The sequence below is a fragment of the Oncorhynchus nerka genome, linkage group LG21, assembly GCF_034236695.1.
Source record: "Oncorhynchus nerka isolate Pitt River linkage group LG21, Oner_Uvic_2.0, whole genome shotgun sequence".
NCBI classification, from domain to species: domain Eukaryota; kingdom Metazoa; phylum Chordata; class Actinopteri; order Salmoniformes; family Salmonidae; genus Oncorhynchus; species Oncorhynchus nerka.
In genome coordinates, this window is record NC_088416.1 from 13,717,965 (window position 1) to 13,862,143 (window position 144,179).

At 43.5% G+C, this 144,179-nt stretch overlaps 4 protein-coding genes across 6 annotated transcripts; 1 reads left to right on the plus strand and 3 right to left on the minus strand.

Annotated features, from left to right (window-relative positions):
- The first annotated feature begins 22,755 nt into the window (after nt 1–22,755).
- On the plus strand, nt 22,756–40,153 carry LOC115115311 (zinc finger protein ZFP2-like). Its single transcript, XM_029643810.2, has 2 exons — nt 22,756–23,282; nt 37,565–40,153. The coding sequence occupies exons 1-2, from the start codon at nt 23,000–23,002 to the stop codon at nt 38,848–38,850; spliced, it is 1,569 nt and encodes a 522-aa protein (XP_029499670.2). The 5' UTR covers nt 22,756–22,999; the 3' UTR covers nt 38,851–40,153.
- Nucleotides 40,154–43,639: 3,486 nt separating this feature from the next.
- On the minus strand, nt 43,640–81,609 carry LOC115115313 (zinc finger protein 501-like). Of its 2 annotated transcripts, none has more exons than XM_065006325.1 (2): nt 81,006–81,608; nt 43,640–50,610 (listed from the first exon to the last, which is right to left on the minus strand). In XM_065006325.1, the coding sequence occupies exons 1-2, from the start codon at nt 81,334–81,336 to the stop codon at nt 49,481–49,483; spliced, it is 1,461 nt and encodes a 486-aa protein (XP_064862397.1). In that variant the 5' UTR covers nt 81,337–81,608; the 3' UTR covers nt 43,640–49,480. The 2 variants fall into 2 exon arrangements, with proteins under 2 accessions (XP_064862397.1, XP_064862398.1); XM_065006326.1 differs by lacking the exon at nt 43,640–50,610 and adding an exon at nt 52,879–52,952 and having other exon boundaries at nt 81,006–81,609.
- A 1,469-nt stretch (nt 81,610–83,078) lies between these two features.
- Nucleotides 83,079–96,146, minus strand: LOC135563538 (zinc finger protein 135-like). 2 transcript variants are annotated; one of them, XM_065006334.1, is made up of 3 exons: nt 95,411–96,146; nt 93,458–93,613; nt 83,079–83,597 (listed from the first exon to the last, which is right to left on the minus strand). In XM_065006334.1, exons 1-3 carry the CDS (start codon nt 95,916–95,918, stop codon nt 83,488–83,490), a joined length of 774 nt encoding a protein of 257 aa, XP_064862406.1. In that variant the 5' UTR covers nt 95,919–96,146; the 3' UTR covers nt 83,079–83,487. The 2 variants fall into 2 exon arrangements, with proteins under 2 accessions (XP_064862406.1, XP_064862405.1); XM_065006333.1 differs by lacking the exon at nt 83,079–83,597 and having other exon boundaries at nt 92,442–93,613.
- A 25,955-nt stretch (nt 96,147–122,101) lies between these two features.
- LOC135563540 (zinc finger and SCAN domain-containing protein 31-like) lies at nt 122,102–126,341 on the minus strand. The gene is made up of 2 exons (XM_065006336.1): nt 125,752–126,341; nt 122,102–124,036 (listed from the first exon to the last, which is right to left on the minus strand). The coding sequence occupies exons 1-2, from the start codon at nt 126,128–126,130 to the stop codon at nt 123,843–123,845; spliced, it is 573 nt and encodes a 190-aa protein (XP_064862408.1). The 5' UTR covers nt 126,131–126,341; the 3' UTR covers nt 122,102–123,842.
- Between the last annotated feature and the right edge of the window lie 17,838 nt (nt 126,342–144,179).

Below are 144,179 nucleotides of genomic sequence, written 5' to 3' on the forward strand. Positions count from 1 at the left end.
CTCAACAAACTGGATGCAGTCTATCACAGTGCCATCCGTTTTGTCACCAAAGCCCCATACACTACCCACCATTGCGACCTGTACGCTCTCGTTGATTGGCCCTCGCTTCATACTCGTCGCCAAACCCACTGGCTACAGGTTATATACAAGTCTAGGTAAAGCCCCGCCTTATCTCAGCTCAATGGTCACCATAGCTATATTGTAATTACTTTGCCACCATGACCTATTTATTTCCTTAACTTATCTCATTTGCAGTCACTGCATATAGACTTTTTTATTTATTTTGTTCTACTGTATTAGTCCATCGGTAAATAGCCCACCCAATTTACCTACCTCATCCCCATACTGTTTTTATTATTTACTTTTCTGCTCTTTTGCACACCAGTATCTCTACCTGCACATGACCATTTGATCATTTATCACTCCAGTGTTAATCTGCTAAATTGTAATTATTCGCCTACCTCCTCATGCCTTTTGCACACAATGTATATAGACTCATTTTTCCTTTTTTCTACTGTGCTATTGACTTGTTTATTGTTTACTCCATGTGTAACTTTGTGTTGTTGTCTGTTCACACTGCTATGCTTTATCTTGGCCAGGTCGCAGTTGCAAATGAGAACTTGTTCTCACCTAGCCTACCTGATTAAATAAAGGTGAAATCAAATTAAAATAAATAAATAAAATCTAGAATATACTATATAGCCTCAATCTGTTTAGAACTATAATTCTGACCTCATGGATGGCCAGTCTTTGTATTTATAGTTTGGTGAATTCAGGGGGTAGCCCTGAACTGAACTCAAACCTGGGTCCAGTGACTGTCAAGCCAACACCTTATAACTGTTACGCCAAGATGTCTGAACTTCTTGATGAGGTCGCTAGGTGTTGGGTTACGGTTGCTACAATAGCTTTCTCTATGAATTTAAGAGTGGTTATATTTCTCCAGCCCCACACCCTCAGCTGTTTACCAAAGAAAGTCTCTGGGCAGCCATTTTGTTGCTGATTTTTTTTAAAACATGGTCTACAATGGTCTACAAAGCATGCCCCCAGTTCAAAGTTGGCTTTTTGCAGACAATGATTTTATTGTTACTCCACGACATAGTATGTCATCACAACTCTATTAAAAGGATATTCTATACAAGGTGTCACTTCAGCCCTTCTATTTGATGGGAACTAGCCCCTACCCCCCTACACACCTCAAGTTAGCTTTTTCATGCCAACAAAAGGCACCATCAAAAATGGCTCTCTAAAATTGATGACACATAACCACAGTGGGCTGCAGGCATAATCCACATAAGCAGTAGCCACCGACCATTATTATTTATTTTTTATCAGCGGTCACTTACTGTTGTGTTACAATAGTAAAATACACAAGGTGACATTTAGAGATTTGGTTGTGAATCAGCAGTTGGTTACCAAATAAAAGTTTGGCACATATGTTATCGCACGGACAGCAAAATGTTGGTTTCTAGCTCCAACAATGCAGTAATACCTAACAATACAAAACACACAATCCTAAAAATGTATGCAGTAAATATCAGAACAAATATTGCCAGTCACTGAGTCACAATTAGCCATGTCAGCTACAAAAATGGTGATTGGTAAGTTAGTCTAGCCAGTTATCTAAACTTCTTGTAATAATGGCCCGATACCGACTGGGCACGCAGGGGCAAGTGCCCAAGGGCCCTGACCTCTAGGAGGCCCCCAATGATTGTGTTAGTCACTCTCACTCAGATATGGTTAACACTGCATAAATCTTGGCAAAATGTGTAGAATTGCAGCAAATTCACTGTACTACTGCACCTTTTCTCTGCTCCATGGCAAAATGAATCTAATTGCATGAAATGTATTCAAAATTGCTAAACCTTTCCCTGCACAATGGCCACAATTGAAATAAATAATTCAACAAATAATTCAACAATTTAAATTTCTCTCCACCGTCAAGAGGGGGGAGGGCACTACAACGTTTTGCCAGCGAGGTGGGCAGCCCCCAAACCAAATATTTGTTAGCGCCCCCAAAAGCCATGTTAAGATCCAAATGAACAACATTTTTATTTTTTAACTTATTTTTTCACGTTTATTTAACCAGGTAGGCTAGTTGAGAACAAGTTCTCATTTACAACTGCGACCTGGCCAAGATAAAGCATAGCAGTGTGAACAGACAACACAGAGTTACACATGGAGTAAACAATAAACAAGTCAATAGCACAGTAGAAAAAATAAAAAAAAATGAGTCTATATACATTGTGTGCAAAAGGCATGAGGAGGTAGGCGAATAATTACAATTTAGCAGATTAACACTTGAGTGATAAATGATCAGATGGTCATGTGCAGATAGAGACACTGGTGGGCAAAAGAGCAGAAAAGTAAAATAAATAAAAACGGTATTTACATTTACATTTAAGTCATTTAGCAGACGCTCTTATCCAGAGCGACTTACAAATTGGTGCATTCACCTTATGACATCCAGTGGAACAGTAGTGCATCTAAATCTTTTAAGGGGGTGAGAGGGATTACTTTATCCTATCCTAGGTATTCCTTAAAGAGGTGGGGTTTCAGGTGTCTCCGGAAGGTGGTGATTGACTCCGCTGTCCTGGCGAGGTACTGAGGTGCCGTTCCCCTCACAGCTCCGTAGGCAAGCACCATGGTCTTGTAGCGGATGCGAGCTTCAACTGGAAGCCAGTGGAGAGAGCGGAGGAGCGGGGTGACGTGAGAGAACTTGGGAAGGTTGAACACCAGACGGGCTGCGGCGTTCTGGATGAGTTGTAGGGGTTTAATGGCACAGGCAGGGAGCCCAGCCAACAGCGAGTTGCAGTAATCCAGACGGGAGATGACGAGTGCCTGGATTAGGACCTGCGCCGCTTCCTGTGTGAGGCAGGGTCGTACTCTGCGGATGTTGTAGAGCATGAACCTACAGGAACGGGCCACCGCCTTGATGTTAGTTGAGAACGACAGGGTGTTGTCCAGGATCACGCCAAGGTTCTTAGCGCTCTGGGAGGAGGACACAATGGAGTTGTCAACCGTGATGGCGAGATCATGGAACGGGCAGTCCTTCCCCGGGAGGAAGAGCAGCTCCGTCTTGCCGAGGTTCAGCTTGAGGTGGTGATCCGTCATCCACACTGATATGTCTGCCAGACATGCAGAGATGCGATTCGCCACCTGATCATCAGAAGGGGGAAAGGAGAAGATTAATTGTGTGTCGTCTGCATAGCAATGATAGGAGAGACCATGTGAGGTTATGACAGAGCCAAGTGACTTGGTGTATAGCGAGAATAGGAGAGGGCCTAGAACAGAGCCCTGGGGACACCAGTGGTGAGAGCACGTGGTGTGGAGACGGATTCTCGCCACGCCACCTGGTAGGAGCGACCTGTCAGGTAGGACGCAATCAAGCGTGGGCCGCGCCGGAGATGCCCAACTCGGAGAGGGTGGAGAGGAGGATCTGATGGTTCACAGTATCGAAGGCAGCCGATAGGTCTAGAAGGATGAGAGCAGAGGAGAGAGAGTTAGCTTTAGCAGTGCGGAGCGCCTCCGTGATACAGAGAAGAGCAGTCTCAGTTGAATGACTAGTCTTGAAACCTGACTGATTTGGATCAAGAAGGTCATTCTGAGAGAGATAGCGGGAGAGCTGGCCAAGGACGGCACGTTCAAGAGTTTTGGAGAGAAAAGAAAGAAGGGGTACTGGTCTGTAGTTGTTGACATCGGAGGGATCGAGTGTAGGTTTTTTCAGAAGGGGTGCAACTCTCGCTCTCTTGAAGACGGAAGGGACGTAGCCAGCGGTCAGGGATGAGTTGATGAGCGAGGTGAGGTAAGGGAGAAGGTCTCCGGAAATGGTCTGGAGAAGAGAGGAGGGGATAGGGTCAAGCGGGCAGGTTGTTGGGCGGCCGGCCGTCACAAGACGCGATATTTCATCTGGAGAGAGGGGGGAGAAAGAGGTCAGAGCACAGGGTAGGGCAGTGTGAGCAGAACCAGCGGTGTCGTTTGACTTAGCAAACGAGGATCGGATGTCGTCGACCTTCTTTTCAAAATGGTTGACGAAGTCATCTGCAGAGAGGGAGGAGGGGGGGAGGGGGAGGAGGATTCAGGAGGGAGGAGAAGGTTGCAAACAGCTTCCTAGGGTTAGAGGCAGATGCTTGGAATTTAGAGTGGTAGAAAGTGGCTTTAGCAGCAGAGAGAGAAGAGGAAAATGTAGAGAGGAGGGAGTGAAAGGATGTCAGGTCCGCAGGGAGGCGAGTTTTCCTCCATTTCCGCTCGGCTGCCCGGAGCCCTGTTCTGTGAGCTCGCAATGAGTCGTTGAGCCACGGAGCGGGAGGGGAGGACCGAGCCGGCCTGGAGGATAGGGGACATAGAGAGTCAAAGGATGCAGAAAGGGAGGAGAGGAGTGGGGATGAGGTAGGTAAATTGGGTGGGCTATTTACCGATAGACTATGTACAGCTGCAGCGATCGGTTAGCTGCTCAGATAGCAGATGTTTAAAGTTGGTGAAGGAGATAAAGGTCTCCAACTTAAGCGATTTTTGCAATTCATTCCAGTCACAGGCAGCAGAGAACTGGAAGGAAAGGCGGCCAAATGAGGTGTTGGCTTTAGGGATGATCAGTGAGATACACCTGCTGGAGCGCGTCCTACGGGTGGGTGTTGCCATCGTGACCAGTGAACTGAGATAAGGCGGAGCTTTACCTAGCATGGACTTGTAGATGACCTGGAGCCAGTGGGTCTGGCGACGAATATGTAGCGAGGACCAGCCGACTAGAGCATACAGGTCGCAGTGGTGGGTGGTATAAGGTGCTTTAGTAACAAAACGGATGGCACTGTGATAAACTGCATCCAGTTTGCTGAGTAGAGTATTGGAAGCTATTTTGTAGATGACATCGCCGAAGTCGAGGATCGGTAGGATAGTCAGTTTTACTAGGGTAAGTTTGGCGGCGTGAGTGAAGGAGGCTTTCTTGCGGAATAGAAAGCCGACTCTAGATTTGATTTTAGATTGGAGATGTTTGATATGAGTCTGGAAGGAGAGTTTACAGTCTAGCCAGACACCTAGGTACTTATAGATGTCCACATATTTTAGGTCGGAACCATCCAGGGTGGTGATGCTAGTCGGGCGCGCGGGTGCAGGCAGCGAACGGTTGAAAAGCATGCATTTGGTTTTACTAGCGTTTAAGAGCAGTTGGAGGCCACAGAAGGAGTGTTGTATGGCATTGAAGCTCGTTTGGAGGTTAGATAGCACAGTGTCCAAGGAAGGGCGAAGAAGTATACAGAATGGTGTTGTCTGCGTAGAGGTGGATCAGGGAATCGCCCGCAGCAAGAGCAACATCATTGATATATACAGAGAAAAGAGTCGGCCCGAGAATTTGAACCCTGTGGCACCCCCATAGAGACTGCCAGAGGACCGAACAACGTTCCCTTTGATTTGACACACTGAACTCTGTCTGCAAAGTAGTTGGTAAACCAGGCAAGGCAGTCATTAGAAAAAACGAGGCTACTGAGTCTGCCGATAAGAATATGGTGATTGGCAGAGTCGAAAGCCTTGGCCAGGTCGATGAAGACGGCTGCACAGTACTGTCTTTTATCAATGGCAGTTATGATATCGTTTAGTACCTTGAGCGTGGCTGAGGTGCACCCGTGACCGGCTCGGAAACCAGATTGCACAGCGGAGAAGGTGCGGTGGGATTCAAGATGGTCAGTGATCTGTTTGTTGACTAGGCTTTCGAAGACCTTAGATAGACCTATATCCATCCTGCCCTGCCTGTAACAATTTGGGTCCAGGGTATCTCCCCCTTTGAAGAGGGGGATGACTGCGGCAGCTTTCCAATCCTTGGGGATCTGAGACGATATGAAAGAGAGGTTGAACAGGCTGGTAATAGGGGTTGCGACAATGGCGGCGGATAGTTTCAGAAATAGAGGGTCCAGATTGTCAAGACCAGCTGATTGGTAAAGGTCCAGGTTTTGCAGCTCTTTCAGAACATCTGCTATCTGGATTTGGGTAAAGGAGAAGCTGGGGAGGCTTGGGCGAGTAGCTGCGGGGGGGCGGAGCTGTTGGCCGAGGTTGGAGTAGCCAGGAGGAAGGCATGGCCAGCCGTTGAGAAATGCTTGTTGAAGTTTTCGATTATCATGGATTTATCAGTGGTGACCGTGTTACCTAGCCTCAGTGCAGTGGGCAGCTGGCAGGAGGTGCTCTTGTTCTCCATGGACTTTACAGTGTCCCAGAACTTCTTGGAGTTAGAGCAACAGGATGCAAATTTCTGCTTGAAAAAGCTGGCCTTTGCTTTCCTGACTGACTGCGTGTATTGGTTCCTGACTTCCCTGAACAGTTGCATATCGCGGCGACTATTCAATGCTATTGCAGTCCGCCACAGGATGTTTTTGTGCTGGTCGAGGGCAGTCAGGTCTGGAGTGAACCAAGGGCTATATCTGTTCTTAGTTCTGCATTTTCTGAACAGAGCATGCTTATCTAAGATGGTGAGGAAGTTACTTTTAAAGAATGACCAGGCATCCTCAACTGACGGGATGAGGTCAATATCCTTCCAGGATACCCGGGCCAGGTCGATTAGAAAGGCCTGCTCGCAGAAGTGTTTTAGAGAGCGTTTGACAGTAATGAGGGGTGGTCGTTTTGACTGCGGATCCGTAGCGGATACAGGCAATGAGGCAGTGATCGCTGAGATCCTGATTGAAGACAGCGGAGGTGTATTTGGAGGGCCAGTTGGTCAGGATAACGTCTATGAGGGTGCCCTTGTTTACAGATTTAGGGTTGTACCTGGTGGGTTCCTTGATGATTTGTGTGAGATTGAGGGCATCTAGCTTAGATTGTAGGACTGCCGGGGTATTAAGCATAGCCCAGTTTAGGTCACCTAACAGAACACACTCTGAAGCTAGATTCACAAATGGTGTCCAGGGCACAGCTGGGAGCTGAGGGGGGAGGTCGGTAGCAGACAACATTTTTTTTCACACACTAGATCAAACAATGAAAGTTCAGCAGGATGTCATCCAGAATGTGGAAAAGGTCACAATAGGGCAGAATGGAAAGTATCACCAATAACCAGAGACTGGATGTATTATTAGTGTATTTGTGTATTTGTATACTGTTCTGCATATACACATAAAGAACCTGGTTAATTTTTCCCCCGTTAGTTGGAATTTCTCTACCCCACACTGTCAGATCGTCAAGTTATAGTTGTCATAGTTCATGAATGTCTTTGACAGGAAAGTTGTGGTTAGCTAATGGCCAACTTTCACCAAAATTGAGAAATGTGTTGTTCTTGTGTATATGTAAGACGTAAAGCATAATAAATGCAAAAAGTAACTAAATGTTTTCTGGTAGGGTCCACTAGATTATAGGCCCTGTCCGGGGGAATCATAGGCCCTGTCCGGGGGAATCATAGGCCCTGTCCGGCGGAATCATTGGCCCTGTCCGGGGGAATCATTGGCCCTGTCCGGGCGAATCATAGGCCCTGTCCGGGGGAATCATAGGCCCTGTCCGGGGGAATCATTGGCCCTGTCCGGGGGAATCATTGGCCCTGCCCGGGGGAATCATTGGCCCTGCCCGGGGGAATCACTGGCCCTGTCCGGGGGAATCACTGGCCCTGTCCGGGGGAATCATAGGCCCTGTCCGGGGGAATCATAGGACATGGCCACAGTGTCTCCCTACCCCTCGTATCTCAGCCTCCAGTATTTATGCTGCAAAAGTTTGTGTCAGAGGGCTAGGGTCAATCTGTTATATTTACATTTATATTTAAGTCATTTAGCAGACGCTCTTATCCAGAGCGACTTACAAATTGGTGCGTTCACCTTAAGACATCCAGTGGAACAGCCACTTTACAATAGTGCATCTAAATATTTTAAGGGGGGGGGTGAGAAGGATTACTTTATCCTATCCTAGGTATTCCTGAAAGAGGTGGGGTTTCAGGTGTCTCCGGAAGGTGGTGATTGACTCCGCTGTCCTGGCGTCGTGAGGGAGTTTGTTCCACCATTGGGGGGCCAGAGCAGCGAACAGTTTTGACTGGGCTGCGCGGGAACTGTACTTCCTCAGTGGTAGGGAGGCGAGCAGGCCAGAGGTGGATGAACGCAGTGCCCTTGTTTGGGTGTAGGGCCTGATCAGAGCCTGGAGGTACTGAGGTGCCGTTCCCCTCACAGCTCCGTAGGCAAGCACCATGGTCTTGTAGCGGATGCGAGCTTCAACTGGAAGCCAGTGGAGAGAGCGGAGGAGCGGGGTGACGTGAGAGAACTTGGGAAGGTTGAACACCAGACGGGCAGCGGCGTTCTGGATGAGTTGTAGGGATTTAATGGCACAGGCAGGGAGCCCAGCCAACAGCGAGTTGCAGTAATCCAGACGGGAGATGACAAGTGCCTGGATTAGGACCTGTGCTGCTTCCTGTGTGAGGCAGGGTCGTACTCTGCGGATGTTGTAGAGCATGAACCTACAAAAACGGTCCACCGCCTTGATGTTAGTTGAGAACGACAGGGTGTTGTCCAGGATCACGCCAAGGTTCTTAGCGCTCTGGGAGGAGGACACAATGGAGTTGTCAACCGTGATGGCGAGATCATGGAATGGGCAGTCCTTCCCCGGGAGGAAGAGCAGCTCTGTCTTGCCGAGGTTCAGCTTGAGGTGGTGATCCGTCATCCACACTGATATGTCTACCAGACATGCAGAGATGCGATTCGCCACCTGGTCATCAGAAGGGGGAATATCTATTATATCTGGAGTATTTCTCCTGTCTCATGCACCCTCTAATTCTCTCTCTCTCTCTCTCCCTCCCCTCCCTGGAACCATGCCTCAGGACTTCCTGGCCTGATGACAACAACCTCTCCCTCAATGTGAGCAAGACAAAGGGGCTGATCGTGGACTTTAGGAAAAGGAGGGCCGAACAGGCCCCCATTAACATCGACAGGGCTGAAGTGGAGCGAGTCGAGAGTTCCAAGTTCCTTGGTGTCCACATCACCAACAAACTATCATGGTCAAAACACACCAACACAGTTGTGAAGAGGGCACGACAAGACCTTTCCCCCTCAGGAGACTGACCATATTTAGCATGGATCCCCAGATCCTCAAAAAGTTCTACAGCTGCACCATCGAGAGCATCCTGAGAGGTTGTATAACCGCCTGGTACGGCAAGTGCTGGGCATCTGGTCATAAGGCGCTACAGAGGGTAGTGTACATTACATACCTTAAGGGAACATTTTGACATTCGCCATATGGTTAGTGAGAAAGTCCATATTTCAAATGTACGGTCCCTTACCAGACGTCCGAAAACGTTTGCGGCAGGGCCGGATCTACCTGGAAGTCATCAAACGAACTCTCTCGGACATTCGGTTTCCGTTTTATAAAATAATAAAATGTTGGTCATTTTCCCGCTGTCCCGATAAATCCCACAAGAGGGCGAATGGAATCATATTGCAAATGTACAAAACATCACGAATCACGATGTGGCCTTATCTCCAAAACGGAAAAGACTTCGAAGACGAAACTTGGTGAGCATAGGTTTGGCATAATGGGCAGTTGGCCCCAAACAAGATGGCGTCTAGACCTCAACGGTTTTTGAGTTATGGCCATTTTTCTGGGATTAAAGGTCCAAAATGAAAATAGAGCAATAAATTTTCCACTTCACGTCAAAGTCAAGGAGCCTCCGGTGTCAATAAAAAAAGAACCAGCCATTTATCTATCGTCATTTAAGAGAAATCGTACAATGTCAAATTGGTGATGTTCAAAAATAGTTATTTATTTTTATAAACAGTTACAGATCCAGTTGCAGCATGTTCATACACATTTTTTTAAAGTGCGCTTCGGAGCTCTGCGAGATTTCTGTGATTTTCTGTGATTTTCTGAATTAACACACACTCACCAAACCCTCCGTAAATAAGTCAGTTCTTAACATAAAGACTTAAAACTCAAAATTCTATAATTGCCTACCCAAAGGAGGATATGTGTTCACTTTCAGCTCCTGTGTAAACCGGAAGTGCCTTAAAAAAATGGTGTCATAGGTGCTGTTTCCAAGGGTTAAAAAGGTCAGATCTATTCAAAACTTCATATGTGTGATTAGGCAACCCCCATGAACTGTAAGTCAGTCATTTCTCCCAAAGAAAAACTCTCTCACACACACACACACACACACACACACAGCAAGGTTGGAGTGACAAAGAGCGGTGCTTAAAGACACACAGAGCCTGCAATGGCAATTCCATATTCTCTAGGCCGTGCCGAGTTCAACGAGATGCCCCACTTGACCGTAGCTCGCTCTGAGTGCAGCGACCGTGAAATAAAGTAGGCCCAAAATGAAGCCTGGCCCTAAATGTAATTTGCCTCTGGGTGACAGTGAGAGAACCGTTAGGGTGAGAAGCACAATTCGACCTCAGGTACGATCCCGAGGTCCTCCCGATCTCTGCAAGCCTAACCTTGACCATGTGGCATTAACCTTTAACAGTAAAACAGGGTTTTTTGATCTCACAGATTACAATGACATCTATTCCCATAGGAATACATTGCCTGCTCCTCTAAAGTCAACCTAAAGCCTATGTGGGTTATGAATGCCTGGTGAACCTGTCTTCAATGACAGTCCATCAGGACACCATGAGGTCTACCTGTGTCGATTCTAAGCTTCCTGAAGCAACTGGAAGTGGTTAAAATCACCCTAAACGTGTTTTTCCATACCCAACCAGCAGTTTGTGATAAATAGTGCATTCAACCCTGTGTAAATCAGTCAGTTCTTAACGTAAACACTTAAAACTCAGGATTCTGTAAAAACATACCCCAATGAGGATATGTGTTTACCTATAGCTTCCTGAGCCAAACGGAAGTGCCATAATTGGTGTCACAGGGGCTGTTTCGAAGGGTTAGAAAAAATCAGATCTTTCCAAAACTTCATATGTGTGATTAGGCAACCCCCATGAACTGTAAATCAGTCATTTTTCCCATACAATTTCAAAGAAAAACTAAATCACACACACAGCTTGGAAGGAGGGACACATTGGGGTGCGTAGAGACATACACTGCCTGCACCAAATGGACATGATGAAGTCAACACAACGAGCGGTGGAAAGGAACAACTATCACTGCCCGGCCATCCTGTGTTCATCAGGCCAGTCAATGTTGCATTTCTGCAGGATTTTTGAGAGATAAAACCTACTGTAACCTACTGGTAGACCTAGAGAGATACAACAGCTTGGATACAACCTACTGTAACCTACTGGCTTGACATCGAGAGATAAAACCACTTGGATACAACCTACTGTAGCCTACTGGCATGACCTAGAGGGCTACAACCTACTGAGGCCTACTGGCATGACCTAGAGAGATACAACCTACTGTAGTCTACTGGCATGACCTAGAGAGATACAACCTACTGTAACCTGCTGGCATGACCTAGAGAGATACAACCTACTGTAGTCTACTGGCATGACCTAGAGAGATACAACCTACTGTAACCTACTGGCAATGACCTAGAGAGATACAACCTACTGTAACCTACTGGCATGACCTAGAGAGATACAACCTACTGTAACCTACTGGCATGACCTAGAGAGATACAACCTACTGTAGTCTACTGGCATGACCTAGATAGTTACAACCTACTGTAACCTACTGGCATGACCTAGAGAGATACAACCTACTGTAACCTACTGGCATGACCTAGAGAGATACAACCTACTGTAACCTACTGGCATGACGTAGAGAGATACAACCTACTGTAGCCTACTGGCATGACCTGGAGAGATACAACCTACTGTAGCCTACTGGATGGACCTAGAAAGAGAGAGAACCACTTGGATACAACCTACTGTAGCCTCCTGGCATGGCCTAGAGAGATACAATCACTTGGATACAACCTACTGTAACCTGCTGGATTGACCTAGAGCGATATAACCTACTGTAGCCTACTGGCATGACCTAGAGAGATACAACCTACTGTAGTCTACTGGCTTGACCTAGAGAGATAAAACCTACTATAACCTACTGGCATGATCTAGAGAGTTACTACATACTGTAACCTACTTGCATGACCTAGAGAGTTTCAACCTACTGTAACCTACTGGCGTGACCTAGAGAGTTTCAACCTACTGTAACCTACTGGCGTGACCTAGAGAGATACAACCCCTGGTATGCATGCATATCTAAACTTTTTTCTCTCACTTTTATGGGGTATTGTGATGTCATTGAGGTATTGTCTGAAAAATGATAATTTAAAAAAAATGTATTCCATTTCAGAATAAGGCTGTAATTTAACAAAACTTGTCAAAAAGGGAAGGGGTCTGAATGCTCTAGGGCAATCCCAGATGGAAAAATTATATTTTTTCTGTCTACCAATAGATTGGTTGAAATTTTATGACGTGTATTTTTTCATATAGACACACCCCATGTGTTTAATAAAATCAACTGTATGGGTTGAATCAAATCAACTGTATGTGTTGAATCAAATCAACTGTATGTGTTGAATCAAATCAATTGTATTGGTTGAATCAAATCAACTGTTTGTGAGGAACTTTAACTGAACTGATACTTCAAGCGTTTGATTAAATAATTAACACAAATGACTTGAGGAAGCCAGAGATCAGTATAACCAGAAGAAAATAACCAACCGACCTGCTGCTGGCCTTCCTAAATTCTGACGTTATGCTCCTGAAGTTTCCGGTAAAATTGGCCAATTTTTTTTCCCATTTCCATTTGGAGTGCCAATTTATCTTACCATTTCTACCGATCTGCGTGCCAATTATGAGCGAGTTACAACACCTGTTTGGCCCCGCCACTTCCTGTGTCGGTGAAGAGCAGTATTAAATTTAAGGAATAAATCTGAGTCTCACGTTCATCACCTGCGGGGCTTTCAGCGAGGTTTGAATTTAATAGTATCTTGTACCTAGTTTCCCTCCTTCAGGGAACAGTAGTTATAGTCATAACGTTAAGCTTGTCATATGATGAACTTCAACTTAAATACTGGATCTTGCTGTGGGACAATTTTTTTGTATTCAGATCTCTGAAATGCTCTCTAACTACGTAACATTTAGTGTTTCCTTATGTTACGCTGGGAAAACAGTTTTCATGGGCACATAAATCCTAAATCATTTCAGAGTTTGCTCTATCCAAGAGTCACCTTTAGTTGATTCACAACACCCAAATGGATCCTGTCATTAACATGATTCTTCAATAATTACACATCATTCTTAATACTGTAGCTGTTTAGTTAGTCACTTGTTCAACTATCATCAGCTGACCCAGGAAATAATTTTCTGAATGACAGTCACATGACAAACATCACAACGTGTAACAACAACCAAAGTTCTTCTTCATTCATTACTCTTTAAAGACAGTTATGCCGTGCTTCACGTTGGATCCAACATCCTTAACAAATTGATGTTGATTTACAGTAGGGTCTCGTTAGTCTGTTTCAACACAGAGATACTTAGCTCATAATGTGTAGAGTAGAGGTCTACCGATGAATCGGAATGGCCCATTACATTACACTCCACGAGGAGACTGGTGGCAGACTGACTACCTGTTATGTGAGTGCAGCAAAGAGCCAAGGTAAGGTGCTAGCTAGCATTAAACGTATCTTATAAAAAACAATCAATCTTAACATAATCACTAGTTAACTACACATGGTTGATATTACTAGTTTATCTAGCGTGTCCTGCGTTGCATATAATCGATGCGGTGCGCATTCACGAAAAAGGTCTGTCGTTGCTCCAACGTGTACCTAACCATAAACATCAATGCCTTTCTTAAAATCAATACACAAGTATATATTTTTAAACCTACATATTTAGTTAATATTGCCTGCTAACATGACCTCTTGAAGCTAGGGGGCACTATTTTTATGTTTGGAAAAATAACGTTCCCAAAGTAAACAGCCTATTTCTCAGGACCAGATGCTAGAATATGCATATAATTGACAGATTAGGATAGAAAACACTCTAAAGTTTCCAAAACTGTCAAAATATTGTCTGTGAGTATAACAGAACTGATATTGCAGGCGAAAACCTGAGGAAAATCCAATCAGGAAGTGCCTCTTATTTTGAAATCCTTCTGTTCCTATGCATGCCTGTCCTTCCTTTAAAGGGATATCAACCAGATTCCTTTTCTATGGCTTCCCTAAGGTGTCAACAGTCTTAAGACATAGTTTCAGGCTTTTATTTTGAAAAATGAGCGTGAAAGATCACATTGGGTAAGTGGATAGGTGGGGGCTCTCAGAGTGAGTTTTTGCGCTACAGAGTAAAGCGGCCATTGTTCCTCCCGCTTTTATTGAAAAACCTACACATTCGGTTGATATATTGTTGAATATATATTTTAAAAACTACTTGAGGAATGATTATAAAAAACGTTTGACATGTTTCTGTGGATATTATGGAGACTATTTGGATTTTCCGTCTGTGTTGTCGGGACCGCTCTTTCCTGTGGATTTCTGAACATAACGCGACAAACAAACAGAGGTATTTTGGGTATAAAAATAATCTTTATGGAACAAAAGGAACATTTGCTGTGTAACTGGGAGTCTCGTGAGTGAAAACATCCGAAGATCATCAAAGGTAAACGGTTCATTTGATTGCTTTTCTGATTTTCGTGACCAAGCTTCTTGATGCTAAGTGTACATAATGCTATGCTAGGCTATCGATAAACTTACACAAACGCTTGGATTGCTTTCGCTGTAAAGCATAATTTCTAAATCTGAGACGACAGGTGGATTAACAAAAGGCTAATCTGTGTTTTGCAATATTGCACTTGTGATTTCATGAATATGAATATTTTTTAGTAATATTATTTGACTGTTATTCAGCAGTTGCTGACGAAAATGATCCCGCGACAGGGATGGGTAGCGTCAAAGTTTTAACTAGGGAAATTGTCACTTTTCTTGCGTTCTGTGCAACAGAGTCAGGGTATATGCAGCAGTTTGGGCCGCCTGGGTCGTTGCGAACTGTGTGAAGACTATTTCTTCCTAACAAAACAGCCAACTTCGCCAAACGATTTAACAAAAGCGCATTTGCGGAAAAAAAAGCATAATCGTTGCACGAATGTACCTAACCATAAACATCAATGCCTTTCTTAAAATCAATACACAGAAGTATATATTTTTAAACCTGCATATTTAGCTATAAGAAATCCAGGTTAGCAGGCAATATTAACCAGGTGAAATTGTGTCACTTCTCTTGCGTTCATTGCACGCAGAGTCAGGGTATATGCAACAGTTTGGGCTGCCTGGCTCGTTGCAAACTAATTTGCCAGAATTTTACGTAATTATGACATAACATTGAAGGTTGTGCAATGTAACAGGAATTTTTAGACTTATGGATGCCACCCGTTAGATAAAATACGGAACGGTTCCGTATTTCACTGAAAGTATAAACGTTTTGTTTTCAAGATTATAGTTTCCAGATTTTACCATATTAATGACCTAAGGCGAGTATTTCTGTGTGTTATTATGTTATAATTAAGTCTATGATTTGATATTTGATAGAGCAGTCTGACTGAGCGATGGTAGGCAGCAGCAGGCTCAGAAGCATTCATTCAAACAGCACTTTTGTGTGTTTGCCAGCAGCTCTTCTCTGTGCTTCAAGCATTAAGCTGTTTATCACCTCAAGCCTATCAACTCCCGAGATTAGGCTGGTGTAACCAATGTGACATGGCTAGCTAGTTAGCGGGGTGCAGCGTTTCAATCAGTGACGTCACTCGTTTTGAGATCTTGAATTAGTTGTTCTGCAAGGGCTGCAGTTTTTGTGGAGCGATGGGTAACGATGCTTCGAGGGTGGCTGTTGTCGATGTGTTGCTGGTTTGAGCCCAGTTAGGGTCGAGGAGAGAGACGGAAGCTATACTGTTACACTGGCAATTCTAAAGTGCCTATAAGAATTTCCAATAGTCAAAGGTACATGAAATACAAATGGTATAGAGAGAAATAGTACTATAATTCCTATAATAACTACAACTTAAAACTTCTTACCTGGGAATATTGAAGACTCATGTTAAAAGCAACCACCAGCTTTCATATGTTCTCATGTTCTGAGCAAGGAATTTAAACGTTAGCTTTTTTACATGGCACATATTGCACTTTTACTTTCTTCTCCAACACTTTGTTTTTGCATTATTTAAACCAAATTGATCATGTTTCATTATTTATTTGAGGCTAAATTGATTTGATTGATGTATCATATTAAGTTAAAATATACAAGTTTTAATTCAGTATTGTTGTAATTGTCATTATTACATATAAATATATATTTTTTAAATCGTCCGATTAATCTGTATCGGCTTTTTTTGGTCCTCCAATGTATCGGTGTTGAAAAATCATAATCGGTCGACCTCTAGTCCACACATTACGCACACACACACACACACCAGCCTAGCCTGAAAATATTTTTGATATCTCAGATTGTTCTGAGAAATATTTCCGAGCTCCGCTGGCATGGAATCTCCCAGGACAAACATCCATGCTCTCCTCCCGGAGGTTATGACAACACAACATCAAACACCGTAAATACACAACTTGATGGAACCACATGAAAAGGTTGGGAACATGTTTTCATTGGCCAGTGAGAGGTAAAGCCCTCGTCACAGCTACAACTTATTTATCAGAATTCCTGCTGTAAAAATTATTATTACATTATTTCTGACACCCGCGACTTTGATAAGATTTATGTTTGGTTTGTTCAAATAGAATCTTTAGTCTTGGGTCCCTGCATTTTAAAACATTTCTTTACTTTTGATATTGAATACTGCATTGTTGTTGAGGAAGAGCTTGCAGGTAACAGGGTGTTTATACTATTGGTAAAACTTGTGGATAACCACGCTAGCTTCGCTCTCGTGTGGTGCTAGCAAGTATAATAGGTAGTGCTAAGTATCAACAGCCTCCTAAGTGGTGCTAGCAAGCATAATAGGTAGTGCTAGGTATCAACAGCTTCCCGAGTGGCGCAGCACTGCATCGCACTACAGATCCGGGTTCGATCCCGGGCTGTGTCGCAGCCGGCCACAACCGGGAGACCCATGAGACGGCACACAATTGGCCCAGCGTCGTCCGGGATAGGGGAGGGTTTGGCCGGCTTGGATGTCCTTGTCCCATCGCGCTCTATCGACTCCTTGTGGGCGCATGCACGCTGGGCCAATTGGTCGCCAGCTGGACGGTATTTCCTCCGACACATTGGTGCGGATGGCATCTGGGTTAAGCGAGCAGTGTGTCAAGAAGCAATACGGTTTGGCACGGTCGTGTTTCAGAGGACGCATGGCTCTTAACATTCGCCTCTCCTGAGTCCGTACAGGAGGGCAGCAATGGGACAAATTGGGGAGAAAAGGGGTAAAAAAAAATAAGTACCCCAAAAAGAATCAACTTTCAGCTTTCCCCAACTTTGGTCCCGCCTTGCTCGTGTCGCCCACTTTGCTCCTCTTCATTGAAAATGAATGGGCCTGACCAATCATCAGATCTAAATAATAGTTTTACAGTCTAAGCTCTGTCTGAGGATGTCCTTGTCTGAGGGGGGAGGTTCTTCTAAGCTATATGGAATTGTTTTAAGATTATACCAAGGATAATTTTGCTATTTGATTTTGAACTGTAAGACCCATGAAAGTGTCTATAAAAAAAAAAAATCATTTTATGTCAAAAACTTATTTGGCCGTACTGCTACAACCCATAGTAACACATTGGATACCATTCACAACATGGAACAACAGTAACCATAGTAACATTGTTTCTCCCAAAACATCAAAAGTAAGTTTGTTCTGCAGTGTCTGTCCTGAATCTGAGAGATGTTTAAAACATGTCTTTAAAACCTGTTGTGACTAGGGGGCAGTATTTTCATTTTTGGAAAAATAACGTTCCCAAAGTAAACGGGATATTTGTCCGGACAAGATGCTAGAATATGCATATAATTGACAGCTTAGGATAGAAAACACAAGTTTCCAAAACGGTAAAAATATTGTCTGCAAGTATAACAGAACTGATATTGCAGGTGAAAGCCTGAGAAAAATACAATCCGGAAGTGACTCATGTTTTGAATGCGCTGCGTTCCTGATGCGTTCCTATTGAGCAGTGAATGGGCTATCAACCAGATTCCTTTTTCTACGTATTCCCCAAGGTGTCTACAGCATTGTGACGTAGTTTCACCCCTTTATGTTGAAGAATACCCGTAAGCGGCTACATTGCGCAAGTGGTCACCTGATGGCTCTGAGTGATTCTTGCGTAAAAGACAGAGATAGCCATTTTTCCTTTCGCTTCTACTGAAAAACCAATTGTCCCGGTGGATATATTATCGAATAGATATTTGAAAAACACCTTGAGGATTGATTATAAACAACGTTTGCCATGTTTCTGTCGATATTCTGGAGCTAATTTGGAATATTTGTCGGCGTTGTCGTGATCGCAATTTCCGGTCGATTTCTCAGCCAAACGTGAAGAACAAACGGAGCTATTTTGCCTACAAAAATAATATTTTGGGAAAAAAGGAACATTTGCTATCTAACTGGGAGTCTCGTGAGTGAAAACATCCGAAGCTCATCAAAGGTAAACGATTTCATTTGATTGCTTTTCTGATTTTCGTGACCAAGTTACCTGCTGCTAGCTGGACATAATGCTATGCTAGGCTACTGATAAACTTACACAAATGCTTGTCTTGCTTTGGCTGTAGAGCATATTTTGAATATCTGCGATGACAGGGTGATTAACAAAAGAGTGTGCAAAGCTGTCATCAAGGCAAAGGGGGGCTAGTTTGAAGAATCAAAAATATATTTTGATTTGTTTACCACTTTTTTGGTTACTACATGATTCCATATGTGTTTTCATAGTTTCCATGTCTTCACTATTACTCTACAATGTAGAAAATAGTGAAAATAAAGACAAACCTTGGAATGAATAGGTGTGTCCAAACTTTTGACTGGTACTGTATATCTCATTAATGTTTTTACAAGTCACTTTCTTACCACTCCTTCCACAGGCAAACATGTAAGCAGAGCTTTATTTAAATCAAAAGGGATGCTGTCAAAAATGCATTGAATTTAAATGGATTTACCCAGCCTACAAAGCACTACAGCCACTCTGTGATGACCAGTTCTGCTCTTTTATTGAGAGATCTAGTCTAGATTAAACCTCATAGGAAGACAGTTTTATCATGTGCAGGTTTCATTCAGGTCTCTGTTTAACTAGAAACTCTGTTTGTCTTTGGCAGGAGAGAGTCCAGACTCTCACTCTGACAGCGGGAAGAGTCCTTCAGGGGAACCAGACCCAGAGACGCCCAAACCAGCGAGACAACACCACGGCTCCCGCTGTGAAAAGAGTTTTCGCTGGTTTGGGAATCTAAAGCACCATGAGAGAACAAACACAGGAGAAAAGCCATACGACTGCTTCCAATGTGAAAAGAGATTTTCCGGATCAGGGGACTTAAAAGCTCATGAGAGGACACACACAGGCGAAAAGCCTTATCACTGTTCCCAGTGTGGAAAAAGTTTTACTGTGTTAAATAACCTGAAAAGGCATGAGAGAATACACAAAGGAGAAAAGCCATTCCAGCATTCCCTTCGTGGAAAGAATTTTACTCAGAGAGGGCACCTACAAGAGCATGAGAGAATACACACAGGTGAAAAGTCTTACCATTGCTTCCAATGTGAAAAGAGATTTTCCCGATCAGGGGACCTAAAAGCTCATGAGAGGACACACACAGGAGAAAAGCCTTTCCAATGTTCCCAGTGTGGAAAGAGTTTTACCCTGTTAGCTAATCTGAAAAGGCAGGAGAGAATACACACAGGAGAAAGTCCTTATCACTGTTCCCACTGTGGAATAAGTTTTATTCAGTTAGCGAGCCTGAAGGTGCATGAGTGGACACACACAGAAGAAAAGCCTTTCCAGTGTTCCAAGTGTATAAATATTTTTACCCTGTTAGCTAACCTGAAAAGGCACGAGAGAATACACACAGGAGAAAAGCCTCATCACTGTTCCCACTGTGGAATGAGTTTTATTCAGTCAAGGAGCCTGAAGGAGCATGAGTGGACAAACACAGGAGAAAAGCCTTTCCAATGTTCCCAGTGTGGAAAGAGTTTTATCGTGTTAAGTAACCTAAAAAGGCACGAGAGAATACACAGAGGAGAAAAGCCATTCCAATGTTCCCAGTGTAGAAAGAGTTTTACCGTGTTAGCTACCCTGAAAAGGCATGAGAGAAAACACACTGAAGAAAAGCCGAGCACCGAAGATGTGGATGGCGATTAAGGCATACCCCCGCACCTCTCTGATTCAGAGGGGTTGGGTTAAATGCGGAAGATACATTTCAGTTGAATGCATTCAGTTGTACAACTGACAAGGTATCCTCCTTTCCCATTCCCTATTATAGAGCTCTGCTCAGCCTATAAACATGAAAGGTTAGATTTGATGTTCTACATTATTATTATTATTAGGGCAGCCATCAAAGTTATGAAAATGATGGCATGTTCTGAAAACTGACTTCAGGTTTTTGAGGAATCTGGCCTCGCAGGAAGACAGTTTTATTTTATATTTTATGGAGGTTTAATTCAGTTCTCTTTTTAGTATTTAACTAAATACTCTGTCTTTGGTAGGAGAGAGACCAGATGTATCACCGTTCCCACTGTGGAATGAGTTTTATTCAGTTGGAGAGCCTGAAGGAGCATGAGTGGACAAACACAGGAGAAAAGCCTTACTACTGCTCCCAGTGTAAAAACAGATTTTCACGAGTAGGGACCTAAAAGCTCATGAGTGAATACACACAGGAGAGAAGCCTTTCCAATGTTCCCAGTGTGGAAAGAGTTTTACCTGGTTAAGGAGCCTGAAGGAGCATAAGAGGACACACACAATAAAAGTCCAACCACTGCTCTCTCTGTGTGGAAGGGCATTTTCCCAGTCAGAGAACCTGAAATCACATGAGAGAATAGAAAGGCTGTATTGTGACTAATATTTTTGACTGAGAATTTTGTTTTTTGTTTTGTGCCACATGAAAACATATTGTTTATGATTATACCTGTCTATATAAGGTCCCACAGTTGGCAGTGCACGCAAGAGCAAATTACAAGCCGGGAAATCAAAGAAATTGCCAATAGAGCTCAGAGACAGGATTGTGTCGAGGCACAGATCTGGGAAAGGGTACCAAAAAATGTCTGCAGCATTGAAGGTCCCCAAGAACACAGTGGCCGCCATTATTCTTAAATAGAAGAAGTTTGGAACCACCAAGACTCTTCCTAGAGCTGGCCGCCCGCCAAACTGAGAATTGGGGGAGAAGGGCTTTGGTCAGGGAGGTGAGCAAGAACCCGATGTTCACTCTGACAGAGCTCCAGAGTTACTCTGTGGAATGATGGGTTATGAACTAACAGGTATAAATGATGGGTTATGAATTAACAGGTATAAATGATGGGTCATGAATTAACACATCCCCTGTGAGCCCAAGCATTTCAATACATTCAGGATGTTTTACGGTTCATGTGAAAAGTTTATGGTTACTGTAGGTGAGAGTAGTTTCTGAATGTGGCAATGTTAAGTCCTTTGTTTTGTCGTTATTTAGTATGGTCAGGGCGTGAGTTGGGGTGGGCAGTCTATGTTTGTTTTTCTATGTTGGTTTTTGAGTTCGGCCTAGTATGGTTCTCAATCAGAGGCAGCTGTCAATTTTTGTCCCTGATTGAGAATCATACTTAGGTAGCCTGGGTTTCACTTTTGGTTTGTGGGTGTTTGTTTCCGTGTGAGTGTTTGGGCCACACGGTACTGTTTCGGTTTTGTATATTTCACGTTTATTACTTTGTTCCAGTGTTCAGTTGTGTTTTTTTAAATAAATCAATATGGACACTTCCCACGCTGCGTTTTGGTCCAATCCTTACTCCTCCTCAGACTAAGAGGAGGAAATCCGTTACACAGTCTAACAGTTTGAAGGGCACAACTCCTGTTATTCTGGTTAAACAGTGAGAGACTGGTTGATAAAGGAGTGGGGATTTTTTTTTTTTACAATTAGGAAATAATATGTCATGTTTTACTCGTACCTCAGCCAGCATTGCAATTGGTGTCTGAAGCAGTGACATACTAGACCATGGCAGTAAATCTAATACTTAGGTGCTTTCAGTCATGCATGAACATTGTTACACATTTACATTTAAGTCATTTAGCAGACGCTCTTATCCAGAGCGACTTACAAATTGGTGCGTTCACCTTAAGACATCCAGTGGAACAGCCACTTTACAATAGTGCATCTAAATCTTTTAAGGGGGGTGAGAAGGATTACTTTATCCTATCCTAGGTATTCCTGAAAGAGGTGGGGTTTCAGGTGTCTCCTTACACCATGTAGGAGCAGTATAGACCTAGTCTGTTCATTATATACATTTACATGATGTATTGTTACACCATGTAGGAGCAGTATAGACCTAGTCTGTTCATTATATACATCTACATGATGTATTGTTACACCATGTAGGAGCAGTATAGACCTAGTCTGTTCATTATATACATCTACATGATGTATTGTTACACCATGTAGGAGCAGTATAGACCCAGTCTGTTCATTATATACATCTACATGATGTATTGTTACACCATGTAGGAGCAGTATAGACCTACAGTAGCTAGCTACTTATTTAGTTTGACTTAATGAAACTGCCTTAAATGTGCTGTATTAAAAAATATAGATTCTCACTAATCAATCAACATATTACTGTCTTTGTATGTCTCAATATAATAGTATTATTTTAAAAAATGCATTTCAAATAATGTTTGTCTGAAAATAAAATATGATCCTCAACTACGTTTCCCCTCCAGTCAGCAGACAGCGAAATGCGTCTTTCAGGTGACGCTGCCAGCCTGGCGTATAATCTAGTGGACGGGTCTTCAGAAACAGCTCGTCAACCACCTCGGTAGCTTGCTAGCCAACAAAGCCGAAAGATTCAAGCTATTTATACACTTTCGGTGTATATTAGCTACTGTGTTTTAGATACACTTCTGTCGTATCTACTTGTTAACCTATTTAATTGAATATTACGTTATTTTGTATTAGTCAGCTTTAGTATTTGGCTGGTTAAGTTAGCATTAGCCTAGTCGCTAACGATAGCTAGCTAGCTAACATCCCCGACCATGAGGTCAGTAAACATCTCCCCTCCTGTTAAAGAAGAGGTGGTCTGCTGGAAGGAGAAAGATGCTCTGGGGCTGAACATTGTCGTGAAAGAGGAGGAGGATTTCACAGTTAAAAAAGAAGTAGAAGGTGAGGCTGTTACAGTGAAAGAAGAGGAAGACTCGTTCAGAGTGAAAGAAGAGGATGTTACTGTGAAAGAAGAGGAGGGTGTAGTGAAGAAGGAAGGGGAGATTACTGTCACATTGAACGTTAAAGAGGAGGAGATTGGAGATCTGATTAACACCAGTAAGTACCGCCTTAAATTGTTTTTAGCTTTGGATATTCGGAGTTGGCTCGTCAATACCTCTTCAATGGAGGGCCCTAAAATGATGACTGATATGTATAGAATCAGACGACGTAGAGAGCAAGCTACCTCTTGTTTTCTCCGTTCCGTTTCCAAAAAGTGATTTAACATATATATTTGAGAAGGGTCTATCTGCTGACCGCAGACTGGGGGGCATGGCATGTAGTGATTTTCGTGTAGTGATGTTTTACTACACACCGAGCCCCCCAATAGTGCCATGCGAGAGTTGGGTTGGCTACACCAAAGATTATGGATATACTGACAAGATGTCTCTCCGCCCTAACAAGGGGAGTCGTTGTCCACAAAGCGGCACTGTGGGTTCTCTAGCTCCCGCCTACCCTTTCTTTGGATTGGTGGATAGTTCTTATTAATTGTAATACATTTTTTTATATTCTGAGGGTTGTTGACATCAACCGCCTGTATTCAATGGAGGGATGCAAAGCTACTAGCCTCATGGCATGAATATGCATAACCATCTGTAGACAACTTCTATAGGATTTTGGCTTCTGGACAACAGAATAAAGTTGATATGAAAACCAATAGAACAGGAGAGAAATGGCATAGCAGTGTGTCCAACAGGTAAATAAGTTGAAATACATTTGCCCAAATGATATAATTACTCCTGTCTATACATAAATAAATAAAATACTTTACCAGAAAGCATGACGTTTGCCACAGAGGAATCAGGGGTCATTAGCTTCTTAAAAAAAAAAAAACGAAAGTTTTGTTTCAAATCACAAGCTTGTAGGCTTATGCCTATTTGGGCAGTGCGTGTGGTAATAGGCCTCGCTGATTATTGAGTTGCGGCTGTCAGTGAAAAGCATCTCAAATAGGTGTGAAGATAATGTCTCTTGAGTTTAATTTAAAATGTTGAGAGAAGGGGAGGGTTGTGTGATGAAAATATAGTTGAGTCTCTCTTCAGAATGTCTTTCGCTGGCTTCCACCAATTCTTGTCCCTTCGTTGTTTCATTGTGTGAATTGATTGCCCTTAGATTGAGTTTATTATATCAATTCCCCATTACAAATGTCACTAGTAGTAAATGTACCGTTACTTCCTGTCATTTGGTTACATTCATTTCTGTTAATGCATGTATTAATTACAGTCATTTACCGTTGTCATTCTCGGAGTGGAAATGTTCTCTGTTTAAAACCTGCTACACTTGTGAGAAACCAGATTTGGTTTATTTCAGAAGCATCATTTACAAGATTTGTCGAATTTTTAATTGTCTTTTTGTTTGGAGTTCTCCATGTGAGCAATGAGCATGTCTGGTTTCTCTGACCTGGTAATGTTGAGGGGGCGCGTGTCTGGTTTCTCTGACCTGATAATGTTGAGGGAGTGCCCACCTGAGCATAGAACTACTTGGCCTGCTGTGCTGAAATGTAGGAAGTGTTGTTGTTTTTTTACATCCAAGCCAAAAATGTCACTCAACCAGAATCATATGAACTACTATATCATGTCTGCATTATAAATAGTCTATCACTAGTTAACTGAAATACTTACCACTCTTGGCTTTTGGAAAAGGACCAACACAGTCCACCAGAACCCTGCTGAAAGGTTTGTCAAAAGCAGGAATAGGCTGCAAAGATGCAACTGGAACAGCTTGGTTTGGTTTACCTGTCCTCTGGCAAACACCACAGGATTTACAGTGAGCCACAACATCCTGTTTCGGACATCTTGTTGACCCCAAGATGGCCTGCCATACTACCATCGTGAGCCAACCTCAGTATTTCTTGTCGAAGTATAACTGGAACAACAACTTGCTATAAACTGGGCCAATCGTCTTGCCCAGAAGTGGTGCGAAAACACCATTTCCTCATTAGAGCGCCGTTTCCTCGTTAGAATGCCATATCTGTCACAATTACCAACACGAACTTCATTAAACTCTTCTTCTGGGTGTATCTCAGCAAAAAGAGGGGAGAGGGAAACATCTTTACTCTGTTCATCAATCAGCTGCTTCCTAGACATCCAAGTGCCAACTGTAGGGATCCTCTCTTCATTCAGATGTTGTACAAACTCTCAACTTTGGGGTTTTCGAAGGAGAGGTAAACTCAGGAGGTTTATGAAATCAGGATCACCCATAAACGTCTCAGACAGATTGACCATGGTGGGATCGCTGACATCCTCAACACTAGACTTGCTCCCGGCTAATTTCTTAGACAGAGCACGTGTAACGGCACATGCTGGGATCACTTTAGGGTACTTTTCTGATAAACCATCAGGTTCCTCAATTCTGGGTTCCCTACAAACAACAGGATTTGGCACAACCTTCCCTCCAGCCAAATACTTTTCCAATTTGAATGAGACCCCCTTCACCAGTAGGCTAGGCTTCACTCCAACGACAACGGAATGAGAAATGTTTTAAGGTTATACCAAGGATCATTTTGCTATTTAATTTTGAATTGTAAGACCAGTGGAAGTATCAACAAAAAATATTCAAATTATTTTTATGTCAAAAATGTATTAGGCCATACTTCTGTAACCCATAGTAACACATTGGATAACATTCACAATCTGGAACAACAGTAACCATAGTAACTAGAGGTCGACCAAATATCATTTTTCAACGCCGATACCGATTATTGGAGGACCAAAAAAAGCCGATACCGATTTAATAGGCCAATTTTCTTTTCTCCATTTTATTATTATTATTATTATTTTTATTCAAATGTTTAATTTGTAATAATGACAATTACAACAATACTGAATGAACACTTATTTTAACTTAATACATCAGTAAAATCAATTTAGCCTCAAATAGATAATGAAACGGGTTCAATTTGATTTAAATAATTCAAAAACAAAGTGTTGGAGAAGAAAGTAAAAGTGCAATATGTGCCATGTAAGAAAGCTAACGTTTAAGTTCCTTGCTTAGAACATGAGAACATATGAAAGCTGGTGGTTCCTTTTAACATGATTCTTCAGTATCACCAGGCAAGAAGTTTTAAGTTGTAATTATTATAGGACTATTTCTCTCTATATGATTTGTATTTCATATACAGTGGGGCAAAAAAGTATTTAGTCAGCCACCAATTGTGCAAGTTCTCCCACTTAAAAAGATGAGAGGCCTGTAATTTTCATCATAGGTACACTTAAACTATGACAGACAAAATGAAGAAAAACAATCTAGAAAATCACATTGTAGGACTTTTAATGAATTTATTTGCAAATTATGGTGGAAAACTTTTGTTATTGACCAAATACTTATTATCTCAATACTTTGTTATATACCCTTTGTTGGCAATGACAGAGGTCAAAAGTTTTCTGTAAGTCTTCACAAGGTTTTCACACACTGTTGCTGGTATTTTGGCCCATTCCTCCATGCAGATCTCCTCTAGAGCAGTGATGTTTTGGGGCTGTTGCTGGGCAACACAGACTTTCAACTCCCTTCAAAGATTTTCTATGGGGTTGAGATCTGGAGACTGGCTAGGCCACTCCAGGACCTTGAAATGCTTCTTATGAAGCCACTCCTTTGTTGCCCGGGCGGTGTGTTTGGGATTATTGTCATGCTGAAAGACCCAGCCACGTTTCATCTTCAATGCCCTTGCTGATGGAAGGAGGTTTTTACTCAAAATCTCACGATACATGGCCCCATTCATTCTTTCCTTTACAAGGATCAGTCGACCTTGTCCCTTTGCAGAAAAACAGCCCCAAAGCATGATATTTCCACCCCCATGCTTCACAGTAGGTATGGTGTTCTTTGGATGCAACTCAGCATTCTTTGTCCTCCAAACACGACGAGTTGAGTTTTTACCAAAAAGTTATATTTTGGTTTCATCTGACCATATGACATTCTCCCAATCTTCTTCTGGATCATCCAAATGCTCTCTAGCAAACTTCAGACTGCAGGATTTGAATCCCTTGCGGCATAGTGCGTTACTGATGGTAGGTCATTCACTAGGTCCCCCGTGTGGTTCTGGGATTTTTGCTCAATGTTCTTGTGATCATTTTGACCCCACGGGGTGAGATATTGCGTGGAGCTCCAGATCGAGGGTCATCAGTTGTCTTGTACGTCTTCCATTTCCTAATAATTGCTCGCACAGTTGATTTCTTCAAACCAAGCTGCTTACCTATTGCAGATTCAGTCTTCCCAGCCTGGTGCAGGTCTACAATTTTGTTTCTGGTGTCCTTTGACAGCTCTTTGATCTTGGCCATAGTAGAGTTTGGAGTGTGACTGTTTAGGTTGTGGACAGGTGTCTTTTATATTGATAACAAGTTCAAACAGGTGCCATTAATACAGGTAACAAGTGGAGGACAGAGGAGCCTCTTAAAGAAGAAGTTACAGGTCTGTGAGAGCCAGAAATCTTGCTTGTTTGTAGGTGACCAAATACTTATTTTCCACCATACTTTGCAAATAAATTCATTAAAAAATTCAATTCAATTCAAGGGCTTTATTGTACGACGATCGCCGAGCGCCACCCGAACAAGAAGGGGAGTCACCTTCGGTAATATTCGTGACACACATCAACAACAGCCACCCTCGAAGCAGCGTTACCCATCGCTCCACAAAATCCGTGACCCTTGCAGATCAAGGGGAACAACTTCTCCAAGTCTCAGAGCGAGTGACATTTGAAACGCTATTAGCGCGCACCCCGCTAACTAGCTAGCCATTTCACATCGTTTGCACCAGCCTAATCTCTGGAGTTGATAGGCTTGAAGTCATAAACAGCTCAATGCTTGAAGCATTGCGAAGAGCTGCTGGCGAAACGCACAAAAGTGCTGTTTGAATGAATACTTACGAGCCTGCTGGTGCCTACCACTGCTCAGTCAGACTGCTCTATCAAATCATAGACTTAATTATAATAAACACACAGAAATAGGAGCCTTTGGTCATTCATATGGTAAAATCCGGAAACTATCATCTTGAAAGCAAACCGTTTATTCTTTCAGTGAAATACGGAACCGTTGTGTATTTTGTCTAACGGGTGGCATCTATAAGTCTAATTATTTCTGTTACATTGCACAACCTTCAATGTTATGTCACTATGTAAAATTCTGGGAAATTAGTTCGCAATGAGCCAGGCTGCCCAAACGGTTGCATATACCCCGACTCTGCGTGCAATGAACGCAAGAGAAGTGACACAATTTCACCTGGTTAATATTACCGGCTAACCCGGATTTCTTTTAGCTAAATATGCAGATTTAAAAATATATACTTCTGTGTATTGATTTTAAGAAAGGCATTGATGTTTATGGTTAGCTACACGTTGGAGCAACGACAGTCCTTTTTCTTGAATGCGCACCACATCGATTATATGCAACGCAGGACATGCTAGATAAACTAGTAATATCATCAACCATGTGTAGTTAACTATTGATTATAATTAAAAAAAAAAAAAAAATTATAAGATAAGTTTAATGCTAGCTAGCAACTTACCATGGCTTCTTACTGCATTCGCGTAACAAGCAGGTGGTTAGAGGGTTTGACCAGGGTAGGGGGCAGCATTCGGAATTTTGGATGAAAAGCATGCTCAAATTAAACAGCCTGCTACTTGGGGCCCAGAAGATATGATATGCATATAACTGGTAGATGTGGATAGAAAACACTCAAAAGTTTCTGAAACTGTTAAAATAGTGTCTGTGAGTATAACAGAACTGATTTGGCAGGCAAACACCTGAGAAAAATCCATTCAGTAAGTCGTTTTTTTTCTCTATTCAATGCCATTACAGTATCCATTGACTTAGGACTCCATTTGCAGTTCCTATGCCTTCCACTAGATGTCAACAGTCTTTAGAAATTGTTTCAGGCTTGTATTCTTATCAATGAGTGAATAAGACCAGTCTGAGTGGACCCTACTGTGTCGCAGAGCTTTTTCAAGTGCAAGTGCATTTCTTGTTTACCATTTTGACGACGTTATTGTCCGGAAATATTATAGATCATTTAGGCTAAAAACAACCTGAGGATTGAATTTAAACATCGTTTGACATGTTTCTATGAACTTTACAGATACAATTTTGATTTTTTTTTGTCTGCCTGTTTTGACTGCGTTTGAGCCTGTGGATTACTGAAGAAAATGTGCAAACAAAACAGAGGTTTTTGGATATAAAGAGACTTCATCAAACAAAAGGAACATTTATTGAGTAAATTAATGTCTTCTGATTGCCACCATATGAAGATCATCAAAGGTAAGGGATACATTTTTATCTCTATTTCTGAGTTTTGTAACGCTTCTGCTTGGCTGGTTACTGTTTGTAATAATTTATCAACTGGGCTATGTTCTGGGCTAGGTACGCTTTCGCCGAATAGCATTTTATAAATCTGACACCGTGGTTGGATTAACAAGAAGTTAATATTTAAACCTATGTAAAAATGTTTTGTTTTCTGAATTTTTATAAAGAGCATATCTGTATTTGAATTTGGCTCTCTGCAATCTCAATGGATGTTGGCCAGATGGGAAGCTAGCGTCCCACATACCCTAGATAGGTTAACTGTAAGGTTGCAAGATTGAATCCCCGAGATGACAAGGTAAAAATCTGTCATTCTGCCCCTGAGCAAGGCAGTTAACCCACTGTTCCTAGGCCGTCATTGAAAATAAGAATACGTTCTTAACTGACTTGCCTAGTTACAGTGGGGAGAAAAGTATTTGATACACTGCCGATTTTGCAGGTTTTCCTACTTACAAAGCATGTAGAGGTCTGTAATTTTTTTAATCAAAGGTACACTTCAACTGTGAGAGACGGAAACTAAAACAAAAATCCAGAAATTACATTAAGTAATTAATTAGCATTTTATAGCATGACAAAAGTATTTGATACATCAGAAAAGCAGAACTTAATATTTGGTACAGAAACCTTTGTTTGCAAATACAGAGATCAAACGTTTCCTGTAGTTCGTGACCAGGTTTGCACACACTGCAGCAGGGATTTTGGCCCACTCCTCCATACAGACCTTCTCCAGATCCTTCAGGTTTCGGGGCTGTCGCTGGGCAATACAGACTTTCAGCTCCCTCCAAAGATTTTCTATTGGGTTCAGGTCTGGAGACTGGCTAGGCCACTCCAGGACCTTGAGATGCTTCTTACGGAGCCACTCCTTAGTTGCCATGGCTGTGTGTTTCGGGTTGTTGTCATGCTGGAAGACCCAGCCACGACCCATCTTCAATGCTCTTACTGAGGGAAGGAGTTTGTTGGCCAAGATCTTGCGATACATGGCCCCTTCCATCCTCCCCTCAATACGGTGCAGTCGTCCTGTCCCCTTTGCAGAAAAGCATCCCCAAAGAATGATGTTTCCACCTCCATGCTTCACAGTTGGGATGGTGTTCTTGGGGTTGCACTCATCCTTCTTCTTCCTCCAAACACGGCGAGTGGAGTTCAGACCAAAAAGCTATTTTTGTCTCATCAGACCACATGACCTTCTCCCATTCCTCCTCTGGATCATCCAGATGGTCATTGGCAAACTTCAGATGGGCCTGCACATGCGCTGGCTTGAGCAGGGGGACCTTGCGTGCGCTGCAGGATTCTAATCCGTGACGGCGTAGTGTGTTACTAATGGTTTTCTTTGAGACTGTGGTCCCAGCTCTCTTCAGGTCATTGACCTGCTGTGTAGTTCTGGGCTGATCCCTCACCTTCCTCATGATCATTGATGCCCCACGAGGTGAGCCTCAGACCGAGGGTGATTGACCGTCATCTTGAACTTCTTCCATTTTCTAATAATTGCGCCAACAGTTGTTGCCTTCTCACCAAGCTGTTTGCCTATTGTCCTGTAGCCCGTCCCAGCCTTGTGCAGGTCTACAATTTTATCCCTGATGTCCTTACACAGCTCTCTGGTCTTGGCCATTGTGGAGAGGTTGGAGTCTGTTTGATTGAGTGCACAATCGAGAGCATCCTGGCGGGCTGTATCACCGCCTGGTACTGCAACTGCTCCGCCCTCAACCGTAAGGCTCTCCAGAGGGTAGTGAGGTCTGCACAACGCATCACCGGGGGCAAACTACCTGCCCTCCAGGACACCTACACCACCCGATGTTACAGGAAGGCCATAAAGATCATCAAGGACAACAACCACCCGAACCACTGCCTGTTCACCCCGCTATCATTCAGAAGGCGAGGTCAGTACAGGTGCATCAAAGCTGGGACCGAGAGACTGAAAAACAGCTTCTATCTCAAGGCCATCAGACTGTTAAACAGCCACCACTAACATTGAGTGGCTGCTGCCAACACACTGTCATTGACACTGACCCAACTCCAGCCACTTTAATAATGGGAATTGATGGGAAATGATGTAAATATATCACTAGCCACTTTAAACAATGCTACCTTATATAATGTTACTTACCCTACATTATTAATCGCATATGCATACGTATATACTGTACTCTACATCATCGACTGCATCCTTATGTAATACATGTATCACTAGCCACTTTAACTATGCCACTTTGTTTACTTTGTCTACATACTCATCTCATATGTATATACTGTACTCGATACCATCTACTGTATGCTGCTCTGTACCATCACTCATTCATATATCCTTATGTACATATTCTTTATCCCCTTACACTGTGTATAAGACAGTAGTTTTAGAATTGTTAGTTAGATTACTTGTTGGTTATCACTGCATTGTCGGAACTAGAAGCACAAGCATTTCGCTACACTCGCATTAACATCTGCTAACCATGTGTATGTGACAAATAAATTTGATTTGATTTGATTTTGAGTGTGTGGACAGGTAACGAGTTCAAACAGGTGCAGTTAATACAGGTAATGAGTGGAGAACAGGAGGGCTTCTTAAAGAAAAACTAACAGGTCTGTGAGAGCCGGAATTCTTACTGGTTGGTAGGTGAACAAATACTTATGTCATGCAATAAAATGCAAATTCATTACTTAAAAGTCATATAATGTGATTTTCTGGATTTTTGTTTTCGTCTCTCACAGTTGAAGTGTACCTATGATAGAAATTACAGACCTCTACACTTTGTAAGTAGGAAAACCTGCAAAATCGGCAGTGTATCAAATACTTGTTCTCCCCACTCTACATGTTATTCAATCATTGCACCCACACTGCTCGCGCGTGCCAACAAGCGTCTGCGTTGCCAGGCGCTAAAATACATGTCCCAGTCTCTGACCTCCCAATAGTCTCATCGTTGTCGGTGGTCAGGCCTACCACTGTTGTGTCATCGGCAAACTTAATGATGATGTTGGAGTCGTGCCTGGCCGTGCAGTCATGAGTGAACAGGGAGTACAGGACTGGACTGAGCATGCACCCCTTCGGGGCCCCTGTGTTGATGATCAGCATGGCAGATGTGTTGTTACCTACCCTTACCACCAGGAGCAGCCCCTCAGGAAGTCCAGGATCCAGTTGCAGAAGGAGGTGTTTAGTCCCAGGGTCCTTAGTTTTTTTATGAGCTATGGGTGCAGTATGTTGTTGAACACTGAGCTGTAGTCAATGAATAGCACTCCCACATAGGTGTTCCTTTTGTCCAGGTGGGAAAGGGCAGTGTGGAGTGCAATAGAGATTGCATCATCTGTGGATCTTTTTGGGTGGTATGCAAATTGGAGTGGGTCCAGGGTTTCTGGGATGATGGTGGTGATGTGAGCCATGACCAGCCTTTCAAAGCACTTCATGGCTTTAGATGTGTGAGTGCTACGGGTCGGGTCGGTAGTAATTTAGGCAGGTTACCTTAGTGTTCTTGGGCACAGGGACTATGGTGGTCTGCTTGAAGCATGTTGGTATTACAGACTCAGACAGGGAGAAGTTGAAAATGTCAGTAAAGACATTTGCCAGTTGATTAGCGCCGTCTGGCCCTGTGGCCTTGTGGATGTTGACCTGTTTAAAGGTCTTACTCACATCGGCTGTGGAGAGCCTGATCACACAGTTGTCCGGAACAGCTGATGCTCTAATGCATGCTTCAGTGTTACTTGCCTTGAAGTGAACATAGAAGTGATTTAGCTCACCTGGTAGGCTCGTGTCACTGGACAGCTCGCGGCTGTGCTTCCCTTTTGTAGTCTGTAATGGATTGCAAGCCCTGCCGCATCCGACGAGCCTCGGATCCGGTGTAGTACGTTTCACTCTTAGACCTGTATTTACGCTTTGCCTGTTTGGTGGTTCGTCGGAGGGCATAGCAGGATTTCTTATAAGCTTCCGGGTTAAAGTCCCGCTCCTTGAAAGCAGCAGCTCTACCCTTTAGCTCAGTGCAGATGTTGCCTGTAATCCATGGCTTCTGTTTGAGGTATGTACGTATGGTCACTGTGGGGACGAAGTCATCGATGCACTTATTGATGAACCCAGTGACTGATGTGGTGTGCTCCTCAATGCCATCGGAAGAATCCCGGAACATATTCCAGTCTGCTAGCAAAACAGTCCTGTAGTTTGACAACTCTTTTTTTATTGACCGAGTCACTGGTGCTTCCTGCTTTAGTTTTTTCTTGTAAGCAGGAATCAGGAGGATAGAATTATGGCCAAATTTTCCAAATGGAGGGCAAGGGAGAGCTTTGTCTCTGTGTGTGGAGTAAAGGTGGTCTAGAGTTTTGTGTCATGTTGGTAGAAATGACGAAAAAAATGATTTTAGTTTCCCGGCATTAAAGTCCCCGACCACAAGGAGCGCCGCCTCTGGATGAGCATTGTCCTGTTTACTTTTGGCCATATACAGCTCATTGAGTACTGTCTTAGTGTCAGCACCGGTTTGTGGTGCTATATAGACAGCTACGAAAAATACAGATGAAAACTCTCTTGGTAAATAGTGTGGTCTACAGCTTATCATGAGGTTCTCTACCTCAGGCGAACAAAACCTTGAAACTTCCTTAGATTTTGTGCACCAGCTGTTGTTTACAAATTTATATACAGTGGCAAGAAAAGTATGTGAACCCTTTGGAATTACCTGTATTTCTGCTTAAATTGGTCATAAAATATGATCTGATCTTCATCTAAGTCACAACAATAGACAAACACAGTCTGTTTAAACTAATAACAAACAAACAATTATACATTTTCATGTCTTTTATTAAACACACTGTGTAAACATTCACAGTGCAGGGTGGGAAAAGTATGTGAACCCTTGGATTTAATAACTGGCTGACCCTCTTTTGGCAGCAATAACCTCAACCAAACGTTTTCTGTAGTTGCGGACCAGACCTACACAATGGACAGGAAGAATTTTGGACCAGTCCTCTTTACAAAACTGTTTCAGTTCAGCAATATTCTTGGGATATCTGGTGTGAACCGCTCTCTTGAAGTCATACCACTGCATCTCAATCGGGTTGAGGTCAGCACTTTGCCTGGGCCACTCCAGGAGCTTTTTCTGTTGAAGCCATTCTGTTGATTTACTTCTGTGTTTTGGATTGTTGTCCTGTTGCATCACCCAAGTTATGGGTCCTTCAGTAGGTCTATGTTATTGTTTGGTGTACAAACCAGAGGTCGGCCGATTAATTGGAATGGACGATTTCAGGTTTTCATAACAATCGGATATCGGTATTTTTGGACACCGATTTTGCTGATTTAAAAAAAAATTATAATACATTTAAAAAATGTATATTTTTTTACACCTTTAATTAATCTTTATTTAACTAGGCAAGTCAGTTAACACATTCTTATTTTCAACGACGGCCTAGGAACGGTGGGTTAACCTCTTAAATCTAGGGGGCAGAATTTTCACTTTTGGATAAATAGTGTGCCCAATTTCAACTTCCTGCTACTCATGCCAAGAATATAAGATATGCATATTATTCATATATTTGGATTGAAAACACTCTGAAGTTTCTAAAACTGTTTGAATCATGTCTGTGAGTATAACATAACTTATGTAGCAGGCAAAACCCCGAGGACTAACTGTTCAGAATTTTTCCCCCTCTCTGTTCCCTATTTTGTCTTTGCCCTTGGATATTTAATAGGAACCTATTTTCAGTTCCTACCGCTTCCACTGGATGTCGCCAGTCTTTGGAATATGGTTGAGGTTATTCCTTTGTGCTATGAAGAAGTAGGCAAACTCAGAATTTAGGACACTTTTGTGAGTTGCGCAAGACGTGAAATAGAGTGCTGGTTTATTTTCTTTCCTGTATTGAATACAGATTGCCCCGTCTACAATTTGGTAGGTTATTAACCTTTAAAAATACCTTAAAGTTGTATTACAAAAGTAGTTTGAAATATTTTGTCAAAGTTTATAGGCAACTTTTGAAATGACGTTGCGTTTTTGTAAGCTGTTTTTTTTCTGGATCAAACAAGCTTTATAAATGGAAATTTCCGATATATATGGACGGAATTAATCGAACAAAAGGACCAATTGTGATGTTTATGGGACATATTGGAGTGCCAACAAAAGAAGCTCGTCAAAGGTAATGCATATTTTATATTTTATTTCAGCGTTTTGTGTAGCGCCTGCTATGCTAGCTCCTTTGTTTACTGCTGGTGCAGATGGTGCAGGCTATCAGATAATAGCTTCTTATGCTTTCGCCAAAAAGCATTTTTTAAATCTGACATGTTGGCTGGATTCACAACGAGTGTAGCTTTAATTGAGTATCTTACATGTGATTTAATGAAAGTTTGAATTTTATAGCATTTTATTTGAATCTGGCGCTCTGCATTTCCCCCAGCAATTGAGGTTTTAACTGTCTCGTTCAGAGACAGATTTTCACCAGGTCAGCTTGGGGGATCCAATCTTGCAACCTTACAGTTAACTAGTCCAACGCAATAACGACCGTTGCACTCCACAAGGAGACTGACTGCCTGTTACGCAAATGCAGTAAGCCAAGGTAAGTTGCTAGCTAGCATTAAACTTATCTTATAAAAAACAATCAATCAATCATAATCACTAGTTAACTACACATGGTTGATGATATTACTAGATATTATCTAGCGTGTCCTGCATTGCGTATAATCTGACTGAGTATACAGGTATCTAAGTATATGACTGAGCGGTGGTAGGCAGAAGCAGGCGCATTCATTCAAACAACACTTTAGTGCGTTTTGCCAGCAGCTCTTCGTTGTGCGTCAAGCATTGCGCTGTTTATGACCTCAAACCTATCAACTCCCGAGATGAGGCTGGTGTGACCGAAGTGAAATGGCTGGCTAATAGCGTTTCAAACGTCACTCGCTCCGAGCCTTGGGGTGGTTGTTTCCCTTGCTCTGCATGGGTAACGCTGCTTCGAGGGTGGCTGTTGTCGTTGTGTTCCTGGTTTGAGCCCAGGGAGGAGCAAGGAGAGGGACGGAAGCTATACTGTTACACTGGCAATACTAAAGTGCCTATAAGAACATCCAATAGTCAAAGGTTAATGAAATACAAATGGTATAGAGGGAAATAGTCCAATAATTTCTATAATAACTACAACCTAAAACTTCTTACCTGGGAATATTGAAGTCTCATGTTAAAAGGAACCACCAGCTTTCATATGTTCTCATGTTCTGAGCAAGGAACTGAAATGTTAGCTTTCTTACATATTGCACTTTTACTTTCTTCTCCAACACTTTGTTTTTGCATTATTTAAACCAAATTGAACATGTTTCATTATTTCTTTGAGGCTAAATTTATTTTATTGATGTATTATATTAAGTTAAAATAATGGTTCATTCAGTATTGTTGTAATTGTCATTTATTACAAATTTTTAAAAAATTAAACGGCCGATTAGTCGGTATCGGCTTTGAAAAATCATAATTGGTCGACCTCTAGTACACACCCTCATTGTCAGGAGGATGGCAAAGCTAACCAAAGAACATTTTACTGGTTGAAGTGTTTAATGTATAAAGCAGTTGATTTGTGACAATGACACAAACATATTAAGCAGGAGATTCAAGCGAGCCTTACAATTATAATCCAAAAATAATGTGAAATGCACTCATAAGCAACCTGGAAATGGAGGCTATTTTTGCAGTGAGTGTCCTTGAGTAGCACTCCTGATCTTGCGGTGATAGTGAGCTGTAATATTCAGAATACATGCTCACCATTTCTGCTCAAGGCAGATATACTACATCAATAACTATCGGTTTCCTCAAAAGCAGGGAGGTGTTTCTGCAATCAAATTGTTTGTGCATCGGCCCCACGCCGCAATTTTAGCAAACAGAAAGGGCTTAGGATTTCAACAACTTTAACTTATTTCTAGTTACCATTAATGTGAAAACAAGACAAAATATGATTGTTGCTATTCTTGACTTTCTTAATTGTCAAATCATTTAACAGACGTCAATTGTTGTACAATTTCATGGGTATGCTCTGGGCATCACCTTTCACATCAAAAAAAACTGTGAATTTCTTCTGTTGTGGGCCTTTTTAACCATCTGTCTGACTTTGTCATTCATACAGGAGAGAGACAGGACTATCGTGGATCCTCTGGGGAGTCTCAACATCATCATGAAGCTGAAGGGGAAGAGAATAAACTCTCCAGATCAGAACTCCTCAAGAAACACCAGCAGAGACCCACAGGGAATACATCTTACTGCAAATCTACATCAGAACTTAAAATACACTCGCGAGTACACACAGGAGAGAAAGCTCACCACTGTTTTGATTGTGGGAAGAGTTACTCAAGATCAGATGCACTTAAAGTACACCTGAGAATTCACACTGGAGAGAAACCTTTTCGCTGTGATCAATGTGGGAAGAGTTTTACTCAACCAAACAGCCTGATAGTACACCAGCGGACACACACAGGAGAGAAACCTTATGGCTGTGATCAATGTGGGAAGAAATTTACTGTGTCAAACTCCTTGATCGTGCACCAGAGAATACACACAGGAGAGAAACCTTATAGCTGTCGTCAATGTGGGAAGAGTTTTACTCAACCAAACAGCCTGAAAGTACACCAGCGGACACACACAGGAAAGAAATCTTATGGCTGTGATCAATGTGGGAAGAAATTTACTGTGTCAAACTCCTTGATCGTGCACCAGAGAATACACACAGGAGAGAATCTTTACCATTGTTCAGATTGTGGGAAAAGCTTTTCAACATCATGGTCATTGAAGGTGCACCATAGAACACACACAGGAGAGAAACCTTATGGCTGTGATCAATGTGGGAAGAAATTTACTGTGTCAAACTCCTTGATCGTGCACCAGAGAATACACACAGGAGAGAAATCGTATAGCTGTAGTCAATGTGGGAAGAGTTTTACTCAACCAGATAGCCTGACAGTACACCAGCGGACACACACAGGAGAGAAACCTTATAGCTGTTATCAATGTGGGAAGAGATTTACTGTGTCGAACTCCTTGACAGTGCACCAGAGAATACACACAGGAGAGAAACCTTTTAGCTGTCAATGTGGGAAGAATTGTACCACATCTAGCCAACTAATTGTGCACCAGAGAACACACACAGGAGAGAAGCCCTATAGCTGTGATCAATGTGGGAAGAGTTTTGGTACATCTGGCTGTCTAACGACACACCAGAGAACACACACAGGAGAGAAACCTTATAGCTGTAGTAAATGTGGGAAGAGTTTTACTCACTTTAGCAGCCTGATAGTACACCAGCGGACACACACAGGAGAGAAACCTTTTAGCTGTGATCAATGTGGGAAGAGTTTTACTACATCTGGATATCTGACTATACACCAGAGAACACACACAGGTGGACAAACTTTGTAGCTGTGATCAATGTGACAAGAGATTCAAAGCCCGATGTCCAATATACATTTGGTTGAAAGTGAAAGTTGAGATGTTTTTCTGGTCGTTTTTTTTATTACTTGAAAACAACTTAATGTCAACGTACTTGCAGCCTAGCCTATACACAAGGACACAATATAATAAATTAGTCTATAATCAATTTTATTAACAATCCTACATCACTCCAGTATTTCATGACAACATTCAAGTGCTAATTGTCTTTATTCCACTACTGAAGAAGCATGACTCAAATCACCTACTCATATTTAAAACATTCAGTCTGACAAAATATATTTTAAAAATCATTATTCCATGCCTCACCACTAAGTGAATTATTGCCAATATATATATTAACAAATGAGTGCACATTTGGTTTTGATAATTCATATTTGCAATTCATGTAACATTTATTAGACATTTATGCAACCAACTGACCATTTTTGGGTACACTTATATTGATTTCTTGCCCTAATTTTAGAATATCAGGAATCATTCTCAGATGTGCCAACCTAAATGTACCAGAGCATGACATTGGGGACTGGGCCCCGATCCAACAACATGCCTATCGAGTGAACCCTGAAAAGAGAGAGAAGCTCTGCATTGAGGTGGAAAGTTACTACGAATATTGCAGGAGTTTCCTCTTGAAATCAGACATTAAGTTTTACGAAGAAGAGAGTTCTAGAAGCTAGTGAGTTTTAGGATTCTATAGAAAGAAAAATGGTAAAAAAAATAATACGATTGTATATTATTATTTAGAAATGTTTTTTCTTGTTTTTAATTGTTGACAGCCAGTAGACACCATGTTTATATTGTTGAAGGTGAAGTATTGTAGTTGATTATAATGTGAAATGGAAGTTTTTTCTGTTGGTGGTGAGCAAACTTGTCCATCAAACATATAGGATATATTTGTTGTCTTAAGGTGTTACAGGCTTTGTTTTTTTAATGTTTTGAGGTTGGACTTTAGCACATATAGCTCGTTAGCACGTACTGATTGGTGTCACCTCATTAGTCAGTATATGGTACACCTGTGCTGGATTGTCAATCTCGTTAGTTGGAAGGTGTTTCACCTGATCTGGTCCAGGTTCTATTTAAGAGTGTCTGGCCCAGTGCTCCAGTTGTCTTGATAGATGTGGGGTTGGATATTGCATCCAATTAATATTTTAATCAATGGCATTTCCTTAGTCTTTCAGTTATTGTTTGTGTACTAAATATTTGTTTATTTTCATAGTTCTTTCCTGTGAATCTGTTGTGTTGTAGAAATAAAGCTTGATTTGATTTGAACATATTGTGAGACAAAAGAACCCAATGACATCAACAGACTAGCAAAACCAATGAACAAATATGTGCAAAAGCAACACATATCTTAGTAGGAAAAACAGTATATCTTCCACTATGTTAAAATAGCATGGTATGTACGTTTAGTATCACTTTTCAACCAACCCAGTTCATTTGTTGAAGATGAAACATTTTGAAATCAACAATACGTCAAAGGATTCAACTACTGAAAACTGAAACAAACATGGATCAAACAGATCCAGCCTGCTGAAGGCTTGGTGGAATGGTAAACACCACCCCCGGCTCTACCAGGGGCTTGAGGTGGTCTCCCACAGCTCTGCTTATGTCATGTTCTGTGGCGTTGCCGTTCCATTCTTGGCCCCTGGCGTTGCCCATCCTTCTAGATCTGAACCTATTGGAGTGATCAGATGACAGTAGTTTTTATGCCAGGTGTAACTGAGGCCATAGATGTTCCATATCCATTACCGGTTCCAAATTTCTTGACTGCCCCTGCAACACAGAAACACATTTAGTCACATGGGGCGGCAGGGTAGCCTATTTAGTGGCATCCATGCTATGTCAAATGCCCATCCTTCTAGATCTGAACCTAATGCAGCTTGGAGTGATCAGATGACAGTAGTTACATTTAGGTGCCAGGTGTAACTGAGGCCATAGATGCTCCATATCCATTACTTTGAATGTTTTATTTTTATTTTTTTACCTTTATTTAACTAGGTAAGTCAGTTAAGAACAAATTCTTAGAGCGTTGGACTCGTAACCAGAAGGTTGCAAGTTCAAACCCCCGAGCTGACAAGGTACAAATCTGTCGTTCTGCCCCTGAACAGGCAGTTAACCCACTGTTCCTAGGCCGCCATTGAAAATAAGAATTTGTTCTTAACTGACTTGCCACAGAGTGTAGGGCTGACCAGCTACATTATTGAAATTGTTATCAAATAAAGGTTGATTGTTTGAAGAGATGACAAAGTCTCTCCTGATTGGTTAGAATTTCCACCACAATGTGCAGTAACAATGTTAGACCAGACTCATACAGAATGAATGACTGACTTCCCAGTTCAACATCAGTTCACCGTCTCACCTCATACTGTATTGGAGCAGCAGCAGCTGACTGCCCAGTTCACCGTCTCACCTCATACTGTATTGGAGCAGCAGCAGCTGACTTGATCGTTGATGCTAATCAGCATGTTTTGAATCTGAGATTAAATAGAGCCGACTACAACTCTAAAAATTAAGGGTTCAACTGGAGTTGTTCTCAGATGCCCTAAGAACCGTGGGGTTCTTGGTCAATGAAAAACACCCCCAAAAGGTTCTTCAAAGAACTTGTTAGAAGGTGGGTTCATCGAGGAACCTCCGTTGTTGCTGGACTTCTTCCGGGAACTTCGCAATTACAACTGAAAACGATGGTGACAAGTTTAAAAGGTTAAATTGGGTTGATGTTTGGCTCTGAATATGTCTCGAAATAATTAATATAATAATATAACATACTAATAATGAATAAAGAAGATAATGATGGTTTTCTGTGAATATATTCCACAACGTTACTATAGTTAATTACCGTAAATATTAGAAAGCCGGGTTTGACCGTCGGCGTTGTATGAGCTACAGTACAGTACCGTTATCTATCTAGATAACTTTATGTCCTAACTAGGCACAACTAGGTTTGGATTATTTCCCTGAACTATATTCTTTCCCATAACGCCAACATGGCTTTACACTCATCAATGTAAGTTTCCAATCTAGAGCAGTTCTCACTTATGTGATAAAGAACTAGCTAACTTCACTAACTAAGGACGGTGACCTGTCCAGACGAGATGTTACAACGAACTGAGTCGTCAGTGGAGGTCTTCCTCTTTATATAGCCTGCTACAGCATGCAATATCATTAAAACACAAGGGGGCATAACGTTACATGGACAATACTATCCCATTTTGGAAACGTTACATGTACAATACTATCCAATTTTGGAAATGCCATCAGACTCTTAAACAGCCGCCACTAACATTGAGTGGCTGCTGCCAACACACTGACTCAACTCCAGCCACTTTAATAATGGGAATTGATGGAAAATATATCACTAGCCACTTTAAACAATGCTACTTAATATAATGTTTACATACTCTACATTACTCATCTCATATGTATATACTGTACTCGATACCATCTACTGCATCTTGCCTATGCCGTTCTGTACCATCACTCATTCATGTATCTTTATGTACATGTTCTTTATCCCTTTACACTTGTGTGTATAAGGTAGTAGTTTTGGAATTGTTAGATTAGATTACTCGTTGGTTATTACTGCATTGTCGGGAACTAGAAGCACAAGCGTTTCGCTACACTCGCATTAACATCTGCTAACCATGTGTATGTGACAAATACATTTGATTTGAAACCATTTAACCTACATAACAGTCAAAACAAACTGAAGTCAAAGTCTACAATATTGTTAGTTGACCTATGATTCATTTTCAATGCATGTTGTTTTTATTGTAAATCTTTTTTTTTTTTTTTTTTTTAATGTCATGAAAAGCACTATACAAAGTAAATGTATCATTTATTATGGTCTGACATGTCTGCAGAAATGGTGCAATTTTGTAATGTGTTTTGTTTGGTAAATTGTTTTGTAAATATTAATTCACATTTGTGGTTCCACTAAAAAAACAATGAATTATTTAAATCAATATTGTCAATATTGTTATTAAAATATGTTTTTATAATGGAGGGAGGGTGGACAGGGATTTTAAAAAATGAACCCCAAAAGGTTCTTAGAGGATCCATGATAAGGGGTTCTTCAAATAACTTTTAGGGGTTCCCCCACAGTTTAATTTGAAGAACCCCTACAGGATATTCCAGGAACCTTTAGTTTTTAGAGTGTATATTGACAAAAGTCATCTTGTCCGAGAGACATTTACATAGTTATACACAGCCCAATTTGGGATGACTATTTTGTGGTGAAATAGTGGCCACAACAGACAGACCTGATATCACCCATAATTTGACGTCCTTGGACGTCACGTGCTGACTGGGAATGACCAAAGTTATTCTATTTAGAGACACTTTGTAGTACATTTTTACACAATAATAAATGTTTCTGATGCCACATCGCCCGTTGTCAAAGGGAGTCGTTGGTTTTTAGGGGCAGTCGCTTTTTAGCTTTTTGTCTGAAAGTATTTTCTCAACTGCAATACCAACTCCAGTCAGCAGATGGCGATGTGTGTCTTTCAGGTGATTCTGCCACTGTGACGTATAATCTAGTGGACGGGACGCTTCTTCAACATCAACAGATAGTCAGACACCTTGGTTCACTCTGACTTTACGGAAAAAGGTTTATTCAATAAATATAGAGTAACTGATAGAGGAATTCTTAATTCCTTTAATGTTTTAATTGCCAAAACCAATTAGCACTCATTTCTAATTCATTTAATGAGTTGTAAGTTCATTAATTATGCATGAAGTAGATCGAGACCAGTCTTAAAAGCCAGGTTAAAGAGCGTTTAATTCCAGAGAGTACTGACCCAAAATACAAAGAACATTACATTTTAAAGAAAGTGAACATAAAATGACGTCATCAGTTTCACACCCTCTCCCAGCCTTACAATGGCTTAGTATCCAGTCCTGGAGATAGTTTCACTCCCCTCATAAATCTACACTCCAACCTGTCTAAAGGATATACTTCTCTCTCCTAATGGAATCCAACCAAAACATTCTTATCTGTTTGAAAAACGATCTTATCCCTCCTCCTTACTTTCCCAGGAGACACAGACACAATTCATTTCTGCTTACATTTTCAGTAACAGTACAATTAAGAACCCATACTTTTCAAATCATAACATAATAGTATTAGCATAAATGGTTCTAATCATTAATGTATACAATTTATCATCTAAACTATATTTTCCTCTAACAGTAACCGATGTGAAATGGCTAGCTAGTTAGCATTTCAATCGGTGATGTCACTCGCTCTGAGACCTCGAAGTTGTTGCTCTGCAAGGGCTGCGGCTTTTGGGTAACGATGCCTCGAGGTTGGCTGTTGTCGATGTGTGCAGAGGGTCCCTGGTTCGGGGCGAGGAGAGGGACGGAAGCTATACTGTTCCAACAGCAACTCCTCTCATACTGTGAAGACACCCCCCCCCCCGATTTTTCAGGCCTTAAGGTCAATTTTATATAAATTGTAGTATCCGGACAGAGAAAATCCAGTAAGAGTTTTATAGTTACAGTGGGGCAAAAAAGTATTTAGTCAGCCACCAATTGTGCAAGTTCTCCCACTTAAAAAGATGAGAGAGGCCTGTAATTTTCACCATAGTTATACTTCAACTATGACAGACAAAATGAGAAAAAAAAAATCCAGAAATTCACATTGTAGGATTTTTAATGAATGTATTTGCAAATTATGGTGGAAAATAGTCTAGTTCTAAGCTAACTTAGCAAACCGCTAGCTGACAAACAACGTAAATACACTGCTCAAAAAAATAAAGGGAACACTAAAATAACACATCCTAGATCTGAATGAATGAAATATTCTTATTAAATACTTTTTTATTTATATAGTTGAATATGCTGACAACAAAATCACACAAAAATTATCAATGGAAATCAAATTTATCAACCCATGGGGGTCTGGATTTGGAGTCACACTCAAAATTAAAGTCGAAAACCACACTACAGGCTGATCCAACTTTGATGTAATGTCCTTAAAACAAGTCAAAATGAGGCTCAGTAGTGTGTGTGGCCTCCACGTGCCTGTATGACCTCCCTACAACGCCTGGGCATGCTCCTGATGAGGTGGCGGATGGTCTCCTGAGGGATCTCCTCCCAGATCTGGACTACAGCATCTGCCAACTCCTGGACAGTCTGTGGTGCAACATGGCATTGGTGGATGGAGTGAGACATGATGTCCCAGATGTGCTCAATTGGATTCAGGTCTGGGGAACGGGCGGGCCTGTCCATAGCATCAACGCCTTCCTCTTGCAGGAACTGCTGACACACTCCAGCCACATGAGGTCTAGTATTGTCTTGCATTAGGAGGAACCCAGGGCCAACCGCACCAGCATATGGTCTCACAAGTGGTCTGAGGATCTCATCTCGGTACCTAATTGCAGTCAGGCTACCTCTGGCGGGCACATGGAGGGCTGTGCGGCCCCCCAAAGAAATGCGACCCCACACCACGACTGACTCACCGCCAAACCGGTCATGCTGGAGGATGTTGCAGGCAGCAGAACGTTCTCCACAGCGTCTCCAGACTCTGTCACATGTGCTCAGTGTGAAGCTGCTTTCATCTGTGAAGAGCACAGGGCGCCAGTGGCGAATTTGCCAATCTTGGTGTTCTATGGCAAATGCCAAACGTCCTGCACGGTGTTGGGCTGTAAGCACAACCCCCACCTGTGGACGTCCGGCCCTCATTTACCACCCTCATGGAGTCTGTTTCTGACTATTGATGATTTCAACATTTTTCATTTTCAACAAATGCACTGGGTTGGTTGAAAAGTGATACTAAACGTACATACCATGCACTATTTTGACATAGTGGAAGATATACGGAATTTATACTGTTTTTCATACTAAGATGGACCAAGATATGTGTTGCTTTTGCACATATTTGTTCATTGGTTTAGCAAGAGTCTGTTGATTGGTCAGTCATTGGGTTCATTTCTTTTGCAATATGTTCAAATCAAATCAAGCTTTATTTATACAGCACATTTCAGACATGGATGCAACACAATGTCTTCACAGGAATAAATGTATAAAAAAAACAATGAAAATAAACAGAAATATCTACTACACAACAAACATAAGAGGATAAAAAACAGAAGATTAACAACTGAAAGACTAATGAGCACCCTAAGGAAATGTCATTGATTACAATATTAACAATTGGATGCAACACCCAACTCTAACAAGACGGACAAGCCAGCACAGGTGTAACACATTCTGACTAAAGAGGTGATACCAATCGGTTCGCCCTACGTGCTGTGGTGGAAATTCTACCCATAATCAATAATGAGAGGCTAAGTTAATAATCAATCAAGGTTTTACTTTTATTAAAAGACTTGTTATAACAAGGAGGCTTGCTTCTGGATTATATACTATCTCAGGATAGGTGCAACTTCAGAGATGATGTACAATGGTTCCAAACACCAACCCCACACATCCTGTGCCAGACCTTGGGCCCCAAATACAATCTCCCCCTAGGAGGAGGTGACCGGCGCACAGACATTGTGGAGACAAGTGATTGGTTCCCCATTACTCACGCCATCCCTTCACATGGTTTGCAATAAACACACAGTTCACATATGGAAACTATTTTTCCTTCAGATCTCCTTTGCCTTACTCTCTGCTGATATTCTGCCTAGCAACAGGGACATGTGATCAATACTGATATTCTGCCTAGCAAACAGGGACATGTGATCGATGCTGATATTCTGCATAGCAACAGGGACATGTGATCGATAAGCCTGACATCTCCCCTCTCTGGACCCAAAGTGACTGAGGCCCATTTGAGGGGGAAAGTGCAGCTGCCAACACCAGAGTCAGAAAGGAGACATTCTAATAACAAGAGGTCAATAGTTCATATCAGCATATTCTGCAGGTAATACATCTTAACTATCTATGTTACTTTGTTACTTACTGATTTCTCCACCAGAATATTTCCCCCAAAACAGGCTCCAAAACAATAGCTATGTTACTGGTGTGCAGGATATAACCTTTACTCTGTGGAGGATCAAGAGGAACCAGTCAGTTTCTACCATATTCTTGGCTGAGTGTCCGAACATCATGGGTTCATTCTACACACCCAGAACAGTTAGAATCGGATGGGGCCACAGTGTCTCCTGACCCCTCATGTCTCAGCCTCCAGTATTTATGCTGCAGTAGTTTATGTTTCGGGGGGCTAGGGTCAGTTTGTTATATCTGGAGTATTTCTCCTGTCTTATCCGGTGTCCTGTGTGAATTTAAGCATGCTCTCTCTAATTCTCTTTCTTTCGCTCTCTCGGAGGACCTGAGCCCTAGGACCATGCCTCAGGACTACCTGGCATGATGACTCCTTGCTGTCCCCAGTCCACCTGGCCGTGCTGCTGCTCCAGTTTCAACTGTTCTGCCTGTGGCTATGGAACCCTGACCTGTTCACCGGACGTGCTACCTGTCCCAAACCTGCTGTTTTCAACTCTCTAGAGACAGCAGGAGCGGTAGAGATACTCTCAATGATCGGCTATGAAAAGCCAACTGACATTTACTCCTGAGGTGCTGACCTGTTGCACCCTCGACAACTACTGTAATTATTATTTGACCATGCTGGTCATTTATGAACATTTGAACATCTTGGCCATGTTGTTATAATCTCCACCCGGCCCAGCCAGAAGAGGACTGGCCACCCTTCATAGCCTGGTTCCTCTCTAGGTTTCTTCCAAGCTTTTGGCCTTTCTAGTGAGTTTTTCCTAGCTACCGTGCTTCTACACCTGTATTGCTTGCTGTTTCGGGTTTTAGGCTGGGTTTCTGTACAACACTTTGCTATGTAAGAAGGGCTACATAAATACAATTTGATTTAGTTAGAACAGGCCTACATCAACACACTTTTCTATGTTATAGGAGTTAGGTTATTTACCAATCTCAAGCCCAATGCCTCGGCTTAAAGAATTATATTTTACTACACAAGCATTAGTAAGGTTTAACAGAAAATTCCCTCACAGTGCTAATGAGCTATACGGGCTAAAGTCCAACCTCAAAACATGAATGGAAAAACCAAAGCCTTCCCCCTTAAGACAACAAATATATCCTATATTTTTGTTGGACAAGTTCTCATCAACAGAAAACAACTTCCATTTCATATTAATATCAACTAAAATGCTTCACCTTCACCAATATAAACATGGTGTCTACTGGCTGTCAACAACTAAAAAACAAGAAAAAAAAATCTAAATAATAATATACAATCATATTAGTTCTCTCCTTTTTCTTTCTAGAATCCTAAAACTAATTTTTAAATTATAATCAACCACAATGCTTCACCTTCCACAATATGAACATGATGTCAACTGGCTGTCAACAATTAAAACAAACGTAAAAAATGTTTTCCCCCACTAGCTTCTAGAACTCACTAGCTTCTAGAACCAAACAACACTCATCTTCAATACGGAAAAATGTGCAGTCAAAATAAACTGTGATCCATGGTAACGCACTGGCTAAACGCAAAACACAAACATTTTGAGTGCCCACCCGTGAGACAATCGGCAAGTTTTCCTTAAAACGAACATGTCTGATTTCAAGAGGAAACTCCGGCAATATCCATAGTAATTTTCCACCTCACTGCGGAGCCTCTCTCTCTCTTTTTCAGGGTTCACTTGATAGGCATGTTGTTGGATCGGGGCCCAGTCCCCAATGTCATGCTCTAGTACATTTGGGTTGGCACATCTGAGAATGAACCCTGATATTCTAAAAGCAGGGCAACAATGTCAATATAATTGTACCCAAAAATGGTCAGCTGGTTGCATAAATAATTATGATAGTTAAGATTACTAAATGTTACATGAATTGTAAATATGAAATATCAAAACCAAATGTACATTAATATGTATTGGCAATAATTCACTTAATACAAAAATCTGTAACAATCATATTACTTGAATTTTTTTAAACAAGCTCCTTATAAACAGCACAAACACCAGAAACGCTGTTGTTTTGACAAGTAGCAATAAATCACTGAAATCGATTAGGGGGTAAAGTAGGTTGTATGTGATGTTGAAACTAACACAGCTAAAAAAAACACATGGAAATGGGAGATATCTTTTACCTCACTGGTTACAGGACAACCTGCAGAAGAGTCAGCTACATTTTGGAGTGATGCATTTAAATGTAGGGGTCGCTTAACAAAGGAACGCAACACTTATTTTTCATCACTCAACGATATGTTGAAATCAATTGCGTGAGAGTGGGGAGATAAGGTTGCACGTCCTGTTAAAACTAACAGCTCAAAAACCACACGGAATCTAGGAGTAATGTGTACATCCCTGGTTAGAGGACAATTTGTATAAAGCAGATCACTACATTTTGAAGTGTTGCATTTTGATTCTAGTGGGTAACCAACATGGTAAGTGTTACACAGCTCTTTTTGTGTCAGTCACTTTTTGTTAAATCACATAAATAGTACTCTTTCAAATCAGAGCCTGGATTTTCCCCCTGAGTCTAATATCCATATCAGGCTGAAATCAATAGAACACGGGGCAAACGATTAGGCATCTAGATTGTGACATAATTAAAACACTCCTTCTACAATGTTAAAGCATTCTACATTGTGACATTAATTCATTGATAGAATGAAACAACTCCTTCATGTATGTATTTTCTGATGTTTGATCAGAGATCTTTTATCAGAGTATCTCCTGTCACATTGAGCACAGCTATGAGGTTTCTCTCCTGTGTGTGTTCTCTGGTGTACAATAAGACGGCTAGATGTAACAAAACTCTTCTCACATTGATCACAGCTATAAGGTTTCTCTCCTGTGTGTGTTCTCTGGTGTACAATAAGACTGCTAGATGAAGTAAAACTCTTCCCACATTGATCACAGCTATAAGGTTTCTCGCCTGTGTGTGTTCTCTGGTGGGATACCAGGTTGCTTGACTGAGTAAAACTCTTCCCACATTGAGTACAGCTATACGATTTCTCTCCTGTGTGTTTTCTCTGATGTGATAACAGGCTGCATAAGTGAGTGAAACACTTCCCACATTGAGTACAGCTATAAGGTTTCTCTCCTGTGTGTGTTCTCTGGTGTACAATCCGATGGCTAGATGTAGTAAAACTCTTCCCACATTGATCACAGCAATAAGGTTTATCTCCTGTGTGTGTTCTCTGGTGTGATAACAGGGTGCTTGACTGAGTAAAACTCTTCCCACATTGAGTACAGCTATACGATTTCTCCCCTGTGTGTTTTCTCTGGTGTGATAACAGGTTGCTTGACTGAGTAAAACTCTTCCCACATTGAGAACAGCTGTACGGTTTCTCTCCTGTATGTGTTCTCTGGTGTATAATCAGATAGCTAGATAGAGTAAAACTCTTCCCACATTGATCACAGCTGTAAGGTTTCTCTCCAGTGTGAATTCTCATGTGTACTTTCAGTGATTTTAATCTTAAGTAACTCTTCCCACAATCAAAACAGTGGTGAGATTTCTCTCCAGTGTGAATTCTCAGGTGTCCTTTTAGTGAATTTGATCTTGAGAAACATTTCCCGCAGTCAGAGCAGCAGTATGGTTTCTCTGCTGTGTGTACTCGTTGGTGTATTTTAAGATCTGATGAAGATTTGCAACATTTCCCACAGTCAGAGCAGCAAATAGATTTCTTCCTAGCGGGTCTCTGCTGGTGTTTCTTGAGGTGTTCTGATGTGGAGAGACTCTGCTCTGCCTCGTCAGCATCATGTTGTTGTTGAGGCTCCCCAGAGGATCCATGATAGTCCCGTCTCTCTCCTGTGTGAACAACAAGTCAGACAGGTGGTTTAAGGCCCACAACAGCAGAAATCCACTGTAAAAGGTGATGCCAACCGCGTAGCCATGATGTTGTACAAACAATTGACGTCTGTAATGAATGTTAAAATTATTTGACAATCGTCTTAAGACAGTCAAGTCAGAAACTACAGTAAAATGTTGTCTTGTTTTCACATCAGTAGTAACATCAATTATTGTAGGCTAGAAATAAGTTATTCAACTTGTTGAAACCCTAAGCAGTGTGCCAGAAGACGTTTGGTCTCCAATATAGGCCCCTTTCTGTGTTTGCTAAAATTGGCACACGAGGGCGATGCACAAACAATTTGGTTGTAGAAACTCCTCCCTGCTAATGAGGAAACCGCTGGTTATGGATGTAGTATATCTGCCTTGTTATACCAATACCATAGACATACAGTAAGACCCATAACTTCACCTAACAACAATATAGACCTTGGACTATATATCATTTAATATTTCAGGTGAAACATGGAAACTAAAATGTCTTTGTCATGACATTTCATAACCTGATCACCAGATAATTTAGTCAATAATCCCACTAGGCTACTCTGTAATGTGTTGTCATTATAAATGTCCTGAATAAAGGAAAATAGCTCTGGGTGTCGTACAATAGCATATCCATCAAGGAACAGTTCTCTACACTAGAGGTCGACCGAATATGATTTTTCAACGCCGATACCGATTATTGGAGGACCAAAAAAAAGCCGATACCTATTAATTGTACAATTTATTTATATATATATATATATATTTTTGTAATAATGACAATTACAACAATACTGAATGAACACTTATTTTAACTTAATATAATACATCAATAAAATTAATTTAGTCACAAATAAACAATGAAACATGTTCAATTTGGTTTAAATAATGCAAAAACATAGTGTTGGAGAAGAAAGTAATAGTGCAATATGTGCCATGTAAAATATGTGCCATGTAAAAAAGCTAACGTTTCAGTTCCTTGCTCAGAACATGAGAACATATGAAAGCTGGTGGTTCCTTTTAACATATGAGTCTTCAATATTCCCAGGTAAGAAGTTTTAGGTTGTAGTCATTATAGGACTATTTCTCTCTATACCATTTGGATTTCATATAACTTTGACTATTGGATGTTCTACTAGGTACTTTGGTATTGCCAGCCTAATCTCGGGAGTTGATAGGCTTGAAGTCATAAACAACACAATGCTTGAAGCATTGCGAAGAGCTGCCTGCAAACGCAGTAAAGTGCTGTTTGAATGAATGCTTACGAGCCTAATGCTGCCTACCACCGCTCAGTCAGACTGCTCTATCATTGACTTAATTATAATATAACACACAGAAACAAGAGCCTTAGGTCATTAATATGGTCAAATACGGAAACTATAATTTCGAAAACAAGACGTTTATTCTTTCAGTGAAATACGAACCGTTCCGTATTTTATCTAAAGGGTGGCATCCATAAGTCTAAATATTGCTGTTACATTGCACAACCGTCAATGTTATGTCATACTTACGTAAAATGCTGGCAAATTAGTTCACAACGAGCCAGGCAGCCCAAACTGTTGCATATACCCTGACTCTGCGTGCAATGAACGCAAGAGAAGTGACACAATTTCCCTAGTTTAATATTGCCTGGTAACATGAATTTCTTTTAACTAAATATTCAGGTTTAAAAAAAAATATTCTTCTGTGCATTGATTTTAAGAAAGGCATTGATGTTTATGGTTAGGTACATTCGTGCAACGATTTTTTTTTTTCTTCGCAAATGCGCTTTTGTTAAATCATCCCCCGTTTGGCGTTGTTGGCTGTCTTTGTTAGGAAGAAATAGTCTTCACACAGTTCGCAACGAGCCAGCTGGCACAAACTGCTGCATATACCCTGACTCAGTTAAACAGAACGCAAGAGAAGTGACACAATTACCCTAGTTAAAATAAATTCATGTTAGCAGGCAATATTAACTAAATATGCAGGATTAAAAATATATATTTGTGTATTGATTTTAAGAAAGGCATTGATGTTTATGGTTAGGTAGGTACACATTGGTCAACGACTGCTTTATTTGCAAATGTGCTTGTTAAATCACCCATTTGGCGAAGTAGGCTGTGATTCAATGATAAATTAACAGGCAACGCATTGATTATATGCAGAGCAGGACAAGCTAGATAAACTAGTAAAATCATCAACCATGTGTAGTTAACTAGTGATTATGTTCAGATTGATTGTTTTTTGTAAGATACGCTTAGCACCTTACCATGGCTCCTTGCTGCACTCACATAACAGGTATTCAGCCTGCCACCAGTCTCCTCATGGAGAGCTAAGTATCTCTGTGTTGAAACATAGCAGACAATAACACATTATAAACATCAATTTGTTAGGGATGTTGGATCCAACATGGAGCAACGGCATAACTGTCTTTACCAGAGTAATGAATGAAGAAGCACTTTGGTTGTTGTTGCATGTCGTGATGTTTGTCATGTGACTGTCATTCAGAAAATGATTTCCTGGATCAGCTGATGATAGTTGAACATGTGACTGTAACTAAACAGCTACAGTATTAAGAATTATGTGTAAATATTGAAGAACCGCGTTAAAGACAGTATCCATTTGGGTGTTGTGAATCAACTTAAGGTGACTCTCGGATTTAGCAAACTCTGAAATGATTTAGTATTTCTGTGCTCATGAAAACTGTTTTCCCAGCGTAACACAGGGAGACACTAAATGTTAAGTAGGTAGAGAGCATTTCAGAGATCTGAATACAAAAAAAACTGTCTGACAGCAAGATCCAGTATTTAAGTTTAACATATGACAAGCTTAACGTTATGACTATAACTACTGTACTCGGTACAAGGTCATGCCAGTTGCTCGGTACAACATACTATTAAATCCACGCCTCGCTGGAAGCCCGGCCTTCCACAGGTGATGAGCGTGAGGCTCAGACTTTACCGAGGAGCATAACGTCAGATTTTAGGAAGGCCAGCAGCAGGTCGGCTGGTTATTTCCTTCTGGTTATATTGATCTCTGGCTTCCTCAAGTCATTTGTGTTAATTATTTAATCAAACGCTTGAAGTATCAGTTCAGTTCAAGATCCGCACAAACAGTTGATTTGATTCAACACATACTGTTGATTTGATTAAACACATGGGGTGCGTCTATATGAAGAATCACACGTAATAACATTTCAACCAATTAATTGGTAGAAAGAAAATAGTATTTTTGTTATCTGGGACAGTCCTAGAACATACAACATACATGCATTCAGAACCCTTCCCCTTTTACACATTTTGTTACGTTACAGCCTTACTCTAAAATGGATTACAATTTTTTTAAATGATCAATCTTCAGACAATACCTCATAATGACATCACAATACCCCAAAAAGTGAGAAAAAAGTTTAAATGCTTGTATACCAGTGGTTCTATCACCGTTGGGTCATGCCAGTAGGCTACAGTAGGTTGTATCTCTCTAAGTCAAGCCAGTAGACTACAGTAGACTGTATCCAAGTGGTTTTATCTCTCTAGGTCATGCCAGTAGGCTACAGTAGGTTGCAACTCTCTAGGTCATGCCAGTAAGTTGTAACTCTCTCGGTCATGCCAGTAGGTTACAGTAGGTTGTATCTCTCTAGGTCATGTCAGTAGGTTACAGTAGGTTGTATCTATCTAGGACATGCCAGTAGGCTACAGTAGGTTGTAACTCTCTAGGAAATGCCAGTAGGCTACAGTAGGTGTATCTCTCTAGGTCATGCCAGTAGGTTACAGTAGGTTGTATCTCTCTAGGTCATGGCAGTAGGTTACAGTAGGTTGTATCTCTCTAGGTCATGCCAGTAGGTTACAGTAGGTTGTATCTCTCTAGGTCATGCCAGTAGACGACAGTAGGTTGTATCCAAGTGGTTATATCTCTCTAGGTCATGCCAGTAGGCTACAGTAGGTTGTAACTCTCTAGGACATGTCAGTAGGCTACAGTAGGTGTATCTCTCTAGGTCATGCCAGTAGGTTACAGTAGGTTGTAACTTCTAGGTCATGCCAGTAGGTTACAGTAGGTTGTATCTCTCTAGGTCATGCCAGTTGGTTACAGTAGGTTGTAACTCTCTAGGTCATGCCAGTAGGTTACAGTAGGTTGTATCTCTCTAGGTCATGGCAGTAGGTTACAGTAGGTTGTATCGCTCTAGGTCATGCCAGTAGGTTACAGTAGGTTGTATCTCTCTAGGTCATGCCAGTAAACTACAGTAGGTTGTATCTCTCTAGGTCATGCCAGTAGGTTACAGTAGGTTGTATCTCTCTAGGTCATGGCAGTAGGTTACAGTAGGTTGTATCTCTCTAGGTCATGCCAGTAGACGACAGTAGGTTGTATCCAAGTGGTTATATCTCTCTAGGTCATGCCAGTAGGCTACAGTAGGTTGTAACTCTCTAGGACATGCCAGTAGGCTACAGTAGGTGTATCTCTCTAGGTCATGCCAGTAGGTTACAGTAGGTTGTATCTCTCTAGGTCATGGCAGTAGGTTACAGTAGGTCGTATCTCTCTAGGCCATGGCAGTAGGTTACAGTAGGTTGTTTCTCTCTAGGTCATGGCAGTAGGTTAGAGTAGGTTGTATTGCTCTAGGTCATGCCAGTAGGTTACAGTAGGTTGTATCTGCCTCGGTCATGCCAGTAGGTTACAGTAGGTTGTATCTCTCTAGGTCATGGCAGTAGGTTACAGTAGGTTGTATCTCTCTAGGTCATGCCAGTAGGTTGCATCTCTCTAGGTCATGCCTGTAGACGACAGTAGGTTGTATCCAAGTGGTTATATCTCTCTAGGTCATGCCAGTAGGCTACAGTAGGTTGTACTCTCTAGGACATGCCAGTAGGCTACAGTAGGTTGTATCTCTCTCATGCCAGTAGTTGTAACATGCCAGTAGGTTACAGTAGGTTGTATCTCTCTAGGTCATGTCAGTAGGTTACAGTAGGTTGTATCTATCTAGGACATGCCAGTAGGCTACAGTAGGTTGTAACTCTCTAGGAAATGCCAGTAGGCTACAGTAGGTGTATCTCTCTAGGTCATGCCAGTAGGTTACAGTAGGTTGTATCTCTCTAGGTCATGGCAGTAGGTTACAGTAGGTTGTATCTCTCTAGGTCATGCCAGTAGGTTACAGTAGGTTGTATCTCTCTAGGTCATGCCAGTAGACGACAGTAGGTTGTATCCAAGTGGTTATATCTCTCTAGGTCATGCCAGTAGGCTACAGTAGGTTGTAACTCTCTAGGACATGCCAGTAGGCTACAGTAGGTGTATCTCTCTAGGTCATGCCAGTAGGTTACAGTAGGTTGTAACTTCTAGGTCATGCCAGTAGGTTACAGTAGGTTGTATCTCTCTAGGTCATGCCAGTTGGTTACAGTAGGTTGTAACTCTCTAGGTCATGCCAGTAGGTTACAGTAGGTTGTATCTCTCTAGGTCATGGCAGTAGGTTACAGTAGGTTGTATCTCTCTAGGTCATGCCAGTAGGTTACAGTAGGTTGTATCTCTCTAGGTCATGCCAGTAAACTACAGTAGGTTGTATCTCTCTAGGTCATGCCAGTAGGTTACAGTAGGTTGTATCTCTCTAGGTCATGGCAGTAGGTTACAGTAGGTTGTATCTCTCTAGGTCATGCCAGTAGGTTACAGTAGGTTGTATCCAAGTGGTTATATCTCTCTAGGTCATGCCAGTAGGCTACAGTAGGGACATGCCAGTAGGCTACAGTAGGTGTATCTCTCTAGGTCATGCCAGTAGGTTACAGTAGGTTGTATCTCTCTAGGTCATGGCAGTAGGTTACAGTAGGTCGTATCTCTCTAGGCCATGGCAGTAGGTTACAGTAGGTTGTTTCTCTCTAGGTCATGGCAGTAGGTTAGGTCATGCCAGTAGGTTGTATTGCTCTAGGTCATGCCAGTAGGTTACAGTAGGTTGTATCTGCCTCGGTCATGCCAGTAGGTTACAGTATGTTGTATCTCTCTAGGTCATGGCAGTAGGTTACAGTAGGTTGTATCTCTCTAGGTCATGCCAGTAGGTTGCATCTCTCTAGGTCATGCCTGTAGACGACAGTAGGTTGTATCCAAGTGGTTATATCTCTCTAGGTCATGCCAGTAGGCTACAGTAGGTTGTACCTCTCTAGGACATGCCAGTAGGCTACAGTAGGTTGTATCTCTCTAGGTCATGTCAGTAGGTTACAGTAGGTCGTATCTCTCTAGGCCATGGCAGTAGGTTACAGTAGGTTGTATCGCTCTAGGTCATGCCAGTAGGTTAGAGTAGGTTGTATCTCTCTAGGTCATGCCAGTAGACTACAGAAGGTTGTATCTCTCTAGGTCATGGCAGTAGGCTATAGTAAGTTGTAACTCTCTAGGTCATGCCAGTAGGTTACAGTAGGTTGTATCTGCCTTGGTCATGCCAGTAGGTTACAGTAGGTTGTATCTCTCTAGGTCATGCCAGTAGGTTACAGTAGGTTGTATCCAAATGGTTATATCTCTCTAGGTCATGCCAGTAGGCTACAGTAGGTTGTAACTCTCTAGGTCATGCCAGTAGGTTACAGTAGGTTGTATCTCTCTAGGTCATGGCAGTAGGTTACAGTAGGTTGTAACTTCTAGGTCATGCCAGTAGGTTACAGTAGGTTGTATCTCTCTAGGTCATGCCAGTAGTCCACAGTAGGTTGTAACTCTCTAGGTCATGCCAGTAGGTTACAGTAGGTTGTATCTCTCTAGGTCATGGCAGTAGGTTACAGTAGGTTGTATCGCTCTAGGTCATGCCAGTAGGTTACAGTAGGTTGTATCTCTCTAGGTCATGCCAGTAAACTACAGTAGGTTGTATCTCTCTAGGTCATGCCAGTAGGTTACAGTAGGTTGTATCTCTCTAGGTCATGGCAGTAGGTTACAGTAGGTTGTATCTCTCTAGGTCATGGCAGTAGGTTACAGTAGGTTGTATCTCTCTAGGTCATGCCAGTAGACGACAGTAGGTTGTATCCAAGTGGTTATATCTCTCTAGGTCATGCCAGTAGGCTACAGTATGTTGTAACTCTCTAGGACATGCCAGTAGGCTACAGTAGGTGTATCTCTCTAGGTCATGCCAGTAGGTTACAGTAGGTTGTATCTCTCTAGGTCATGGCAGTAGGTTACAGTAGGTCGTATCTCTCTAGGCCATGGCAGTAGGTTACAGTAGGTTGTTTCTCTCTAGGTCATGGCAGTAGGTTAGAGTAGGTTGTATTGCTCTAGGTCATGCCAGTAGGTTACAGTAGGTTGTATCTGCCTCGGTCATGCCAGTAGGTTACAGTAGGTTGTATCTCTCTAGGTCATGGCAGTAGGTTACAGTAGGTTGTATCTCTCTAGGTCATGCCAGTAGGTTGCATCTCTCTAGGTCATGCCTGTAGACGACAGTAGGTTGTATCCAAGTGGTTATATCTCTCTAGGTCATGCCAGTAGGCTACAGTAGGTTGTACCTCTCTAGGACATGCCAGTAGGCTACAGTAGGTTGTATCTCTCTAGGTCATGTCAGTAGGTTACAGTAGGTCGTATCTCTCTAGGCCATGGCAGTAGGTTACAGTAGGTTGTATCGCTCTAGGTCATGCCAGTAGGTTAGAGTAGGTTGTATCTCTCTAGGTCATGCCAGTAGACTACAGAAGGTTGTATCTCTCTAGGTCATGGCAGTAGGCTATAGTAAGTTGTAACTCTCTAGGTCATGCCAGTAGGTTACAGTAGGTTGTATCTGCCTTGGTCATGCCAGTAGGTTACAGTAGGTTGTATCTCTCTAGGTCATGCCAGTAGGTTACAGTAGGTTGTATCCAAATGGTTATATCTCTCTAGGTCATGCCAGTAGGCTACAGTAGGTTGTAACTCTCTAGGTCATGCCAGTAGGTTACAGTAGGTTGTATCTCTCTAGGTCATGGCAGTAGGTTACAGTAGGTTGTAACTTCTAGGTCATGCCAGTAGGTTACAGTAGGTTGTATCTCTCTAGGTCATGCCAGTAGTCCACAGTAGGTTGTAACTCTCTAGGTCATGCCAGTAGGTTACAGTAGGTTGTATCTCTCTAGGTCATGGCAGTAGGTTACAGTAGGTTGTATCGCTCTAGGTCATGCCAGTAGGTTACAGTAGGTTGTATCTCTCTAGGTCATGCCAGTAAACTACAGTAGGTTGTATCTCTCTAGGTCATGCCAGTAGGTTACAGTAGGTTGTATCTCTCTAGGTCATGGCAGTAGGTTACAGTAGGTTGTATCTCTCTAGGTCATGGCAGTAGGTTACAGTAGGTTGTATCTCTCTAGGTAATGCCAGTAGGTTACAGTAGGTTGTATCTCTCTAGGTCATGCCAGTAGATGACAGTAGGTTGTATCCAAGTGGTTATATCTCTCTAGGTCATGCCAGTAGGCTACAGTAGGTTGTAACTCTCTAGGACATGCCAGTAGGCTACAGTAGGTGTATCTCTCTAGGTCATGCCAGTAGGTTACAGTAGGTTGTAACTTCTAGGTCATGCCAGTAGGTTACAGTAGGTTGTATCTCTCTAGGTCATGCCAGTTGGTTACAGTAGGTTGTATCTCTCTAAGTCATGCCAGTAGTCCACAGTAGGTTGTATCTCTCTAGGTCATGCCAGTAGTCCACAGTAGGTTGTAACTCTCTAGGTCATGCCAGTAGGTTACAGTAGGTTGTATCTCTCTAGGTCATGGCAGTAGGTTACAGTAGGTTGTATCGCTCTAGGTCATGCCAGTAGGTTACAGTAGGTTGTATCGCTCTAGGTCATGCCAGTAGGTTACAGTAGGTTGTATCTCTCTAGGTCATGCCAGTAAACTACAGTAGGTTGTATCTCTCTAGGTCATGCCAGTAGGTTACAGTAGGTTGTATCTCTCTAGGTCATGGCAGTAGGTTACAGTAGGTTGTATCTCTCTAGGTCATGCCAGTAGGTTACAGTAGGTTGTATCTCTCTAGGTCATGCCAGTAGACGACAGTAGGTTGTATCCAAGTAGTTATATCTCTCTAGGTCATGCCAGTAGGTTACAGTAGGTTGTATCTCTCTAGGTCATGCCAGTTGGTTACAGTAGGTTGTATCTCTCTAAGTCATGCCAGTAGTCCACAGTAGGTTGTATCTCTCTAGGTCATGCCAGTAGTCCACAGTAGGTTGTAACTCTCTAGGTCATGCCAGTAGGTTACAGTAGGTTGTATCTCTCTAGGTCATGGCAGTAGGTTACAGTAGGTTGTATCTCTCTAGGTCATGCCAGTAGGTTACAGTAGGTTGTATCGCTCTAGGTCATGCCAGTAGGTTACAGTAGGTTGTATCTCTCTAGGTCATGCCAGTAAACTACAGTAGGTTGTATCTCTCTAGGTCATGCCAGTAGGTTACAGTAGGTTGTATCTCTCTAGGTCATGGCAGTAGGTTACAGTAGGTTGTATCTCTCTAGGTCATGCCAGTAGGTTACAGTAGGTTGTATCTCTCTAGGTCATGCCAGTAGGTTACAGTAGGTTGTATCAAAGTTATCTCTCTAGGTCATGCCAGTAGGCTACAGTAGGTTGTAACTCTCTAGGACATGCCAGTAGGCTACAGTAGGTGTATCTCTCTAGGTCATGCCAGTAGGTTACAGTAGGTTGTATCTCTCTAGGTCATGGCAGTAGGTTACAGTAGGTCGTATCTCTCTAGGCCATGGCAGTAGGTTACAGTAGGTTGTTTCTCTCTAGGTCATGGCAGTAGGTTAGAGTAGGTTGTATTGCTCTAGGTCATGCCAGTAGGTTACAGTAGGTTGTATCTGCCTCGGTCATGCCAGTAGGTTACAGTAGGTTGTATCCAAATGGTTATATCTCTCTAGGTCATGCCAGTAGGCTACAGTAGGTTGTAACTCTCTAGGACATGCCAGTAGGCTACAGTAGGTGTATCTCTCTAGGTCATGCCAGTAGGTTACAGTATGTTGTATCTCTCTAGGTCATGGCAGTAGGTTACAGTAGGTTGTATCTCTCTAGGTCATGCCAGTAGGTTGCATCTCTCTAGGTCATGCCAGTAGGCTACAGTAGGTTGTACCTCTCTAGGACATGCCAGTAGGCTACAGTAGGTTGTATCTCTCTAGGTCATGTCAGTAGGTTACAGTAGGTTGTATCTCTCTAGGTCATGGCAGTAGGTTACAGTAGGTCGTATCTCTCTAGGCCATGGCAGTAGGTTACAGTAGGTTGTATCGCTCTAGGTCATGCCAGTAGGTTAGAGTAGGTTGTATCTCTCTAGGTCATGCCAGTAGACTACAGAAGGTTGTATCTCTCTAGGTCATGGCAGTAGGCTATAGTAGGTTGTATTGCTCTAGGTCATGCCAGTAGATTACAGTAGGTTGTATCTGCCTTGGTCATGCCAGTAGGTTACAGTAGGTTGTATCTCTCTAGGTCATGCCAGTAGGTTACAGTAGGTTGTATCCAAATGGTTATATCTCTCTAGGTCATGCCAGTAGGCTACAGTAGGTTGTAACTCTCTAGGACATGCCAGTAGGCTACAGTAGGTGTATCTCTCTAGGTCATGCCAGTAGGTTACAATAGGTTGTATCTCTCTAGGTCATGGCAGTAGGTTACAGTAGGTTGTATCTCTCTAGGTCATGCCAGTAGGTTGCAGTAGGTTGTATCTCTCTAGGTCATGCCAGTAGACGACAGTAGGTTGTATCCAAGTGGTTATATCTCTCTAGGTCATGCCAGTAGGCTACAGTAGGTTGTACCTCTCTAGGACATGCCAGTAGGCTACAGTAGGTTGTATCTCTCTAGGTCATGTCAGTAGGTTACAGTAGGTTGTATCTCTCTAGGTCATGGCAGTAGGATACAGTAGGTTGTATCTCTCTTGGTCATGCCAGTAGGTTACAGTAGGTTGTATCTCTCTAGGTCATGCCAATAGGTTACAGTAGGTTGTAACTCTCTAGGTCATGCCAGTAGGTTACAGTAGGTTTTATCTCTCTAGGTCATGCCAGTTGGTTACATTTACATTTACATTTAAGTCATTTAGCAGACGCTCTTATCCAGAGCGATACAGTAGGTTGTATCTCTCTAAGTCATGCCAGTAGTCCACAGTAGGTTGTATCTCTCTAGGTCATGCCAGTAGTCCACAGTAGGTTGTAACTCTCTAGGTCATGCCAGTAGGTTACAGTAGGTTGTATCTCTCTAGGTCATGGCAGTAGGTTACAGTAGGTTGTATCGCTCTAGGTCATGCCAGTAGGTTACAGTAGGTTGTATCTCTCTAGGTCATGCCAGTAAACTACAGTAGGTTGTATCTCTCTAGGTCATGCCAGTAGGTTACAGTAGGTTGTATCTCTCTAGGTCATGCCAGTAGGTTACAGTAGGTTGTATCTCTCTAGGTCATGCCAGTAGGTTACAGTAGGTTGTATCTCTCTAGGTCATGCCAGTAGACTACAGAAGGTTGTATCTCTCTAGGTCATGGCAGTAGGCTATAGTAAGTTGTAACTCTCTAGGTCATGCCAGTAGGTTACAGTAGGTTGTTTCTCTCTAGGTCATGGCAGTAGGTTAGAGTAGGTTGTATTGCTCTAGGTCATGCCAGTAGATTACAGTAGGTTGTATCTGCCTTGGTCATGCCAGTAGGTTACAGTAGGTTGTATCTCTCTAGGTCATGCCAGTAGGTTACAGTAGGTTGTATCCAAATGGTTATATCTCTCTAGGTCATGCCAGTAGGCTACAGTAGGTTGTAACTCTCTAGGACATGCCAGTAGGCTACAGTAGGTGTATCTCTCTAGGTCATGCCAGTAGTCCACAGTAGGTTGTATCTCTCTAGGTCATGCCAGTAGTCCACAGTAGGTTGTAACTCTCTAGGTCATGCCAGTAGGTTACAGTAGGTTGTATCTCTCTAGGTCATGGCAGTAGGTTACAGTAGGTTGTATCGCTCTAGGTCATGCCAGTAGGTTACAGTAGGTTGTATCTCTCTAGGTCATGGCAGTAGGTTACAGTAGGTTGTATCTCTCTAGGTCATGGCAGTAGGTTACAGTAGGTTGTATCTCTCTAGGTCATGCCAGTAGGTTACAGTAGGTTGTATCTCTCTAGGTCATGCCAGTAGACGACAGTAGGTTGTATCCAAGTGGTTATATCTCTCTAGGTCATGCCAGTAGGCTACAGTAGGTTGTAACTCTCTAGGACATGCCAGTAGGCTACAGTAGGTGTATCTCTCTAGGTCATGCCAGTAGGTTACAGTAGGTTGTAACTTCTAGGTCATGCCAGTAGGTTACAGTAGGTTGTATCTCTCTAGGTCATGCCAGTTGGTTACAGTAGGTTGTATCTCTCTAAGTCATGCCAGTAGTCCACAGTAGGTTGTATCTCTCTAGGTCATGCCAGTAGTCCACAGTAGGTTGTAACTCTCTAGGTCATGCCAGTAGGTTACAGTAGGTTGTATCTCTCTAGGTCATGGCAGTAGGTTACAGTAGGTTGTATCTGCTCTAGGTCATGCCAGTAGGTTACAGTAGGTTGTATCTCTCTAGGTCATGCCAGTAAACTACAGTAGGTTGTATCTCTCTAGGTCATGCCAGTAGGTTACAGTAGGTTGTATCTCTCTAGGTCATGGCAGTAGGTTACAGTAGGTTGTATCTCTCTAGGTCATGCCAGTAGGTTACAGTAGGTTGTATCTCTCTAGGTCATGCCAGTAGGTTACAGTAGGTTGTATCTCTCTAGGTCATGCCAGTAGGTTACAGTAGGTTGTATCTCTCTAGGTCATGCCAGTAGACGACAGTAGGTTGTATCCAAGTGGTTATATCTCTCTAGGTCATGCCAGTAGGCTACAGTAGGTTGTAACTCTCTAGGACATGCCAGTAGGCTACAGTAGGTGTATCTCTCTAGGTCATGCCAGTAGGTTACAGTAGGTTGTATCTCTCTAGGTCATGGCAGTAGGTTACAGTAGGTCGTATCTCTCTAGGCCATGGCAGTAGGTTACAGTAGGTTGTTTCTCTCTAGGTCATGGCAGTAGGTTAGAGTAGGTTGTATTGCTCTAGGTCATGCCAGTAGGTTACAGTATGTTGTATCTGCCTCGGTCATGCCAGTAGGTTACAGTAGGTTGTATCCAAATGGTTATATCTCTCTAGGTCATGGCAGTAGGTTACAGTAGGTTGTATCTCTCTAGGTCATGCCAGTAGGTTGCATCTCTCTAGGTCATGCCAGTAGGCTACAGTAGGTTGTACCTCTCTAGGACATGCCAGTAGGCTACAGTAGGTTGTATCTCTCTAGGTCATGTCAGTAGGTTACAGTAGGTTGTATCTCTCTAGGTCATGGCAGTAGGTTACAGTAGGTCGTATCTCTCTAGGCCATGGCAGTAGGTTACAGTAGGTTGTATCGCTCTAGGTCATGCCAGTAGGTTAGAGTAGGTTGTATCTCTCTAGGTCATGCCAGTAGACTACAGAAGGTTGTATCTCTAAAGGTCATGGCAGTAGGCTATAGTAAGTTGTAACTCTCTAGGTCATGCCAGTAGGTTACAGTAGGTTGTTTCTCTCTAGGTCATGCCAGTAGGCTACAGTAGGTTGTACCTCTCTAGGACATGCCAGTAGGCTACAGTAGGTTGTATCTCTCTAGGTCATGTCAGTAGGTTACAGTAGGTTGTATCTCTCTAGGTCATGGCAGTAGGTTACAGTAGGTCGTATCTCTCTAGGCCATGGCAGTAGGTTACAGTAGGTTGTATCGCTCTAGGTCATGCCAGTAGATTACAGTAGGTTGTATCTGCCTTGGTCATGCCAGTAGGTTACAGTAGGTTGTATCTCTCTAGGTCATGCCAGTAGGTTACAGTAGGTTGTATCCAAATGGTTATATCTCTCTAGGTCATGCCAGTAGGCTACAGTAGGTTGTAACTCTCTAGGACATGCCAGTAGGCTACAGTAGGTGTATCTCTCTAGGTCATGCCAGTAGTCCACAGTAGGTTGTATCTCTCTAGGTCATGCCAGTAGTCCACAGTAGGTTGTAACTCTCTAGGTCATGCCAGTAGGTTACAGTAGGTTGTATCTCTCTAGGTCATGGCAGTAGGTTACAGTAGGTTGTATCGCTCTAGGTCATGCCAGTAGGTTACAGTAGGTTGTATCTCTCTAGGTCATGGCAGTAGGTTACAGTAGGTTGTATCTCTCTAGGTCATGGCAGTAGGTTACAGTAGGTTGTATCTCTCTAGGTCATGCCAGTAGGTTACAGTAGGTTGTATCTCTCTAGGTCATGCCAGTAGACGACAGTAGGTTGTATCCAAGTGGTTATATCTCTCTAGGTCATGCCAGTAGGCTACAGTAGGTTGTAACTCTCTAGGACATGCCAGTAGGCTACAGTAGGTGTATCTCTCTAGGTCATGCCAGTAGGTTACAGTAGGTTGTAACTTCTAGGTCATGCCAGTAGGTTACAGTAGGTTGTATCTCTCTAGGTCATGCCAGTTGGTTACAGTAGGTTGTATCTCTCTAAGTCATGCCAGTAGTCCACAGTAGGTTGTATCTCTCTAGGTCATGCCAGTAGTTACAGTAGGTTGTAACTCTCTAGGTCATGGCAGTAGGTTACAGTAGGTTGTATCTCTCTAGGTCATGCCAGTAGGTTACAGTAGGTTGTATCTCTCTAGGTCATGGCAGTAGGTTACAGTAGGTTGTATCTCTCTAGGTCATGTAGGTTATAGGTTGTATCTCTAGGTCATGCCAGTAGACTACAGTAGGTTGTATCAGGTTACAGTAGGTTGTATCTCTCTAGGTCATGCCAGTAGGTTACAGTAGGTTGTAACTCTCTAGGACATGCCAGTAGGCTACAGTAGGTTGTATCTCTCTAGGTCATGCCAGTAGGTTACAGTAGGTTGTATCTCTCTAGGTCATGCCAGTAGGTTACAGTAGGTCGTATCTCTAGGTCATGGCAGTAGGTTACAGTAGGTTGTATCTCTCTAGGTCATGGCAGTAGGTTACAGTAGGTTGTATTGCTCTAGGTCATGCCAGTAGGTTACAGTAGGTTGTATCTGCCTAGGTCATGCCAGTAGGTTACAGTAGGTTGTATCCAAATGGTTATATCTCTCTAGGTCATGGCAGTAGGTTACAGTAGGTTGTATCTCTCTAGGTCATGCCAGTAGGTTGCATCTCTCTAGGTCATGCCAGTAGGTTGGTTGTATCCTCTCTAGGACATGCCAGTAGGCTACAGTAGGTTGTATCTCTCTAGGTCATGTCAGTAGGTTACAGTAGGTTGTATCTCTCTAGGTCATGGCAGTAGGTTACAGTAGGTCGTATCTCTCTAGGCCATGGCAGTAGGTTACAGTAGGTTGTATCGCTCTAGGTCATGCCAGTAGGTTAGAGTAGGTTGTATCTCTCTAGGTCATGCCAGTAGACTACAGAAGGTTGTATCTCTCTAGGTCATGGCAGTAGGCTATAGTAAGTTGTAACTCTCTAGGTCATGCCAGTAGGTTACAGTAGGTTGTTTCTCTCTAGGTCATGCCAGTAGGCTACAGTAGGTTGTACCTCTCTAGGACATGCCAGTAGGCTACAGTAGGTTGTATCTCTCTAGGTCATGTCAGTAGGTTACAGTAGGTTGTATCTCTCTAGGTCATGGCAGTAGGTTACAGTAGGTCGTATCTCTCTAGGCCATGGCAGTAGGTTACAGTAGGTTGTATCTCTCTAGGTCATGCCAGTAGGTTACAGTAGGTTGTATCTGCCTTGGTCATGCCAGTAGGTTACAGTAGGTTGTATCTCTCTAGGTCATGCCAGTAGGTTACAGTAGGTTGTATCCAAATGGTTATATCTCTCTAGGTCATGCCAGTAGGCTACAGTAGGTGTATCTCTCTAGGTCATGCCAGTAGGTTACAATAGGTTGTATCTCTCTAGGTCATGGCAGTAGGTTACAGTAGGTTGTATCTCTCTAGGTCATGCCAGTAGGTTGCAGTAGGTTGTATCTCTCTAGGTCATGCCAGTAGACGACAGTAGGTTGTATCCAAGTGGTTATATCTCTCTAGGTCATGCCAGTAGGCTACAGTAGGTTGTACCTCTCTAGGACATGCCAGTAGGCTACAGTAGGTTGTATCTCTCTAGGTCATGTCAGTAGGTTACAGTAGGTTGTATCTCTCTAGGTCATGGCAGTAGGATACAGTAGGTTGTATCTCTCTTGGTCATGCCAGTAGGTTACAGTAGGTTGTATCTCTCTAGGTCATGCCAATAGGTTACAGTAGGTTGTAACTCTCTAGGTCATGCCAGTAGGTTACAGTAGGTTTTATCTCTCTAGGTCATGCCAGTTGGTTACAGTAGGTTGTATCTCTCTAAGTCATGCCAGTAGTCCACAGTAGGTTGTATCTCTCTAGGTCATGCCAGTAGTCCACAGTAGGTTGTAACTCTCTAGGTCATGCCAGTAGGTTACAGTAGGTTGTATCTCTCTAGGTCATGGCAGTAGGTTACAGTAGGTTGTATCGCTCTAGGTCATGCCAGTAGGTTACAGTAGGTTGTATCTCTCTAGGTCATGCCAGTAGGTTACAGTAGGTTGTATCTCTCTAGGTCATGCCAGTAGGTTACAGTAGGTTGTATCTCTCTAGGTCATGGCAGTAGGTTACAGTAGGTTGTATCTCTCTAGGTCATGCCAGTAGGTTACAGTAGGTTGTATCTCTCTAGGTCATGCCAGTAGGCTACAGTAGGTTGTATCCAAGTGGTTATATCTCTCTAGGTCATGCCAGTAGGCTACAGTAGGTTGTAACTCTCTAGGACATGCCAGTAGGCTACAGTAGGTGTATCTCTCTAGGTCATGCCAGTAGGTTACAGTAGGTTGTATCTCTCTAGGTCATGGCAGTAGGTTACAGTAGGTTGTATCTCTCTAGGTCATGCCAGTAGACGACAGTAGGTTGTATCCAAGTGGTTATATCTCTCTAGGTCATGCCAGTAGGCTACAGTAGGTTGTAACTCTCTAGGACATGCCAGTAGGCTACAGTAGGTGTATCTCTCTAGGTCATGCCAGTAGGTTACAGTAGGTTGTATCTCTCTAGGTCATGCCAGTAGGTTACAGTAGGTTGTATCTCTCTAGGTCATGCCAGTAGGTTACAGTAGGTTGTATCTCTCTAGGTCATGCCAGTAGGTTACAGTAGGTTGTATCTCTCTAGGTCATGCCAGTAGGTTACAGTAGGTTGTAACTCTCTAGGTCATGCCAGTAGGTTACAGTAGGTTGTATCTCTCTAGGTCATGCCAGTAGGTTACAGTAGGTTGTATCTCTCTAGGTCATGCCAGTAGGTTACAGTAGGTTGTATCTCTCTAGGTCATGCCAGTAGGTTACAGTAGGTTGTATCTCTCTAGGTCATGCCAGTAGGTTACAGTAGGTTGTATCTCTCTAGGTCATGGTTGTAGTAGGTTACAGTAGGTTGTATCTCTCTAGGTCATGCCAGTAGGTTACAGTAGGTTGTATCTCTCTAGGTCATGCCAGTAGGTTACAGTAGGTTGTATCTCTCTAGGTCATGCCAGTAGGTTACAGTAGGTTGTATCCAAGTCTCTCTAGGTCATGCCAGTAGGTTACAGTAGGTTGTATCTCTCTAGGTCATGCCAGTAGGCTACAGTAGGTGTATCTCTCTAGGTCATGCCAGTAGGTTACAGTAGGTTGTATCTCTAGGTCATGGCAGTAGGTTACAGTAGGTTGTATCTCTCTAGGCCATGCCAGTAGGTTACAGTAGGTTGTTTCTCTCTAGGTCATGGCAGTAGGTTAGAGTAGGTTGTATTGCTCTAGGTCATGCCAGTAGGTTACAGTAGGTTGTATCTGCTCTAGGTCATGCCAGTAGGTTACAGTAGGTTGTATCCAAATGGTTATTATCTCTCTAGGTCATGCCAGTAGGTTACAGTAGGTTGTATCTCTCTAGGTCATGCCAGTAGGTTGTATCTCTCTAGGTCATGCCAGTAGGCTACAGTAGGTTGTATCTCTCTAGGTCATGCCAGTAGGCTACAGTAGGTTGTATCTCTCTAGGTCATGCCAGTAGGTTACAGTAGGTTGTATCTCTCTAGGTCATGCCAGTAGGTTACAGTAGGTTGTATCTCTCTAGGCCATGCCAGTAGGTTACAGTAGGTTGTATCTCTAGGCATGCCAGTAGGTTACAAGGTTAGAGTAGGTTGTATCTCTCTAGGTCATGCCAGTAGACTACAGTAGGTTGTATCTCTCTAGGTCATGGCAGTAGGCTAGGTAGTAGGTTGTAACTCTCTAGGTCATGCCAGTAGGTTACAGTAGGTTGTATTCTCTCTAGGTCATGCCAGTAGGCTACAGTAGGTTGTACCTCTCTAGGACATGCCAGTAGGCTACAGTAGGTTGTATCTCTCTAGGTCATGCCAGTAGGTTACAGTAGGTTGTATCTCTCTAGGTCATGGCAGTAGGTTACAGTAGGTCGTTGTATCTCTCTAGGCCATGGCAGTAGGTTACAGTAGGTTGTATCCTCTAGGTCATGCCAGTAGATTACAGTAGGTTGTATCTGCTCTAGGTCATGCCAGTAGGTTACAGTAGGTTGTATCTCTCTAGGTCATGCCAGTAGGTTACAGTAGGTTGTATCCAAATGGTTATATCTCTCTAGGTCATGCCAGTAGGCTACAGTAGGTTGTAACTCTCTAGGACATGCCAGTAGGCTACAGTAGGTGTATCTCTCTAGGTCATGCCAGTAGGTTACAGTAGGTTGTATCTCTCTAGGTCATGCCAGTAGTCCACAGTAGGTTGTAACTCTCTAGGTCATGCCAGTAGGTTACAGTAGGTTGTATCTCTCTAGGTCATGGCAGTAGGTTACAGTAGGTTGTATCGTTCTAGGTCATGCCAGTAGGTTACAGTAGGTTGTATCTCTCTAGGTCATGGCAGTAGGTTACAGTAGGTTGTATCTCTCTAGGTCATGGCAGTAGGTTACAGTAGGTTGTATCTCTCTAGGTCATGCCAGTAGGTTACAGTAGGTTGTATCTCTCTAGGTCATGCCAGTAGACGACAGTAGGTTGTATCCAAGTGGTTATATCTCTCTAGGTCATGCCAGTAGGCTACAGTAGGTTGTAACTCTCTAGGACATGCCAGTAGGCTACAGTAGGTGTATCTCTCTAGGTCATGCCAGTAGGTTACAGTAGGTTGTAACTTCTAGGTCATGCCAGTAGGTTACAGTAGGTTGTATCTCTAGGTCATGCCAGTTGGTTACAGTAGGTTGTATCTCTCTAAGTCATGCCAGTAGTCCACAGTAGGTTGTATCTCTCTAGGTCATGCCAGTAGTCCACAGTAGGTTGTAACTCTCTAGGTCATGCCAGTAGGTTACAGTAGGTTGTATCTCTCTAGGTCATGGCAGTAGGTTACAGTAGGTTGTATCTCTCTAGGTCATGCCAGTAGGTTACAGTAGGTTGTATCTCTCTAGGTCATGCCAGTAAACTACAGTAGGTTGTATCTCTCTAGGTCATGCCAGTAGGTTACAGTAGGTTGTATCTCTCTAGGTCATGGCAGTAGGTTACAGTAGGTTGTATCTCTCTAGGTCATGCCAGTAGGTTGCAGTAGGTTGTATCTCTCTAGGTCATGCCAGTAGGCAGTAGGTTGTATCCAAGTGGTTATATCTCTCTAGGTCATGCCAGTAGGCTACAGTAGGTTGTACCTCTCTAGGACATGCCAGTAGACGACAGTAGGTTGTATCCAAGTGGTTATATCTCTCTAGGTCATGCCAGTAGGCTACAGTAGGTTGTAACTCTCTAGGACATGCCAGTAGGCTACAGTAGGTGTATCTCTCTAGGTCATGCCAGTAGGTTACAGTAGGTTGTATCTCTCTAGGTCATGGCAGTAGGTTACAGTAGGTCGTATCTCTCTAGGCCATGCCAGTAGGTTACAGTAGGTTGTATCTGCCTCGGTCATGCCAGTAGGTTACAGTAGGTTGTATCTCTCTAGGTCATGTCAGTAGGTTACAGTAGGTTGTATCTCTCTAGGTCATGGCAGTAGGTTACAGTAGGTCGTATCTCTCTAGGCCATGGCAGTAGGTTACAGTAGGTTGTAACTCTCTAGGACATGCCAGTAGGCTACAGTAGGTGTATCTCTCTAGGTCATGCCAGTAGGTTACAATAGGTTGTATCTCTCTAGGTCATGGCAGTAGGTTACAGTAGGTTGTATCTCTCTAGGTCATGCCAGTAGGTTGCAGTAGGTTGTATCTCTCTAGGTCATGCCAGTAGACGACAGTAGGTTGTATCCAAGTGGTTATATCTCTCTAGGTCATGCCAGTAGGCTACAGTAGGTTGTACCTCTCTAGGACATGCCAGTAGGCTACAGTAGGTTGTATCTCTCTAGGTCATGGCAGTAGGATACAGTAGGTTGTATCTCTCTTGGTCATGCCAGTAGGTTACAGTAGGTTGTATCTCTCTAGGTCATGCCAATAGGTTACAGTAGGTTGTAACTCTCTAGGTCATGCCAGTAGGTTACAGTAGGTTTTATCTCTAGATCATGCCAGTAGGTTACAGTAGGTTGTATCTCTAGGTCATACCAGTAGGTTGTATCTCTCTAGGTCATGCCAGTAGGTTGTATCTTCTAGGTCATGCCAGTAGGTTACAGTAGGTTGTATCTCTCTAGGTCATGGCAGTAGGTTACAGTAGGTTGTATCGCTCTAGGTCATGCCAGTAGGTTACAGTAGGTTGTATCTCTCTAGGTCATGCCAGTAAACTACAGTAGGTTGTATCTCTCTAGGTCATGCCAGTAGGTTACAGTAGGTTGTATCTCTCTAGGTCATGGCAGTAGGTTACAGTAGGTTGTATCTCTCTAGGTCATGCCAGTAGGTTGCAGTAGGTTGTATCTCTCTAGGTCATGCCAGTAGACGACAGTAGGTTGTATCCAAGTGGTTATATCTCTCTAGGTCATGCCAGTAGGCTACAGTAGGTTGTACCTCTCTAGGACATGCCAGTAGACGACAGTAGGTTGTATCCAAGTGGTTATATCTCTCTAGGTCATGCCAGTAGGCTACAGTAGGTTGTAACTCTCTAGGACATGCCAGTAGGCTACAGTAGGTGTATCTCTCTAGGTCATGCCAGTAGGTTACAGTAGGTTGTATCTCTCTAGGTCATGGCAGTAGGTTACAGTAGGTCGTATCTCTCTAGGCCATGCCAGTAGGTTACAGTAGGTTGTATCTGCCTCGGTCATGCCAGTAGGTTACAGTAGGTTGTATCTCTCTAGTAGGTTATCAGTCATGGTCATGCCAGGTTACAGTAGGTTGTATCTCTCTAGGTCATGGCAGTAGGTTACAGTAGGTCGTATCTCTCTAGGCCATGGCAGTAGGTTACAGTAGGTTGTAACTCTCTAGGACATGCCAGTAGGCTACAGTAGGTGTATCTCTCTAGGTCATGCCAGTAGGTTACAATAGGTTGTATCTCTCTAGGTCATGGCAGTAGGTTACAGTAGGTTGTATCTCTCTAGGTCATGCCAGTAGGTTGCAGTAGGTTGTATCTCTCTAGGTCATGCCAGTAGACGACAGTAGGTTGTATCCAAGTGGTTATATCTCTCTAGGTCATGCCAGTAGGCTACAGTAGGTTGTACCTCTCTAGGACATGCCAGTAGGCTACAGTAGGTTGTATCTCTCTAGGTCATGGCAGTAGGATACAGTAGGTTGTATCTCTCTTGGTCATGCCAGTAGGTTACAGTAGGTTGTATCTCTCTAGGTCATGCCAATAGGTTACAGTAGGTTGTAACTCTCTAGGTCATGCCAGTAGGTTACAGTAGGTTTTATCTCTAGATCATGCCAGTAGGTTACAGTAGGTTGTATCTCTAGGTCATACCAGTAGGTTGTATCTCTCTAGGTCATGCCAGTAGGTTGTATCTTCTAGGTCATGCCAGTAGGTTACAGTAGGTTGTATCTCTCTCGGTCATGCCAGTAGGTTACAGTATGTTGTATCTCTCTAGGTCATGGCAGTAGGTTACAGTAGGTTGTATCTCTCTAGGTCATGCCAGTAGGTTGCATCTCTCTAGGTCATGCCAGTAGACGACAGTAGGTTGTATCCAAGTGGTTATATCTCTCTAGGTCATGCCAGTAGGCTACAGTAGGTTGTACCTCTCTAGGACATGCCAGTAGGCTACAGTAGGTTGTATCTCTCTAGGTCATGTCAGTAGGTTACAGTAGGTTGTATCTCTCTAGGTCATGGCAGTAGGTTACAGTAGGTCGTATCTCTCTAGGCCATGGCAGTAGGTTACAGTAGGTTGTATCGCTCTAGGTCATGCCAGTAGGTTACAGTAGGTTGTATCTCTCTAGGTCATGCCAGTAGGTTACAGTAGGTTGTATCTCTAAAGGTCATGGCAGTAGGCTATAGTAAGTTGTAACTCTCTAGGTCATGCCAGTAGGTTACAGTAGGTTGTTTCTCTCTAGGTCATGCCAGTAGGCTAGGTTACAGTAGGTTGTATCTCTAGGTCATGCCAGTAGGTTACAGTAGGTTGTATCTCTCTAGGTCATGTCAGTAGGTTACAGTAGGTTGTATCTCTCTAGGTCATGGCAGTAGGTTACAGTAGGTTGTATCTCTCTAGGCCATGGCAGTAGGTTACAGTAGGTTGTATCGTAGGTTGTATCTCTAGGTCATGCCAGTAGGTTACAGTAGGTTGTATCTGCCTTGGTCATGCCAGTAGGTTACAGTAGGTTGTATCTCTAGGTCATGCCAGTAGGTTACAGTAGGTTGTATCCAAATGGTTATATCTCTCTAGGTCATGCCAGTAGGCTACAGTAGGTTGTAACTCTCTAGGACATGCCAGTAGGCTACAGTAGGTGTATCTCTCTAGGTCATGCCAGTAGGTCCACAGTAGGTTGTATCTCTCTAGGTCATGCCAGTAGGTTACAGTAGGTTGTAACTCTCTAGGTCATGCCAGTAGGTTACAGTAGGTTGTATCTCTCTAGGTCATGGCAGTAGGTTACAGTAGGTTGTATCTCTCTAGGTCATGCCAGTAGGTTACAGTAGGTTGTATCTCTCTAGGTCATGGCAGTAGGTTACAGTAGGTTGTATCTCTCTAGGTCATGGCAGTAGGTTACAGTAGGTTGTATCTCTCTAGGTCATGCCAGTAGGTTACAGTAGGTTGTATCTCTAGGTCATGCCAGTAGACGACAGTAGGTTGTATCCAAGTGGTTATATCTCTCTAGGTCATGCCAGTAGGCTACAGTAGGTTGTAACTCTCTAGGTCATGCCAGTAGGCTACAGTAGGTTGTATCTCTCTAGGTCATGCCAGTAGGTTACAGTAGGTTGTAACTTCTAGGTCATGCCAGTAGGTTACAGTAGGTTGTATCTCTCTAGGTCATGCCAGTTGGTTACAGTAGGTTGTATCTCTACATGCCAGTAGTCCACAGTAGGTTGTATCTCTCTAGGTCATGCCAGTAGGTTACAGTAGGTTGTATCTCTCTAGGTCATGCCAGTAGGTTACAGTAGGTTGTATCTCTCTAGGTCATGGCAGTAGGTTACAGTAGGTTGTATCGCTCTAGGTCATGCCAGTAGGTTACAGTAGGTTGTATCTCTCTAGGTCATGCCAGTAGGTACAGTAGGTTGTATCTCTAGGTCATGGTTGTATCTCTCTAGGTCATGCCAGTAGGTTACAGTAGGTTGTATCTCTCTAGGTCATGGCAGTAGGTTACAGTAGGTTGTATCTCTCTAGGTCATGCCAGTAGGTTACAGTAGGTTGTATCTCTCTAGGTCATGCCAGTAGGTTACAGTAGGTTGTATCTCTCTAGGTCATGCCAGTAGGTTACAGTAGGTTGTATCTCTCTAGGTCATGGCAGTAGGTTACAGTAGGTTGTATCTCTCTAGGTCATGGCAGTAGGTTACAGTAGGTTGTATCTCTCTAGGTCATGCCAGTAGGTTACAGTAGGTTGTATCTCTCTAGGTCATGCCAGTAGACGACAGTAGGTTGTATCCAAGTGGTTATATCTCTCTAGGTCATGCCAGTAGGCTACAGTAGGTTGTAACTCTCTAGGACATGCCAGTAGGCTACAGTAGGTGTATCTCTCTAGGTCATGCCAGTAGGTTACAGTAGGTTGTAACTACATAGTTGTAACTCTAGGTCATGCCAGTAGGTTACAGTAGGTTGTATCTCTCTAGGTCATGCCAGTTGGTTACAGTAGGTTGTATCTCTCTAAGTCATGCCAGTAGTCCACAGTAGGTTGTATCTCTCTAGGTCATGCCAGTAGTCCACAGTAGGTTGTAACTCTCTAGGTCATGCCAGTAGGTTACAGTAGGTTGTATCTCTCTAGGTCATGGCAGTAGGTTACAGTAGGTTGTATCGCTCTAGGTCATGCCAGTAGGTTACAGTAGGTTGTATCTCTCTAGGTCATGCCAGTAAACTACAGTAGGTTGTATCTCTCTAGGTCATGCCAGTAGGTTACAGTAGGTTGTATCTCTCTAGGTCATGGCAGTAGGTTACAGTAGGTTGTATCTCTCTAGGTCATGCCAGTAGGTTACAGTAGGTTGTATCTCTCTAGGTCATGGCAGTAGGTTACAGTAGGTTGTATCAAGTGGTTATATCTCTCTAGGTCATGCCAGTAGACGACAGTAGGTTGTATCCAAGTGGTTATATCTCTCTAGGTCATGCCAGTAGGCTACAGTAGGTTGTATCCAAGTGGTTATATCTCTCTAGGTCATGCCAGTAGGCTACAGTAGGTTGTAACTCTCTAGGACATGCCAGTAGGCTACAGTAGGTGTATCTCTCTAGGTCATGCCAGTAGGTTACAGTAGGTTGTATCTCTCTAGGTCATGGCAGTAGGTTACAGTAGGTCGTATCTCTCTAGGCCATGCCAGTAGGTTACAGTAGGTTGTATCTGCCTCGGTCATGCCAGTAGGTTACAGTAGGTTGTATCTCTCTAGGTCATGTCAGTAGGTTACAGTAGGTTGTATCTCTCTAGGTCATGCCAGTAGGTTACAGTAGGTTGTATCCAAATGGTTATCTCTCTAGGTCATGCCAGTAGGTTACAGTAGGTTGTAACTCTCTAGGACATGCCAGTAGGCTACAGTAGGTGTATCTCTCTAGGTCATGCCAGTAGGTTACAGTATGTTGTATCTCTCTAGGTCATGGCAGTAGGTTACAGTAGGTTGTATCTCTCTAGGTCATGCCAGTAGGTTGCAGTAGGTTGTATCTCTCTAGGTCATGCCAGTAGACGACAGTAGGTTGTATCCAAGTGGTTATATCTCTAGGTCATGCCAGTAGGCTACAGTAGGTTGTACCTCTCTAGGTCATGCCAGTAGGCTACAGTAGGTTGTATCTCTCTAGGTCATGGCAGTAGGTTACAGTAGGTTGTATCTCTCTAGGTCATGCCAGTAGGTTACAGTAGGTTGTCTCTAGGTCATGCCAGTAGGTTACAGTAGGTTGTAGGTCTCTAGGTCATGCCAGTAGGTTACAGTAGGTTGTATCTCTCTAGATCATGCCAGTAGGTTACAGTAGGTTGTATCTCTAGGTCATGCCAGTAGGTTGTAGGTTGTATCTCTCTAGGTCATGCCAGTAGGTTACTTCTAGGTCATGCCAGTAGGTTACAGTGGTTGTATCTCTCTAGGTCATGCCAGTAGGTTACAGGTCATGCCAGTAGGTTACAGTAGGTTGTATCTCTCTAGGTCATGCCAGTAGGTTACAGTAGGTTGTATCTCTCTAGGTCATGCCAGTAGGTTACAGTAGGTTGTATCTCTCTAGGTCATGGCAGTAGGTTACAGTAGGTTGTATCTCTCTAGGTCATGCCAGTAGGTTACAGTAGGTTGTATCTCTCTAGGTCATGCCAGTAGGCGACAGTAGGTTGTATCATGCAAGTGGTTGTATCTCTCTAGGTCATGCCAGTAGGCTACAGTAGGTTGTATCTCTCTAGGACATGCCAGTAGGTTACAGTAGGTTGTATCTGGTTATATCTCTAGGTCATGCCAGTAGGTTACAGTAGGTTGTAACTCTCTAGGTCATGCCAGTAGGCTACAGTAGGTGTATCTCTCTAGGTCATGCCAGTAGGTTACAGTAGGTTGTATCTCTCTAGGTCATGGCAGTAGGTTACAGTAGGTTGTATCTCTCTAGGTCATGCCAGTAGGTTACAGTAGGTTGTATCTCTAGGTCATGCCAGTAGGTTACAGTAGGTTGTATCTCTCTAGGTCATGCCAGTAGGTTACAGTAGGTTGTATCTCTCTAGGTCATGCCAGTAGGTTACAGTAGGTCTCTCTAGGTCATGCCAGTAGGTTACAGTAGGTTGTAACTCTCTAGGACATGCCAGTAGGCTACAGTAGGTGTATCTCTCTAGGTCATGCCAGTAGGTTACAATAGGTTGTATCTCTCTAGGTCATGGCAGTAGGTTACAGTAGGTTGTATCTCTCTAGGTCATGCCAGTAGGTTGCAGTCTCTCTAGGTCATGCCAGTAGACGACAGTAGGTTGTATCCAAGTGGTTATATCTCTCTAGGTCATGCCAGTAGGCTACAGTAGGTTGTACTCTCTAGGTCATGCCAGTAGGCTACAGTAGGTTGTATCTCTCTAGGTCATGGCAGTAGGTTACAGTAGGTTGTATCTCTCTAGGTCATGCCAGTAGGTTACAGTAGGTTGTATCTCTCTAGGTCATGCCAGTAGGTTACAGTAGGTTGTATCTCTCTAGGTCATGCCAGTAGGTTACAGTAGGTTGTATCTCTCTAGGTCATGCCAGTAGGTTACAGTAGGTTGTATCTCTCTAGGTCATGCCAGTAGGCTACAGTAGGTTGTATCTCTAGGTCAGTAGCCAGTAGGTTGTATCTCTCTAGGTCATGCCAGTAGGTTACAGTAGGTTGTATCTCTCTAGGTCATGCCAGTAGGTTACAGTAGGTTGTATCTCTCTAGGTCATGCCAGTAGGTTACAGTAGGTTGTATCTGCCAGTAGGTTACAGTAGGTTGTATCTCTAGGTCATGCCAGTAGGTTGCATCTCTCTAGGTCATGCCAGTAGGTTACAGTAGGTTGTATCCAAGTGGTTATATCTCGCTCTAGGTCATGCCAGTAGGCTACAGTAGGTTGTATCTCTCTAGGTCATGCCAGTAGGCTACAGTAGGTTGTATCTCTCTAGGTCATGTCAGTAGGTTACAGTAGGTTGTATCTCTCTAGGTCATGGCAGTAGGTTACAGTAGGTTGTATCTCTCTAGGCCATGGCAGTAGGTTACAGTAGGTTGTATCTGCCTTGGTCATGCCAGTAGGTTACAGTAGGTTGTATCTGCCTTGGTCATGCCAGTAGGTTACAGTAGGTTGTATCTCTCTAGGCCATGCCAGTAGGTTACAGTAGGTTGTATCCAAATGGTTATATCTCTCTAGGTCATGCCAGTAGGCTACAGTAGGTTGTAACTCTCTAGGACATGCCAGTAGGCTACAGTAGGTGTATCTCTCTAGGTCATGCCAGTAGGTTACAATAGGTTGTATCTCACTAGGTCATGGCAGTAGGTTACAGTAGGTTGTATCTCTCTAGGTCATGCCAGTAGGTTGCAGTAGGTTGTATCTCTCTAGGTCATGCCAGTAGACGACAGTAGGTTGTATCCAAGTGGTTATATCTCTCTAGGTCATGCCAGTAGGCTACAGTAGGTTGTACCTCTCTAGGACATGCCAGTAGGCTACAGTAGGTTGTATCTCTCTAGGTCATGTCAGTAGGTTACAGTAGGTTGTATCTCTCTAGGTCATGGCAGTAGGATACAGTAGGTTGTATCTCTCTTGGTCATGCCAGTAGGTTACAGTAGGTTGTATCTCTCTAGGCCATGCCAGTAGGTTACAGTAGGTTGTATCCAAATGGTTATATCTCTCTAGGTCATGCCAGTAGGCTACAGTAGGTTGTAACTCTCTAGGACATGCCAGTAGGCTACAGTAGGTTGTATCTCTCTAGGTCATGCCAGTAGGTTACAGTAGGTTGTATCTCTCTAGGTCATGGCAGTAGGTTACAGTAGGTTGTATCTCTCTAGGTCATGCCAGTAGGTTGCAGTAGGTTGTATCTCTCTAGGTCATGCCAGTAGGTTACAGTAGGTTGTATCCAAGTGGTTATATCTCTCTAGGTCATGCCAGTAGGCTACAGTAGGTTGTATCTCTAGGTCATGCCAGTAGGCTACAGTAGGTTGTATCTCTCTAGGTCATGTCAGTAGGTTACAGTAGGTTGTATCTCTCTAGGTCATGGCAGTAGGATACAGTAGGTTGTATCTCTCTTGGTCATGCCAGTAGGTTACAGTAGGTTGTATCTCTCTAGGTCATGCCAGTAGTCCACAGTAGGTTGTAACTCTCTAGGTCATGTCAGTAGGTTACAGTAGGTTGTATCTCTCTAGGTCATGGCAGTAGGTTACAGTAGGTCGTATCTCTCTAGGCCATGGCAGTAGGTTACAGTAGGTTGTATCGCTCTAGGTCATGCCAGTAGGTTAGAGTAAGTTGTAACTCTCTAGGTCATGCCAGTAGGTTACAGTAGGTTGTTTCTCTCTAGGTCATGGCAGTAGGTTAGAGTAGGTTGTATTGCTCTAGGTCATGCCAGTAGATTACAGTAGGTTGTATCTGCCTTGGTCATGCCAGTAGGTTACAGTAGGTTGTATCTCTCTAGGTCATGCCAGTAGGTTACAGTAGGTTGTATCCAAATGGTTATATCTCTCTAGGTCATGCCAGTAGGCTACAGTAGGTTGTAACTCTCTAGGACATGCCAGTAGGCTACAGTAGGTGTGTCTCTCTAGGTCATGCCAGTAGGTTACAGTTTGTTTCTCTCTACATGGCAGTAGGTTGTATCTCTCTAGGTCATGCCAGTAGGTTACAGTAGGTTGTATCTCTCTAGGTCATGCCAGTAGGTTACAGTAGGTTGTATCTCTCTAGGTCATGCCAGTAGGTTACAGTAGGTTGTATCCAAGTATATCTCTCTAGGTCATGCCAGTAGGCTACAGTAGGTTGTACCTCTCTAGGTCATGCCAGTAGGTTACAGTAGGTTGTATCTCTCTAGGTCATGGCAGTAGGATACAGTGGTTGTATCTCTCTTGGTCATGCCAGTAGGTTACAGTAGGTTGTATCTCTCTAGGTCATGCCAATAGGTTACAGTAGGTTGTAACTCTCTAGGTCATGCCAGTAGGTTACAGTAGGTTTTATCTCTAGATCATGCCAGTAGGTTACAGTAGGTTGTATCTCTAGGTCATACCAGTAGGTTACAGTAGGTTGTATCTCTCTTGGTCATACCAGTAGGTTACAGTAGGTTGTATCTCTCTCGGTCATGCCAGTAGGTTGAATCTCTCTAGGTCATGCCAGTAGGTTGTATATTCTAGGTCATGCCAGTAGGTTACAGTAGGTTGTATCTCTCTCTTGGTCATGCCAGTAGGTTACAGTAGGTTGTATCTCTCTCGGTCATGCCAGTAGGGTACAGTAGGTTGTAACTCTCTAGGTCATGCCAGTAGACTACAGTAGGTTGTATCCAAGTGGTTTTATCTCTCTAGGTCATGCCAGTAGGTTGTATCTTCTAGGTCATGCCAGTAGGTTACAGTAGGTTGTATCTCTCTCGGTCATGCCAGTAGGTTGAATCTCTCTAGGTCATGCCAGTAGGTTGTATATTCTAGGTCATGCCAGTAGGTTACAGTAGGTTGTATCTCTCTTGGTCATACCAGTAGGTTACAGTAGGTTGTATCTCTCTCGGTCATGCCAGTAGGGTACAGTAGGTTGTAACTCTCTAGGTCATGCCAGTAGACTACAGTAGGTTGTATCCAAGTGGTTTTATCTCTCTAGGTCATGGCAGTAGGTTACACTAAGTTGTATCTCTCTAGGTCATGCCAGTAGACTACAGTAGGTTGTAACTCTAGATCATGCCAGTAGACTACAGTAAGTTGCCAGGCTAGGGTAGGTTGTATCTCTCTAGCTCATGCCAGTAGGTTACAGTAGATTGTATCCAAGTGGAAACGATTATCAACCCAATGTGTAAAGTGTCGAATTTGGTCAACAACAAAATGAATGTCTTACTTGCTACGTTAATTTGACTTGATCCAACAGAAGTTTCGTAATGATTAAGTTGTTATGTGGACACGTAACATACTGACAACTTTGATAAAAACACAATAGAACTTGTCTCCAGATCGATATGCATATTTATGCTAGTAGCTTAGCATCTCTCTCCATTGAATACAGGCAGATAGAATATAAACAATAGATTACAATAATAAGAAGTATCCACCAATCCAAAGAAAGTATAGGCGGGAGCGAGACAACCCGCAGTGCCACTTTGTGGACAACGACTCCCCTTGTTTGGGCAAAGAGACATCTTGTCAGTATAAACATAATTTTTGGTGTAGCCAACCCAACTCTCACATGGCACTATTGGGGGGCACGGTGTTAAGTAAATCATCACTACATGAAAATCACTACATGCCGTGCCCCCCAGTCTACGGTCAGCAGATAGACCCTTCTCAAATATATATGTTAACTTACTTTTTGGAAACGGAACGGAGAAAACAAGGGGTAGCTTGTTCTCTACGTTGTCTGATTCTAGACATATCAGTCATCATCCAAGGGCCCTCTGTTGAAGAGGTATTGAATATCCAAAGTTAAAAACAAATGTAAGGCGGTACTTACTGGTGTTAATCATATCTCCTTTCTCCTCCTCTTCGACTTCATCTTTCAATGTGACAGTCATCTCCCCTTCCTCATCTTTCACTCCAAAACATGCATCCTCTTTCTCCTCTTCTTTTACTGTAACATCCTCCTCTTTCACTCTGAACGCGTCTTCCTCTTCTTTCACTGAAACGTCTTTCTCTTCTTCTTTCACTGTAACAGCCTCAATCTCTACTTCTTGTTTTACAGTCACATCCTCCTCTTTCATGACAATGTTCAGCCCCAGAGCTTCTTCCTCCGTCCAGCAGACCCCCTCTTCTTTAACAGGAGGCGAGTAGTTTAGTGAGCTCATGTTCGTGGATGTTAGCTAGCTAGCATTAGCAACTAGGCTAGTGCTAACTTAACCAGCCAGCTACTATAGCTGACTAATACAAAATAATGTAATATTAAATTACATAGGTTAACAAGTAGATACGACCGACGTGTGTCTAAAACACAGTAGCTAATATACACCGAAAGCGAATAAATAGCTTGGATCTTTCGGCTATGTTGGCTAGCAAGCTAACGAGGTGGTTGACGAGCTGTTTCTGAAGAACCGTCCACTAGATTATACGTCATGCCTGAAAGACGCACATCGTCGTCTGCTGACTGGAGGGGTAACGCAGTTGAGGATCATATTTTATTTTCAGACAAAGATGATTTTAAATGGATTTAATTAAATAATACTATTATACTGAGACATACAAAGACCTGAATGTGTTTATTGAAAATAAAAGAAATGTTTTACTACAGAACATTTTTTTTTATTTTTTTTATTTTACTAGGCAAGTCAGTTAATTAAGAACAAATTCTTATTTTCAATGACGGCCTAGGAACAGTGGGTTAACTGCCTGTTCAGGGGCAGAACGACAGATTTGTACCTTGTCAGCTCAGGGATTTGAACTTGCAACCTTTCGGTTACTAGTCCAACGCTCTAACCACTAGGCTACCTTGCAGCCCATTTAAGGCAGTTTCATTTAAGTCATACTAAATCTAAATAAGTAGCTAGCTAATGTTGGTCTATTCTGCTCCTACATGGTGTAACAATACATCATGTAGATGTAAATAATGAACAGACTAAGTCTATACTGCTCCTACATGGTGTAACAATACATCATGTAGATGTATATAATGAACAGACTTGGTCTATACTGCTCCTACATGGTGTAACAATACATCATGTAGTAAATTTATATAATGAACAGGCTAGGTCTATACTGCTCCTACATGGTGTAACAATACATCATGTAGATGTATATAATGAACAGACTTGGTGTATACTGCTCCTACATGGTGTAACAATACATCATGTAGTAAATGTATATAATGAACAGGCTAGGTCTATACTGCTCCTACATGGTGTAACAATACATCATGTAGATGTATATAATGAACAGACTTGGTCTATACTACTCCTCCTACTGAAGAGTGGCTTCCGTCTGGCCTCTCTACCATAAAGGCCTGATTGGTGGAGTGCTGCAGGATGGTTGTCCTTCTGGAAGGTTCTCCCATCTCCACAGAGGAACTCTTGAGCTCTGTCAGAGTGACCATCAGGTTCTTGGTCACCTCCCTGACCAAGACCCTTCTCCCCCGATTGCTCAGTTTGGCCAGGTGACCAGCTCTAGGAAGAGTATTCCATTTAAAAATGATGGAGGCCACTGTGTTCTTGGGGACCTTCAATGCTGCATAATTTTTTTTTGGTACCCTTCCCCAGATCTGTGTTTTACTCTGACATGCACTGTCAACTCTGGGACCTTATATAGACAGGTGTGTGCCTTCCAATTCATGTCCAATCAATTGAATTTACCCCAGGTGTACTCCAAACAAGTTGTAGATACATCTCAAGGATGATTAATGGAAACCAGATGCACCTGAAAGCAATTTTGAGTCTCATAGCAAAGGGCCTGAATTCTTATGTAAATAAGGTATTTCTGTTATTTACCTGTTTTCACTTTTTCATTATTGTGTAGATTAATGAGGATTCTATTTTTTTAAATCAATTTTAAGATAAAGCTGTAACGTAACAAAATGTGGAAAAAGGGAAGGGGTCTGAACTTTCTGAATGAATTATGTTTTATTTAATTTTAAAAAAGTAACCTTTTATTTAATTCACAAGACAGGAGGGATCAGGAGACACTGTGGCCCCATCCGATGATACCCCCGGACAGGGCCAGACAGGAGGGATATAACCCCACCCACTTTGCCAAAGCACAGCCTCCACACCACCAACTTACCATCCTGAGACAAGGCCGAGTATAGTCCACAAAGATCTACGCCACGGCACAACCCAAGGGGGGGCGCCAACCCAGATAGGAAGATCACGTCAGTGACTCATCCCACTCAAGTGACGCACCCCTCCTAGGGACGGCATGAAAGAGCACCAGTAAGCCAGTGACTCAGCCCCTGTAATAGGGTTAGAGACAGAGAATCCCAGTGGAGATTCAGCCCTAGCAGAGCCCAAGTCCTATGGGGACGTCCTCGAGGGTGTGGATGTTCTCCCCATCAAAGGCCAGCGGGATTTCACTCTCATGGTGAAATGGGCTTCCGCCGATGTGCAGTGAAGAGTGTTGAAATCTATGTCAACAAAAGTAAGAAGAAAAACATTAACATAAAATATGTTCAGCTGTAGTTTTATATAAGCATGCACACCTATGTTTATGAAGAAACAGATGATTTGTGCATAGGCACACCTTGTCATGTACATAAAGGCCACTCAGGCCGTCTTTTTTTTAAACTAGGGAGTTCAATTAAGAACAAATTATTATTTTCAATGACGGCCTAGGGACAGTGGGTTAACTCCCTGTTCAGGGGCCGAATGACAGATTTCTACCTTGTCAACTCGGGGATTTGAACTTGCAACCTTTCAGTTACTATTCCAACGCTCTAACCACTTGGCTACCCTGCCACCCCAAGGTACAGAAGTAGGGCAAGAGCAGAATCACTGCTGTGGTCTCCAGTCCTAGTAATGTAAAGCAATGATCTTGCCAATTTTATTACAAAATACATTAGAGAAAGGGAAGGAATAAGAGCAAATCCCTCTTCTGTATTGTCCTTCAGGGACTGTCAAAATAGCAGGATGATGTCCTCACCCCTGCCTCGCCTCTCTACCTCTGATAGTCCTTGAATTATCTTTGTATCTATATCCATTCCATGGACTTGATTCATTTCTGAGAAGATCTGAAAAGATAATTTCTTGTATACAAGATATCTTTGTATACAAATTGTTCAATATTTTATCAGGCTGATTTAAGATTATACGCAACATTTTGCTGCGTGGCAATACTGTGTTTGGATTTCAAAAGAGGTAGTCTAGACACTTTATTAATACCATTATGCATTTGAATCCCATCTCCAGCTACCATCTAAGATATTAATTTCCTTCCACCAGGGGGCGGAGATGTAACGTTTCCAAAATGGGATAGTTTTGTCCATGTAACGTTTCCAAATTGGGATAGTATTGTACATGTAACGTTATGCCCCCTTGTGAGTTAATAGTATTACATGCTGTAGTAGGCTATATAAAGAGGAAGACCTCCACTGACGATTCAGTTCGTTGTAACATCTCGTCTGGACAGGTCACCGTCCTTAGTTAGTTAGTCAACGTTAGCTAGTTCATTCTCACAAAGTGAGAACTGCTCTAGATTGGAAATTTACGTTACTTAGTGTAAAGCCATGTTGGCTTTATGGAAACGATATACAATATATGGGAAAGAACATAGTTGAGGGAAATAATCCAAACCTAGTTGTGCCTAGTTAGGACATAACGTTATTTAGATAGATAACGGTACTGTACTGTAGCTCATACAACGCCGACGGTCAAACCCGGCTTTCTAATATTTATGGCAGTTAACTATAGTAACGTTATTGAAGATATTCACAGAAAAGCATCATTGTCTTCGTTATTCATTATTAGTATGTTATATTATTATTCTAAATTATTTCGAGACATATTCAGAGCCAACCATCAACCCAACCTCTTATGGCTAGGGTTCCGCTATAAATTGTTGTTTTGTTCCATAATGTCCATTACTAGTGTCCAATTAGCTACTTTTGCTTGCATGTTTAGCTCACATGTCCAAAAGCTGGCGCTGGTCCAGACGAACTCAGACGAAAACTTCAAAAAGTTATATTCCAGGTCGAATAAATCAAATCAAAATCAAATCAAATTTTATTTGTCACATACACATGGTTAGCAGATGTTAGTGCGAGTGTAGCGAAATGCTTGTGCTTCTAGTTCCGACAATGCAGTAATAACCAACAAGTAATCTAGCTAACAATTCCAAAACTACTACCTTATAGACACAAGTGTAAGCAGATAAAGAATATGTACATAAAGATATATGAATGAGTGATGGTACAGAGCGGCATAGGCAAGATACAGTAGATGGTATTGAGTGCAGTATATACATATGAGATGAGTATGTAAACAAAGTGGCATAGTTAAAGTGGCTAGTGATACATGTATTACATAAGGATGCAGTAGATGATAGAGTACAGTATATACATATGCATATGAGATGAATAATGTAGGGTATGTAAACATTATATTAGGTAGCATTGTTTAAAGTGGCTAGTGATATATTTTACATCATTTCCCATCATTAAAGTGGCTGGAGTTGAATCAGTGTGTTGGCAGCAGCCACTCAATGTTAGTGGTACTGGTCAAACTAAGTAGAGAATCTATCTTTAGGATGTTATTATCATATATATCCAGTAACGTTCCAACCGGAGCATTCATTTTTGTCTACAGAGTAATGGAACGCAGGCAATATCATGACTACATCTGCATAACCAGGAAATGGCATTCTGCCAGACCAGTGACTCAAATAGCTGACATCCGGTCCCACATCACACTAGAGGCTTCATTCTGCATTCTACTGACTGTTAACATCTAGTGGAAGGCGTAGGAAATGCGACCAGATCTATATCTTATTTGGATGTGAATAAGCGATGAGTTGAAAACCAACCAGCCCCAGAATTTACACTTCCTGTTTGGAAGTTTGCCTGCCCTATGAGTTCTGTTATACTCACAGACATAATTCAAACAGTTTTAGAAACTTCAGTGTTTTCTATCCAATAGTAATATTAATATGCATATATTAGCATATGGGACAGAGTAGGAGGCAGTTCACTATGGGCACGCAATTCATCCAAAGTGAAAATGCTGCCCCCTATCCCTAACAACCTCCCTAACAGGTTAACATTTTTAACTTGTTGTCGGATCCAAACTTGTCACCATCGTTTTCAGTTGAACCCTTCATTTTTAAAGTTGTCGTCGGCTCTATTTACTCTCAGATTCAAAACATGCTGATTAGCATCAACGATCAAGTCAGCTGCTCCTGCTCCAATACAGTATGAGGTGAGACGGTGTACTGAGTGTTTTATATGACTAAAAGTGTTTGTCTTACAGAGGCAGTCAAGAAATTGAACAGCAAAGCCACAGAACATAACATAAGAAGAGATGTGGGAGACCACCTCAAGCCCCTGTTAGAGCCGGGGGTGGTGTTTACCACTCCTTCAGCAGGCTGGAAAAGTGGGATTGATACTGTTTTGATACTGTTTTTCATACTAAGCGGGACCAAGAGTCTGTTGATTGGTCAGTCACTGGGTTAATTTGTTTTGCAATATGTTCAAATCAAATCAAGCTTTATTTATACAGCACATTTCAGACATGGATGCAACACAATGGTTTCACAGGAAAAAACAATGAAAATAAACCAAACTATTTCGTATAAAAAACAACAACAACTTAAAGACTAATGAGCATCCTAAGGAAATGCCATTGATTAAAATGTTAAAATAACCAACCCAAAATATAACTTGTTTTTTAGGAGGTTCTGAAAGACACTATGGGGGCATCGATTGAAAATTGACTGGTAACAACAACTGGGACCTAAAAGACACCCACCATGAGACCCACTAAAACTGCCCAAGAAGAGGAAAACAAAAGAAATACCCACACCAAACGTACAGACAGGAAGCAAACCAAAAGGTGGTGGTTAAAATAATTTATTTACAATCAATACCATTCACACTTTACAAAATCATATCTCTCATTCATTCTTAATTACTTATATTTACAAAACCAAATCACCAAACACCAAACAAAAACAAACCTCAGGGGAGCATCGTCCCTCCCCGTCATACCTAACCCTTTCCCTATCTCCCCTTCCCTAATCTATCCCCTTACCAAACTCACTCTAACACTCCCAGCCCTAAACCCCCTTTCCACCTCTCCCGTGCCGCATGCTTCCCCCACTTCCTCTCCTCCCTCTTCATCCTCCCCCTCAAATCACCTTCCACCCTTCTCACTATCCCTTCCACCCCCAATCTCTTCCTGTCTTGACTAAATTCTGCCTGGCTTCCCACAGTCCCTTTTTAAAGAGACTCATGAGAAGCCAGAGCAGAAACCTGTCCCTATCCGTTCCCTTTGCTCTCCCTACGCCTCTCTCTAGCCTAGCCCATGTCAACACAAAATCACTCCTAACCACACCTAGCATCACCCGTGCCCTAGCCCAGACTAGTCCGGCAAAGGCACAGTCCCAGAAGGCATGGCGCACAGTCTCCTCCCTGCCACAAGAGGATCTTGGACAGGTGGGGGATTGCAACAAACTATACCGGTACAAGATGGAAAGTACCGGCAAACGCTTATGAAGGCTCAACCAATTCAGGTCCTTGAGCCCGTTGTCCAGGCCCCGCGCCTGCACTCCCTCCCAGACCACTGACGAGATGCCCGCTACGGGCGCAGGACTCCCTGCCTGCCTGACCTCCTCGTACCGTTGCCTGTGGTCTAAACCTACTCGGGCAACTTCAACCTCGGGGTGCGCACGCAGCCACTTGGCCGCATGACCAAAGTGCCACGGCAGCTGTTCCGCCCAAGGACCCGCGTTAGACCACACCATTACGCTTCTCGCCTGATACGAGAAGAACACCCGCAGGAGGTAACCGGACGGGTGTATCACTGGCTGAGCAAGCTCCGCTAACAAGAAAGAAACAAAAATTGAGTCCAGCTTGATGGGGAAATGTGGTACCCCCCTACCTCCCTCCCCGATGGGACAGATCATGCGTGCCCTGGCGACCCACTCGCACCTGCCACTCCACATAAACTGAAACACAAGCCTCACTAGAGGCCTCCTCAGACAAGCCGGCAATGGGTAGATGTACGCCAAATACAAAAGAGACGGCAACACATCCACCTTTAGGACCAGGACTTTGCCCATAAAAGACAAATACCTAGCCTTCCACATTGCTATCTTCCTCTGTACCACTGCGATACGCATGTTCCAGTTTAGCGTCGCTGAGCCGGAGGTCTCAAAATGAACCCAGAGAATCCTCAGGGCCCCTTCACAGAGAGATAACCCCCCAGGCACATCCGTTCTACCGCGCCATCTTCCGAAAAACTTGACGGAAGACTTTGCATGGTTCAGAACTGCTCCCGACGCTCGGGTGAAATCCCCAAAGATGGCAAGGGACCTTGTCAGGCACAAGTCCTTGCACAACAGCAAGGAAGTGTCGTCGGCGTACTGCGTCATCTTAACACGCAGCCCACCACTTCCAGGGATCAGCAAGCCTTCCACCCCTGTGTCTGCCCTAATGGCAGCCCCCAGAGGCTCCATGTACAGAACGAAGAGGAGAGCCGAGAGTGGGCATCCCTGCCTGACCCCAGACGAGAGGTCAAAAACGTCACCTAAGTGACTATTTACACTAACTCGACACCCCGCTCCGACATATAAAGTACGGATCCATCCTATAAACTTCTCCCCAAATCCTAATCTACCTAACACCCTGAATAGAAAAGATCTATTCACGCGATCAAAAGCTTTCGCCTGATCTAGCGCTGCTACCATTAAAGGCAGCCCTCTATCTTCAACCCAAGCGATGGAATCCCTGATCAACCGTAGGTTCCATCTTATAGAGCGGCCCTCTACCCCGCACGTCTGATCCTCGTGGACGACGTAGGGAAGGGCTGTGCGCAACCGGTCTGCTAAAACCTTTGCAAGAATCTTGTAATCTACGCACAGCATGGTCAATGGCCGCCAGTTGCCAAGGTCAGTTGCTTCCCCCTTCTTATAAAGAAGTGACAGCACACCAACAGCCATTGATCCCCCCCGGGACCCCCGTCTCAAGGATGGCCTTCAAGACTTCGAGAACCACTGGTCCAAGTATACCCCAAAACTTGAGGTAAAACTCAGCCGGCAGCCCATCCACCCCAGGCACCTTCCCTTTTCCCATCCTCCTAAGAGCGCTCTCAACCTCTTCTAGTGAGATCTGGGCCTCCATCACGTCTCTAATGTCCTCTGGCTACCGCCGGGACAAGTGTTCTAAAAACACGTTTCCCTGCTCTACATCTATTTCCCTTTCCTTAAATAAACCTTGGAAATGATCAGTTGTCACCCTGACCATTTCCTCTGGTTTACTTACTATACTACCATTTTCTTCCCTAACTCCATGCATTACCTTCCTACTCTGCCTGGCCCTAACCGACTTAAAGAACATAGCGGAACAAGTCTCATTATGTTCTAGAAAGCCACTATGCGCACGCTCCAGGAAAGCTCAAGCCTTCTGCTCCTGCAGCTCCCTGAGCTGCGCCTTTAGGGCTGCGAATCTCTCCCAGTCAATCGACCCGCCGAGGTTGCCTGCCTCGTACTCGAGTTCAATTAACCTTGGATACGATCCACCTCCCTCCTTTCCTCCCTTTTTTTCCTTCTACAATATCCTATTATAAAAGCCCTTATCCTCCCCTTAACTAAATCCCACCACTCTAACACCCCTCGCACATAGACCGGAGGCCGTCAAGCCTCCGAAAGAAACAAAAAAATGCGTCAACGAAAGCCTGCTCCTCCAGTATATCCCGATCTAACTTCCAGTACCCCCTACCGAAGAGGCAGACTGGCGACCCCACCTGCAGGAACACCCCGTCGTGATCCGTGAAGAAAACAGGCAACAGCCGCCCAGACAACTGACCCAAAGACCTGGATACAAAAATGTAGTCGAGCCTCCGCGCAACCCCCCTGGAGTTGCGCCATGTAGGACCGACCATTGCCGGAGTAGTGTGCAGGCCACCATCAACCAGACCATGGCAAGCCATTAGCCCAGAGATGGCACCTGCACTGCTATCACCGCCTACCCCTAAATCTATATTAAAGTCTCCTCCTATCACCAAGTGCCTGTTTGTAACACACAGGGGCGCCAGACAGTCCCTTTCTTCTTTGGTGAAGGAGGTAGCGGGGAGACACAACGTCCCATCCCCGCTAACTCCTCCACCAAATCCCTCATTTCGACCTCGAGGAAGCCTGGCAGGCTGTCCCCCAATCTCCCCTCCCACCTCCACTCCTCCCTCCTTCTCCGTCACTGTCCCCTCTTCCACTCCTTCTCGTACCACTGTCCCCTTCTCCCTCTTCTCTGCTCCTCCACGTTCATCCACCTTTTTAATCTCTCCTTCTTTTTCCTTCTTTCCATCTTCTCTCTTTCTTTTCGCCTCTTCCTTCTTCCCTTCTTCGTCCTTTCCCCTGTGCCATCCGTACAATCCGCACGCGTCCTTTCTTTTCTCCCCCATCCCCCGCTCCCCCAGCTGCAGACGCGTATGACCTGTGACAAGCCAGGCAATCACGCCACAGGTGTTCTCTGGAGCCACACCCGTGGCAAGCCTTGGGCTCGTCACACTCCCTGGCCTCGTGCTCTTCCGACCCACAAAACCGACATTTCTTGTTACTGCACGAGGCCAGGGTATGGCCGTAGGCCATTCAACGCCTGCAGAACGGGGGCTGACGTGCATAGTAGAGTGTTTCCCTGTCAGCCCCCAGGGAGAACATCGCCGGAGGATGGAGGTAGCCATCCACACTCTTCGGGGACTCCCTGAGTAACGCCTGGAAACCTCTCTTTCCGTTCCAGAAACACAGGGAGTCCCTGAGGTACCTCGCTGAGGAGACATTTTCCATATATCTCCCCAGAAAGGCCCTCACCTCTTCATCCTTCACATGCGGATTGTACATGGTTACGGTGACCACCCTGAAGTTGTTCCTTGCCAGGCTGGTCACCGTGTAATGGCACAGGGGTCCTTCTTCTTTCCCTTCCCTCACCATCTTCATAATCTCGTCGTGCTGTTCTTCCAAATGTACAGTCACATCAAACCCTTTCTCCACCGGATTCCCCTGAAGGCAGAGGACATCTTTCACCTTCAACTTCAGATGCCCCATCAGAATGGTCCTCGCAAAGGTTTCTCTCCCCCAAGGCTCCATCTCTCTTTCCCTCCAAGAAAAACGCACCGTATTGGCCAGCCCAACTGCTGGAACCGACCGTGACGCTTTTTCCTGCTCCATCTCCGCAAGGAGAATAGCACACCTGGCTCTCCAACCTCTTCCAAAAAACAAGAAAAAGTTAAAAACAGGAAGCAAACCAAAAAGGTGGAGCAACTAAATGTGTTGACTCCTCACATCTATCAAGACAACTGGAGCACTGGGCCAGACACTCTTAAATAGAACCTGGACCAGCTCAGGTGAAACACCTTCCCACTAACAAGATGGACAAGCCAGCACAGGTGTAACACATACTGACTAACGAGGTGACACCAATCAGTGCATCCTACGTGCTGACGAGCTGTATGTGCTGACGTGCGAAACGTGCTAAAGTCCAACCTCAAAACAAAAATTGAAAATCAAATACTAACACCCTAAGACAACAAATATATCCAATATTTCTGTTGGACAAGTTTGCTCACCGCCAACAGAAAACTTATATTTTACATTCCATTTTACATTATAATCAACTACAACGCTTCAACTTCACCAATATAAACATAGTGCCTACTGGCTATTAAAAACAATTAAAAACAAGAAAAAACATTTCTAAATAATAATATTCAATATCTTTTCTCATCTTCCATTCTATAGAATGATTCTATAGAATCCTAAAACTCACTAGCTTCTCGAACTCTCGTCTTCCTAAAACTCACTAGCTTCTTGAACTCTCGTACCATCGGAACGAGCCCAAACAAAACTCATCTCCAAAACGGAAAAACATGCAGTCCAAAATAAATTGTTATCCATGGCAACTCACTGACTAAACGCGAAACATTTTGACTGCCAACCCTTGAGACAATCAGCAACCAGGTTGTTCTCACCAAGGACATGTCTGATTTCAAGAGGAAACTCCTGCAATATCCGTAGTAACTTTCCACCTCACTGCGGAGCTTCTCTCTCTTTTCAGGGTTCACTCGATAGGCATGTTGTTGGATCTGGGCTCAGTCCCCAAAGTCATGCTCTAATACATTTGGGTTGGCACATCTGAGAATGAACCCTGATATTTTAAAAGCAGAGCAAAAATGTCAATATAATTGTACCCAAAATTGTCAGCTGATTGCATAAATAATTATTACTAAATGTTACATGAATTGTAAATATGAAATATCAAAACCAAATGTACACCCCTTTGTTAATATGTATTGGCAATAATAACTGAATGGTGAGGCATGGAATAATAAAACATGTATCTTTTGTCAGGCTGAATGTTTGAAATATGAGGTGATTTGAGACATACTTCTTCAGTAGTGGAATAAAGACAATTAGCATTTGAATGTTCCAAAGAAATGCTGGAGTGATGTAGGATTGTTAATAAAATTGTATCATAGACCAATTCATTATACTGCGTCCATGATTTTCAACATCTTTTCAATTACATTTTGCTAAATGGGAATAGCCCAATGTCAAAACACAGTTTTAACATGTCCAAAACAATAACCAATATGTAGAAACAGTTTGGGATAAATTGAAAACATAAACATTGAAGAGTAAGTGTAACACAACACTTTTTTTTGTTAGTCACTTTTTGTTGAATCTCATGAATAGTACTCTTCCAATTCAGAGCCTGGATTTCCATATAATGTTGAAATCAATGGAACAGGGGACAAACAATTAGGGTTCTACATTGTGATATCATTAGAATACTCCTACTACAATGTTAAAACATTCTACATTGTGACATTATTTCATTGATATCATGAAACAACTCCTTCATGTATTTTATGTTTAATCAGAGTATCTCTTCCCCTGTGTGTGTCCGCTTGTGTATAGTCAGGCTGTGTGACCGAGTAAAACTCTTCCCACATTGATCACAACTATAAGGTTTCTCTCCTGTGTGTGTTCTCTGGTGTGTAGTTAGATAGCTAGAAGTAGAAAAACTCTTCCTACATTGATTACAGCTATATGGTTTCTCTCCTGTGTGTGTTCTCTGGTGTTCAGTCAGATGGCTAGATTTAGCAAAACTCTTCCCACATTGATCACAGCTAAATGGTTTCACTCCTGTGTGTGTTCTCTGGTGTTCAGTCAGATGGCAAGGATAAACAAAACTTCTCCCACATTGAGCACAGCCATATGGTTTCTCTCTTGTGTGATGTCTTTGATGTATTTTAAGTTCTACTGAATAGTTGAATCTTTTACCACAGTCAGAGCAGCAGTGGTAATATTTCCTCCATGTGGGTTTCTGCTGGTGTCTCTTGAGGAGTTCTGATCTGGAGAGACATGTCTCTGCCACTTCAGCATCATGTTGTTGTTGTTGAGGCTCCCCAGAGGATCCACGATAGTCACATCTCTCTCCTGTGTGAACAACAAAGTCAGACAGATGGTTAAAGGCCCACAACAGCAGAAATCCACTGTTTATTTGAGGTAAAAGGTGATGCCCAGAGCGTACCCATGAAGTTGTACAACAATTGACGTCTGTTAAAATATTTTACAATTGTCTTAAGACAGTCAAGCAGTGTGTCAGACGACTTTTGGTCTCCAAAAAAGGCCCCTTTATGTGTTTGCTCAAATTGCGGCACGAGGGCAATGCACACACAATTTGATTGCAGAAACACCTCCCTGATAATGAGGAAACCGCTAGTTATGGAGGTAGTATATCTGGTAATGAGGAAACCACTAGTTATGGATGTAGTATATCTGCCTGGAACAAAAATGGCGAGCTAAGATTTAAAGGGAAAAACTCAGCATTAAAAGGGAGAAACATAATGCACTGATCCAGTGGAAATGTCATAAAATACCTGATTACTTCTTATCCATTGCACAAATAGCCGACAGCTGTGTCTGTCTCAAACTCACTGGAGCGGGAAACTGAGGGCCCAGAATATTTTATACAATGTTGCAAGTTTCGGAGGACCCAGTTGATAGAATGTTTCAAGTTCGTTGTAGACAGGCCATGTGCAGCCAATGTGATTTATAGGATATTTATTTTTATCAGGATATTTTCTACCTGCAGGCTGCAATGTTTCTATTTGTTGGCTTTATGCAGACAATTTTTTACATAGTTGGCAATAAAAGTAACTTTTAGATTTGTATAATTTACATTTATATAGAATGTAGATTAATCACAGACAATGATTGAGATACTATTATCAATTAAATTAAACTGTTCCATGAAAATGTGCATATGAAAATCAAACTGTCACGGAGATCAGTAAGATAAAGATACATTTGCACTCCAAATGTAGGTTGCCTACTGCTTGTGTAGCCTATTACCAGCAATGTCAGAATTTATGAAGGCCAGCAGGAGGTGGTGGTCTTCTCTTCTGTTTAGGCATATTGATGTTATGGCATGACATCTAACAATTTGACCCCCACAGGAAATCTACATGGGTCATTATAGAATATACTATATAGCCTAGACACCTGGTTAAACTATCATTATGACATCATGGATGGCCAGTCCTTGTATTCATAGTGTAGTGAATTCGGGAGCTGGACTCGATCCTGGGTCCACTGACTGTCAAGCCAACACCTTATAACTGTGACGCCAAGATGTCTGAACTTCTTGACGAGGTCCCAAGGTTTTGTGTTAAGGTTGATATAATAGCTTTCTCTATGAATTTGAGAGTGGTTACATTTCTCCAGCCCCCATCCCTCAGCTGTTTACCAAACCAAGTCTCTGGGCAGCCATTTAGTTGCTGTTTAAATACTAGGTTGTCCCTTTAAAAAAGCCACACAACAATCAATCAACCAATCTGCAGTTTAAACAATGGCAATGTTATTTGGTAATAAGATGATGGATGGGGCTGGAGAAATGTAACTGGTCGCAAATTCATTGACAGACCTATGGATGCAAGGACTGACCATCCATGATATCGACATTATTGTTTTAACCATGTTGAGGCGATACAGTGTTGATTTATATTGTTTCTAAACATTGGAGTAAAAAAAGGCTTATTTGGGGTTCTGATGGGGTACAACAGTTGAACTAAGCTCATGAAGCATGTGTTAAATTCTTCAAGAATCAATGGCTATAAATAAATAATTTACAAGTCCAAATATGGATATAGCAATTGAATATTTCGCCTTTAACACCACACATCAGATCAACAACTGCAGAGTTTGTGCTTCTGTTTTTAAGACAGTACTTACTAGTGTTAATCAGGGAACGGTTTCTCAAAACCATCTTATGGCTAAATTCATTGTTAGAACCATTGGATGCCTTAAGATGGCTTTGGGAAACCGGGCCCAAATATCCAGTTTCCTCCTCCTTTTTCGATGTAACAGTCATCTCCCCCTCCTCCTCTTTCACTCTGAACGCATCTTCCTCTTCTTTTACTGTAACATCCGCCTCCTCTTTCACTCTGAACGCGTCTTCCTCTTCTTTCACTGAAACGTCTTTCTCTTCTTCTTTCATGGTAACAGCCTCAACCTCTACTTCTTGTTTTACTGTAACATCCTCCTCCTCCTCCTTTTTCACTCTGAACGAGTCTTCCTCTTCTTTCACTGAAACGTCTTTCTCTTCTTCTTTCACGGTAACAGCCTCACCCTCTACTTCTTTTTTTACTGCAACAGCCTCCTCTTCTTTCACGGGAGTTTCTTTCTCCGTCCAGTAGACTTCCTCTTCTTTAGCAGAAGGAGAGTAGCTTAGTGACCGCATGGTTAGGCTAATGCTAACTTAACCAGCCCGCTAGCTGACTAATAACAACACCGTATATATGAAAATAAATCTGATAACTAACTAGACGACAGAAATGGGTTGAAAACACGGTGGTTAATAAACACGAAAGCGTCTAAAGAGCTTTATTGGTTCGGCTATTTTGTCTAGCAAGCTACGGAGGTGTCTAACTGTTGCTGATGTTGAAAGAAGCGTTCCGTCCACTAGAAAATTCGTCACACTAGCAGCATTGCCTTAAAGTCGCACACCGTCCTCTGTTGAATGGAGTGGGTAACGCAGTTGAGTAAAATGTATATTTTATCTTCAGACAACAAGTTAAAGTGTAGGAAGCATGCGTTTTTACTCACCAGTGTAACAATACCGTGTGGTTAAAGACGTAGTAAGCTAGTTGTAGTCACTTTATGGTTACCTAGAAGAACAAACAGTTATGTTTTTGCATATTTATAAACTTATTTCGGGAAATCTTAACTACCCACAATGCACTATTCCCCAACGTCATATGTATGATCAACTCTGTGCTATCGAGTTTGGTTGCCAGTGTAACGACAGTTTCAAGTTCGATATTCGACAGATATTCGCGCTTTCAAACCATTTGAGCCACAGACTCCAAATATTGCGCATAACATTGCACAGTTCTTATTTTCACGATTTGGACATTACTTCGCTTTCCAAAGCTAAAACATGTGGAAATGTGATTAGCATTTTGTATTCCTAGTTGACTTAGTTAGGGAGCGTAAACAAAGTACAAACTGTTTTTAGATTCAAAATTCAATAGCTCCTTGGTCATGTGATCTACTGACTTCAAACAAGGTTCAGAATGTCCACTGACTACCCTTCTATATTGCACACCATTTAGTTTGTCCAGTTTCAGCTCACACGTTTTTACATGAATTGTTCTAAATGTAAAATTTCAATAGCTCCTTGGTCATGTGACCTACTGTCCACTGATTACCCTTCTGTATTGCACACTCTAGTTTGTGTAGTGTAAAATCACAAGGTGTAACATACATTTTTCATAGTTTCAAATGTGCATTTCCTTGGTCATGTCAATTACACACCTAAGAAGCATGCAGTGGATATACACCCATATTGCATAACCTCTAGTCATGTCTCTTCTATACTGTTGTACATTATTATTAGTTTGACAATTAGGGGGTTCAGTCCAGTGTAGTGTTTACCCATTTCTTTAGTATTTATCTACAATAATAAGTACTTATTTTCCCTGTTTTTTATTTTTCCACATTATTTATTAACACGTAGGAGAAAGACAGATAATCTCATTTCGTCGTTAATATCAACCATAAAGGAAAAGGGCAAAGTACGAGAGTCATGTTATTAATTGTCCAAAGCAGGGACAATGGGTTTGCTGGTCAATGCAAATACTGAACATGTAACCACACTAATGGTGGCCAGAAAATCAATTAATAAAAATGTTACATTGACAAATTTAACAGAAATTGTAGACCTTTAATCTTTTCCAACATGTCAACAGACACTTAACTTCAAATAAGTATGAAACATTTCAGTGTTAACTTTCTCATTATCCCTGGTTGATGTACATTTCAGAGCCTCTTCAGTGTGGATGGGGTAGAGCATTCATTTTCAACAACAAAGACTGCACTTCCAGTTTGTGTTCTTTACTCTGTTGAACTCTTTTGTCTTCATTCCTAGGCACAGCACATGGAACCTCAGTTGGCATCAATTTTTACATTTACATTTAAGTCATTTAGCAGACGCTCTTATCCAGAGCGACTTACAAATTGGTGCGTTCACCTTAAGACATCCAGTGGAACAGCCACTTTACAATAGTGCATCTAAATCTTTTAAGGGGGTGAGAAGGATTACTTTATCCTATCCTAGGTATTCCTGAAAGAGGTGGGGTTTCAGGTGTCTCCGGAAGGTGGTGATTGACTCCGCTGTCCTGGCGTCGTGAGGGAGTTTGTTCCACCATTGGGGGGCCAGAGCAGCGAACAGTTTTGACTGGGCTGCGCGGGAACTGTACTTCCTCAGTGGTAGGGAGGCGAGCAGGCCAGAGGTGGATGAACGCAGTGCCCTTGTTTGGGTGTAGGGCCTGATCAGAGCCTGGAGGTACTGAGGTGCCGTTCCCCTCACAGCTCCGTAGGCAAGCACCATGGTCTTGTAGCGGATGCGAGCTTCAACTGGAAGCCAGTGGAGAGAGCGGAGGAGCGGGGTGACGTGAGAGAACTTGGGAAGGTTGAACACCAGACGGGCTGCGGCGTTCTGGATGAGTTGTAGGGGTTTAATGGCACAGGCAGGGAGCCCAGCCAACAGCGAGTTGCAGTAATCCAGACGGGAGATGACAAGTGCCTGGATTAGGACCTGCGCTGCTTCCTGTGTGAGGCAGGGTCGTACTCTGCGGATGTTGTAGAGCATGAACCTACAAGAACGGGCCACCGCCTTGATGTTAGTTGAGAACGACAGGGTGTTGTCCAGGATTACGCCAAGGTTCTTAGCGCTCTGGGAGGAGGACACAATGGAGTTGTCAACCGTGATGGCGAGATCATGGAACGGGCAGTCCTTCCCGGGAGGAAGAGCAGCTCCGTCTTGCCGAGGTTCAGCTTGAGGTGGTGATCCGTCATCCACACTGATATGTCTGCCAGACATGCAGAGATGCGATTCGCCACCTGGTCATCAGAAGGGGAAAGGAGAAGATTAATTGTGTGTCGTCTGCATAGCAATGATAGGAGAGACCATGTGAGGTTATGACAGAGCCAAGTGACTTGGTGTATAGCGAGAATAGGAGAGGGCCTAGAACAGAGCCCTGGGGGACGCCAGTGGTGAGAGCGCGTGGTGAGGAGACAGATTCTCGCCACGCCACCTGGTAGGAGCGACCTGTCAGGTAGGACGCAATCAAGCGTGGGCCGCGCCGGAGATGCCCAACTCGGAGAGGGTGGAGAGGAGGATCTGATGGTTCACAGTATCGAAGGCAGCCGATAGGTCTAGAAGGATGAGAGCAGAGGAGAGAGAGTTAGCTTTAGCAGTGCGGAGGGCCTCCGTGATACAGAGAAGAGCAGTCTCAGTTGAATGACTAGTCTTGAAACCTGACTGATTTGGATCAAGAAGGTCATTCTGAGAGAGATAGCGGGAGAGCTGGCCAAGGACGGCACGTTCAAGAGTTTTGGAGAGAAAAGAAAGAAGGGATACTGGTCTGTAGTTGTTGACATCGGAGGGATCGAGTGTAGGTTTTTTCAGAAGGGGTGCAACTCTCGCTCTCTTGAAGACAGAAGGGACGTAGCCAGCGGTCAGGGATGAGTTGATGAGCGAGGTGAGGTAAGGGAGAAGGTCTCCGGAAATGGTCTGGAGAAGAGAGGAGGGAATAGGGTCAAGCGGGCAGGTTGTTGGGCGGCCGGCCGTCACAAGACGCGATATTTCATCTGGAGAGAGAGGGGAGAAAGAGGTCAGAGCACAGGGTAGGGCAGTGTGAGCAGAACCAGCGGTGTCGTTTGACTTAGCAAACGAGGATCGGATGTCGTCGACCTTCTTTTCAAAATGGTTGACGAAGTCATCTGCAGAGAGGGAGGAGGGGGAGGGGGAGGAGGATTCAGGAGGGAGGAGAAGGTGGCAAAGAGCTTCCTAGGGTTAGAGGCAGATGCTTGGACTTTAGAGTGGTAGAAAGTGGCTTTAGCAGCAGAGACAGAAGAGGAAAATGTAGAGAGGAGGGAGTGAAAGGACGCCAGGTCCGCAGGGAGGCGAGTTTTCCTCCATTTCCGCTCGGCTGCCCGGAGCCCTGTTCTGTGAGCTCGCAATGAGTCGTCGAGCCACGGAGCAGGAGGGGAGGACCGAGCCGGCCTGGAGGATAGGGGACATAGAGAATCAAGGGATGCAGAAAGGGAGGAGAGGAGGGTTGAGGAGGCAGAATCAGGAGATAGGTTGGAGAAGGTTTGAGCAGAGGGAAGAGATGATAGGATGGAAGAGGAGAGAGTAGCGGGGAGAGAGAGCGAAGATTGGGACGGCGCGATACCATCCGAGTAGGGGCAGTGTGGGAAGTGTTGGATGAGAGCAAGAGGGAAAAGGATACAAGGTAGTGGTCGGAGACTTGGAGGGGAGTTGCAGTGAGGTTAGTGGAAGAACAGCATCTAGTAAAGATGAGGTCGAGCGTATTGCCTGCCTTGTGAGTAGAGAGGGAAGGTGAGAGGGTGAGGTCAAAAGAGGAGAGGAGTGGAAAGAAGGAGGCAGAGAGGAATGAGTCAAAGGTAGACGTGGGGAGGTTAAAGTCGCCCAGAACTGTGAGAGGTGAGCCGTCCTCAGGAAAGGAGCTTATCAAGGCATCAAGCTCATTGATGAACTCTCCGAGGGAACCTGGAGGGCGATAAATGATAAGGATGTTAAGCTTGAAAGGGCTGGTAACTGTGACAGCATGGAATTCAAAGGAGGCGATAGACAGATGGGTAAGGGGAGAAAGAGAGAATGACCACTTGGGAGAGATGAGGATCCCGGTGCCACCACCCCGCTGACCAGAAGCTCTCGGGGTGTGCGAGAACACGTGGGCGGACGAAGAGAGAGCAGTAGGAGTAGCAGTGTTATCTGTGGTGATCCATGTTTCCGTCAGTGCCAAGAAGTCGAGGGACTGGAGGGTGGCATAGGCTGAGATGAACTCTGCCTTGTTGGCCGCAGATCGGCAGTTCCAGAGGCTACCGGAGACCTGGAACTCCACGTGGGTCGTGCGCGCTGGGACCACCAGATTAGAGTGGCCGCGGCCACGCGGTGTGGAGCGTTTGTATGGTCTGTGCAGAGAGGAGAGAACAGGGATAGACAAACACATAGTTGACAGGCTACAGAAGAGGCTACGCTAATGCAAAGGAGATTGGAATGACAAGTGGACTACACGTCTCGAATGTTCAGAAAGTTAAGCTTACGTAGCAGGAATCTTATTGACTAAAATAATTCAAATGATACAGTACTGCTGAAGTAGGCTAGATATTTTTTGTTGTTATTCTTTGTAAGCTAGCTAGCTTCTTCCAGGAGAGTCCCTAGCAACTGCTTAGCAACAAGTAAACAATTCAGCTAGCAATTCAGCTAGCTAAGATAACTGTACAATTTTATGAAAAATAGTTACTTCTTCAAAAGCCTGTCTTTTTGGTTTGTTCCTTGTTTTGTCTTCTATTGAGTCTTGCAGTTTTCTCTTGATTTTTTTCGATGTACTTCACTCTAAAAAACCATTTAAATCTCCATATATACAGGAGCTCATTTTTCAGCAGCTGCTCAATTTGGAACTCCGGAACAAATCAATCAAAACAAAACAAAGTGTAACACGTTATAAATAATATCAAATATCAATGCAGTATGACAAATGACGAATTAGCCATCTATTGTGTTATATCATAAATTGTCTTACATGCCGTCACTGTTGTCAAAAGATTAAAAACATGTTAAATAAAGTTACTAACCCAGTCAGTCTTTGGGCCACATCCAGGTTCTTCATCAGTGGCACACATGACGCAGTTGTTGGCTTTGTTGAACTCTGAAATCATAGGCATGAACTGAACATATGCCTGTCCCACAAAACTACATAAAAATAAAGAATTTACATTTCCTTTTAATTAAATGTCATTACATACCAGACATTTTTAGTATATCCTCAGCCATTTCTTTCCACAGTTGCTCCATGTGGTTTTGAAGGTTCCATATAGAGATTTGGGAGGGGATGTTGGGGAAGTTCTGTGCAACTTCCTTGGCCATCTACACCAAAAAAATTAAATAGAGTTTTTGACCTAATTGTCACATAACAGCTAACCATTCATTATTGAAAATATAACTACAAACCTGCATTACAAAGACCCCACAGCTGAAGGTGTCCTGCTGCATGGTGGGAGTTATTTCCCCTCCTTTCCACTTTATGTCCACCCAGTCGTCTTTTCCATGGCAAGGATCTTCTCATTTTGAAATATTCGTTTTTTTATGTAAACATAATGGAATTCTGATTAGTTATAGGCAAATGAATACAGAAGCCAAATTTGTATGCTGTTTTCCTTATCACTATAATTTAGTAGTAATTTAGTAATAGAGGTAATTTCCCTTATGCCCCATTCTACACACACAGCCTAAATTATAGGCACTGAACCATTTACAGGACAATAATAAAAGTAGCATATAGGATCCAACCTGCTTAAAGAAAGTCTATCACATATTACAGTGCCCACCAAATCTATGACAAAAGAGAATGAATTGTAAACACCAAAGTGTGTTTGTCAAAATAATATCTGAAAATGTCAGTTTTTGAACATAATACTTCTATTTGCAATAGCAATTTATGGTCTATGCAGTTGATATATATTCCATGTACCAACACTACATGTAGGATGGACATAAGACATTCCCACAGACTATTTTTTAAATTTATTTTTTACTTTTTATTTCACCAAGATAAAGCAAAGCAGTGTGACATAAACAACAACAGAGTTACACATGGAATAAACAGTCAATAACACAATAGAAAAGTCTATATACAGTGTGTGCAAATGAAGTAAGATTTAGGGAGTTAAGACAATAAATAGGCCGTAGTGGCGAAATAATTACAATTTCGCAAATAAACACTGGAGTGATAGATGTGCAGAAGATGAATGTGCAAGTAGAGATACTGGGGTGCAAAGGAGCAAAAATAAATAAATAAATAAATAACAATATGGGGATGAGGTAGTTTGATGGGATATTTACAGATGGGCTATGTACATGTGCAATGATCTGTAAGTTGCTCTGACAGCTTGTGCTTAATTAAAGTTAGTGAGGGAGATATGAGTCTCCAGCTTCAGTGATTTTTGCAATTCGTTCCAGTCATTGGCAGCAGAGAACTGGAAGGAAAGGCGGCCAAAAGAGATATTGGTTTTGGGGGTGACCAAAGGGTGTGCAATGTGTAGGCCCACTGAGTGGACATTCTGAACCTTGCTTGAAGTCACCATGTCACATGACCAAGGAGCTATTGAAATTTAACATTTGGAAAAATTTATGTAAAATCATGTGAGATGAAAATAGACAAACTAAAGGGTGTGCAATATAGAAGGGTAGTCAGTGGACACTCTGAACCTTGTTTGAAGTCACATGACCAATGAGCTATTGAAATTCCAAAATGTATAGTCTGAGATGTAAATCCACAAAAAAAAGTGTGCAATTTGTGTGTATGCCATCGGGTATAAACTGGCTAGAACCAGTTTTGAAAGTTTTAGGTTTAATGGTTAAAGAGATATTGAAATTTGAACTGCTGTTGTTGACGTAAAAAACTAAAAGGAAAACTACAGGCGAATATCCAACCTGAAACTGTCTCTTTGGCTCTAAATATGTCTCAAAATTATTTATATAATAATATAACATACTAATGAATAACAAAGACAATGATGGTTTTCTGTGAATAGCATCCACAAAGTTACTAGTGTTAATTACCGTAAATATTAAAAAGCCGGGTTTGACCGTTGGCGTTGTACGAGCCCGTTATCTATCTAAATAACGTTATGTCCTAACTAGGCACAACTAGGTTTGGATTATTTCCCCCAACTATATTATTTCCCATATATTGTATATAGTTTCCATAGAGCCAACATGGCTTTACATTCATTAACGTAAGTTTCCAATCTAGAGCAGTTCTCACTTTTGTGAGAATTAACTAGCTAACGTTAACTAACTAAGGATGGTGACCTTTCCAGACGAGATGTTACAACGAACTGAATCGTCAATGGAGCTCTTCCTCTTTATATAGCCTGCTACAGCATGCAATACTATTAACTCACAAGGGGGCATAACGTTACATGTACAATACTATCCCATTTTGGAAACATTACATGGACAATACTATCCCATTTTGGAAACGTTACATGGACAATCCTATCCCATTTTGGAAACGTTACATGTACAATACTATCCCATTTTGGAGACATTACATGGACAATCCTATCCCATTTTGGAAACGTTACATGTACAATACTATCCCATTTGGAAACGTTACATTTAGAATACTGTCCCATTTTGGAAACGTTACATGTACAATACTGTCCCATTTTGGAAACGTTACATTTAGAATACTGTCCCATTTTGGAAACGTTACATTTAGAATACTGTCCCATTTTGGAAACGTTACATGTACAATACTGTCCCATTTTGGAAACGTTACATGTACAATACTATCCCATTTTGGAAACGTTACATGTACAATACTATCCCATTTGGAAACGTTACATTTAGAATACTGTCCCATTTTGGAAACGTTACATATCCTCCCCCTTGTGGAGGGAAATTAATATCTTAGATGGAAGCTGTAGATGGGATTCAAATGCATAATGGTATTAATAGTGTCTAGTATACCTCTTTTGTATAAATGCCCTTCAGAATCCAAACACAGTATTGCCACGCAGCAAAATGTTGCGTATAATCTTTCAAGTCAGCCTGATAAAATATTGAACAATTTGTGTACAAAGATATCTTGAAATGGGATATTAGGCCTGTATGGCAGTAGTTTTTTGGATAGTGCTTTCTCCAATATGTCTATTTTACATTCAATTGTATGTCGATGCCATTTATCTTTCAATATTTATTTTATATATATATTAATGCTTGCAAGACTGTTCTTTGACACATTTTCTCTTCCTTTGAAATTCTTATAGGACAGGACATGGACACAATGCAATTGGGATCAAGAAGGTACAGATACATTTAACCTACATAGCAGTCAATACAAAAATCTAGCAGCATACAAATGTGTGCAAACTATATTTTCAAATCTTCTCAGAAATTAATCAAGTCCATAGAATGGATATAGACACAAAGATAATTCAAGGACTATCAGAGGTAGAGAGGCGAGGCAGGGGTGAGGACATCATCCTGCTATTTTAACAGTCCCTGAAGGACAATACAGAAGAGGTATTTGCTCTTATTCCTTCCCTTTCTCTAATGTATTTTGTAATAAAATTAGCAAGATCATTGCTTTACTTTACCAGGACTGGAGACCACAGCAGTGATTCTGATCTTACCCAACCGCTGTACCTTGGGGTGGCAGGGTAGCCAAGTGATTAGAGCGTTGGAACAGTAACTGCAAGTTCAAATCCCAGAGTTGACAAGGTCGTTCGGCCCCTGAACAGGCAGTTAACCCACTGTTCCTAATCCGTCATTAAAAATAAGAATTTGTTAACTGTCTTGCCGGGTTTTTTATTTTTTTTTAAAGACGACCCAAGTGGCCTTTATGTCCAGTATTCCTATGCACAAATCAAATCATCTGTTTCTTCATAAACATAGGTGTGCATGCTTAGCCTAGTGGTTAGAGCGTTGGACTAGTAACTGGAAGGTTGCGAGTTCAAACCCCCGAGCTGACAAGGTACAAATCTGTCGTTCTGCCCCTGAACAGGCAGTTAACCCACTGTTCCCAGGCCGTCATTGAAAATAAGAATGTGTTCTTAACTGACTTGCCTGGTTAAATAAAGGTAAAATAAAAATAAAATAAAATATAAAACTATAGCTGAACATTAAAAAAAAAAAAAATGTATTAATCTTTTCTTACTTTTGTTGACATAGATTTCAACGCTCTTCACTGCACATCGGCCGAAGCCCATTTCACCATGAGAGTGAAATCCCGCTGGCCTTTGATGGGGAGAACATCCACGCCCTCGAGGACATCCCCATGGGACTTGGGGCTCTGCTAGGGCTGAATCTCCACTGGGATTCTCTGCCTCTAACCCTATTACAGGGGCTGAGTCACTGGCTTACTGGTGCTCTTTTATGCCGTCCCTAGGAGGGGTGCATCACTTGAGTGGGTTGAGTCACTGACGTGATCTTCCTGTCTGGGTTGGCGCCCCCCCCTTGGGTTGTGCCGTGGCGTAGATCTTTGTGGGCTATTCTCGGCCTTGTCTCAGGATGGTAAGTTGGTGGTTGAAGCTTTCCCTCTAGTGGTGTGGGGGCTGTGCTTTGTGGGTGGGGTTATATCCTTCCTGTTTGGCCCGGTCTGGGGGTATCATCGGATGAGGCCACAGTGTCTCCTGACCCCTCCTGTGTCAGCCTCCAGTTTTTATGCTGCAGTAGTTTGTGTCGGGGGGCTAGTGTCAGTTTGTTATATCTGGAGTACTTCTCCTGTCTTATCCGGCGTCCAGTGTGAATTTAAGTATGCTCTCTCTAATTCTCTCTTTCTCTCTCGGAGGAGGACCTCAGCCCTAGGACCATGCCTCAGGACTACCTGGCATGATGACTCCTTGCTGTCCCCTGGCCGTGCTGCTGCTCCAGTTTCAACTGTTCTACCTGCGGCTATGGAAACCTGACCTGTTCACCGGACGTGCTACCTGTCCCAGACCCGCTGTTTTCAACTTTCTAGAGACAGCAGGAGCGGTAGAGATACTCAATGATCGGCTATGAAAACCAACTGACATTTACTCCTGAGGTGCTGACTTGCTGCACCCTCGACAACTGTGATTATTATTATTTGACCATGCTGGTCATTTATGAAGATCTTGGCCATGTTCTGTTATAATCTCCACCCAGCACAGCCAGAAGAGGATTGGCCCCTCCTCATAGCCTGGTTCCTCTCAGACATGGATGCAAAACAATGGCTTCACATGAAAAACAATGAAAATAAAGAGAAATATTTAGTACACAAACTTAAGAGGATAAAAAACAGAAGAATAACCAATGAAAGACTAATAAGCATTGTAAAGAAATGCCATTGATTACAATATTAACAATATGATGCAATATCCAACCCAAAATATTAGCTTGTTCTTTAGGAGGGGCTCTGAAAGAAACTATGGGGGTGTCCACTGGAAGTTGACAAGTAACAACAACTGGGACCTAAAAGACCATGAGACCCACTAAATCTGCCCAAGAAGAGGCAAACAAAAGAAAAACCCACACCAAACTGAAAGACAGGAAGCAAACTAAAAAGGTGGTTAAAATAATTTATTTACAATCAATACCATTCACACTTTACAAAATCATATCTCTCATTCATTCTTAATTACTTATATTTACAAAACCAAATCACCAAACACCAAACAAAAACAAACCTCAGGGGAGCATCGTCCCTCCCCGTCATACCTAACCAATACCTAACCCTTTCCCTATCTCCCCTTCCCTAATCTCTCCCCTTACCAAACTCACTCTAACACTCCCAGCCCTAAACCCCCTTTCCACCTCTCCCGTGCCGCATGCTTCCCCCACTTCCTCTCCTCCCTCTTCATCCTCCCCCTCAAATCACCTTCCACCCTTCTCACTATCCCTTCCACCCCCCAATCTCTCCCTGTCTTGACTAAATTCTTCCTGGCTTCCCACAGTCCCTTTTTAAAGAGACACATGAGAAGCCAGAGCAGAAACCTGTCCCTATCCGTTCCCTTTGCTCTCCCTACGCCTCTCTCTAGCCTAGCCCATGTCAAAACAAAATCCCTCCTAACCACACCTAGCATCACCCGTGCCCTAGCCCAGACTAGTCCGGCAAAGGCACAGTCCCAGAAGGCATGGCGCACAGTCTCCTCCCTGCCACAAGAGGATCTTGGACAGGTGGGGGATTGCACCAAACTATACCGGTACAAGATGGAAAGTACCGGCAAACGCTTATGAAGGCTCAACCAATTCAGGTCCTTGAGCCCGTTGTCCAGGCCCCGCGCCTGCACTCCCTCCCAGACCACTGACGAGATGCCCGCTACGGGCGCAGGACTCCCTGCCTGCCTGACCTCCTCGTACAGGTGCCTGTGGTCTAAACCTACTTGGGCAACTTCAACCTCGGGGTGCGCACGCAGCCACTTGGCCGCATGACCAAAGTGCCACGGCAGCTGTTCCGCCCGAGGACCCGCGTTAGACCACGCCATTACGCTTCTCGCCTGATACGAGAAGAACACCCGCAGGAGGTAACCGGACGGGTGTATCACTGGCTGAGCAAGCTCCGCTAACAAGAAAGAAACAAAAATTGAGTCCAGCTTGAGGGGGAAATGTGGTACCCCCCTACCTCCCTCCCCGATGGGACAGATCATGCGTGCCCTGGCGACCCACTCGCACCTGCCACTCCACATAAACTGAAACACAAGCCTCACTAGAGGCCTCCTCAGACAAGCCGGCAATGGGTAGATGTACGCCAAATACAAAAGAGACGGCAACACATCCACCTTTAGGACCAGGACTTTGCCCATAAAAGACAAATACCTAGCCTTCCACATTGCTAGCTTCCTCTGTACCACTGCGATACGCATGTTCCAGTTTAGCGTCGCTGAGCCGGAGGTCTCAAAATGAACCCCGAGAATCCTCAGGGCCCCTTCACAGAGAGATAACCCCCCCAGGCACATCCGTTCTACCGCGCCATCTTCCGAAAAACTTGACGGAAGACTTTGCATGGTTCAGAACTGCTCCCGACGCTCGGGTGAAATCCCCAAAGATGGCAAGGGACCTTGTCAGGCACGAGTCCTTGCACAACAGCAAGGAAGTGTCGTCGGCGTACTGCGTCATCTTAACACGCAGCCCACCACTTCCAGGGATCAACAAGCCTTCCACCCCTGTGTCTGCCCTAATGGCAGCCCCCAGAGGCTCCATGTACAGAACGAAGAGGAGAGCCGAGAGTGGGCATCCCTGCCTGACCCCAGACGAGAGGTCAAAAACGTCACCTAAGTGACTATTTACACTAACTCGACACCCCGCTCCGACATATAAAGTACGGATCCATCCTATAAACTTCTCCCCAAATCCTAATCTACCTAACACCCTGAATAGAAAAGATCTATTCACGCGATCAAAAGCTTTCGCCTGATCTAGCGCTGCTACCATTAAAGGCAGCCCTCTATCTTCAACCCAAGCGATGGAATCCCTGATCAACTGTAGGTTCCATCTTATAGAGCGGCCCTCTATCCCGCACGTCTGATCCTCGTGGACGACGTAGGGAAGGGCTGTGCGCAACCGGTCTGCTAAAACCTTTGCAAGAATCTTGTAATCTACGCACAGCATGGTCAATGGCCGCCAGTTGCCAAGGTCAATTGCTTCCCCCTTCTTATAAAGAAGTGACAGCACACCAACAGCCATTGATCCCCCCGGGACCCTCGTCTCAAGGATGGCCTTCAAGACTTCAAGAACCACTGGTCCAAGTATACCCCAAAACTTGAGGTAAAACTCAGCCGGCAGCCCATCCATCCCAGGCACCTTCCCTTTTCCCATCCTCCTAAGAGCGCTCTCAACCTCTTCTAGTGAGATCTGGGCCTCCATCACGTCTCTAATGTCCTCTGGCAACCGCCGGGACAAGTGTTCTAAAACACATTTCCCTGCTCTACATCTATTTCCCTTTCCTTAAATAAACCTTGGAAATGATCAGTTGTCACCCTGACCATTTCCTCTGGTTTACTTACTATACTACCATTTTCTTCCCTAACTCCATGCATTACCTTCCTACTCTGCCTGGCCCTAACCGACTTAAAGAACATCGCGGAACAAGTCTCATTATGTTCTAGAAAGCCACTATGCGCACGCTCCAGGAAAGCTCGAGCCTTCTGCTCCTGCAGCTCCCTGAGCTGCGCCTTTAGGGCTGCGAATCTCTCCCAGTCAATCGACCCGCCGAGGTTGCCTGCCTCGTACTCGAGTTCAATTAACCTTTGGATACGATCCACCTCCCTCCTTTCCTCCCTTTTTTCCTTCTACAATATCCTATTATAAAAGCCCTTATCCTCCCCTTAACTAAATCCCACCACTCTAACACCCCCTCGCACATAGACCGGAGGCCGTCAAGCCTCCGAAAGAAACAAAAAATGCGTCAACGAAAGCCTGCTCCTCCAGTATATCCCGATCTAACTTCCAGTACCCCCTACCGAAGAGGCAGACTGGCGACCCCACCTGCAGGAACACCCCGTCGTGATCCGTGAAGAAAACAGGCAACAGCCGCCCAGACAACTGACCCAAAGACCTGGATACAAAAATGTAGTCGAGCCTCCGCGCAACCCCCCTGGAGTTGCGCCATGTAGGACCGACCATTGCCGGAGTAGTGTGCAGGCCACCATCAACCAGACCATGGCAAGCCATTAGCCCAGAGATGGCACCTGCACTGCTATCACCGCCTACCCCTAAATCTATATTAAAGTCTCCTCCTATCACCAAGTGCCTGTTTGTAACACACAGGGGCGCCAGACAGTCCACTATCTCCCTCCTGTCTGCCGCCACCTGTGGCCCATACACCCCAATTAACCTATATCTAGCTTCTCTAAACTTAACATCTATCCCCAAAACTCTACCCTGCATTATTACAAAAGTGTTCTCTATTTTAACCTCTCTATGCCCACACAAAATCCCTACTCCTGTTGAGTGCACCCTCCTATGCCCCAAAAAGATTCCCCCTTATCCCACTCCCTCTTAAATCTACACACATCCCCACCATCCCTCAGGTGAACCTCCTGTAAAAAACAGAAATCAAACCCCACACCCTCTAAATAACAAAAAACCGCCCTCCTTTTAACATTATTCCTTATCCCCCTAACATTTAGACTAAAAAAAGAAACAGAACTATTCATTTAATTATTAACAACAAATAAAACCCCAAAAACCAAAGAAAAAACAGGAGACTCACCCAATGCTCCCCTGGTCCATCTCCACCGGCGGGGATGTCCTCTCCACTCCTGACGCCCCCCCGTCCTCCATCCCAACCCATGACCCAGGCAGTGTGTTGGGTCCTCCCTCCCCACCCTCCATCCCTCCCTCCCTGTTTGCCTCGGGGCTGCATGTAGGGGACCCCATCTCCTCAAAGAGGAGTTGGGATCCTTCTAGCAAACAGCCCACCGACCCCTCACTGGAGTCATCCACTAAAATGCAAGGGGCTGAGGCAAACCGGGAGGACAAATTTACCCTCCCCTCCCCCGCCACTCTCTTAGCCCCCTCCACCTCTCACTTCCTGCCAAGCTCCCCCTCTTCATCCCTTTCTTCTTTGGTGAAGGAGGTAGCGGGGAGACACAACGTCCCATCCCCGCTAACTCCTCCACCAAATCCCTCATTTCGACCTCGAGGAAGCCTGGCAGGCTGTCCCCCACTCCTTCCCCCATCTCCCCCCCTCCCACCCCTCCCCTCCCACCTCCTTCTCCGACATCTTTCACCTTCAACTTCAGATGCCCCATCAGAATGGTCCTCGCAAAGGTTTCTCTCCCCCAAGGCTCCATCTCTCTTTCCCTCCAAGAAAAACGCACCGTATTGGCCAGCCCAACTGCTGGAACCGACCGTGACGCTTTTTCCTGCGCCATCTCCGCAAGGAGAATAGCACACCTGGCTCTCCAACCTCTTCCAAAAAACAAGAAAAAGTTAAAAACAGGAAGCAAACTAAAAAGGTGGTTAAAATAATTTATTTACAATCAATACCATTCACACTTTACAAAATCATATCTATCATTCATTCTTAATTACTTACTTTTATTTACAAAACCAAATCACCAAACACCAAACAAAAACAAACCTCAGGGGAGCATCGTCCCTCCCCGTCATACCTAACCAATACCTAACCCTTTCCCTATCTCCCCTTCCCTAATCTATCCCCTTACCAAACTCACTCTAACACTCCCAGCCCTAAACCCCCTTTCCACCTCTCCCGTGCCGCATGCTTCCCCCACTTCCTCTCCTCCCTCTTCATCCTCCCCCTCAAATCACCTTCCACCCTTCTCACTATCCCTTCCACCCCCCAATCTCTCCCTGTCTTGACAAAATTCTTCCTGGCTTCCCACAGTCCCTTTTAAAGAGACTCATGAGAAGCCAGAGCAGAAACCTGTCCCTATCCGTTCCCTTTGCTCTCCCTACGCCTCTCTCTAGCCTAGCCCATGTCAAAACAAAATCACTCCTAACCACACCTAGCATCACCCGTGCCCTAGCCCAGACTAGTCCGGCAAAGGCACAGTCCCAAAAGACATGGCGCACAGTCTCCTCCCTGCCACAAGAGGATCTTGGACAGGTGGGGGATTGCACCAAACTATACCGGTACAAGATGGAACGTGCCGGCAAGCGCTATGAAGGCTCAACCAATTCAGGTCCTTGAGCCCGTTGTCCAGGCCCCGCGCCTGCACTCCCTCCCAGACCACTGATGAGATGCCCGCTACGGGCGCAGGACTCCCTGCCTGCCTGACCTCCTCGTACAGGTGCCTGTGGTCTAAACCTACTCGGGCAACTTCAACCTCGGGTGCGCACGCAGCCACTTGGCCGCATGGCCAAAGTGCCACGGCAGCTGTTCCGCCCGAGGACCCGCGTTAGACCACACCATTACGCTTCTCGCCTGGTACGAGAAGAACACCCGCAGGAGGTAACCGGACGGGTGTATCACTGGCTGAGCAAGCTCCGCTAACAAGAAAGAAACAAAAATTGAGTCCAGCTTGAGGGGGAAATGTGGTACCCCCTACCTCCCTCCCCGATGGGACAGATCATGCGTGCCCTGGCGACCCACTCGCACCTGCCACTCCACATAAACTGAAACACAAGCCTCACTAGAGGCCTCCTCAGACAAGCCGGCAATGGGTAGATGTATGCCAAATACAAAAGAGACGGCAACACATCCACCTTTAGGACCAGGACTTTGCCCATAAAAGACAAATACCTAGCCTTCCACATTGCTAGCTTCCTCTGTACCACTGCGATACGCATGTTCCAGTTTAGCGTCGCTGAGCCGGAGGTCTCAAAATGAACCCAGAGAATCCTCTGGGCCCCTACACAGAGAGATAACCCCCCAGGCACATCCGTTCTACCGCGCCATCTTCCGAAAAACTTGACGGAAGACTTTGCATGGTTCAGAACTGCTCCCGACGCTCGGGTAAAATCCCCAAAGATGGCAAGGGACCTTGTCAGGCACGAGTCCTTGCACAACAGCAAGGAAGTGTCGTCGGCGTACTGCGTCATCTTAACACGCAGCCCACCACTTCCAGGGATCAACAAGCCTTCCACCCCTGTGTCTGCCCTAATGGCAGCCCCCAGAGGCTCCATGTACAGTATGAAGAGGAGAGCCGAGAGTGGGCATCCCTGCCTGACCCCAGACGAGAGGTCAAAACGTCACCTAAGTGACTATTTACACTAACTCGACACCCCGCTCCGACATATAAAGTACGGATCCATCCTATAAACTTCTCCCCAAATCCTAATCTACCTAACACCCTGAATAGAAAATATCTATTCACGCGATCAAAAGCTTTCGCCTGATCTAGCGCTGCTACCATTAAAGGCAGCCCTCTATCTTCGACCCAAGCGATGGAATCCCTGATCAACTGTAGGTTCCATCTTATAGAGCGGCCCTCTACCCCGCACGTCTGATCCTCGTGGACGACGTAGGGAAGGGCTGTGCGCAACCGGTCTGCTAAAACCTTTGCAAGAATCTTGTAATCTACGCACAGCATGGTCAATGGCCGCCAGTTGCCAAGGTCAGTTGCTTCCCCCTTCTTATAAAGAAGTGACAGCACACCAACAGCCATTGATCCCCCGGGACCCCGTCTCAAGGATGGCCTTCAAGACTTCGAGAACCACTGGTCCAAGTATACCCCAAAACTTGAGGTAAAACTCAGCCGGCAGCCCATCCATCCCAGGCACCTTCCCTTTTCCCATCCTCCTAAGAGCGCTCTCAACCTCTTCTAGTGAGATCTGGGCCTCCATCACGTCTCTAATGTCCTCTGGCAACCGCCGGGACAAGTGTTCTAAAAACACATTTCCCTGCTCTACATCTATTTCCCTTTCCTTAAATAAACCTTGGAAATGATCAGTTGTCACCCTGACCATTTCCTCTGGTTTACTTACTATACTACCATTTTCTTCCCTAACTCCATGCATTACCTTCCTACTCTGCCTGGCCCTAACCGACTTAAAGAACATCGCGGAACAAGTCTCATTATGTTCTAGAAAGCCACTATGCGCACGCTCCAGGAAAGCTCGAGCCTTCTGCTCCTGCAGCTCCCTGAGCTGCGCCTTTAGGGCTGCGAATCTCTCCCAGTCAATCGACCCGCCGAGGTTGCCTGCCTCGTACTCGAGTTCAATTAACCTTTGGATACGATCCACCTCCCTCCTTTCCTCCCTTTTTTTCCTTCTACAATATCCTATTATAAAAGCCCTTATCCTCCCCTTAACTAAATCCCACCACTCTAACACCCCTCGCACATAGACCGGAGGCCGTCAAGCCTCCGAAAGAAACAAAAAATGCGTCAACGAAAGCCTGCTCCTCCAGTATATCCCGATCTAACTTCCAGTACCCCCTACCGAAGAGGCAGACTGGCGACCCCACCTGCAGGAACACCCCGTCGTGATCCGTGAAGAAAACAGGCAACAGCCGCCCAGACAACTGACCCAAAGACCTGGATACAAAAATGTAGTCGAGCCTCCGCGCAACCCCCTGGAGTTGCGCCATGTAGGACCGACCATTGCCGGAGTAGTGTGCAGGCCACCATCAACCAGACCATGGCAAGCCATTAGCCCAGAGATGGCACCTGCACTGCTATCACCGCCTACCCCTAAATCTATATTAAAGTCTCCTCCTATCACCAAGTGCCTGTTTGTAACACACAGGGGCGCCAGACAGTCCACCATCTCCTCCTGTCTGCCGCCACCTGTGGCCCATACACCCCAATTAACCTATATCTAGCTTCTCTAAACTTAACATCTATCCCCAAAACTCTACCCTGCATTATTACAAAAGTGTTCTCTATTTTAACCTCTCTATGCCCACACAAAATCCCTACTCCTGTTGAGTGCACCCCTCCTATGCCCCAAAAGATTCCCCCTTATCCCACTCCCTCTTAAATCTACACACATCCCCACCATCCCTCAGGTGAACCTCCTGTAAAAACAGAAATCAAACCCCACACCCTCTAAATAACAAAAACCGCCCTCCTTTTAACATTATTCCTTATCCCCCTAACATTTAGACTAAAAAAGAAACAGAACTATTCATTTAATTATTAACAACAAATAAAACCCCAAAACCAAAGAAAAACAGGAGACTCACCCAATGCTCCCCTGGTCCATCTCCACCGGCGGGGACGTCCTCTCCACTCCTGACGCCCCCGTCCTCCATCCCAACCCATGACCCAGGCAGTGTGTTGGGTCCTCCCTCCCACCCACCATCCCCCCTCCCTGTTTGCCTCGGGGCTGCATGTAGGGGACCCCATCTCCTCAAAGAGGAGTTGGGATCCTTCTAGCAAACAGCCCACCGACCCCTCACTGGAGTCATCCACTAAAATGCAAGGGGCTGAGGCAAACAGGGAGGACAAATTACCCTCCCCTCCCCCGCCACTCTCTTAGCCCCCCCCCCTCCACACCCCTCCTCTCACTACCTGCCAAACTTCCCTCTTCTTCCCTTCTTCTTTGGTGTAGGAGGTAGCGGGGAGACACAACGTCCCATCCCCGCTAACCCCCCACCAATTCCCTTGTCTCGTCCTCGAGGAAGCTTGGCAGGCTGTCCCCCACTCCTTCCCCCATCTCCCCCCCCACCCCCTCCCCTCCCACCTCCACACCTCCCTCCGTCCCCGTCACTGTCACCGTTCCCTCTTCCACTCCTTCTCGCACCACTGTCCCCTTCTCCCTCTTCTCTGCTCCTTCCCGTTCTTCCGCCTTCTTTTTTCTTCTCTCCTTCTTTTTCCTTCGGTCCATCTTCTCTCCTCTTTCTTTTCGCCTCTTCATTCTTCCCTTCTTCGTCCTTCTCCGTCCTTTCCCCTGTGCCATCCGTATAATCCGCATGCGTCCTCTCTTTCCTCCCCCATCCCCCGCTCCCCCAGCTGCAGACGCGTATGACCTGTGACGAGCCGGGCAATCACGCCACAGGTGTGCTCTTGAGCCACACCCGTGGCAAGCCTTGGGCTCGTCACACTCCCTGGCCTCGTGCTCTTCCGACCCACAAAACCGACATTTCTTGTTACTGCACGAGGCCAGGGTATGGCCGTAGGCCATACAACGCCTGCAGAACGGGGGCTGACGTGCATAGTATAGGGTTCCCCTGTCAGCCCCCAGGGAGAACATTGCCGGAGGATGGAGGTAGCCATCCACACTCTTCGGGACTCCCTGAGTAACGCCTGGAAGCCTCTCTTCCCATTCCAGAAACCCAGGAGTCCCTGAGGTACCTCGCTGAGGAGACATTGTCCATGTACCTCCCCAGAAAGGCCCTCACTTCTTCGTCCTTCACGTGCGGATTGTACATGGTTACGGTGACCACCCTGAAGTTGTTTCTTGCCAGGCTGGTCACCGTGTAATGACACAGGGGTCCTTCTTCTTCCCTTCCGTCACCAGTCTTCATAATCTCATTGTGTTTTTCTTCCAAATATAGGGTTACATCAAACCCCTTCTCCATTGGGTTCCCTGAAGGCATAGAACATCTTTAACCTTCAATTTTAGGTGCCCCATTAGGATGTTCCTCCCAAATGGTTTCTCTCCCCAAGGCTCCATCTCTTTTCCCCGCCAAGAAAAGCGCACCGTGTTGGCCAGTCCAATCCCCGGAACCGACGGTCCATATGTACTTTGTGCCATCTCCTCACGGACGATGGCGCACCCGTCCCACCACCTCAAACTTAGAAACAGGAAGCAAATCAAAAACAGGAATAAACATCAAGCCAAAAAGGTGGTTAAAATAATTTATTTACAATCAATATCATTCACACTTTACAAAATCATATCTATCATTCATTCTTAATTACTTACTTTTATTTACAAAACCAAATCACCAAACACCAAACAAAAACAAACCTCAGGGGAGCATCGTCCCTCCCCGTCATACCTAACCAATACCTAACCCTTTCCCTATCTCCCCTTCCCTAATCTATCCCCTTACCAAACTCACTCTAACACTCCCAGCCCTAAACCCCCTTTCCACCTCTCCCGTGCCGCATGCTTCCCCCACTTCCTCTCCTCCCTCTTCATCCTCCCCCTCAAATCACCTTCCACCCTTCTCACTATCCCTTCCACCCCCCAATCTCTCCCTGTCTTGACAAAATTCTTCCTGGCTTCCCACAGTCCCTTTTTAAAGAGACTCATGAGAAGCCAGAGCAGAAACCTGTCCCTATCCGTTCCCTTTGCTCTCCCTACGCCTCTCTCTAGCCTAGCCCATGTCAAAACAAAATCACTCCTAACCACACCTAGCATCACCCGTGCCCTAGCCCAGACTAGTCCGGCAAAGGCACAGTCCCAAAAGACATGGCGCACAGTCTCCTCCCTGCCACAAGAGGATCTTGGACAGGTGGGGATTGCACCAAACTATACCGGTACAAGATGGAACGTACCGGCAAGCGCTTATGAAGGCTCAACCAATTCAGGTCCTTGAGCCCGTTGTCCAGGCCCCGCGCCTGCACTCCCTCCCAGACCACTGACGAGATGCCCGCTACAGGCGCAGGACTCCCTGCCTGCCTGACCTCCTCGTACAGGTGCCTGTGGTCTAAACCTACTCGGGCAACTTCAACCTCGGGTGCGCACGCAGCCACTTGGCCGCATGGCCAAAGTGCCACGGCAGCTGTTCCGCCCGAGGACCCGCGTTAGACCACACCATTACGCTTCTCGCCTGGTACGAGAAGAACACCCGCAGGAGGTAACCGGACGGGTGTATCACTGGCTGAGCAAGCTCCGCTAACAAGAAAGAAACAAAAATTGAGTCCAGCTTGAGGGGGAAATGTGGTACCCCCCTACCTCCCTCCCCCGATGGGACAGATCATGCGTGCCCTGGCGACCCACTCGCACCTGCCACTCCACATAAACTGAAACACAAGCCTCACTAGAGGCCTCCTCAGACAAGCCGGCAATGGGTAGATGTATGCCAAATACAAAAGAGACGGCAACACATCCACCTTTAGGACCAGGACTTTGCCCATAAAAGACAAATACCTAGCCTTCCACATTGCTAGCTTCCTCTGTACCACTGCGATACGCATGTTCCAGTTTAGCGTCGCTGAGCCGGAGGTCTCAAAATGAACCCCGAGAATCCTCTGGGCCCCTACACAGAGAGATAACCCCCCAGGCACATCCGTTCTACCGCGCCATCTTCCGAAAAACTTGACGGAAGACTTTGCATGGTTCAGAACTGCTCCCGACGCTCGGGTAAAATCCCCAAAGATGGCAAGGGACCTTGTCAGGCACGAGTCCTTGCACAACAGCAAGGAAGTGTCGTCGGCGTACTGCGTCATCTTAACACGCAGCCCACCACTTCCAGGGATCAACAAGCCTTCCACCCCTGTGTCTGCCCTAATGGCAGCCCCCAGAGGCTCCATGTACAGTATGAAGAGGAGAGCCGAGAGTGGGCATCCCTGCCTGACCCCAGACGAGAGGTCAAAAACGTCACCTAAGTGACTATTTACACTAACTCGACACCCCGCTCCGACATATAAAGTACGGATCCATCCTATAAACTTCTCCCCAAATCCTAATCTACCTAACACCCTGAATAGAAAAGATCTATTCACGCGATCAAAAGCTTTCGCCTGATCTAGCGCTGCTACCATTAAAGGCAGCCCTCTATCTTCGACCCAAGCGATGGAATCCCTGATCAACTGTAGGTTCCATCTTATAGAGCGGCCCTCTACCCCGCACGTCTGATCCTCGTGGACGACGTAGGGAAGGGCTGTGCGCAACCGGTCTGCTAAAACCTTTGCAAGAATCTTGTAATCTACGCACAGCATGGTCAATGGCCGCCAGTTGCCAAGGTCAGTTGCTTCCCCCTTCTTATAAAGAAGTGACAGCACACCAACAGCCATTGATCCCCCGGGACCCCCGTCTCAAGGATGGCCTTCAAGACTTCGAGAACCACTGGTCCAAGTATACCCCAAAACTTGAGGTAAAACTCAGCCGGCAGCCCATCCATCCCAGGCACCTTCCCTTTTCCCATCCTCCTAAGAGCGCTCTCAACCTCTTCTAGTGAGATCTGGGCCTCCATCACGTCTCTAATGTCCTCTGGCAACCGCCGGGACAAGTGTTCTAAAACACATTTCCCTGCTCTACATCTATTTCCCTTTCCTTAAATAAACCTTGGAAATGATCAGTTGTCACCCTGACCATTTCCTCTGGTTTACTTACTATACTACCATTTTCTTCCCTAACTCCATGCATTACCTTCCTACTCTGCCTGGCCCTAACCGACTTAAAGAACATCGCGGAACAAGTCTCATTATGTTCTAGAAAGCCACTATGCGCACGCTCCAGGAAAGCTCGAGCCTTCTGCTCCTGCAGCTCCCTGAGCTGCGCCTTTAGGGCTGCGAATCTCTCCCAGTCAATCGACCCGCCGAGGTTGCCTGCCTCGTACTCGAGTTCAATTAACCTTTGGATACGATCCACCTCCCTCCTTTCCTCCCTTTTTTTCCTTCTACAATATCCTATTATAAAAGCCCTTATCCTCCCCTTAACTAAATCCCACCACTCTAACACCCCCTCGCACATAGACCGGAGGCCGTCAAGCCTCCGAAAGAAACAAAAAATGCGTCAACGAAAGCCTGCTCCTCCAGTATATCCCGATCTAACTTCCAGTACCCCCTACCGAAGAGGCAGACTGGCGACCCCACCTGCAGGAACACCCCGTCGTGATCCGTGAAGAAAACAGGCAACAGCCGCCCAGACAACTGACCCAAAGACCTGGATACAAAAATGTAGTCGAGCCTCCGCGCAACCCCTGGAGTTGCGCCATGTAGGATCGACCATTGCCGGAGTAGTGTGCAGGCCACCATCAACCAGACCATGGCAAGCCATTAGCCCAGAGATGGCACCTGCACTGCTATCACCGCCTACCCCTAAATCTATATTAAAGTCTCCTCCTATCACCAAGTGCCTGTTTGTAACACACAGGGGCGCCAGACAGTCCACCATCTCCTCCTGTCTGCCGCCACCTGTGGCCCATACACCCCAATTAACCTATATCTAGCTTCTCTAAACTTAACATCTATCCCCAAAACTCTACCCTGCATTATTACAAAAGTGTTCTCTATTTTAACCTCTCTATGCCCACACAAAATCCCTACTCCTGTTGAGTGCACCCTCCTATGCCCCAAAAAGATTCCCCCTTATCCCACTCCCTCTTAAATCTACACACATCCCCACCATCCCTCAGGTGAACCTCCTGTAAAAAACAGAAATCAAACCCCACACCCTCTAAATAACAAAAACCGCCCTCCTTTTAACATTATTCCTTATCCCCCTAACATTTAGACTAAAAAAGAAACAGAACTATTCATTTAATTATTAACAACAAATAAAACCCCAAAAACCAAAGAAAAACAGGAGACTCACCCAATGCTCCCCTGGTCCATCTCCACCGGCGGGGACGTCCTCTCCACTCCTGACGCCCGTCCTCCATCCCAACCCATGACCCAGGCAGTGTGTTGGGTCCTCCCTCCCCACCCACCATCCCCCTCCCTGTTTGCCTCGGGCTGCATGTAGGGGACCCCATCTCCTCAAAGAGGAGTTGGGATCCTTCTAGCAAACAGCCCACCGACCCTCACTGGAGTCATCCACTAAAATGCAAGGGGCTGAGGCAAACAGGAGGACAAATTACCCTCCCCTCCCCCGCCACTCTCTTAGCCCCCCTCCCCTCCACACCCCCTCCTCTCACTACCTGCCAAACTTCCCCTCTTCTTCCCCTCTTCTTTGGTGTAGGAGGTAGCGGGAGACACAACGTCCCATCCCCGCTAACCCCCACCAATTCCCTTGTCTCGTCCTCGAGGAAGCTTGGCAGGCTGTCCCCCACTCCTTCCCCCATCTCCCCCTCCCACCCCCTCCCCCCCACCTCCACACCTCCCTCCGTCCCCGTCACTGTCACCGTTCCCTCTTCCACTCCTTCTCGCACCACTGTCCCCTTCTCCCTCTTCTCTGCTCCTTCCCGTTCTTCCGCCTTCTTTTTCTTCTCTCCTTCTTTTTCCTTCGGTCCATCTTCTCTCCTCTTTCTTTTCGCCTCTTCATTCTTCCCTTCTTCGTCCTTCTCCGTCCTTTCCCCTGTGCCATCCGTACAATCCGCATGCGTCCTCTCTTTCCTCCCCCCATCCCCCGCTCCCCCAGCTGCAGACGCGTATGACCTGTGACGAGCCGGGGCAATCACGCCACAGGTGTGCTCTTGAGCCACACCCGTGGCAAGCCTTGGGCTCGTCACACTCCCTGGCCTCGTGCTCTTCCGACCCACAAAACCGACATTTCTTGTTACTGCACGAGGCCAGGGTATGGCCGTAGGCCATACAACGCCTGCAGAACGGGGGCTGACGTGCATAGTATAGGGTTCCCCTGTCAGCCCCCAGGGAGAACATTGCCGGAGGATGGAGGTAGCCATCCACACTCTTCGGGGACTCCCTGAGTAACGCCTGGAAGCCTCTCTTCCCATTCCAGAAACCCAGGGAGTCCCTGAGGTACCTCGCTGAGGAGACATTGTCCATGTACCTCCCCAGAAAGGCCCTCACTTCTTCGTCCTTCACGTGCGGATTGTACATGGTTACGGTGACCACCCTGAAGTTGTTTCTTGCCAGGCTGGTCACCGTGTAATGACACAGGGGTCCTTCTTCTTTCCCTTCCGTCACAGTCTTCATAATCTCATTGTGTTTTTCTTCCAAATATAGGGTTACATCAAACCCCTTCTCCATTGGGTTCCCCTGAAGGCATAGAACATCTTTAACCTTCAATTTTAGGTGCCCCATTAGGATGTTCCTCCCGAAGGTTTCTCTCCCCCAAGGCTCCATCTCTTTTCCCCGCCAAGAAAAGCGCACCGTGTTGGCCAGTCCAATCCCCGGAACCGACGGTCCATATGTACTTTGTGCCATCTCCTCACGGACGATGGCGCACCCGTCCCACCACCTCAAACTTAGAAACAGGAAGCAAATCAAAAACAGGAATAAACATCAAGCCAAAAAGGTGGAGCAAACAAAAGGTGTTGACTCTCCACATCTATCAAGACAACTGGAGCACTGGGCCAGACACTCTTAAATAGAACCTGGACCAGCTCAGGTGAAACACCTTCCCACTAAGGAGATGGACAACCCAGCACAGGTGTAACACATACTGACTAACGAGGTGACACCAATCACTGCGTCCTACGTGCTAACGAGCTACGTGCTAACGAGCTAGACGTGCTAACGAGCTGAAGTCCAACCTCAAACATAAATGGAAAAACCAAAGCCTGTAAAACCTTCCCCTTTAGGACAACAAATATATCCTATATTTTTGTTGGGCAAGTTTGCTCACCACCAACAGAAAACAACTTCCATTTCACATTATAATCTACTACAATGCCTCACCTTCTACAATATAAACATGATGTCTACTGGCTCTCAAGAATTTAAAAACAAGAAAACACATTTCTAAATAATAACATACAATCGTATCTTTTCTCCTTTTTCTTTCTATAGAAAAATATTTTCCCCACAAGCTTCAAGAACTCTCCTCTCCCTAAAACTCACTAGCTTCGAGAACTCTCTCGTCCCCTTGGAACAGCCCAAACAAAACTCATCTCCAATAAGGAAAAACTAGCAGTCAAAATAAATTGTGATCCATGGCAACGCAATGGCTAAACGCAAAACTATTTGACTGCCCACCCTTGAGAAAATCAGCAACCAAGTTGTCTGATTTCAAGAGGAAACTCCTGCAATATCCGTAGTAACTTTCCACCTCACTGCGGAGCTTCTCTCTCTTTTCAGGGTTCACTCCATAGGCATGTTGTTTGATCTGGGACCAGTCCCTAATGTCATGCTCTAGTACATTTGGGTTGGCACATCTGAGAATTAACACTGATTTTATCAAAGCAGGGCAACAATGTCAATATAATTGTACCCAAAATTGTCAGTTGGTTACATAAATAATTATGATTACTAAATGTTGATTATGAAATGTAAATATAAAATATTTGGTTGCATAGTCCTTTTTTCAAAGTACTTTCAATTACATTTTGCTAGGTGGGATAGCCCAACGTCAACACACAGTTTTAACGTGTACAAATCAATAACCAATATGCAGAAACAGTTTGTGATATATTGAAAACCTAAACATAAAATGGGCCATACTGTATACACAAACATCTGCCACAATAATAATTTTACTTGTATTTTTTTTTTAAACAAGCACCTTATAAACTGCACAAGCACCAAAAACACTGTTGTTTTGACAAGTAGCAATAAATCACTGATATCGATTAGGGGGGAAATCAGGTTGTACGTGATGTTGAAACTAACAACTAAACAAAACACATGGAAGCGGGATAAATATTTTACCTCACTGGTTAGAGGACAACCTGCAGAAGCCAGTCAGCTACATTTGGGAGTGATACAATTAAATGTAGGGGTCATTGAACAAAGGAACACAACACTTGTTTGTCATAACTCATCAAAATAATGTGTGTGACAGAAGGGAGATGAAGTTGCACGTCCTGTTAAAACTAACAGCTCAAAAACCACACGGAATCTGGGAATAATGTGTACATCACTGGTTAGAGGACAATTTGTAGAAAACAGCTAGCTACATTTTGAAGTGTTGCATTTTGATTCAAGTGGGTCACCAACATGGTAAGTGTAACAAAACTTTTTTTTGTTAGTCACTTTTTGTTAAATAACATAAATAGTAACTCTTTCAATTCGGAGCCTGGATTTTTCCCTTGAGGCTAATATCCATATCATGTTGAAATCAATTGAACAGGGAACAAACATTTAGGGTTCTACATTGTGACATCATTAAAATACTCCTACTACAATGTTAAACCATTCTACATTGTGACATTATTTCATTGATATCATGATTTTTAAAATTCAACTCCTTCATGTATGTTTTTTCTGATGTTTGATCAGAGATCTTTTACCAGAATATCTCTTCCCACACTGACTACAGCTATAAGATTTCTCTCCTGTGTGTACTCGCTGGTGTCTAGTCAGATGGCTAGATTTAGTAAAAACTCTTCCCACATTGATCACAGCTATAAGATTTCTCTCCTGTGTGTAGTTTCCAGTGTGATTTCAGGGAGCCTGACTGAGTAAAACTCTTCCCACATTGATCACAGTTATACGATTTCTCTCCTGTGTGTACTCACTGGTGATTTTTAAGTTCTGATGAAGATTTGCAACGTTTCCCACAGTCAGAGCAGCAATGAGGTTTCTTTCCTGTGGGTCTCTGCTGGTGTTTCTTGAGGTGTCCTGATCTGGAGGGACTCTTCTCTGCCTCGTCAGCATCATGATGTTGTTGAGGCTCCCCAGAGTATCCACGATATTCACATCTCTCTCCTAAGTTAACGAAAATGTCAGACCGATGGTTAAAGGCCCACAACAGCAGAAATCGAGTTATGAGTTATGGATGTAGTACATCTGGTAATGAGGACACCGCTAGTTATGGATGTAGTATATCTGCTAATGAGGAAACCACTAATTATGGGTGTAGTATATCTGGTAATGAGGAAACCACTAGTTATGGATGTAGTATATCTGGTAATGAGGAAACCACTAGTTATGGACGTAGTATATCTGGTAATGAGGAAACCGCTAGTTATGGATGTAGTATATCTGGTGATGAGGAAACCACTAGTTATGGATGTAGTATATCTGCCTGGAGCCAAAATGGTGAGCGAAGATTTTTGTTTTCCACAATGTATTCTGAATATTACAGCGCAAGATCATGAGAGCTACTCAAGGAAACTACTACTCAAAGTAGTACTACTCAAAGATCTGTGTCTATTCACTAATTCCCCACCATGGGGGAAAACGCAGGGGATTTCTCATAGGCTGACAGAAAAAATATCTTCCATTTCCAGGTTGTTTATGAGTGCAATACGCATTACTTTTGGATTATAATTGTAAGGCTTGTTTGAATCTCCTGCTTAATGTAATGTTTGTGTTTTTGTCTCAAATCAACTGCTTTATACAACAACAAAAAACCACTTCAACCAGTAAAATGCTCTTTGGCTAGCTTTGCCATCAGCCTGACAATAATGGTTTGTACACTAAGTGTTTACAAATTGGCCCATAACTTCAGCTAACAACAACATAGACCTACTGTAGGACCCATACCTTCACCTAACAACAAATATACCCATGTTGTAATGTTTGTCATTTGACTGGCATTCAGAAAATTATTTCCTGGATCAGCTGATGATAGTTGAACACGTGACTGTAACTAAACAGCTACAGTATTAAGTATTGTGTAATTATTGAAGAACCGCATTAATGACAGTATTCATTGGGGTGTTGTCAAAAAAGTTAAGGTGACTCTCGGTTAGAACCATCGGATTTAGCAAACTCTGAAATTATTTAGGATTTCTGTGCCCATGAAAACTGTTTTCCCAGCGTAATATAAGGAGACACTAAATGTTAAGTAGGTAGAGTGCATTTCAGAGATCTGAATATGAAAAACTGTCCTAACAGGACAATAACCTAAACCACAAGGCCAAATCTACACTGGAGGAGCTTACCAATATTGAATGTTCCTGAGTGGCCTAGTTACAGTTTGGACTTAAATTGTCTTGAAAGTCTATGGCAAGACTTGAAAATGGCTGTCTACCAATGATCAACAACCAACTTGACAGAACAGGAAGGATTTTAAAAAGAATAATGAATATTCACATGAAGATCAGTAGCCTATTGGATGACATCACGACTTCCCATCAAGCCTACTCCTTGAAAGCCTTACTATGACATCACTCACTCCTCGTTTGCAGTTGTCTAAAAAAAAAAAACTATTTTGCTCAAAACATTTATTTCCCTTTAGTGTGTTTATACTTTACTGTATTTTAGAAATCACTTTTTGACATGAAAAGTTTTTTAAAAATCACTAGAGGACGTCATGAACCATTTCTACAGTACAAAAACACATTCAAGTGTAGAATGTAAAATCACACATTAGTTCAACAACTGCAGAGTTTATATCCCTGTTTTATAAGATAGTACTCACTGTATTTACTGGTGTTAATCAGATCAATGTCCCTGTTTTATAAGATAGTACTCACTGTATTTACTGGTGTTAATCAGTTCTCCAGTCTTCTCTTCTTCGTCCTCCTCTAATGTGACAGTAATCTCCCCCTCTTCAGCCTTCATTCCAAAAACGTCTTCATCTTCTTTCACTTCATCCTCCACTCCAAAAACGTTTTCATCTTCTATCATTGCATCCTCCTTTTCTTTCACGGTAACATCCTCCTCCTCTTTCACTCTGAAGGTGTCATTCTCTGTAACGTCTTTCTCTTCTTCTTTCACGGTAACAGCCTCACCCTCTACTTGTTTTTGTATTGTAACAGCCTCCTCTTCCGCCTCCTCTTTCACGAGAGCTTCTTTCTCCGTCCAGCAGACCTCCTCTTCTTTAGCAGGAGGAAAGTAGCTTAGTGAACTCATGGTCGGGAATAATAGCTAGTTAGCATTAGCGAATAGCCTAGCGATAGGCAAATTTAAGACATCTGCCTGACTAACAACGTAAACATGAAAATAAATGGGTCAACTAGCTATAAAACACATGGGCAAATATGCACTGAAACAGTCTAAAAAGCTTGAACGTTTAGGCCATGTCGCCTAGCAAGCTACTGAAGTGACGGACTCGCTGTTGTTGTTGAAGGGTCCCGTCCACTAGATTATACGTCACACTGGCAGCATTGTTATCAGCTGACTGGATTGGGTAACGCAGTATAAGGACATTTTTATTTTATTTCCTGACAAAAAAGGGTATTTTTAAAATGTATGTCATTAAATAATAATATTACATTGATACGTCGAAATGAAAGCATGTGTTGATTGATTAGTGAAGATTTGTAATGAATGAGAATTTAAACTTTACATCTAACGCTGCATTTAAGGCAATGTCATATTCATTCAGTTAAACAAACGCTCTGCAGCTTAGTTTAATAGTGATCTACGTTCTATGAAAGCTGCTGGGAGAAAGCTTTGTTTGATGCAGTTAGGCCCTGGTATATCAACAGACTGCATACAAAGAGGCACTGAACACCGCACACAAGTTAAACTTTACCAATCTCATTGCAAATCGTGACGGGAACCCCAGAATGATATTTTCTGTAGTAAAGAAATTAGTTCAACCACTCGCTAACTCCTCCTTTATCCACTCCATTGAATAAAGTAAAAATGTTCATGCATTTTTCAAATCCCCAAATCCCAAATAAAGAGCATTTACTTCAGTGTACAACGTACCCCTTGATTCAGACCTGCCCCCCTGCTTCATACTGAGCCTCCCAGCTACAGTTCCACTGTACAATCTACCCCCTGATTCAGACCTGTCTCTCTGCTTCACACTGAGCCTCCCAGCTGCAGTTTCACTGTACAATCTACCCCTTGTTTCAGACCTGTCCCTCTGCTTCATACTGAGCCTCCCAGCTGCAGTTTCACTGTACAATCTACCCCTTTATTCAGACCTGTCCCTCTGCTTCATACTGAGCCTCCCAGCTACAGTTTCACCACATTCTCATTGACAACCCCAACATCTGTCTCTGAAATGGTCGATAATATGAGGTCAACTACCTGCCCCTTGGACCCTGTTCCCACAGGACTCATACAATCATAAATCACTTTCTTAATTCAGGCACTGTGCCTAATTCCCTTAAAACCGCCTCCATCGAACCAACCTTGAGAAAATGTGCATGAAGCCTTCTAGTCTGGCTAGATACTACAGAACTACCTCTCTACCAACAATCTGCATGAACCCTTCTAGTCTAACTAGATACTACAGAACCACCCCTCTACCAACAATCTGCATGAACCCTTCCAGTCTGGCTGTATACAACTACAGAACTACCCCTCTACCAACAATCTGCATGAACCCTTCCAGTCTGACTGTATACAACTACAGAACTACCCCTCTACCAACAATCTGCATGAACCCTTCTAGTCTGACTCTATACAACTACATAACTACCTCTAAACTACAGGCAGCTGGTTGAACCTTAAATGGGGAGCCACCGTGCTTCTACATCTGCATTGCTGTTTGGGGGTTTAGGCTGAGTTTCTGTATATCACTTTGTGACATCAGCTGATGTAAAAAGGGCACTATAAAAATGAATTTGATAACAAGGTGTGGAGACCATCATAGTATAGTTGTGGTACTAGTAGTGGAGCTAGTACAATAACAGGGTGTGGAGACCATCATAGTATAGTTGTGGTACTAGTAGTGGAGCTAGTAAAATAACAATGTGTGGAGACCATCATAGTACAGTAGTGGAGCTAGTACAATAACAAGGTGTGGAGACCATCATAGTATAGTAGTGGAGCTAGTATAATAACAAGGTTTGAAGACCATCATAGTATAGTAGTGGAGCTAGTACAATAACAAGGTGTGGAGACCATCAAATCAAATCAAATCAAATTTATTTATATAGCCCTTCGTACATCAGCTGATATCTCAAAGTGCTGTACAGAAACCCAGCCTAAAACCCCAAACAGCAAGCAATGCAGGTGTAGAAGCATGGTGGCTAGGAAAAACTCCCCAGAAAGGCCAAAACCTAGGAAGAAACCTAGAGAGGAACCAGGCTATGTGGGGTGGCCAGTCCTCTTCTGGCTGTGCCAGGTGGAGATTATAACAGAACATGGCCAAGATGTTCAAATGTTCATAAATGACCAGCATGGTCGTATAATAATAAGACAGAACAGTTGAAACTGGAGTAGCAGCACGGTCAGGTGGACTGGGGACAGCAAGGAGTCATCATGTCAGGTAGTCCTAGGGCTCACGTCCTCCGAAAGAGAGAGAGAAAGAGAGAATTAGAGAGAGCATATGTGGGGTGGCCAGTCCTCTTCTGGCTGTGCTGGGTGGAGATTATAACAGAACATGGCCAAGATGTTAAAATGTTCATAAATGACCAGCATGGTCGAATGGCAGAACAGTTGAAACTGGAGCAGCAGCACGGCCAGGTGGACTGGGGACAGCAAGGAGTCATCATGTCAGGTAGTCCTGGGGCATGGTCCTAGGGCTCAGGTCAGTTGAAACTGGAGCAGCAGCACAGCCAGGTGGACTGGGGACAGCAAGGAGTCATCATGTCAGGTAGTCCTGGGGCATGGTCCTAGGGCTCAGGTCCTCCGAGAGAGAGAAAGAAAGAGAGAAGGAGATAATTAGAGAACGCACACTTAGATTCACACAGGACACCGAATAGGACAGGAGAAGTACTCCAGATATAACAAACTGACCCTAGCCCCCCGACACATAAACTACTGCAGCATAAATACTGGAGGCTGAGACAGGAGGGGTCAGGAGACACTGTGGCCCCATCCGAGGACACCCCCGGACAGGGCCAAACAGGAAGGATATAACCCCACCCACTTTGCCAAAGCACAGCCCCCACACCACTATAGTATAGTCATAGTCATAGTATAGTTGTGGTACTAGTAGTGGAGCTAGTAAAATAACAATGTGTGGAGACCATCATAGTATAGTAGGGGTACTAGTAGTGGAGCTAGTACAATGACAAGGTGTGGAGACCATCATAGTATAGTAGTGGAGCTAGCAGTGGTACTAGTACAATAACAAGGTGTGGAGACCATCATAGTATAGTAGTGGAGCTAGTACAATAACAAGGTGTGGAGACCATTATAGTATAGCAGTGGAGCTAGTAGTGGTACTAGTACAATACCAAGGTGTGGAGACCATCATAGTATAGTAGTGGAGCTAGTACAATAACAAGGTGTGGAGACCATCATAGTATAGTAGTGGAGCTAGTAGTGGTACTAGTACAATACCAAGGTGTGGAGACCATCATAGTATAGTAGTGGAGCTAGTACAATAACAAGGTGTGGAGACCATCATAGTATAGTAGTGGTACTACTAGTGGAGCTAGTACAATAACAAGGTGTGGAGACCATCATAGTATAGTAGTGGTATTAGTAGTGGAGCTAGTACAATACCAAGGTGTGGAGACCATCATAGTATAGTAGTGGAGCTAGTACAATAACAAGGTGTGGAGACCATCATAGTATAGTAGTGGTACTAATACAATAACAAGGTGTGGAGACCATCATAGTATAGTAGTGGTACTACTAGTGGAGCTAGTACAATAACAAGGTATGGATACCATCATAGTATAGTAGTGGTATTAGTAGTGGAGCTAGTACAATAACAAGGTGTGGAGACCATCATATTATAGTAGTGGAGCTAGTAGTGGTACTAGTACAATACCAAGGTGTGGAGACCATCATAGTATAGTAGTGGAGCTAGTACAATAACAAGGTTTGGAGACCATCATAGTATAGTAGTGGTACTAGTACAATAACAAGGTGTGGAGACCATCATAGTATAGTAGTGGTACTAGTAGTGGAGCTAGTACAATAACAAGGTGTGGAGACCATCATAGTATAGTAGTGGAGCTAGTAGTGGTACTAGTACAATAACAAGGTGTGGAGACCATCATAGTGTAGTAGTGGAGCTAGTACTTTAACAAGGTGTGGAGACCATCATAGTATAGTAGTGGAGCTAGTACAATAACAAGGTGTGGAGACCATCATAGTATAGTAGTGGTACTAATACAATAACAAGGTGTGGAGACCATCATAGTATAGTAGTGGTACTACTAGTGGAGCTAGTACAATAACAAGGTATGGAGACCATCATAGTATAGTAGTGGTATTAGTAGTGGAGCTAGTACAATAACAAGGTGTGGAGACCATCATATTATAGTAGTGGAGCTAGTAGTGGTACTAGTACAATACCAAGGTGTGGAGACCATCATAGTATAGTAGTGGAGCTAGTACAATAACAAGGTGTGGAGACCATCATAGTATAGTAGTGGTACTAGTAGTGGAGCTAGTACAATAACAAGGTGTGGAGACCATCATAGTATAGTAGTGGAGCTAGTAGTGGTACTAGTACAATAACAAGGTGTGGAGACCATCATAGTGTAGTAGTGGAGCTAGTACTTTAACAAGGTGTGGAGACCATCATAGTATAGTAGTGGAGCTAGTACAATAACAAGGTGTGGAGACCATCATAGTATAGTAGTGGTACTAATACAATAACAAGGTGTGGAGACCATCATAGTATAGTAGTGGTACTAGTAGTGGAGCTAGTACAATAACAAGGTATGGAGACCATCACAGTATAGTAGTGGTATTAGTAGTGGAGCTAGTACAATAACAAGGTGTGGAGACCATCATAGTATAGTAGTGGAACTAGTAGTGGTACTAGTACAATACCAAGGTGTGGAGACCATCATAGTATAGTAGTGGAGCTAGTACAATAACAAGGTTTGGAGACCATCATAGTATAGTAGTGGTACTAGTACAATAACAAGGTGTGGAGACCATCATAGTATAGTAGTGGTACTAATACAATAACAAGGTGTGGAGACCATCATAGTATAGTAGTGGTACTAGTAGTGGAGCTAGTACAATAACAAGGTGTGGAGACCATCATAGTATAGTAGTGGTACTAGTAGTGGAGCTAGTACAATAACAAGGTGTGGAGACCATCATAGTATAGTAGTGGAGCTAGTAGTGGTACTAGTACAATAACAAGGTGTGGAGACCATCATAGTGTAGTAGTGGAGCTAGTACCTTAACAAGGTGTGGAGACCATCATATTATAGTAGTGGAGCTAGTACAATAACAGGGTGTGGAGACCATCATAGTATAGTTGTGGTACTAGTAGTGGAGCTAGTAAAATAACAATGTGTGGAGACCATCATAGTACAGTAGTGGAGCTAGTACAATAACAAGGTGTGGAGACCATCATAGTATAGTAGTGGAGCTAGTATAATAACAAGGTTTGAAGACCATCATATTATAGTAGTGGAGCTAGTACAATAACAAGGTGTGGAGACCATCACAGTATAGTAGTGGTACTAGATGAGCTAGTATAATAACAAGGTGCGGAGACCATCACGGTATAGTAGTGGTACTAGTAGTGGAGCTAGTACAATAACAAGGTGTGGAGACCATAGTATAGTAGTGGTATTAGTAGTGGAGCTAGTATAATAACAAGGTGTGGAGAATATCACAGTATAGTAGCCATACTGGTAGTGGAGCTAGTACAATAACAAGGTGTGGAGACCATCATAGTATAGTAGTGGTACTAGTACAATAACAAGGTGTGGAGACCATCATAGTATAGTAGTGGTACTAGTAGTGGAGCTAGTACAATAACAAGGTGTGGAGACCATCACAGTATAGTAGTGGTACTAGTAGTGGTACTAGTACAATACCAAGGTGTGAAGACCATCATAGTATTGTAGTGGTACCAGTACAATATCAAGGTGTGGAGACCATCATAGTATAGAAGTGGTACAAGTACAATAACAAGGTGTGGACACCATCATAATATAGTTGTTATTGTACTAGCTCCACTACTAGTACCACAAGGTGTGGAGACCATCATAGTATAGTTTTGGTACTAGGACAATAACAAGGTGGAGACCATCATAGTACAATAGCAGTACTAGTAGTGGACTAGTAGTGGAGCTAGTATAATAACAAGGTGTGGAGACCATCACAGTATATTAGTGGTATTAGTAGTGGAGCAGGTATAATAACAAGGTGTGGAGACCATCACAGTATACTAGTGGTACTAGACCACCATCAATTTCAACTGACTTGAGAAGAAATAGGGAATTATTTCTAAGTGCAAGGGTGCCAATATATGTGGTTGCAGCTGTATCCAATCAAAGTCATTTAGCAATATCTGTCGATGAATACGGCAGGTCGATGAATACGGCTGCACAGTACTGTCTTTTATCGATGGAGGTTATGATATCGTTTAGGACCTTGAGCGTGGCTGAGTGTAACGGGTTTCTTCCTGGGAAGGAGAGGCAGACCAAAATGCAGCATGGTTGAGGTTCATGTTTTTTAATAAGAAAACTAAACATGAACATAATACAAAACAATAAACGTGGAAAAACCGAAACAGCCCTATCTGGTGCAACAAACACAAAGACAGGAAACAACCACCCACAAAACCCAACACAAAACAGGCTACCTAAATATGGTTCCCAATCAGAGACAATGACTAACACCTGCCTCTGATTGAGAACCATATCAGGCCCAAACACAGAAACAGACACACTAGACATCCAACATAGAATGCCCACTCAGATCACACCCTGACCAAACAAAACATAGAAACATACAAAGAAAACTATGGTCAGGGTGTGACACTGAGGTGCACTCATGACCAGCTCGGAAACCAGATTGGAGAAGTGGAGAAGGTACGGTGGGATTAGAAATAGTTGGTGACCTGTTTGTTAACTTGGTTTTCGAAGATTTTTAGAAAAGCAGGGCAGGATGTATATAGGTCTGTAACAGTTTGGGTCTACTCTAGAGTGTCTCCCCCTTTGAAGAGGGGGATGACCGCGGCAGCTTTCCAATCTTTGGGGATCTCAGACGATACAAAAGAGAGTTTGAACAGGCTAGTAAACAGGGGTTGCAACGATTTCGGAGTATAATTTTAGAAAGAGAGGGTCCAGATTGTCTTGCCCAGCTGATTTGTAAGGATCCAGATTTTTCAACTCTTTCAGAACATCAGCTGTCTGTATTTGGGTGAAGGAGAAGCAGGGGGGCTTGGGCAGGTTATCGTAGATTTATCGGTGGAGACAGTGTTTCCTAGCCTCAGTGCGGTGGGCAGCTGGGAGGAGGTGCTCTTATTCTCCATGGATTTTACAGTGTCCCAAAACATTTTGGAATTTGTGCTACAGGATGCAAATTTCTGTTTGAAAAAGCTAGCCTTAGCTTTCCTAACTGACTGAATATATTGGTTCCTGACTTCCCTGAAACGTTGCATATCGCGGGAGCTATTCGATGCCAATGCAGAATGCCTCAGGATGTTTTTGTGCTGGTCAAGGAAAGCACTGGCAAGGAAGGCACTTTTTAAGAGCAACCAGGCATCCTCTCTTAACGGGATGAGGCCAATGTCCTTCCAGGATCCCCGGGCTAGATAGATTAGAAAGGCCTGCTCGTTGAAGTGTTTTAGGGAGCATTTGACAGTGATGAGGGGTGGTCGTTTAACCGCGGACCCATCACGCACGCAGGCAATGAGGCAGTGATCGCTGAGATCCTGGTTGAAGACAGCAGAGGTGTATTTATTTATTTTATTTTTACTTTATTTAACTAGGCAAGTCAGTTAAGAACTAATTCTTATTTTCAATGACGGCCTAGGAACAGTGGGTTAACTGCCTGTTCAGGGGCAGAAAGACAGATTTGTACCTTGTCAGCTCGAGGATTTGACTTGCAACCTTCCGGTTACTGGTCCAACACTCTAACCACTAGGCTACCCTGCCGCCCCAGGGGCAAGATGGTCAGGATGATATCTAAAAGGGTGCCCATGGTTACGGATTTAGGGTTGTACCTAGTAGGTCCCTTAATAATTTTTGTGAGATTGAGGGCATCTATCTTAGATTGTAGGATGGCCGGGGTGTTAAGCATATCTCAGTTTCGGTCACCTAACAGTACTAACTCTGAAGATAGGTCAATTCACATATGGTTTCCAGGGCACAGATCGGTGCTGAAGGGGGTCAATAACAAGCGGCAACGGTGAGAGACGTGTTTCTGGAAAGGTGGATGTTTAAAAGTAGAAGCTCAAATTGTTTGGGTACAGACCTGGATAGTATGACAGAACTCTGCAGGCTATCTCTGCAGTAGATTGCAACCCGCCCCCTTTGACAGTTCTATCTTGTCGGAAGATGTTGTAGTTGGGGATGGAAATTTCAGGAATTTTGGTGGCCTTCCTGATTAATGATTAATGATTCAGATACGACTAGGACATCAGGGAGTGTGCTAAAGCAGTGCATAAAACAAACTTAGGGAGGAGGCTTAAAAATAGATGAGTCTTAAAAACAGAGGCACAAACTCTGCAGTTGTTGAACTAGTGTGGTGTTAAAGGGGAAATCTGCAATAGCTACATCCATATTTAGACTTTTTAAATTAGTTTTATTTATAGCCTGTCATGGAAATTTCCTCTATTTACCAAATCATGAGAGCAAACCACACACAAGTCAGAGTTAGTTATCACAAAGTCCATTTTTAATTATATGAGCTCTATCACAACCCTGTGACTCTCAGATCAATTCAGTGTCTATCAATGAATTCTCTGAGAGTCCCTTACACATTTCAACTGAGATCCTTTATAGCAAAGACACACATAGTGAGACAGCATAGGCATAATTTATCGTTCAGCTTTGTCTCCTAAACTATGTCCTTTTCTCAAACTCAGAACCATAAACAAATCCTCCATATCAACAGCCATATATCAAATCCATCCTATCTTGACAAGATCACAGAGACACACTGACTGGCACACAGACATTGTGGAGCCAAGAGATACATGCTTGACCTCTCCCCTCTCTCCGGCCCAAGCAACTTACCGTAATTGCTGGACTATTCAGCGCACCTGAATATAAACCGCACCCACTGAATTATTAAAAAATATGTATTTTGTACATAAATAAGCCACACATGTCTATAAGCCGCAGGTGCCTACCGGTACATTGAAACAAATTAACTTTACACAGCCTTTAAACGAAACACGGCTTGTAACAAAAATAAATAGGCTTTAACAAAACACGGCTTGTAACAAAAATAAATAGGCTTTAACGAAACACGGCTTGTAACAAAAATTTAAACAGTAGCCTACCAAGGAAGTTTTTGGTCACTATCTTCCTCCTCCTGTGCACTGAAACCACTGAAGTCATCTCCTTCGGTGTCGGAGTTGAATAGCCTCAGAATTGCTTCATCCGATGTTGGATCGTTTTCATTGTCGCTCTCGTCACTTTCATCCGGAGGCAAATACCCCGCTGAGCTCATGCTGCCCCTTCAACACGCAGCAGTCCAGCCTTTCGAAACCCATTGATGGTAGTGGATTTTTTGACAATGCTCCACGCTGTCAGGACCCCCTGGCAGACTTGACCATAAGTTGCTCTTCGCATGCGGCCCATTTTAGTGAAGGATTTCTCCCCACTTGTCATCCAAGCGTCCCACTGAACACGGAGCGCCACCTTAAATGCACGATTTACACTGATGTCGAGTGGCTGCAAATACTTTGGGCCATCTGCTTTTCTTCCCTCTGAAAGGTTTGTTGTCTTTTTGCACTGAGTCAGTTCCTCACGCTGCTGTTTACAAAGTCTTATAATCGACTCATTAAGGCCAAGCTCCCATGCATCAGCTCTATTTCCTTTTCCAACAGCCAGATCGATCGCCTTCAACTTGAAAGCTGCATCATATGCATTTCTCCGTGTCTTTGCCATGATGAGGGTGACAAAATTACTACCGTAATCAGAATGATGGGAAGTTTGAGCGCGCTCGATTTACGTCACATTATGTGACGGTGCTCAGTTTTTTGGCGGCATGAATCTTGTGAAAGCGGGAAAAATCCATAAATTAGCCGCGTCATTGTATAAACCGCGAGGTTCAAAGTGTGGGAATAAAGTAGCGGCTTATAGTCCGGAAATTAAGGTAGTCTTGACATAGAACAGATACTGCAACCCCGCCACAGTATTATACAAAAATAACATTCTGATGAGAAGTAACTTACAAACATATGATGAATATAAAACATCTTACCTATGTAACCAACTAATTCTGATTATTCCCCAACAAGCCATTGATTCTTGAAGAATATAACACATGCCTCATGTGCTTAGTTCAACTGTTGTACCCCATCAAAACCCACAATAATATTTTTTTTATATATAGAAACAATGTAAACCAACACTGTAGCCTCAACATGGTTGAAACTATAATGTTGATATCATGGATGGTCAGTCCTTGCATCCATAGGTCTGTCTATGAATTTGAGAGTAGTTACATTTTTCCAGCCCCATCATCTTATTACCAAAACAGTGGTGGAATTACAGCTTTGTTATTGTTTCAACTGCAGATTTTTCAGGGGAATTGTTACCGTTCTCAAATTCATAGAGAAAGCTATTGTAGCAACCGTAACCCAAAATCTAGCGACCTCGTCAAGAGGTTCAGACATCTTGACGTAACAGTTATAAGGTGTTGGCTTGACAGTCGCTGGATCCAGGTTTGAGTTCAGCTCTGGGCTACCCCCTGAATTCACTACACTATGAATACAAGGACTGGCCATGCATGATGTCATAATGATAGTTTAACCAGGTTTCGAGGCTACACAGTGGAGTTATGCAATGTTTTGGTTTATGATGGGGTAATACAGTTGAAATATTTGAGGCATTTATAAGTTACACTACCATTCAAAAGTTTGGGGTCACTTAGAAATGTCCTTGTTTTTGAAAGAAAAGTGCTCAACTGACAGCTTCATTAAATAGTACCCTCAAAACACCAGTCTCAACGTCAACAGTGAAGAGGCGACTGCTGCAAGATGCAAGATGCAGCAAGATGCTGCAAAGAAAAAGCCATATCTCAGACTGGCCAATAAAAATAAGAGATTAAGATGGGCAAAACAACACAGATACTGGACAGAAATTGGTATTTTTCTTAGCAACTCTGCCTAGAAGGCCAGCATCCCGGAGTTGACTTGTGAGGTGCTGTTTCTCAAACTAGACACTATAATGTACTTGTCCTCTTGCTCAGTTGTGCACCGGGGCCTCCCACTCCTCTTTCTATTCTGCTGTTAGGTTTAAAATTTTCAGAGTAAATAACTCACGGACACCAGAGAAGCTTAACCTGTTAGTCCTATAGGGGCAGTATTTCATTTTTGGATAAAAAGACGTGCCCGTTTTAAGCGCAATATTTTGTCACGAAAAGATGCTCGACTATGCTTGGAATTGATAGTTTTGGAAAGAAGACACTCTTACGTTTCCAGAACTGCAAAGATTTTCACTGTGAGTGCCCTAGAACAAATGCTTCAGGCAAAACCAAGATGTTTGACCGACCAGGAAATGAACAGGATTTCTGAGGCTACGTTTTCCATGATCGCCTTATATGGCTGTGAATGCGACAGGAATGAACGGACACTTTCTCTTGTTTCCCCAAGGTGTCTGCAGCATTGTGACGTATTTGTAGGCATATCATTGGAAGATTGACCATAAGAGACTACAATTGCCAAGTGTCCCGCACGGTGTCTGCGTGGCAATTGGTGCGCAAAAGTCAGCTCCCAGTATTTTTCCATCCGAATCAGAGAAGAAGGCATGCTTCTAGGACTGCGGTTTCAATGGAGAGATATATGACAAACCACCTTCAGGATTGATTCAAACAACATTTTCCATGTTTCAGTCGATATTATGGAGTTATTTCGGAAAAAAGTTCGACGTGTAGGTGACTGAATTTTCGGTTAGTTTCGGTAGCCAAATGCATAGTAACAAAACGGAACGATATGTCCTACACAAGAATCTTTCAGGAAAAACTGGACATCTGCTATGTAACTGAGAGTCTCCTCATTGAAACATCTGAAGTTATTCAAAGGTAAATTATTTTATTTGATTCCTTGGCTGGTTTTTGTGAATATGTTGCGTGCTAAATGCTAATGCTAAATGCTAAGCTAGCTATCACCACTCTTACACAAATTATTGATTTTCTCTGGTTCAAAAGCATATTTTGAAAATCTGAGACGACAGGATTGTTAAGAAAAGGATAAGCTTGAGAGCAGGCATATTTATTTCATTTCATTTGCGATTTTTAAAAATCGCTAACGTTGCGTTATGGTAATGAGCTTGAGGCTGTAGTCACGCTCCCGCATTCGGGTTTGGGCGGACTATGAGGTTAACCAAGTTTAATTATTCCCAAATGGTATTTACAGCTGTAATTCAGACAAAAAGTTTATATACCCCACTTTGGACACTCCTCCTTCTCTCCAATCCTTACATCTTCTGGTAATAGGATAATAAACTATTATTTCTCCCTTCAAGGGATCTGACCTCAACCCCTCTTTCGCCTAATCCACAGATGTCCTCTCGTATCATTTATCACACTCCTGTGACTCTCTCCCGTCCACCCAGCACATTCCACAGCCACTCTCTTTCTACAGTTCTCACTCCTTTATATACTCTGTGTCTGATCTATCATGTCTTTAATATTTCAGTGTTCAAAGTTTACCCTGAATCCAACACTAGTTAGGGCCAGTTTGCGCTTTTCTCTGAAGGGAGTAGTTCACAGCATTGTACGAGATCTTCAGCTTCTTGGCAATTTCTCATATGGAATAGCCTTAATTTCTCAGAACAAGAATAGACTGTCGAGTTCCATAAGAACGTTTTTTGTTTCTGGCCATTTTGAGCCTGTAATCAAACCCACAAATGCTGATGCTCCAGATACTCAACTAGTCTAAAAAAGGCCAGTTTTATTGCTTCTTTAATCAGATCAAGTTTTCAGCTGTGCTAACATAATTGAAAAATTATTTTCTAATGATCAATTAGTCTTTTAAAATGATAAACTTGGATTAGCTAACACAACATGCCATTGGAACACAGGAGTGATGGCTGCTGATAATGGGCCTCTGTATGCCTATGTCGATATTCCATAAAAAAAATCAGCAGTTTCCAGCTACAATAGTCATTTACAACATTAACAATGTCTACACTGTATTTATGATCAATTTGATGTTATTTTATTGGACAAAAACAAGGACATTTCTAAGTGACCCCAAACTTTTGAACGGTAGTGTATATTCTTCAAGAATCAATGGTTATATAGTAAATGGGTCTTTCTATAACAGCCAGTGTAGCCCTCCTCGTGGGGGTCAAATTTTTACAGCTGTTTTACAGCAGTCACTGTGACCTCAATATCTTGTGTTGGGGAATAATCAGAATTGGTTGGTAACATAGGTAAGATGTTTTATATTCATCATATGTTTGTAAGTTACTTCTCATCAGAATGTTATTTTTGTATAATACTGTGGCGGGTTGCAGTTATCTGTTCTATGTCAAGACTAAGTTGCATGGGCCGCAGAGAGGGGAGAGGTCAAGGTATCATCATGTGTAAACATATCTTTTGCTCCACTGTGTCTGTGTGCCAGTCACTCCCTACTTTTCCCATCGGGGAAAGGAGGATGGCAGTGTCTGGAATCATTCTATGCTCCCCGTGAGTTTGTCCAGGATTGGTTGTATTTAGAATTGGTTGTATCTAAACGACAATTTGATATATGCCTGTTGATATGGAGGATTGGTTTATGGTTCTAGGGTTTGAGTAAGGAGACAAAGCTGAACGATTTATTATGTCTATGTTGTCTGACTATGTGTGTTCTTTGCTATTAACCTGTTGCTTCTACTCGGGACGCTTGCGTCCCAACTAGAGCTCTGGAAATGCAAATGCGCTACGCTAAATGCTAATAGTATTAGTTAAAACTCAAAAGTTCATTAAAATACACATGCAGGGTATCGAATTAAAGCTACACTCGTTGTGAATCCAGGCAACAAGTCAGATTTTTAAAATGCTTTTCAGCGAAAGCATGAGAAGCTATTATCTGATAGCATGCAACACCCCAAAAGACCCACAGGGGACGTAAACAAAATAATTAGCATTTTAGCGTTACACAAACCGCACAATAAAATAGAAAACTTTCATTACCTTTCACCATCTTCTTTGTTGGCACTCCTAGATGTCCCATAAACACTATTTGGGTCTTTATTTCGATTAAATCGGTCCATATAAAGCCTAGATATCGTTATATGTAGACTGTGTGATAAACGAAAAAAACATTGTTTCAAAACGTAACGTCATTTTTTAAAATTCAAAAAGTCGACGATAAACTTTCACAAAACACTTCGAAATACGTTTGTAATGCAACTTTAGGTATTAGTAAACGTTAATAAGCGATAAAATTCATCAGGAGGCGATGTAAAGATCATTAGCTGTCCGTCTGGAAAAATGTCCGGCTAGAAACTCAACGAAAATATCCGGTCCTAGACCGGATTAGATACGGTGTCCTGCATGTGTTTGACCAAGAAAAAACTCGAAGGGAAATGACAAGACTCTAGACACCGTGTGGAAGCTGTAGGTACTGCTGCATGTGTTTGACCAAGAAAAAACTCGAAGGGAAATGACAAGACTCTAGACACCGTGTGGAAGCTGTAGGTACTGCAACCTCAGTCAATTAATTGTGGTTCACCTTTATCAATGGGATCAAGTAGCGCATGGATATATTTTCCCATTTTCAGTGATCAGTTTTTCCTGTGCTTTTCGATGTAAATGCCGTTCTGGTAAAGCCACAGCAGTGATTTAACCAGTTTTTTAAACGTCTGAGTGTTTTCTATCCACACAGACTAAGCAAATGCATATACTATATTCCTGGCATGAGTAGCGGGGCGCTGAAATGTTGCGCGATTTTTAACAGAATGTTCAAAAAAGTAGAGGGTCGACTGAAGAGGTTAAAGGATCTCAGTTGCAATATGTAAGGGGGCTCTCAGAGAATTCATGGATAGACACTGAATTGATTTCTCTGAGAGTCACAGGGTTGTGATAGAGCTCATATAATTAAATATGGACTTTGATAACTAACTCTGACTTGTGTGTGGTTTGCGCTCATGATTTGGTAAATAAAGGAAATTTCCACGACACTTGCCAGGTGGGTGCAAGGTGCTGTGTTGTTGTCTGCTGCCAGGACTTGTGTGATGTCCTTTTCCTGCTCCAGGACTGTTTCCATTATCTGCAGTGGAGATCCCCTCCGTGTAAGGGATTCTGTGATGAGCTTGTTGAGGTGCAGGCTCACCTTGTCGAGGGTTCTGTGATGAGCTTGCTAAGGGGCAGGTCCACCTTGTCGAGGATTCTCTGTTGAGCTTGTTGAGGGGCAGGCTCAGTTTATCCTGTGCACTTGTCAGGGCCTTCTGAATCTTCCAACTATAGGAAAATGTGCTGACCACTTCCTTGAATTTAATCCATCTATAGATTTACATACTACTGTTGTGATTAAGAGAGCTATATTGCATTAGAAAACAGGATCATTTATATAGTAGGATGTAATCCACTTCAATCATCACCTTTTACCTTAAATAAACAGTCTATTTCTGCTGTTGTGGGCCTTTAACCATCTGTCTGACTTTGTCTTTCACACAGGAGAGAGACGGGACTATCGTGGAACCTCTGGGGAGCCTCAACAACATGATGCTGACAAGGCAGAGAAGTCTCTCTCCAGATCAGAACACCTCAAGAAACACCAGCAGAGACCCAGAGGGAAGAAATCACACTGCTGCTCTGACTGTGGGAAACATTTCAAATTTTCATCAGAACTTAAAATACACCAGAGAACACACACAGGAGAGAAATTATATAGTTGTAATCAATGTGGGAAGAGTTTTACTCAATCAAAGGGCCTGGTAGTACATCGGAGAACACACACAGGAGAGAATCTGTAAAAGCTGTGCTCAATGTGGGAATAGTTTTACTCAGTCAGGCAACCTGAAATCACACCAGAGAACACACACTGGAGAAAAACATTTTAGGTGTGATCAATGTGGGAAGAGTTTTATCATATCTGGCGATCTGAAGATACACCAGAGAGCACACACAGGAGAGGAATCGTATAGCTGTAATCAATGTGAGAAGAGTTTTGCTGCGTCTAGTTATCTGAAGATACACCAGAGAAGAAACACAGGAGAGAAATCTCATAGCTATACTCAATGTGGGAAATGTTTTGCGCTGCATCTAGCTATCTGAAGATACACCAGAGAACACACACACAGGAGAGAAACCATAACTCCGTACTCAATGTGGGAAGAGTTTTACTCAAACAGCCTGATAGCGCACCAGAGAACACACACAGGAGATAAATAACCTTATAGCTGTGATCAATGTGACGAGATACTCTGATTAAGGATCTCTGATCAAACATTAGAAAATACATACATGAAGGAGATTTTTCATGATATCAATGAATTAATGTCACAATGTAGAATGTTTTAACATTGTACTAGGATTATTTTAATGATGTCACAATGTAGAACCCTAAACGTTTGTCCCCTGTTCTATTGATTTAGATACTCTGATTAAAGATCTCTGATCAAACATCAGAGGTCACGCAATTTCCGGTCACAACTTGCAAAATCAAATCAAATCAAATCAAATGTATTTATATAGCCCTTCGTACATCAGCTGATATCTCAAAGTGTTGTACAGAAACCCAGCCTAAAACCCCAAACAGCAAGCAATGCAGGTGTAGAAGCACGGTGGCTAGGAAAAACTCCCTAGAATGGCCAAAACCTAGGAAGAAACCTAGAGAGGAACCAGGCTATGTGGGGTGGCCAGTCCTCTTCTGGCTGTGCCGGGTGGAGATTATAACAGAACATGGCCAAGATGTTCAAATGTTCATAAATGACCAGCATGGTCGAATAATAATAAGGCAGAGCAGTTGAAACTGGAGCAGCAGCAGAGTCAGGTGGACTGGGGACAGCAAGGAGTCATCATGTCAGGTAGTCCTGGGGCACGGTCCTAGGGCTCAGGTCAGTTGAAACTGGAGCAGCAGCATGGCCAGGTGGACTGGGGACAGCAAGGAGTCATCATGTCAGGTAGTCCTGGGGCATGGTCCTAGGGCTCAGGTCCTCTGAGAGAGAGAAAGAAAGAGAGAAGGAGAGAATTAGAGAACGCACACTTAGATTCACACAGGACACCGAATAGGACAGGAGAAGTACTCCAGATATAACAAACTGACCCTAGCCCCCCGACACAAACTACTGCAGCATAAATACTGGAGGCTGAGACAGGAGGGGTCAGGAGACACTGTGGCCCCATCCGAGGACACCCCCGTACAGGGCCAAACAGGAAGGATATAACATAACCCCACCCACTTTGCCAAAGCACAGCCCCCACACCACTAGAGGGATATCTTCAACCACCAACTTACCATCCTGAGACAAGGCTGAGTATAGCCCACAAAGACCTCCGCCACGGCACAACCCAAGGGGGGGGCGCCAACCCAGACAGGATGACCACAACAGTGAATCAACCCACTCAGGTGACGCACCCCCTCCAGGGACGGCATGCAGACTTGTTTACGTGTTGCTGTGCGTTTTGTGTGTTTTGTTGCCAACCTTACTTTGCTTCCTGACAACTTTACGGTTTTTACTTTTTTTAAATTTTTACTCTGTTTATTAAGTTTTACACACACACACACACACACACACACACACACACACACACACACACACACACATAAATAATATACTCAACTAGAAAAAAATAAAAAATAAAAAATAGCTTTAAAGATACCATACTTTAGACAAGTTAAACATACCAGGCAGAAGGCTACAGAGGTTAAAGGGCAATCTATAGTACAGGGACAGAGCAAACACCTCACCATTGTTCCTGTAAACAGTCAAGGGATAAGGGTGGAGAAATGCAACCACTCACAGAGAGTCATGGCCACAGACCGACCATCCACTGGACAGGTTTTTTTTTACAATGCTTTAAAATAAAATAAATAAATTGATTATTCATGTAGGCGTGAACAAAGTGTAAAAATAACTGGGAAAAACAAGCTCACACTTCAGTCTCTGCCCGAGCAAGATGAACAAGGCATCTGCGGATCACAATCAATAAGCACATGGACCTTAATGCCCCCCCCAGCAAA

What these genes read in the sequence shown, in the direction of transcription:
- LOC135563540 (XM_065006336.1), bottom strand. Translation starts at nt 126,130, where the DNA reads ATGAGTTCACTAAGCTACTTTCCTCCTGCTAAAGAAGAGGAGGTCTGC. An exon ending in GATTAACACCAGTAAATACA is followed by an intron (nt 124,037 to 125,751) that starts GTGAGTACTATC and finishes TCGTTAACTTAG; the next exon opens with GAGAGAGATGTGAATATCGT.
- LOC115115313 (XM_065006325.1), bottom strand. Translation starts at nt 81,336, where the DNA reads ATGAGCTCACTAAACTACTCGCCTCCTGTTAAAGAAGAGGGGGTCTGC. An exon ending in AGGAGATATGATTAACACCA is followed by an intron (nt 50,611 to 81,005) that starts GTAAGTACCGCC and finishes TTGTTCACACAG; the next exon opens with GAGAGAGACGGGACTATCAT.
- LOC115115311 (XM_029643810.2), top strand. Translation starts at nt 23,000, where the DNA reads ATGAGGTCAGTAAACATCTCCCCTCCTGTTAAAGAAGAGGTGGTCTGC. An exon ending in TGGAGATCTGATTAACACCA is followed by an intron (nt 23,283 to 37,564) that starts GTAAGTACCGCC and finishes TCATTCATACAG; the next exon opens with GAGAGAGACAGGACTATCGT.
- LOC135563538 (XM_065006333.1), bottom strand. Translation starts at nt 95,918, where the DNA reads ATGCGGTCACTAAGCTACTCTCCTTCTGCTAAAGAAGAGGAAGTCTAC. An exon ending in CCGTTCCCTGATTAACACTA is followed by an intron (nt 93,614 to 95,410) that starts GTAAGTACTGTC and finishes TTGTTCACACAG; the next exon opens with GAGAGAGATGTGACTATCGT.